Source organism: Vigna unguiculata, chromosome 1 (assembly GCF_037176805.1).
Source record: "Vigna unguiculata cultivar grain cowpea cultivar isolate G323 ecotype 2 chromosome 1, ASM3717680v1, whole genome shotgun sequence".
NCBI classification, from domain to species: domain Eukaryota; kingdom Viridiplantae; phylum Streptophyta; class Magnoliopsida; order Fabales; family Fabaceae; genus Vigna; species Vigna unguiculata.
In genome coordinates this window covers 47,966,570-48,083,886 of record NC_140792.1, presented here as the reverse complement: position 1 = coordinate 48,083,886, position 117,317 = coordinate 47,966,570, and the positions used below count along the sequence as shown (strand labels likewise).

At 31.9% G+C, this 117,317-nt stretch overlaps 12 protein-coding genes, 1 long non-coding RNA gene and 4 other non-coding genes across 24 annotated transcripts; 8 read left to right on the top strand and 9 right to left on the bottom strand.

Annotated features, from left to right (window-relative positions):
* Window positions 1–1,016: 1,016 nt before the first annotated feature.
* Window positions 1,017–7,365, top strand: LOC114185680 (putative LRR receptor-like serine/threonine-protein kinase At5g10290). The gene is made up of 11 exons (XM_028073551.2): window positions 1,017–1,773; window positions 2,405–2,537; window positions 2,879–2,950; window positions 3,365–3,508; window positions 3,581–3,652; window positions 3,746–3,811; window positions 4,680–4,750; window positions 4,854–4,985; window positions 5,710–6,051; window positions 6,243–6,637; window positions 6,895–7,365. Exons 1-11 carry the CDS (start codon window positions 1,701–1,703, stop codon window positions 7,207–7,209), a joined length of 1,815 nt encoding a protein of 604 aa, XP_027929352.1. The 5' UTR covers window positions 1,017–1,700; the 3' UTR covers window positions 7,210–7,365.
* A 17,572-nt stretch (window positions 7,366–24,937) lies between these two features.
* Window positions 24,938–26,239, bottom strand: LOC114174532 (uncharacterized). The gene has a single exon (XM_028059368.2). It carries the CDS (start codon window positions 26,071–26,073, stop codon window positions 25,000–25,002), a length of 1,074 nt encoding a protein of 357 aa, XP_027915169.1. The 5' UTR covers window positions 26,074–26,239; the 3' UTR covers window positions 24,938–24,999.
* Window positions 26,240–30,487: 4,248 nt separating this feature from the next.
* On the top strand, window positions 30,488–35,072 carry LOC114192071 (ubiquitin carboxyl-terminal hydrolase 4-like). Its single transcript, XM_028081646.2, has 6 exons — window positions 30,488–30,972; window positions 31,726–31,842; window positions 32,037–32,135; window positions 33,129–33,317; window positions 33,740–33,921; window positions 34,365–35,072. Exons 1-6 carry the CDS (start codon window positions 30,856–30,858, stop codon window positions 34,768–34,770), a joined length of 1,110 nt encoding a protein of 369 aa, XP_027937447.2. The 5' UTR covers window positions 30,488–30,855; the 3' UTR covers window positions 34,771–35,072.
* A 5,634-nt stretch (window positions 35,073–40,706) lies between these two features.
* Window positions 40,707–45,558, top strand: LOC114183209 (adenine deaminase). Its single transcript, XM_028070143.2, has 7 exons — window positions 40,707–40,954; window positions 41,488–41,596; window positions 41,694–41,752; window positions 42,474–42,758; window positions 42,897–42,972; window positions 43,715–43,823; window positions 44,973–45,558. Exons 1-7 carry the CDS (start codon window positions 40,931–40,933, stop codon window positions 45,049–45,051), a joined length of 741 nt encoding a protein of 246 aa, XP_027925944.1. The 5' UTR covers window positions 40,707–40,930; the 3' UTR covers window positions 45,052–45,558.
* Window positions 45,559–45,764: 206 nt separating this feature from the next.
* LOC114183218 (uncharacterized) lies at window positions 45,765–48,629 on the bottom strand. Of its 5 annotated transcripts, none has more exons than XR_003604314.2 (4): window positions 48,071–48,628; window positions 46,518–46,542; window positions 46,299–46,432; window positions 45,765–45,945 (listed from the first exon to the last, which is right to left on the bottom strand). XR_003604314.2 is itself a non-coding variant. In XM_028070151.2 (4 exons), exons 1-4 carry the CDS (start codon window positions 48,565–48,567, stop codon window positions 45,853–45,855), a joined length of 702 nt encoding a protein of 233 aa, XP_027925952.1. In that variant the 5' UTR covers window positions 48,568–48,629; the 3' UTR covers window positions 45,765–45,852. The 5 variants fall into 5 exon arrangements, 4 of the variants coding, with proteins under 4 accessions (XP_027925952.1, XP_085531696.1, XP_085531698.1 ...); XM_028070151.2 differs by having other exon boundaries at window positions 46,299–46,385; window positions 48,071–48,629; XM_085675570.1 differs by lacking the exon at window positions 45,765–45,945 and having other exon boundaries at window positions 46,245–46,432.
* Window positions 48,630–49,789: 1,160 nt separating this feature from the next.
* On the top strand, window positions 49,790–53,831 carry ASN3 (asparagine synthetase 3). The gene is made up of 14 exons (XM_028083131.2): window positions 49,790–50,036; window positions 50,340–50,478; window positions 50,642–50,737; window positions 50,830–50,971; window positions 51,253–51,348; window positions 51,463–51,557; window positions 51,771–51,932; window positions 52,003–52,083; window positions 52,177–52,398; window positions 52,535–52,669; window positions 52,808–52,888; window positions 52,977–53,063; window positions 53,145–53,252; window positions 53,461–53,831. Exons 1-14 carry the CDS (start codon window positions 49,957–49,959, stop codon window positions 53,662–53,664), a joined length of 1,728 nt encoding a protein of 575 aa, XP_027938932.1. The 5' UTR covers window positions 49,790–49,956; the 3' UTR covers window positions 53,665–53,831.
* A 351-nt stretch (window positions 53,832–54,182) lies between these two features.
* LOC114193373 (TLD-domain containing nucleolar protein) lies at window positions 54,183–57,607 on the bottom strand. The gene is made up of 8 exons (XM_028083142.2): window positions 57,273–57,607; window positions 56,629–57,146; window positions 56,399–56,471; window positions 55,929–56,009; window positions 55,769–55,832; window positions 55,299–55,386; window positions 55,110–55,194; window positions 54,183–54,496 (listed from the first exon to the last, which is right to left on the bottom strand). The coding sequence occupies exons 1-8, from the start codon at window positions 57,402–57,404 to the stop codon at window positions 54,413–54,415; spliced, it is 1,125 nt and encodes a 374-aa protein (XP_027938943.1). The 5' UTR covers window positions 57,405–57,607; the 3' UTR covers window positions 54,183–54,412.
* A 58-nt stretch (window positions 57,608–57,665) lies between these two features.
* TRNAR-ACG (transfer RNA arginine (anticodon ACG)) lies at window positions 57,666–57,738 on the top strand. The gene has a single exon. It is a non-coding gene; the product is annotated as a tRNA-Arg (tRNA).
* Window positions 57,739–57,807: 69 nt separating this feature from the next.
* TRNAR-ACG (transfer RNA arginine (anticodon ACG)) lies at window positions 57,808–57,880 on the top strand. Its single transcript has one exon. It is a non-coding gene; the product is annotated as a tRNA-Arg (tRNA).
* Window positions 57,881–58,007: 127 nt separating this feature from the next.
* Window positions 58,008–58,080, top strand: TRNAR-ACG (transfer RNA arginine (anticodon ACG)). Its single transcript has one exon. It is a non-coding gene; the product is annotated as a tRNA-Arg (tRNA).
* Window positions 58,081–58,634: 554 nt separating this feature from the next.
* LOC114193384 (hematological/neurological-like protein) lies at window positions 58,635–61,601 on the bottom strand. The gene is made up of 5 exons (XM_028083153.2): window positions 61,376–61,601; window positions 61,219–61,292; window positions 60,316–60,445; window positions 59,866–60,180; window positions 58,635–59,264 (listed from the first exon to the last, which is right to left on the bottom strand). Exons 1-5 carry the CDS (start codon window positions 61,493–61,495, stop codon window positions 58,992–58,994), a joined length of 912 nt encoding a protein of 303 aa, XP_027938954.1. The 5' UTR covers window positions 61,496–61,601; the 3' UTR covers window positions 58,635–58,991.
* A 3,604-nt stretch (window positions 61,602–65,205) lies between these two features.
* On the bottom strand, window positions 65,206–66,057 carry LOC114178800 (nitric oxide synthase-interacting protein). The gene has a single exon (XM_028064902.2). The coding sequence runs from the start codon at window positions 65,953–65,955 to the stop codon at window positions 65,380–65,382; it is 576 nt and encodes a 191-aa protein (XP_027920703.1). The 5' UTR covers window positions 65,956–66,057; the 3' UTR covers window positions 65,206–65,379.
* A 2,372-nt stretch (window positions 66,058–68,429) lies between these two features.
* Window positions 68,430–89,752, bottom strand: ABCD1 (peroxisomal ABC transporter 1). Of its 2 annotated transcripts, XM_028071750.2 has the most exons (27): window positions 89,573–89,752; window positions 89,278–89,410; window positions 87,854–87,997; window positions 84,100–84,367; window positions 82,384–82,608; window positions 81,560–81,757; window positions 80,948–81,402; window positions 80,678–80,816; window positions 80,512–80,590; window positions 78,067–78,305; window positions 77,669–77,973; window positions 77,486–77,591; window positions 77,243–77,401; window positions 75,562–75,661; window positions 75,376–75,484; window positions 75,008–75,098; window positions 71,991–72,115; window positions 71,729–71,878; window positions 71,557–71,629; window positions 70,891–71,071; window positions 70,652–70,810; window positions 70,383–70,541; window positions 70,052–70,288; window positions 69,531–69,691; window positions 69,321–69,373; window positions 69,139–69,217; window positions 68,430–68,904 (listed from the first exon to the last, which is right to left on the bottom strand). In XM_028071750.2, exons 3-27 carry the CDS (start codon window positions 87,913–87,915, stop codon window positions 68,818–68,820), a joined length of 3,999 nt encoding a protein of 1,332 aa, XP_027927551.1. In that variant the 5' UTR covers window positions 87,916–87,997; window positions 89,278–89,410; window positions 89,573–89,752; the 3' UTR covers window positions 68,430–68,817. The 2 variants fall into 2 exon arrangements, with proteins under 2 accessions (XP_027927551.1, XP_085531683.1); XM_085675557.1 differs by lacking the exon at window positions 84,100–84,367 and having other exon boundaries at window positions 87,854–87,992; window positions 89,573–89,751.
* A 379-nt stretch (window positions 89,753–90,131) lies between these two features.
* Window positions 90,132–93,065, top strand: LOC114175180 (uncharacterized). Its single transcript, XR_014984932.1, has 8 exons — window positions 90,132–90,306; window positions 90,542–90,670; window positions 90,751–90,836; window positions 90,913–91,300; window positions 91,583–91,666; window positions 91,745–91,793; window positions 92,158–92,385; window positions 92,632–93,065. It is a non-coding gene; the product is annotated as an uncharacterized LOC114175180 (long non-coding RNA).
* Window positions 93,066–102,370: 9,305 nt separating this feature from the next.
* LOC114186889 (cell wall integrity/stress response component-like protein) lies at window positions 102,371–104,341 on the bottom strand. Its single transcript, XM_028074957.2, has one exon. The coding sequence runs from the start codon at window positions 104,016–104,018 to the stop codon at window positions 102,657–102,659; it is 1,362 nt and encodes a 453-aa protein (XP_027930758.1). The 5' UTR covers window positions 104,019–104,341; the 3' UTR covers window positions 102,371–102,656.
* Window positions 104,342–107,374: 3,033 nt separating this feature from the next.
* Window positions 107,375–107,459, bottom strand: TRNAM-CAU (transfer RNA methionine (anticodon CAU)). The gene is given in 2 exon segments: window positions 107,375–107,410; window positions 107,422–107,459. It is a non-coding gene; the product is annotated as a tRNA-Met (tRNA).
* Window positions 107,460–109,384: 1,925 nt separating this feature from the next.
* Window positions 109,385–115,811, bottom strand: LOC114182982 (uncharacterized). Of its 3 annotated transcripts, none has more exons than XM_028069803.2 (3): window positions 113,763–115,811; window positions 113,193–113,237; window positions 109,385–109,753 (listed from the first exon to the last, which is right to left on the bottom strand). In XM_028069803.2, the coding sequence occupies exons 1-2, from the start codon at window positions 115,183–115,185 to the stop codon at window positions 113,215–113,217; spliced, it is 1,446 nt and encodes a 481-aa protein (XP_027925604.1). In that variant the 5' UTR covers window positions 115,186–115,811; the 3' UTR covers window positions 109,385–109,753; window positions 113,193–113,214. The 3 variants fall into 3 exon arrangements, with proteins under 3 accessions (XP_027925604.1, XP_027925611.1, XP_027925596.1); XM_028069810.2 differs by lacking the exon at window positions 109,385–109,753 and adding an exon at window positions 110,258–110,275; XM_028069795.2 differs by lacking the exon at window positions 109,385–109,753 and having other exon boundaries at window positions 113,103–113,237; window positions 113,763–115,809.
* Window positions 115,812–117,317: the final 1,506 nt, after the last annotated feature.

Sequence of the window (117,317 nt, the reverse complement as noted above, 5' to 3'; positions counted from 1 at the left end):
TAGTTATAATTGAATAATTTAATATGTAAATTTAATAATTATTTTAACTTATCTAATTAAAAACATTAACTAATCAATTAAAAGTTAAAATAATATTTTATTTGATTAAATATGACTTTAATAATAATTTATATGTATATATAAACAAATTTAAAAAATAAAACAAATTAAAAAATTTGAAAACTAATTAAAAAAATTAAAAAAAAAAACTAGACGGGCCAGCCCGGCCCGACCCGTTAGTCCGTCCTATACAGAACGGGTTATGAATATTGACCCGTTTCTGTTTGACGGGTCAGCCCGTCCCGACCCATTTTTTGACGGACCACATACGGGCCGGGCCAAAACGGGCCGAGCTGACCCGTTTGCCACCCCTAGTATTAATGGCATGATTAAAAAACAGAATAATCATTATGTCCAAAAACATCACTGATGTTCAAAAGGGCAGGAGTACTGGGACAGTAGTTTTTTCTTTTTGACTTTTGACCTTCCACAAATACATGTCTATTGACAAATATAATGTAGACAAATACAAGAATATGATAAGTGATAGGATAAATAAGAGAGAAAATAACGAAAACTAATAAATAGGTGCTATTGGCACACTAGTTTTTAATATTCACTTTTTTTTTTATTTTAGAAAAAATCACAAACGTTAACAATTTATAATTAAAAGGGTAAGAAGGATTTTTTTTTTATATATCTTGGAGTTAACTTTTCTTTTGTTTCCATTTTATCTTCAATTGAATAAAAGAAAAAGTCTTTATATCGCATATTTTCTTTTCTCTTTGTTTTCCGTCTAATTAAATAATATTCAAAAGAAGAAAAAGAAAAAGAAATCAAAGACTGGCCTTTGACATAAAATGGGGACAATGATAGTGATTGAACGACAATGATTGGTCTTTGTTTTCAAAGTACTACCGACTAGTGGACACAGCACATTGGATTGCTTTATGCTAATCTCATCATCCAGTATCATAGTAATATCTAGGGTTTTCTTTATTTTGTTCTCTCTTTCATTTTATCCTCCATGGGTTAATTTATTAGTTTTATTTTTGCCCAAATTGCTGGTATAACATCACTGCTGGAAGTTAATTTAGTAAAATACGAAATCAACACTTCAATTTCAATCCACAGTATAATTTCTTTTATGCGGAGACTCACTCAATTTTAATCAGAAACCTTTTTCATTAGGTTCTATTTCAGTTCACAATTTCTGTGTCTTCTATGTCTTGTTTATATATTTCAACTTTACTCAGGTGTTATCTCTTCTCTTCATCATCTCCACAAAGCTACCCCTTTATTTATTTTACTAACAAAAAGTGAAAAACAAAAAACTGACTTTGACCGGTTCAAACCATGTTTAATTTTTGTCTTGTAAATGATTCCACTTCTGTTCCTGGTTTCATTTGTTCTCTCTTTTGGTGGTTGACCCCTATCTGTTAGTACTTAAGCTTTTTCCATCGATGGTTGAAAATTCACGGTTGGTCATTTGACACGTCTGTCTCATATCGCATCTTGGTTCCGGCAATCTTCTTCATTTGTCCCCTTTTATCTCTGTATGATATTTACTGTCTGTCTTCACCGATTACAACTTAGTGGGGTGTTTCGTTTGTTCTACACTAGACAGATGAAGATTTATGTTGTGGTACTTGAGCATAATGCACTCTGTCACTGGTTGAGTGGTTGATGAGAGTGGAAAAATGGATTTGGCATTTGTTCTTTTGCTATTGACTAGTGTGTGCTCTTCTGCGTTGGCTGGGCTTGATTCACAAGGTTCAATCTGCTGTTCAAACTTATTCCTGTTAATCTTTAAGCTATGTAAAGATTTAGCTGTAGTTTTTATTTCTTCACTTCCTTTTCTCTGTCATGGTCTGGCTTTCAACTTAATAGAAATTTGAGATTCATTCATGTTTAAGCACACTGGTATTATTGTTCTGCCTCTCTGAGATTTAATTTCTTCATAATCCTTTCTGTTACACTACTGTCACGTTTGGTTGACCAGGTGGCACTTTGATCCATCAACATTTTGCCCTTTTCATTTATCTTTTAGAAAAATCATTTGGGTTATTTCAATTTATTTAAATATGCTCCATATGAATGATCCTACTTCAACCACGGAATAAACTATTTGTTAGCAGTGCTTGGAAATTAATGAAACTTTGAAAATTGGGATCATGTACTTACTGGATAGAATCATTATCCGAGAATTGTGTGAGCAACCTGTACCTTTGCACATCATTTATCATGTTCGTTGACGACATATGATAACCTTATCACTTTTATAATATTGCAGTAGAAAATGCTATGGATTTTACATCTATCTGCCTTTCTGTTTTTGTCGAAGTTGCAAGTGGATTTGGACTTTCAGTCTTTAATAGATGTATAATTTATATGTTCATTTCAGAAGATGCGCTGTATGCGTTGAAGTTATCATTGAATGCTTCTCCCAGCCAGCTTACAAACTGGAATAAAAATCTAGTTGACCCTTGTACTTGGTCAAATGTTGAATGTGACCAGAATAACAACGTTATTCGAGTGTAAGATATTCTTATTATAATATTGGAAACATCCACTGGCTGTGTTTTCTTTGAAGAGAAATGCTAAGAACAATTTCTCTGGTTTAGTCTTGTGAATATACTCTCTCTTGCTAGTTGAAATTTATTAAAATTGACAAAATTTTATGGATTCTATATCTTATTCAACAATCTCTCTTTTAATTTTGTAGTTTTCAATAAATATAACTAATAAGAGAGTGTATGTTCCTAACCCTTCTCTTCTTTTGAATATTTAGTTTGAGGAAGATTGTGACAGCTTCAACTTCATTGGTACCTAGATATTTCATTCATAACGTATAATTATACATATTACTTCATTGCAGTTCACTAGAATTTATGGGATTCACAGGATCGTTGACACCAAGAATAGCATCCCTGAAAAGTCTCGAAACTCTGTAAGTATTTAGTATGAAAGATCCACAGAACTGCCTTCTCCCTCTGCCCTGTCCCATATTTCAGTTCATAGCCTCAACGTTCTTGGTTTGTTTCATTTAAGTGTTGAGGCATAGATTCATTAAATTACATGGTTATATTAAAACCTTTTACCGTTGAATATTACTATCTTCTGTGTATCTGATGAACTGTAGTACACTATTAAATCAATCAGTAGGGTTCCTGCTTTCTAATTGTTAATTTAAGAAAGTGAATGGAAAAATGCATATAGCATTTGTAGTGTGTATGGAATTATGTAAACTTTGGTTGTTTTTTCAAGAACCATATGATGTTTTTTGGTGAATTTTGTGATTTTATTCTTCACGCTTTCAATTGTTCATCTTTTTCACCTTTTTTCTTACACATTTACCGTGAAGTTCTTTGCAAGGTAATAACATCACTGGTGACATTCCAAAAGAATTTGGAAATCTTACAAGCTTGGTCAGATTAGATTTGGAAAACAACAAATTAACTGGTGAAATACCATATTCACTTGGTAGTCTTAGAAAGCTTCAATTCTTGTAAGTATGGAGTCTTAGCATCTATTTTACTTTTGTAATGTCCGGCAGTATCTAATTTTGGTCTTCAACTAGGACATTGAGTCAAAACAATCTTAATGGAACTATTCCAGAATCACTTGCCAGTCTCCCAAGCTTGATCAATGTGTATGTTAATATTTTTTATACTCGTATTTTGATCTCAAGTACATTTTATTATCATTTGATATCTGATGGATTGTTCAAACTTCTCTTTTACAGTTTGCTAGATTCAAATGATCTTAGTGGGAAGATTCCGGAGCGGTTGTTCAGCATTCCTACATACAAGTATGTACAGTAAATTAGAATTAGATACCTTAAAACCAAAATGTGAAATTCGTCAAATACTTTTTTTGACAGTAATTTTGTATCCCCGACCGAGGACTATACCTAAAAGGTTCAAACACTTGGAAAGTGGATGCCTAAAGAACCTATGTCATCAATTTCATTCAACATTGTTACATAACGAAATGGTAGTCTATGATTCTAATGGTCTTTTCTGGTTCCACTTTTTGATCTTCCTTTGAAAGATTTGTAATCATCACTTATTCAATTTCTCCAACCTAATTTAGAATTCTCATTGCCGGACTTTTTCCATATACCCAATATATAATATTGAATGGCAGAAGTTTAAGGTGGTAATTTTTTGTCACATTAAAAGAAATACAATTTTTCATTGGCAAATACTGATCAGGTTTCCTAAGGACCATTGTTAAGGAAACAATAATAATAGCCTTTTCTCACTAGGTGAGGTTGGATACATGGATTGTACAATACAATTGAGTTTGTAACAAACCAAAATTTCAGTGATATTATTCAATATGAGATACTTTTCCATAATTTCCTGCCATGTCTTTTTGGGTCTCCCTTTATCCCTTTTTTCAAGGCTAAAAGCCATGAAATCTACTTTCCTTATTTCTAGTGGCTTTCTTTGTACATGTTCAAACCTAAGCTGATTGTCCATCATTTTATCCTTCATACAAGTCTCACTAATATCTGCTTGTTTGGAATTATTTGGTATCTTGTTCTTTGTTGTGTCGTCACACATCTAACTTTCATGTTTATGGTGTCCTTGGATAAAACTATAAATTTGTACAAAAAATTCATCCGTTGCTTAAATAGGCTTATTTATGTTCCACTGTATTGCCCATTGCAGTTTCACTGGAAATAATTTGAATTGTGGAGTGAGTTATCATCATCTTTGCTCATCTGATAATGCAGTTCAAGGTTACTTTTGTTAATACTGTTTTGATCTGTAAAGTGTTTTCCGTCTCCCACCCCCTCCATTTACAGGCAACAAGCTGAAAACTAGTTTTCCTTCATTTGACAGGTTCGTCTCATAAAACAAAAGTAGGCCTCATAGTTGGAATAGTTGCAGGTTTAGTTGTTATTCTTTTTCTTGGTTGTCTGCTGTTCTTCTGGTACAAGGGGTGCAAGCGTGAAATTTTTGTAGATGTTCCAGGTTTGTGTTCCTTTTTCAGCCTTCACAAAGTTTTTGTAGATTGTCTGTAGCTTCAGAATTAGTAGCTATTGATCCGGTGAAACTGCCTGCACATTCTGCTCAAAGTTGATCTAATGCTATAAAATCGTGAATTTATGACATAAGTCATTGTTGTCCTCATTTAGATTAGTTTTTATGAATGGTGCACTCCATAGCTCTTAATGCACCATCTCTTTATTGGAATTGCATTTTTCTTTTAAAAAATACTGGTATCCAGTATTAATGTGTGTAGCATCTGTCTGTCTGCAGTAATATTTTTTCTATTTTAGAGCATCTGTCTAATTAATGTAATATTATTTTTTATTGATTAGGCTTAGTTCTTCAAACTTTAGTGTTGCAAATATGTTTTGGCTATGCTTTTCCTTCATTTTGGCATATGGTTAAATATTTGTGAGATGAATGAAGAATTAACTGGTTGAACTATCTTGTAATGCTTTTAATTGTGACAACTAGTTGAAATACTGTGTAACATTAATTTTATAAAAAGAAGAGAAGTAGACCGAGACAAGGACAATGTATGCTCAAGAGCTGAAGAAAAAATAAATAAAACAAAGAAACGGTCAAGCTTTCTAGTTTACCATCATTTTTCAAACTATGGTTGATATGAACTATCTATTTTACCATTTTTTGAAAATTTCTCTTGCTAACAAGCTATTTGAATATATTTTTTCTCATGTATTTTCAGGTGAGGTCGATCGCCGAATTACATTTGGTCAAATAAAAAGATTTTCCTGGAAAGAACTACAGATAGCTACAGACAACTTCAGCGAGAAAAATATATTAGGACAAGGAGGCTTTGGAAAGGTTTATAAAGGTGTTCTAGCAGATGGTACAAAAGTTGCTGTCAAAAGGTTAACTGATTATGAAAGTCCTGCGGGTGACGCTGCCTTCCAGCGTGAAGTGGAGTTGATAAGTGTAGCTGTCCATAGGAACCTGTTACGGCTCATTGGTTTTTGTACTACTCCAACAGAACGTCTCTTAGTTTATCCCTTCATGCAAAACTTAAGTGTTGCCTATCGTCTACGAGGTATTTAGTAACATTGCATGTTTGAAAGCCTGATGTGACATCAAATGTAACCGTGTCCGATTTATGAATTCCGTATCTTTGTCTGGCAATATTTTAATTTGAGGGTAGCTTGACCCTCTGCATTGTCTTTAAGTTTGCTTTCATATTTTGGCATTTTAAGTGAAAATTTCTCTGTTTTGACACTGGTGCAGAACTCAGACCTGGGGAACCCGTTTTGGATTGGCCTACTAGAAAACGAGTGGCTCTAGGAACAGCTCGTGGCCTAGAATATCTTCACGAGCAGTGTAATCCTAGGATTATTCATAGGGATGTGAAGGCAGCTAATATATTACTAGATGGAGATTTTGAAGCAGTTGTTGGTGACTTTGGTTTGGCAAAATTAGTTGATGTTCGAAATACTACTGTGACAACTCAAGTTCGAGGGACAATGGGTCATATAGCTCCAGAATACTTGTCCACAGGAAAATCTTCAGAAAGGACTGATATTTTTGGTTATGGGATTATGCTTTTGGAACTTGTTACAGGTCAACGTGCTATTGACTTTTCACGTTTGGAAGAGGAGGATGACGTGTTATTGCTTGACCATGTGAGACAACCTCATTTTAGCATCACTTTTTTTCTCATAAGTGTCGACATGCATGGAAGTTGTTGCATGCCTGTTGGTGCCTTGATTATGTCTATAATGTTTTCTAAGTCATGGTTTTACATTCTATAATGTTGATGATCAAAAGGTTAAGGACATGTGCTTGTGTTGTGCTTGTGCTAGTTATCTTCTTACATAAGCTCTGAATTATTCTGCTATACCAGTTGGTTACTATTTTTACCATATTTTGTTTGGTATAGGTTAAGAAACTGCAACGGGAGAAAAGGCTAGATGTTATTGTGGACAGCAACCTGAAGAAAAATTACGTAATAGGAGAGGTTGAAATGATTGTACAAATTGCATTGCTCTGCACACAAGCGTCGCCGGAGGATCGACCGGCGATGTCAGAAGTTGTAAGAATGTTAGAGGGAGAAGGGCTTGCCCAAAGATGGGAAGAATGGCAGCATGTGGAGGTTGCTACGAGGCAAGATTACGAGAGACTACAGAGAAGAATGAAGTGGGGAGAAGATTCAATGAATAACCAAGATGCCATTGAGTTGTCAGGAGGAAGATGAGAAATTTAGACCATTACACTTGATGTTGTAGCACACTACCACCGTTCATAAGAAGTTAATCCGATTGAAAACAGACATAGGGTTATTGTTTTCCATGTGTAAAAATATAGGTAATAAACTTCATATTCTGAAAATTATGACTTTCATTTATTTAAACGAGGTTTTAACCTTTCTTCTCTTAGGAAATTACTGGAAGCAGAGAGTTGTGGTGAGGTCAAATATCTATGCAAAAACAAACCAGGGTTAACAAAGTTGGTAGATTGGAGTAATTGTTCTTTAGACATGTCTGATATTTGTTACTTGCTTCAATAATCTCTACACCAAAAAAAGTTGTATAAAAGAATTGGTTAAGGAGTATCGTTTGCAGAATCAAAACCAGAAACTGAGAAAAATATGGAATAGTATGCACCAAATCGATCTGCTGTATAAATTGCTTACTAATGCTAGCAAATTAAACATGGTAGTTTAAATTTCTGGGTCCAGCTTATGCTTCTTTTTGTTGCTACAAAAAACTAGCTAAAGACAAGTAGTTTGAACTGGTGATTTGTGACACTTTGTTGTTTGGAAGTTGAAGCAACGGCTTTTGCCCATGTTCGGATCTTTGCTTTCATCCCCTCTGCACGCAAATTAACCAATTCCTCGTGCACTGCCACAAGATACAAAGGAGGTTGCTGTGGGATAAGGGGATTCCACTTTTCCAAAGAGATGCCACATTCTTTGTAATCCATGCCCGCCATTGCCATAGCTTCAATGGACATTTTTAACAGGGATCAGATGAGGGTACACAATATGAGAATGCTAAGTGAGAGTTGTGATTTGTGATTTGTGATTTGTGATTTGAGGTAGCAGCTAGCCATGAGAGTAATTTATATAGCAGAGGAAACTAAGGTTGTTGTGCTTTAATTTGTGAAAACTGACCGATTCACGAGTGTTGCACGGGCAAATTCATTTTTTACATGTGATTGTTTGTGTCCCTAAATTCTAGGAATTAGAAAAAAAAATTGGTGGTAGAAATCCAACATTAATTAGATAAGATTATTTTATAGTATATAAACAAATACAAAATGTATCCTTTTGTAATGCTATATTAAATTTAAATAATATGAATTTTATTCAAAATCTATCACAATGATATTTATTTGATTATCGTGTCATTATCTAGACCTACTTTTGGTACTTAACTTGGGTCAGCAACTACGTCATATAACTCATGAAGCTCACATCTATTCATCAATGCCCGAAATGGAAGGGCATGCAATTGCAAGAAACATGTCATATCCGTGCCGTGGTGGTCGTTAATGTCAGTCTACTTACTATTCCACTGTGCACCAAAGCCAAGTTTAAAATGTGATCAATTTGGAAATAAATGCCGAGGGATATGTATGCCAACACAGGAATGGCATGGTGTAACCAGTTCTGAGATTTTAAGGTGTGTTAATCATACATGGTTAAATATAATTTTAATTCTTAATTTTCGGTAAAAATTGAAATTAGTTCATATTTAAAAGTTTGACAAAATTTAGTCATTCAAGTTTAGAAATATGTAAATGTAATTTTTTTAACTAAATTTTATTAAATTTACTTGACGTTTCAAACATGTTTTATGATAAGATTTGAGTTGTTCACATCGTTTCACATATTTCTACTCCAATGTTAGCTCAGAAATATATTTAAAACGTCAAATAATTTTAACAAATATTAGTAAAATGGTTGGAAAATGTTAATTAGTGTTCTAAGTTATGGTTAAGGTGTAATTAATGAATATTATATTAATTATTCTTTATTTAAAAATAATATTTAATTTTCTGTTAATTAATTTTCTTTTACGTTTAATTATTTCTAATTTTTAATAACATTAAAATATAATTATTTTATTGTTTAATTATTTTTTAACTTTTTTTTAGGTAACAAATAAATTATCAATTACATATGTATAACACTTGTGGACATTTTTGTCATCTAAATAAAATAAAATTACACTCATATTTATTAAGGTCATAATTCATTTAATATCACATTTAACGATGAACTCTTACAAAATTCAATGTTCATTAATTACACCTTAAACAGTGTCTTTAAGACACTCTAGCAAGAACCAAATGTCTAAATCACAAATTTCTAAAATTTAAGACTAAATCGTGTCAAAGTTTTAAAGATAAACAAATTCAAATTTTTCTTATAATTAAGGAATAAAAAATATATTTAACCCACGGTATATTTATATTTAGTACGTAGAATGCAAATTACTATTGAATTTAGCTTATTTGTTCTTATTAAAATTTGGAATTATCTCTTTAATTACTGAAAATAGTGTAAGTAATTAAATTATTTGCCGGTAGACTTATTTCAATTTGTTGTGTTTGGCTAAAATAATTAAAAAGTTACTTGAAATTTGAAAAAATATTTTTAGTTAAATTAAGATTCTTGTGTGTAGATATTTTAATTGATATCAAACTTTACGACTTTATATTAGAATGTTGAAATATTATGAAGTTGAAATAATGCATTTTCAGTTTAATGCTAAACTTTTGGGTTATATATTGCTACTCTAGTAGTTCTTTTTAATTACAAAAGAAACAATATTAACGCCTCAAAATCATTTCCTTTTATTTTAACTATTGTAGTGCTCGAAAGAAAAAATTAAGAGAGAAAAATAATTCTTCCTTTGAATCTTTAAGTTCTCTTAGCAGTTGTATTTTCTTATTTGCAAGAAAGGATCTTAAATATAGAGAGAAATGTATTGAATTTTTTTCTCTTTTATTAATGTCAGTTTTTAAGTGTTTATTTATCACAGTTCCATCGGATAATAAGAACGAAAAAAAGTAAAATATTTCTTAAAACTAAAGAATTGATTTAAATGTTGTCAAGTTTTTGGAACGTAAAAGAGGTTTGGATTGTTGTGTCTCACAGAAAGATATGAAATTTTGGCCAAAACAAATCTATGAAAAGGTTTGCAACTTTTGCTACCAAAGTTGTTTGGAAAGATTTGTAGTTTTTATATAAAAAAAAAAAAATTGCATAAGATGATTTGTAGTTTTTGCTAAGAAATTTGTATATCAAATTTTACTTCTAAACCACCTTATCACTTTTAATGATACTTTAATATATATCGATCAATATTTTATTGAATTTTAGTTTATATAATATTTTAAAATAAAGTAGGGGAGATAAATGTTCTTTTAGTTAAAACATATGAGAAGATAATTATAATTTATTAAAATTAAAATATATGTAACGTTTATTTAAAAATTAAATAAAATACGAGTGTTAAAAATATATATTTTTAAAACAACAAGACATTAAGTACCATTTATCATTACCTCTAACATGATAACTTACATAGGAAGTGAGTATAACTTTTCTCTAAAATATTATTATTTGAAACTATAATCATCATTTTGCTTCCTAAAAACACATGACACATCATATTATCTAAACTAAATAAATTTAACCAAATCTTCAAAATTTGCAAATATTTCATCTTAGTTTTTGAACTCAATCTTACTATTACATAGGTAACTAATATTATCGCCTATATATATATATCATACTCTTTTTTTTGAAAAAAAAGACATTTGAACTTTGTGATTAACTAATTATAATTATTAACTTTCTCTCATACTGACTTGATTACAAAGCTTGACAACTTACCACTGAAAACCAGTTCATATTATGATATCAAATGTGTTAGGTTCATTTGAATCAGTTTTAACCATCAGCTTTGATATCATTTGTAAGGTTTTACAGACGGAGTTTCACTAGGGAGATACAACATCAATGAGATTTGAGTATAGCCACATAAGGCATTAACACCACTCCCAACCCAAAACCTTTAAGGTAATGGGTTTATGAGTCTTTATTTTTATATAGTGCTCTACTTTCTCATTTCTAGTCAATGTGAGACTTAAACTCACACTTGGATTCTTAACCATTTCCCCCATAAGGGTGATTCCCTTCAACCACATTGGTACACTCTCCTTCCAGCGAAAGCATTTCCAACCACGAATATCCATTCTCGTACCGTCGTTCATCTTAACGGGACACGCTTACCTGGAACTCCTTCTAGGAAGACTTTCGATACAGGGACCTGCGCTCGTCTGAGCCAGTTTTAACCATCGGCTCTGATACCACTTGTTATGGTGTTTGATTTAGTCCCATCGCTAAGAATTGTGAGATGTGGTTCTCTCTTTTACTATATAAGAGATCATATGTAAAGCTTGAGATACACCAAAAATAAAAGTACTTCCTAGTATAGTCGTGGATCTAGATATACACATTGTACGTGGAACCACGTTAAATTCTTGTGCTATTTATTGTCTTGTTCCTAACAAAATGCAAGAAGTACATTTCCACCCTCTTTTCTACTACCTTAGTTATGAAAACTAAATTGGTTAAGGTCACAAAAGAATGTTATTAAAATTTAGTTGTTAAAAAATTATTTTTCTTATAATAAACATATGTAATAATAAAAAAGTAAATAATCAATTTTACACGAATAACAATATAAAATAGTACAGGTAAAAGGAAAGAAAAAGAGTAATAAAATAAAGACAAGAGATTTGTTAATTTCCAAGCTTCAATTTGCATCAACATAATACAATAAGAAGAAATAAGTATTACAGATTAATGGTAGGGAATTAAACATGGTGTAGGTTATAAGCTTAAGCTAAAATGCATGGAGTTATTTGTGATTTGTGACAGTGTGTTGGTTGGAACATGAAGCAACAGCTTTTGCCCACTTTTGGATCTTTGCTTTGACAGCTTCTGCAGTCAAATTAGGGAATTGATGAGGCTCTACCAGAAGATGCAGAGACTGGTGTGGATAAAGGGTCTCACACTCTTCCAAAGAAATGCCACACTTTTTGTAATCCATGCCCGCCATTGCCATAGCTTCGAAAGACATGCTTCCAAAACGATGCTAAGTGTGAATGTGAATTGCTTCGATAGCCGCAAAACCAATTTATACAAAGGGTTTTTTAGGTTTAGGCAACTAAAAATAAACTAAGTCACGGATGCTGCATGGCTCAATAACTTCACTTGTTTTAGAGTCTCCAATTCCACACGTGATATCTCTCATATACTGTTGCTTCATGGATCAGCAATAACGTCATCTGTCACTATAACACCAACATCGTTATTCGGTCAATGCCTGAAACGCCATGCAAGAACATGCATGTTAAACCCGTGCTTGTCTATGCATATCTACAACGTAATTTTAAATGTGACCAATTTCGCAAATAAATGGAGAGGAAGGACCTTTTCTATTCAAGTTTTTGGATGCACTAATATTTAGTAAGTACTCACCAAGATCGAGTAAAATGAAGGAAAACAGTATAAACTTATAGAAAAAAAAAGTTGATTTTAGCATTCTTACTATATGTATAACTCAATAAGTCACTTGAATTTATGGAAGACTTATAATTATGTGTCCTTTTCACCGGAATAATTATACAACCATGATTCCAAACATAATATATAGTATATATATAATGTTGTTGTTAAATAATTATAATTTTTGAATTCCATTTTACATACAATTCTATATGACATAAATATATACAACATGAAATGAATATTATTCTATACTTCAAGTCGGGTTGATGATTACAAGCACCACTACTCTTTATTTGAAATATATAACAAATAATTGGGAGTATGGTTTTTTTTTTTATATTAGTAATTTAGTTATTGTATCTAAATCTTTAATTTGTTTTAGTTATTATATTTGATTTTTATTTAATTGAGTTTCTATTTTTATAAAATATTTAATGTGGTCCTTTATCTTAAATTAGTGTTAGCATAATTTGAAAGTTTTATGTGTCAAAATTTTGATTATTTATTATTTTAAAATCTTTGATTTTGATACAAGACACATTTTAAGTATAATATATTAGACTTTAATATTTAATAAATTTGAATTTTAACACGTAATACTTTAAAATCTGACTTTAATATCATTTAATAGAAATAATTACATTATTTAAAAAAAAATCAAACTATTTTCCCCGTTTTCTTTTATAAAAATAAAAATTAGGAATTATAATATCATTATAATTCTTTTATTTAATTATTTTAAAACAAACTATTTTCCCAGTTTTCTTCCTTTCTCTTCCATTGTTTTTTCACGAGTTTACACGGTTATACTTTTTTCAACCATTGAATTGAAGAAACTGAAATGTAACTACAACATAAAAATGCAACAAAAAGTTCTTCATGTATACACAACAAAGCTGATTAATGAAAAGAATATTTGGGACCATACAACTATAAAGAACAAATGGAATACAATCGATCAAAAAAGAAAAAAAAAATCGCTTTTAATTAATTACTGGCGTGCATCAAATGATGACTATCCATTATAAGAAGAATCTCCGAAACCCTAAGTTCAGCTTTGGTGTGATTGTCTGAAGCAACAGCTATGGCCCATTCGCGCATCTTCATTTTCACCCACTCCATCGCCATCTCACTGTCCAACCCTAAACAACTGCTGCAATGACCTTTCTCACCCTCGCCACTTAAACTTTGCTCATTAGTCTCAGACATTATAACCTGCGGTGCCTGCAACTGTTTCAAGCTCTGTTCCAATGCACCAACATTGATTGTGTTCTCCATGTAATCCATACCAGCCATTGCAAAAGCTTCAACTGACATTTACAGAACCTCGTACTCAACTTTAATTAATGAAACCAAGTACTAGATTGCCGTGTGGGGTAGACTTGATGTGTAGAAAAACAAATGTGAGAGATGATTTATAACATGCAAAATATGAGGACTGTGGTACCTTGTATATATACACCATGATATCAGTGCATTGTTCCTTTTTGGCTGCGAAAAAGTTCAAGGGTGCACGGGCTTTTCATGAAACTATGTAAAATGTAAACGCAAAGCTTCAAATCTCTGACCGCACGGGTGTTGCTTAATTTCCTGCAACAAATATGGACTGAATTAAGAGATTACCTTCTTACAATTTATTTATTTGTATAAAATTAACTAGAGAAAAAAATAAATTATGACATAGAAAGAAAATATACAAATAATATTATAAAAATATCGTGTGCATTTATACATGATATAACTACGAATTAATCTATAGATATATTAATTCATTCAGCTATGACCAATGGGAACGGTACACAACAATTGCTTTATCCAAATAGTTGATGATCTCGTAGGGCACAAATGGGACAGAGTAATATGAATATGAAGTAAAGAATATGTTTGACCATTAGGAATTTGACAAATCTATCTAGTATTGCTTTTGGATTTTGTTTCTCTTAAGGGAAAAGTTTACTTTAGTGAAAAAAATTAAAATAATGCAGTAAATTTATATAATTTAATATGTTGAGGTATACCATGTACGAATACAATAACTTGTTAAAAATGTATTTTTTTTTTCATTTGTAACATTTTATTCACAGTTATAATTTTCTTTTCTCAAAATATAAATTTGAGTGCGATATAAAATGTCGTAATATATAGAATGTTGCTTGACTTGACTGGGCTGGAAATATCTGACCTTAGAACTCTATCTGTAACTAAAAGGTGACCGTGTGAATATATTTGATTTGACCATGTGACTAAACATGCATTGTTTTGTGATATTTTATAGAAGAATATAAGTATGTCAAACTATTGACCATGTCGGAAACTGAGTAGTAGTATGAACTTTTCTTCACAAACTCATGTGACTTCCATTGTTGTTTGCAACAGTGCAACAAAGGTTCGTGGAAATGAAGGTGTAGAAGATGAGTAATTTGATGAATGTATAACGTATAAGATGATGTAACCTATTACGATTAAACCCAGTCTGTAGAATGATTATTGACGATAAATCATAAATTTTATATGCCCCAGATGGTCCAAAGGAAATTCAGAGGACTACACGTGGAAAGTGACAAACTGAATCAAACTATGAGAAAAAAGAAATATACTATAAATTAAATATAACAACTAAATTAAAGATAAAAATAATTAACTATTATATTAACTATATTAACTAAATTAGTGATTGTTTTATAAATTAAAAATTATTGATATTTAAATAGCTTTTGTTATTAATAAAAAAACATAATTGATTTATAATTTAGAGTTTAAATTAATCTCTAATATTAATCATCAAAATTTTAATTACTATTATTAATTTTAAATTAGTCTATATTTTTAAATTATAGACTAATATAGAATTAAGTAGCTAAATATTTAGTAACTAATATTAGAAATCAGTTTAAATTTTAATTCAAAAATGAATTATAATATTTTATTAATAGTAAAAAAATTTAGTTTAAACTATTTTAAATAGTACAAATAACTTTTGATTTATAAAATAGTTTTTAATTTAGTTAATATAATGATTAATTTTTTTATATATAAATATAGTTGTTATTTAATGATTTTTTTCCAGTGATATTTACAAGATAATAAATCTTTTGTCATACTCAATTAGGATTGATCTAAAATATAAGTAAAGTATGAATTACAAAATAATTTGAATGGAATATGTATAATTAAAGAATTAATCGAGTTGATAAGTATTAAATGTCTGTGTTAAACTTCGTGTGAGTAGCACAATTCTCTATCTAGTTGTTGGAGAATTCATCTTCCATGAATAAGTTAATATGAGTGTGAAATTTGGAGAATTCAATTAAGTAACTGAATTACCTATTACATGTAAATTTTATAAGATATACAATCCCTACATCAACTATTAACATACTTATTTTTACTATAATAAAAAAGTTATAATTTTAGTAAAAAAAAGCTTTAATTCTATTAATTGTATTAATAAATTTCTTAATGATTAAGGTAACTACACAATATTTCATCTTTAATAATTATGACATATAATTACCAAAAAGAAAAATTGATGTTTATATGTAATTAATTTAATTTTTATGTATTATAAATAAATATTTTTCAAGAGTAATTGTATATCAAGAGATGGATAGGCTTTAAATTGAAACAAAGAATATAGAACATGAAAAATCAAGAGACACTCTAATATATATATATATATATATATATATATATATATATATATATATATATATATATATTGTTATGAATTAATGGTCGTCCATTGATTTATACAATTACTCATATGATTGATAATCATATTATTCATTACTCTTTATGATGTAATATTTTGTATTTACTATTTGATTTTATATCCTTTCTGGGTTACCATATTGTACCTATAAATAGGACTCGTCCTATCAGTAATTAGACACACATAAAAACAGAAGTTGCTCCCTACTCTCTCATTCTCTATTCTTCCTCTCCTTTGTCTCTCTTATTACCTTTATTTTATAACACGTTATCAGCACGAGGGTTATCCAACTGAGCGTGAAGGCATATTTTTTTTTTCTTTTTTTTCTCCCTAAGAACAACGCTCTATATTCCTTAACCGAGGTTCTTTCTAATCTTTTTCTCATTCACAAACTTTATCTCATTTTCTTTTTTTTGTGTAATGATAATTGTTTGATTTATTTTTCTCTGTCATATTATTATTATTATTATTATTATTTGATTTTAATAATTTCATACATGAAATTTGATTATATTAATATTTTATGTGCTAGTTTTAAACACGCGAAACGTTGCAAAATTCTCTGTCATAATATTTTTATTATGACGATGATTATTATTAATATTATTATTTTGATGATGATGATTATTATTAATATTATTATTTTATGTGTTAGTTTTAAACACGCGAAACGTTGCAAAATTTGGATTTGTGACCCTTGATATTGTAAGGAAGAATTCCTTATATTGGATTTTAAATGTTGAAATATATTTAGATGCAATGGATATTGGGATACCATTAAATAAAGAAATAAAGCAACTAATTTGCTCATAACAAAAATATTGTGAAAAGAGACTTCACAAATATTGTGAATTTATTTCATGCCTATGCATGGCTGGCTGGACAAAGCAATAAAGCTTTTGATGAAAAATCATGAGATCCGCCTAATCTGCTCCATTCCCAGAAGTGAATGGAGCAATCAATATTATGAATTGATTTCATGCCTTCTTGTGGCTGAACAAAATAATGAGCTCTTGATGAAAAATCATGAGGCCCGACCAACTGGTTCTGCTCCATTCCCAGAAGTGAATGCAGCAACATCTGATCCATATAATCATGGACGAGGTCAAGACCATAATAATAATCGTGGTCGTAATTTTGGCCGTGGTCGTAGCCATGGTCGTGGTCGTGGTCGTGCTATTAATCATGGTCGTGGACATGGTTATAAAGGAAATTTTCAAAGAGAAACTTCATCAACAGAAGTGGAACAAGAATGCGAAAAAGGAAAAAGAAAGGGGTGAAAATAATGGCAAAAAGGCTGAAAATATATGTTACCGTTGTGGTAGTAAAGGTCATTGGACCCGTGCCTGTTATACACCAAAGCATCTTGTTGAACTCTACCAAGAATCACTTAAAAAGAAGAATGTAGAAACACACTTTGCTTATGAAGATGGTGATTCTGATTATGGTCATATGGATACTACTCATCTTGATATTGGTGATTTCTTTTCTAAACCCGATGGAAGCATTGATCACCTTATTGGTGATGGGAGTGTTAGAAAATAATTTTATTTTATGATTAATTTTTAAGACAATGTTTTATATTTAATTCATGTTGCTTTTATATGTACAAGTTTTTATGTTTTTATGAATAAAATCCTCTATTTTATTTTATTTTTTTTTCTTTCTCTCCTCTTACAAAGTAATCTCTAATATTGATATTTATGTTTATATGAAGAATGAATATTGGCATTAACACCAATGATGAGGATCTGTGCCTTGCTGATAGTGCAACAACTCATACAATTCTCAAGAGTAATAAATTTTTCTCTACTTTGGTAATGCGAGAAGTCAATGTTAGTACTATTTCTGGTACTACAAATATAATTGAAGGCTCTGGAAGAGCTACAGTACTTCTGCCAAGAGGTACAAGATTGCATATTAAAAATGCATTTTATTCTCCTAAGTCCAATAGAAACTTATTAAGTTTCAAGGATATTCGTCTAAATGGATATCATATTGAGACAAATAATGAAGGAGATGTTGAATATCTTTATATCACTCAAATTGAGTCAAATAAAAAATGTGTATTGGAGAAATTATCAGCCTTCTCTTATGGCTTGTACTACACATATATTAATGCGATTGAGACGCATGTTATTGTAAGCCAGAAGCTTACAAATAAGAATGAATTTCTTGTTTGGCATGATCGGTTGGGTCATCCTGGATATATCATGATGCGAAAAATAGCTGAAAACTCATGTGGACATCCACTTAAAAGTCAAAAGCTTCTTCAGTCCAATGATTTCTCATGTACTGCATGTTCGCAGGGAAAATTGATAATAAGACCATCACCAGAAAAAATTAGAAATGAGTCAATCTCATTTTTAGAACGAATACAAGGTGATATTTGTGGTCCAATACACCCACCATGTGGATCATTTAGATATTTCATGGTATTAATTGATGCGTCCACTAGATGGTCACATATTTGTTTACTATCAACTCGAAATCAAGCATTTGCTAAGTTATTAGCACAATTGATCAAGTTAAGAGCCCACTTCCCAGATTATCCAATTAAGAAAATTCGTCTTGATAATGCTGGTGAATTTACATCTCATGCTTTTAATGAGTATTGTATGTCAATTGGAATTGAAGTTGAACATCCAGTAGCACATGTTCATACTCAAAATGGACTTGCAGAATCATTGATAAAACGTCTAAAATTGATTGCACGACCTTTACTTATGAAAGCTAATCTTCCAATGACTACTTGGGGATATGCAATTCTGCATGCTGCAGTATTGATTCGCATCAGACCAACAAGTTATCACAAATACTCTCCTTTACAGTTGGTTTTTGGTCAACAACCAAATATTTCTCATTTAAGAATTTTTGGGTGTGCTGTATATGTCCCAATTTCCCCACCAAAAAGGACTATGATGGGTCCTCAAAGACGTTTGGGAATATATGTTGGATATGATTCTCCATCGATAATAAAATATCTTGAACCATCAACAGGTGACTTATTTACAGCTCGATTTGCTGATAGTCATTTTGATGAATCAATTTTTCCAACGTTAGGGGGAGAAAGAAAGAAACTGGAAAAAGATATTGGTTGGAATGAATTATCATTATCTCATCTTGATCCTCGTACAAAAGAGTGTGAACTAGAAGTTCAACGGATAATTCATTTACAAAAATTGGCCAACCAATTACCAGATGCTTTTACTGACACAAAAAGGGTAACTAAGTCGCATATACCCGCTGCTAATACTCCAATCAGAATTGATATTCCTGTTGGACAATCTAATATAGCAAATGAATCTCAAACACGCCTAAAGCGTGGTAGGCCTTTGGGTTCCAAAGATAAAAATCCTCGTGTGAGAAAAAGGGAAAAAAGGCAAGATGGCCTAATCGAGGGGGTAAAAGTCCCAAAAGATTCTTTTGACATAATCAATGATTCGGTTCCAGAAGAACCTCAGGTACCTGAAATTGTTGAAAATGATGAGATCTCAATAAATTATGTCATGAATCATAAAATATGGAATCGAAATAAAGTCAATATTGACGAGGTTTTTGCATATAATGTAGCAAAGGATGTCATAAGTGACAATGATGATCAAGAACCAATGACAATTGAAGATTGTCGGCAAAGAAATGATTGGCCAAAATGGAAAGATGCAATCCAAGCAGAATTAGATTCGCTTGCTAAACGAAAGGTTTTTGGACCTGTAGTTCGCACACCTGAGGGTGTAAAACCTATTGGGTACAGATGGGTTTTTGTACAAAAACGAAATGAGAATGGTGAAATTGTTAGATACAAAGCACGGTTAGTTGCTCAAGGTTTTTCACAAAGACCTGGTATTGATTTTGAGGAGACATATTCTCCAGTATTGGATGCAACAACATTTAGATATTTAATTAGCCTTGTTGCACAAGAAGGTTTGAATCTGCACCTCATGGATGTTGTTACAGCCTATTTGTATGGCTCTTTGGAAAATGATATTTATATGAAACTCCCTGAAGGATTTAATGTGCCCAACAAAGCAAATTCTAAAAAGGATTATTCAATAAAATTGAATAAGTCCCTTTATGGATTGAAACAATCAGGACGTATGTGGTATAACCGTCTAAGTGAGTACTTATTAAAGGAAGGGTATAAAAATGACCCTATTTGTCCTTGTATTTATATGAAAAGATCCGAGAATGAATTTGCCATAATTGTTGTTTATGTAGATGACATAAACATAGTTGGAACTCCTAATGAGCTCACAAAGGCAATTGATTGTTTAAAGAAAGAATTTGAGATGAAGGATCTTGGAAGGACAAAGTTTTGTTTGGGATTACAAATTGAGTATTTAAACAAAGGTGTTCTTGTACATCAAGAAGCTTATATAACGAAAGTGCTTAAAAAGTTCTATATGGACAAATCACATTCACTATGCACTCCAATGGTGGTGAGGTCATTAGATGTTGATAAAGACCCTTTTAGACCTCAAGAAAAAGATGAAGAACTACTTGGTCCTGAAGTACCATATCTTAGTGCTATAGGAGCACTAATGTATCTTGCTAATTATACTCGACCCGATATAGCATTTGCTGTAAATTTGTTAGCAAGATATAGTTCTTCACCTACAAGAAGACATTGGAATGGAGTAAAACAAATACTCTGTTACCTTAAAGGCACTATGAATATGGGCTTGTTTTACCCAAATGATTCAAAATTAGATCTAATGGGTTATGCAGATGCAGGTTATTTATCAGATCCTCATAATGGTCGATCACAAACAGGATATTTGTTCACATGTGGTGGCACAGCGATTTCATGGCGATCTGTGAAACAAACAATAACAGCAACATCGTCAAATCATGCAGAAATTTTAGCATTACATGAGGCAAGTCGTGAATGCGTTTGGTTAAGGTCTATAATTCAACATGTGCGACAAACTTGTGGTTTATCCTTGGGAAAAATGAAACCAACAACGATATATGAAGACAATAGTGCATGCATTGCTCAATTGAAAGAAGGATATATTAAAGGAGACAGAACAAAACATATTCTTCCAAAATTCTTTTTCACTCATGATCTTCAAAGAAATGGTGATGTAGAGATCCAAAAGATTCGCTCATGTGAAAATCTAGCAGATTTATTTACAAAGTCTTTGCCAAGGAGAACTTTTGAGCAATTGGTTCATAGGATTGGACTCCGCCATCTTAATGATGTAAGTTTACATGAGGGGGAGAAATTAGAAGATGCAAAGAACAATATTATATAGAATGATGTACTCTTTTTCCTTCACTAGGTTTTTATCCCAAAGGGTTTTTCCTAGTAAGGTTTTAACGAGGCACATTCTTTTATCAATGGACACCCAAGGGGGAGTGTTATGAATTAATGGTCGTCCATTGATTTATACAATTACTCATATGATTGATAATCATATTATTCATTACTCTTTATGATGTAATATTTTGTATTTACTATTTGATTTTATATCCTTTCTGGGTTACCATATTGTACCTATAAATAGGACTCGTCCTATCAGTAATTAGACACACATAAAAACAGAAGTTGCTCCCTACTCTCTCATTCTCTATTCTTCCTCTCCTTTGTCTCTCTTATTACCTTTATTTTATAACATATATATATATATAGACACACGCTCTCTTTCTGAAAATGTATCGTTTAAAAATAAATTTATTGGAAATCATCTATAAAACTGCATTTTTGTATACAAACTCTATTCTAACTAGACAGTTTCCTTATTTTTATTAAAAGTAAACGAATTAAGAAAGAATAGTTGTACTCACACAAGATCATGTCACTATTACATTGCATACTTGTTCAACACGGAAAGAAAAAAAAAAATATATATATATATATATATATATATATATATATATATATATAATCCCCTCTAAATAACATAAAAAATTTCCTAAAAGGGAAATTAGAAAATAAATTATGAAGCCGAATATTTGTTCTGCACAACCTAATGTGATCCAATTGTTAGCAAAACTTGTATAATACTGTAACTAGGTAATGAAGCTTCCTATGATCATGATTAATGTTTGAAGTGTTGTCGCCATTATTTTCATTGACCCTGACCATTTTGACCATATAGCTTCCACTGTTCTGTCTAACTTTTCTTGGATATTATTGCTGAAGGTAACACCATGTTCTTCTTCCTTCTCATATTCGCACGCGTTGTGATTGCGAAGAAGATGGGTGGTTGGAAAGCCATAAACATGACTCTTCTTTAACCTTCTCACTCTTTTGTTTTGTTCGTCTTTTTCTTCTTCTTGGGCAAGTAAATGAGGTGGTGGATACTGATCCAAATCTTTGTGTTCCCACTCTTCAATATCCATGCCAAAATCTTCGTCACTTGCACCCGCCATTGCCAACGCTTCCAGAGAAACCGACATTATTATTGTCTCTGCTAGCTGGTCCTACAAAATCAAAGTTTTGTTTTCGGAGTGGTTTAACTGTCTTGTCTCAATTCTCAACTTCTGAAAAATGTTCAATTGATCTTGCATGGTTCTGCTGCAAATTATACTATATATAGGAACTCAAATTGCGCGGGTGCATGGAGAATCACGTGAGATGTTATAGGTCAACCAAACCAAGTACAGTGGTCATAACATAACAGATGATCGAGGTGATGCAATTGCAAACGTAGTGGTTGTCAAATTTCAACCCTAAGAATAGTATGAAGTGGGGCCAGCCGCCATGACTATATCTCGAGCGTGGCTCTATATTATTGTTTCTTTCATGATTGCATTAGTTGATAGTTATCTCCATGATGAAAAAGTTTTTCATCATCTACTTCTTTTACTAAGTTCAAACAACTTTTCTTAAATGATTTTTAACAAGAGCGTTAAGTGATGAAATCGTTTTTTTTTAAGTGTTAATTTATTTAATAATATTATTGTCGTCATATAAAACACAACAAAAACATATTTTTTTTATTGTAGTTTATTTGTTTCTTTATATATGGTAATTAATGTTTTCTAATATAGATCAAGAAATAAAATTATTTGTATTATATTTTATTAAAGGAAAAAATTGTTTAACATCTGACTATTATTTAACAATTTTTATAAAGATACGATAGTGTTAACAAAAATTAATTTTTATATTGTTAAAAGAAAGATAAAATAAATAATTATAAAGAATAGTTGATTGTAGAAAAATAAATATGATGTCAAAATATATATATATATATATATATATATATATATATATATATATATATATATATATATATTCGAAACAATCATCATCGAAGTGAATTTAGAAAAGAAAAATAAAATTGGACTGGATGGGACCCTGATTACATTAACGTTTGTCAATGTATGATACCATTAATTATGTTTATTAACATGAACTGTTTTTATACATGTGCAGAATCTATGAAATATTAGTATACTCTATTAAGGGATATATAAAAAAGTTGTTTTTAATATACTTAAATATTACAAAGTTTTAATTACTTTGATCCTATTTAATGTTATTATTTAAAGTTCACATTTTACAATGATGTATAATATAAAGAAAGTTGTTATTTGTGACAGTCAAGCCATCTCCTATTAGATCATAATTAATACGTAGTTTCAGGCTTAAAATATATGTCTCAATGATAAATGTGTTAAAAATTTCACAATTCAAAAATTTAAGATATATAAGTTGATAAGTTGATGCAAAATTTATCTTAAAATTTAATTTTATGAGATTAAGGTAAATTAAAATCGATTTTTTAATAATAAATGTAAAGATAGTTAATTTATAGGTTTAGAGGTAACGCCTTAAGTTTTGTATCTTCGTCAACACCACAGTCGATCTGAGCATGCACTTGTCTGCATTTCTAGTCTCCATTCTCAAACTATATAGTTTCATGTACATTCTTAATGTACAATAGCTACCTAAGTTATATTTATTATGCCGAATTAATTTTGTCAGATGTTTAAATCAGTGAGATGTCAATCCACTTCATGTCTCATTGTATTAGTAAATGTGATTAAGTTACTTATTTACATTAACAACCCTGCTTTCACTTTATTCTTGATTTATTTACACTTCATTTCCCCCTCTAAGTTACTTATTTATATAAACTACGTGCGTGTTATCTCAACCAAATGCACTCTTAACGAAGAATAAACAAATTTGGTGATGTATTTGTGTCCTCTCAACCAAAGACACTCTCAACGAAGAATAGAAAAAAAAATGGGTATCATCAGCCATGCTAGGTGTGGAGAGACCTGAAAAGACAACCTATGTGATGGTGTTTCAAAAAGGAGCTTGCAAAAAGGGCAGCCCCAAAAAGTGAAGATCGAAACCCTGATTCCAATTTCATATGTAGTAAAAGTTTTCAAACACATCTTTCCTTTTTGGACTCTTCCTCTAATTTCAACGCCATAAGAGTCTACCACCGGCCTCTGAAAGGTCAGTGTCCTACACCTTCAGGACCTTCTCTTCTTTTCTTGTACCAATGAAAATTAGAATAAAGAATAGTTTTAATGTGGATAAGTGTGATATCTTCCAATGTTATAAGAGAATTTTAATGCTTCAAAAACTGCAGCAATTATCACCTTGTTCATTTATTTGATTATTTAACTAGTTTTTTCAGACACAAAATTTGTAATGATCTTTTATTTCGGTGTGTGTTTGATGAAAACTTATAATCCTTCAATAAAACAAAGACATAAATACAAATAAAGCAATAAAATTCAATATGAATATCCCATGAATACATACATATGCAATATCAATTACTCGGAAACCCTAAAACTTCCCTTAAACAGTAGTCATCAATGGATCCAAAATCATCAAAAAACCCTTCCGGCAACTCCTCGTCCCCAAAGCAATTACCCAATCCAAATCCACTTTCGGTCGTCAGCATTGGATTTTCTTCATCACACTCCGCCACTTGCTTCCCTTTATCCTCTTCGTCGCACGCGAGCGCAGGCGCGTGGCCCTCAAACAGCGCAATGTGGCCGAACAACTTGTCCTTCCTCGAGAACGTGGTCCCGCACGTGCACTTCCACCTGCACTCTCCGCAGTGCTTTGCGTGGCTTTTCAAATCCGAGAGCACCGAGAAGTGCTTCTTGTGGCACCGGGTGCACGAATACATCTTTGGACAGTGGCTCCGCTTGAAGTGATTCTTCAAGCACACCACCGACTTCAGCGGCCGGAACCGCCGGTGGAGCTTGTTCCGGTTGCAGCCTTCGAACGGACAAGAGAACCGCATCGCGCGCCGCGCCGCGCCGGTTTCCGACGGCCTCGCCAGTGCCTCCGGAGTCTTGAACTGGTCCCCGTGCGCTCGCATGTGCATGCGGAGATTCGCGTCGCGCCGGAAGCCTTTCCCGCAGATCTCGCAGAAGTGGATGTGCTCCGCGAGGAGTTCCACGGCGTCGAGCTCCACGATTTCACAATCCACGACATCGTCTTCGACGCCGTCATCGTCCTCGGGAGGTTCGAGTTTGGAATCGAGTAGTTGCTTTGTTTTATCGGTGGCGGATGGTTCAGGCTTCGGATACGACGACGCATCTGGTGTGACGGCGGCGGTGGAATGTTGGGAGTAAGTTACGAGGGCGGCACCGTTGACGATGATTTGGTGGATGGATGAGATGATGTGGGTGGAGACCATAGCGATTTGATCGGTGGTGAGAGGAGTGTTGGTGCTGATGGATTGAGATAGGAAGTGCTGTAGAGAATCAATTCTGGTCCGAACCTGGGAGAGGTTCTGAAGCGGAAGCTGAGGGTTTGCAGTTGTATTCGGATCCTGGTCGTTAAAATTTAGGGTCGGATCTGCGTTTGGGTTGAAGTTGAAATTGGACATGATTTCGATTAGGAAGTTCCAAGGCAAAGGGAAAGAGGGGAGAAAGAGGGTGCGGGATTTGGGATTGGGTTGTGTTTGTGTTGCTGTGAACTCACATGGATTCAAGTTAAACCAACTATTTGCGTTGACCCTTTAAAATTTAAGAAATTGATGCAGAGAGACACCTGGGCTACAATGCTGGTACACAATTATAGAGACAAGGAAGGTCTAAACTATATTTTATATTTCACTAGTTTTTTGTTGTGTAAATTAAAAAAGATAACAAATTTCATGAAATAGGTATAAATTTAAAGAAACAAATTTATTGAAAGTAATATATTGCAACATTATTCATAAAATAACTAATGTTTTAGAGAAAAAAAAATACTAAACTTCAACTAAATTCCTAACCCATCCAACTTGTTTTATGAATAACTTATTTTTCATGAAAACAAAAATAAAAATTGGGAAATTAACTTCTCTAAACATAGTCTAGTAAAAATCAGATACTTCAAGTTTTCTTTAGATGCGAGTTATCAATTAATTTTTGTAAATAATTGATCTGTGTCGAAAAAAAATTATCACCTTTAGTGTAGTTACGTTTTCACAGGATTCAAATTTGGTACACTGTTTACGAAATCTGAGACTAGTTATTTATTTAGGTCACCAACAAAAATTTATATACATAAACAAAAGTTCCAATAATCTTTATCGCTCAGCTGTTTTTAGGATTAAAATGGTAATTTACTTTATACAGAGTATAGATAAGTATCAAAGTTTTGTTTTCAGAATATTAATCACATTTAATATATATATATATATATATATATATATATTACTAATTTCAAGTTGTTCCAACATTTCTTTTAGACAATTTTAACGAAAAATTAATAAGAAAAAAAATCCCTTTTACAATCAAGGATTTAATAACTCAAATTTGGGATTAATCTCCACAATTTAAAAAAGTTATCCCTTCTATTTAGATAATTAGAAATTGCTTCCTAGTCAATTCATGTTTGGTTTGTATTAATATTGCCAAACACTATTTTACGTGATTTTTTTTTTTCGATATACTCCTTTCAATGATATTTGGACCGATAATGTTTGGTTACAAAAGCTAAATCTTTTTTTGATCAGACTATATGGATTCAGAACACAATTTTCTAATTAGGTGGGTAAAAAAAATGTACCCAACGTGAGGGATAAAAATACATTTAATTTTGTTGATTATAAAATTTTTTAAAGTTCAATATAATTAAGACCTTTGATTTTCGGCCATTGACTTTGACCATATACAATAATGGATGTCCATTATCTCGCCTTCATTCTATATTGCATGTCACTTTCTTGACTTCAAGTAGTTAAAAACACAGAAATGATTTTTTGTTTTTTTGTTCATTGATTTTCCCGGGCGTAAGATAAACTCTCAGTCAAGAAAAATATGTTAATTTATTGTTATACTCCTCAACTTGATTAATAGAGTTATTATTGAACTAAATCCTTCATTTATTATGTGTTTACATTGTTATTATATTGAACATGATTCTGTTATTCTAACATAATTTTTCTTTTATTTTTTTACAATGTAAAATAAAATATATTCGTTGAACGCAATTTTGACTATTTTCCACACGTATTCTTATTCACCTAAATCTTAAGACATTAAATATTTTACCTTCCCACCAATTTCTCATATTCTTTGAAAATGTAAATAAGCGATTTTTTTTTAACTACTCTCTTCTTTCCTATAAATAATTTAAATATTTTTTTATCCTGTTTATTTAAAAAATGGCCTAAATTTGAGCTATAATAATAGCTTTATATATGATACAACCACATTTCTTTTCAAGTTAAGTATAGCTTTTCTACAAACTTTACTAAATTAATGTGTTTGATATTTTCAAAATATATAAACGGTTTAATATTTCTTACAATGACAAATGAGGAAAAAGACATAATGCGTATTGAAAATGATACTTGACAAAATTGGTCAACTAAAGAATGGAAATGAATTAAAATGATAAGTTTTAAATAGGACTCTTCCCTTATTGATTGCATTTGATTATCACGACGATTATTATTAGTATGGAGTTTTGTGTATTTGGAGAATAGCGAAAAATATTTACAAATTATTTATTGTCTCAAATTTCAAGAAGCATGAGAACTTTCAAAGTGAGAATCATTTAATTTAGTAGGATTCGTTTTTGGAATTATTTTTGTTTTCACATACGATTATAATATTTTAATATCATGTTTATTAAAATAATATTATTAAGAATAATTATCGTATTTAAAATATTATTTGTTTTGAATTTGCTCTTAAAATGTGTTTGAGAGATTAAAGAAAAATGTGTATATAAATTATTTGTAGTCTCGACTGTTAAAAAACATTAAGTGTACTGATCAATCAATGGCAAATAGACTTTAAAAAGCATTAAAACTATAAATTATTATGTTATATTATTTTAATGAATACTTTTATTTTCTGTATTGATTTTTCATGGTTGGGGTAAGAAGTGGTCTTTCCTATTTTTTTATTTTCTTCTTTTAGGTAGATCCGGTGGAGGTTTTTCGTAAAACTATGTTTAATTTAATGTTAATCTCGTGGCTAAGCTCGCATGTCTCACAAGTAAATGGGAAGGTTCGTCTCTTTCGTTGCCGAATGGTTCATATCCTATGCATCACCTATTTGAGTAAAATAATAGGTTATATTACATCACTAATTTTGGGTAATTAAACGGTTCAATGTTTTAGTTTCATGTTTGTTAACTTTTAAAATATATAAACGTGAGAAATAGATTATTTGACAAATAATTCTTCCTTGATCATATATATATATATATATATATATATATATGATTGACACTGATAATATTATTTTAACAAATTTAAAATTTGAACAATACTAATAATTAATTTCTAATTCAATACGCATATGTTGTTAGTAATGAGAAATTAATAATTGTATTTACATTATTTTGATATTCATACAAAAAAGTATATATGTTCTTATCGGACTTAGAAATTTTTAAGATCATTTAACATTTTAAACTCCGATGATTCGGTTTCTTATCTAAATTTTCATTTATAGTTGTTGGCCTCAATCAATTCTTGATCTTCTCAAAAGGTTGTTGGTCCTCGTTGAAAAAAATATAGTAACTCTCAAAGCTTCTCCAACTATCAAGTCAAAAAGAGTATAATCTTAAATTCTAGTTGTATTATTATCAATTTAGAGCAAACCTTATAACTACTACCTATTATTCTATTTATAGGAAAGGTTGGTGGGGCTTTACCATAAAAGGATTAGTAGAGGTTCAATTGTTGGAGATTCATATTCATTGGAAATAAGACAACTTACAATATATAAGTGGATGTAATTTTCACTATACAAATCAATCTTATGGGTGTTTAGTGAGACTTAAAATTCACTAGTTAGCGAAGTACCAAAACCACGAGTTTTAGCATATCTTAACCCAACAACTGCCTAATCTTGTTTACTTGCCTTAACTATGTTTTACATGTGTTTATGGTGATGTCCTTTTGAGGTTGATTCGTGTGGTTCCCAATTATTGGACCGCACACCTCGGATAATGATTGTCTGGTAATTGGTCGATAACTATATCATCAACGATAACAAAATATAATAATAATAAAAATAACAATAATAATAATAATTATATCATAACATATTTTATAATATTTTGAAGATATAATAAAATATAATTATAAATTACTTTAATTTTGTTTGTCATTTTTTAAAGTTCTCGTAATTATTTAAATAAATGTTTTCAATATAATTTCATTGACTACCAAATTTATTCCTAAAGATTTATAAAACATTTCATTTTGTTTACGAATATTCCAGAATATAATTAAATCCTATGGAACTAACTTTTTTTTTTCATTTTTCAAATATTATCAAGTGTAAAACATAATTTTCTAAGTTTAAATCTATTGATAGGACAGTTATTTTAGGATACCTCATCATTAACATGTGACACTTTTTTTTTACTACACCTGTATTTTTGTAAATCTTATTTGGTGTCAATTATATTGTTTAATGTGAAAGTATGCATTTTTTATTTCAATATATTTGTAGTTTGGAAAAGGTAAAATAAATTTATTTAATTTTCCAAATTCAAAATTGATATTTGAAGTTATTGTAATTTAAAATATGTTTGTTTTATCTTTCTTTTGAAAACCCTGTCAAAAAATTGTTGCTTATATAGTAATTGCAAGCTGTTCATATGATAATTTGTTTCAATTTTATATTTTTATTACTACACATTCATTTTTATTTTAAAATTATTTAAATATAAGAATAAGAATATTGATTCAAATTATAAACTTTGAAATTGGAGAAACTAAACAAATATTGAAACATTTTTTATATGAAAGCACACTTGAATTTGAAAGTTGATGCTTAGAACCGTTTTTACACAATCTGTCACGTCACGGATATTGTGGAGGGCAATAGTGGCGCGTTCTAAAACTGTAATCACTTTTTCCCCTCTCCTCTTATTTTCGCAAGATTTTTCTCAAACGCCGTTTTGCTTTGCATTTTCTCCATTGCTTCGCCATCTCCATTCGCTCTTCCTCCCAACCAAACCCTCCTTGTCTCTTTTTCTCGCCACTTCCATTGATAACAGAAAGGCATCTTCCTGCGCAACAAACCCTAGCGATTCGAAGCTACGCGCGAAGAGAGGAACAGCCATTGAACCTTCGGCGATGGCGGTGTGCGACGCGATTCACTGAGTTGAACCGGATAAAGATCTGAATCGCGGTGATCGGTTCGACGCGCTCATGGGTGCTGCGGGTTCCAAGCTCGAGAAAGCTCTCGGCGACCAATTCCCCGAAGGGGAACGCTACTTTGGCCTCGAGAATTTCGGCAATACTTGTTACTGCAACAGCGTTTTGCAGGTCTTCGCCGATTCTCACTTATTAATCCGATTTCGAATTCGTTTGTGTTATTTGGAAATCGCCGATTAATTAATTAATTAATTATTATATGGCTGATTTGGTTTTTATGGTTCTCTTTGAGAAATTTTGATGACTGTGTTCTCTGAGTTGTAAACTTGTAAGGAAAACGATGTCGTCGTGAAAGAAGGTCAATGTGTTTAACTTTCAATAGTTTGGTTCATGAATGAATATGTGAATAGGCATTTTTACTTGTTTGCCACGGGATTTTTTAATGTAAATAAGAAATTACCAAGGATGGAATTGAAAGACGTAGATAAACGTTTGAGAATCGTCTGTCATACACGCCTTCAAAACCCCGTTCCTCCTTGAATTTTGTTTTCGTGTGAATGAGCAAATTGTTTCCATTGACTGAAAAAGTGGATTGTCATTTTCTTTGAGTATTGCATTAATGTATGTGCTTTGTTTTCCTTGTCTTTAACTTGAATTTGGTCTACTCAATAAATAGCAGAAATAATTGTCATTTCTGATAATTGGAAAGAATACTGAAAATTGTAGACGGCATACCAGCCATTCAAAATAGATAGACAAATGTCATGGGATTTGTCTTACCTTCCAGCAGCGTAAAGTCTTCCAATTCTGATGAATTATGTTTCGATATCAGTAGTTTGTCACATATACTAGGTTGGAATTTGAATACGTCGTAACCATTTTAATAGTTCTACACAAAATTAGTCTTTTTTACTCTGTCTGCAGGCACTATACTTCTGTGTTCCTTTTCGAGAACAATTGCTAGAGTATTATGCAAATAACAAGAGCTTGGCAGATGGTGAGGAAAATCTTTTGACTTGCTTAGCCGACTTATTTTCACAGGTAAAATTTGGTTTTTCTTTCGTGAGACCTCTTCACAGTTCTTACTTGATTGAGTGGTGCATGATTTGCTATTAGTTTGTGTTATCTTCACGACAAAACAGGCGTTATATCTTTCTTTCTCCAGCTAATGCTCTTACCTGCTTATTTTTTTTTTCATGCTACTAGGTTAACCTATATTGTTTGGTTTGGTATAGATAAGTTCTCAGAAGAAGAAAACGGGTGTTATTGCTCCCAAACGATTTGTTCAGAGGTTGAAAAAACAGAATGAACTCTTCCGTAGCTATATGCACCAGGTATGTGCTTTAAACTTAAACTGACAAGAATGGGCACTCAAAGCAGATAGAGATTACTCTAGAAATTTGAAACTTAGTTTTCTTTACGGTAATAACACAGAATGTTTGTAGGTGTACAGTACTAGGCTATGTTTATGTGTCTGCATGTTTTTGATCCTATGTTTGCAGACGCCTTTTGTGTATGTCCCTACTTAGCTGCTCGTGAGTTGTTTTCTTTACGGTAATAATACAGAATGTTTGTAGGTGTACAGTAATAGGCTATGTTTATGTGTCTGCATGTTTTTGATCCTATGTTTGCAGACGCCTTTTGTGTATGCCCCTACTTTGCTGCTCGTGAGTTGCATCCAATCTAAATATTAGTCTTAGCATTTTATTGCCACTGGGGCACTATTGATAGCAAAATGGTTTAGATTTATATCTTGTAGCGAAACTTGAAGTTGAAGGCTTGGTTAATGACCGGAACTGAGAGTTATGGGCTAGATCTTAGCGAAACTTGAAGTTTGAGGCATGGTTAATGATCAGAACTGAGAATTATGGGCTGTGATACTGTAAATTGGATTCTTGAATTAACCTTGTGCAGAATGGTATTATGTATTATAAACTTACAATTGTAATTTGTGTTCTTCTTATTAATCTTGATTGTATAATTGTGTTTTGAACTTGTTAAAGTGTTAGATACATGCGCTAGTCTTTTGAAACTTGGAGCATTGCACCTTGATTTAATTGATCTTCCAGCTTGGTTCATCGGGTTAAATAATTACAACTTGTTTTGTTCAAAATAAAGGGTTTATACATCTCAATTTGTTTTAGTTTATACCATTCCTTATTTATAAATGTATTGTTAACTCTGTTTACTGGGTCAGTGTACTGTTTATTGCACAATGTCTCTTATTCTTCTAGTTTTTGTTTTTGAAAACACACACACACACACACACACCATTTAAGATTAGAAAACAATAATGTCATTGTGAATCTACTCTATTTTTTTGGTAGGATGCTCACGAATTCTTGAACTTTTTGCTAAATGAACTTGTTGACATTCTGGAGAGAGAGGCCAAGGCTGCAAAAAATGATCAAGAAACATCACCACCTTCTGAAAAGGCTGCAAATGGACCTAATAATGGTCTACCTAATGGCTCTAAAAAAGAGCCTTTAGTTACTTGGGTGCACAAAAATTTTCAGGTGATTTAATGTCTTTATTTTAGTATGTTGTGTTAAACGTAAGGGTTTGGACACAAACTATAAGGTTTTATTGATAGAATTCAGGAATTAAGCCAGAATATATGATGACACTAACAGAGGCCCACCAAGTCGTCACTCCTTAAAACCAACTATAGCAATTGAATATGCACACTCCTAATAATCTGTCACATATCCTATTTATGGAATCTATGTATAACTGTTATAAAACATGGTAAATAACTCTTTCGCAGTTACTTAACTTACAATAGCTTCCAAGCAGCACCCGATAACTGTCCCACTGTGTTGTTTGTGCAAAGCTTGGAATATCTATAAACTTGAACTTTGTATTGCATTAAATCTATTGCACTCCCTCCCTCTCGTCACCCTTTAGGAATCTCATTTTTGTGAATTGTTTTGGTCAGGGAATTCTCACCAACGAAACTAGGTGCCTGCGTTGTGAAACTGTGACAGCTAGGGATGAAATATTTTTTGACTTGAGCCTTGATATTGAACAAAATAGTTCAATTACGAGTTGTTTGAAGAACTTCAGTTCAACGGAGACATTGAATGCTGAAGACAAATTTTTTTGTGACAAGTGCTGCAGGTATAAACTTGACTTCTAACTTTGATTTTATAATTACCTGAATACTTTTGTAGCGTCAGCTGTTACACACGGCTTCATAAGATCGATTGTGAAAGAAAAGGGTCAGTTCAGCTAATTTGAATTATGTGCATAGCTGAACCTTTCTATTGCTTGTTTAAGTGAGGATTTTTTTTTGGTTATGAAGCAGAGATTTCAAATGGCTTATAAGTTATATATTATTTGTTGGCATATTGTCATTCCTTTTAATTAAAAATAGATTGCTATAAATGATTTTTTACTAATACTATGACGTCATGTTTCTGGGTAGTGGGCAAAATATAGATGAGGTTTGATAGTTGTTAGTGCGGTGTGTAAAAGACCAATGTAGTATCGTCTGTTTTATTTTTTGTCTGTTTACTGGTCTGATAACCAAGGTGTGAACTTTCTATTATTATTATTATTAGTTTGCAAGAAGCTCAGAAGAGAATGAAGATAAAGAAACCACCTCACGTCTTGGTCATACACCTTAAGCGTTTTAAATACATTGAACAGCTGGGACGCTACAAGAAGCTGTCTTACAGGGTTGTCTTCCCTCTAGAGCTGAAATTAAGCGATACTGTTGAAGATGCAGATATTGAGTATTCTCTATTTGCAGTAGTTGTTCATGTTGGGAGTGGGCCCAACCACGGGCATTATGTAAGCCTTGTGAAAAGCCACAACCACTGGTTATTTTTTGATGACGAAAATGTTGAGATGATTGATGAGTCTGCTGTTCAGACATTTTTTGGGTCATCGCAAGAGTATTCCAGCAATACAGACCATGGTTACATTTTGTTCTATGAGAGCATTGGCTCCGGTAACAGGAACTAGAAGGAGGAGCCTAACGAGTTTTAGGTACTTGAATCATTTGGACTTGTGTTTTTCATCTGTTTATGGTTATTTATTTTTCTTTATTTTATTAAACCTGCTTGAGGAGTTATACGCGATTTAACGAGAGGATACGGGTTGTGAAAATGTATACTTAGCGGTCGACATGTACAGTGGATAGTGGAAGCACTGTCCTTTCCCCCTTCTTTCTTTTCTTTAGCAATAAGAGCAGTGTATATCAATTTCGCCGACAGTGTAATCACGATTTTAATCGTTAAATCAATAGAAACACAATGAAATGTCAAGTCCTGTCCTGTCTGATCAGTATTTAAGTTTTACTGGGATGGACCTAGCTTTGTTTTGAGGAGTTATATGTAGTAAATAACTGAATATAACTTAATCGACATGTATAATTCAAAGTTATATTGTAGTATTTTTTTTATCCGTGAGTGCGTAAATAAAATTTGACGTTTTTTATCCGTTTATTATTTTCATTTTTATTCTAACAACTTACTAATCAGGAGGGCAATTAGGGTAGCCATGCCTACTGCATCAACAAAGAGAAACCAAGTTAGGTTGGGGCCAACTCACCACAATCAATTTTGCCCAATTTTACACAATCTAATATATAATTTACCGTAAAAAATTTAGATATGCATAGAATAAGGATTTAAAATTAATCGAGTCCTATCGGATAATTAATCCAAAACCTAAAATCAAACGTTAAACAATCTACTTAAATGAAAATCTCCTGACTCCAAATTCTTTTGAACAATTATTAAAGAGCGGCATTAATATTTAGAATTACAATGTTCCATATCGATAACATCTGTATTTACACTGGTATATATATAAAAAATTCAGTCATAATGATTTCTTTGTAACTAAAATATTAAGGAAATGATTTTTTTTCCTTTTACTGATTAGCAAACATAGAATCCAAATGGAATAAGGTTTCCGGTGACAGCTTCTGCACTGTCATAATTGTTGGAAGGTGGATCCAAGATTGTCTGAACTGAGATTGTATTTGCGAGACTAGTGACCATGGTAGCGTGGTGTTGTCATACTTGTGTTGTGTTAGGCTGTAAATCATATTGCTCTTTATTTTTCAAGTTAAAAAACGAGGCTCAAGTACGAAAATGGGAACCTCTGTTCTCTAACTGTTTCTTTGCTGGGTGGGGTGCTTTCATAATCACATTAAAGCATTCTGCTCTGTAAATGCTACACTCGTCTGTACTTCACCTCACTCCACGTTTTAATGTCTGTCAAGGGGGATCACAACGCTCTCTATATTTTTCATTATAAGAATGCAAGAACTGCCTTTCTAAAAACACTCTAATATTTTATTCCAGATTTGATTCACACATCTTATACTTTTATTACACTCTGTATACAACAATATCACATTTTAATGTTATGCATTTTCTTCTATAAATTGTTTGTCGGTAGTTGAAAAATTAAAAGATGTACCGCATTCTCCTTTCCTCCTAAACATCTAATTTCAAGTTATATCGGTTAAAATATGACAACTCTTCGGCTATCTCCATTCTTCAATAACCCTGCATAAACAAAAGTTAAGCTCTTGGAGGTTTACTTCTAACAAGTGCATGCAGACATGAGAAGAATATGTTCCGTCCAAAACTTCTTCATGATCAAGACCTCATCAAACTACCCTCTTCCTTCACAAATATCTGAAAAATGCAATGCCTACAAGACTAGGCTTTACTATTGTCTAGTTAAAGTTAGAAACATTTAGTCTGTGCTGTGTCCTTTAGAAATATATATATAAATTTAGAAACACTTAGTATCCACCGTTTTATCTTAAGGCATTAGGTCTGGTAAAGTAAGATATGAAATGAAGTGATCTAGTTTGGCACGTACACGTAGGATCCTGTTATATGCATAGTCCCTTAAAGATAGTTATGTATATGTATACCTTAAAATCTGAAATTTGAATCCTATCCACAGAAACTCGCTGTCTGAAACCTATTGATTTGTTGACTACACCTTGGCCAAAAGGCCTAAACTTTTCTGAAACCTTTCACCTGTTTGATTCTTATCTTCTTCTTTTGGAATCACACTCATGTGTTTGATTTATTTCCACCCAAACCAATTTCGCTTTGATCGTAGAATTGGATAAACAAGCAGAGAGCCAAAGTAGAAAAGGGAACAAACATTGAAAGCAAAAGATAACAAAAACTTTGGACCACACCACAAGGTGTTCGGGTACCGTCCTATTCTGGACCAGTTCACCCTCTACTACTATAACGACTTATATTGGTGTACTTTGATGGAGTGAGCTACATGAGAAAAAGTCTTTCTCGATCACACCTTGAAAAGTGCAAGACACAAGAAGTATATGAAAAACCAGAAATATTTTGGATACAGCAATACAAACAGAGAGGAAAAAAATAATAATATTTTAGATCAATGAATATTTAAATTATTTCTCAGCATTTATTTTCTCAGCAACCACTCTATTATTTTCATGTTCCCTTCTCCCTTATTTCCCTCAACCACACAAGAAACACCTTGAACCGCTGCTATGATTCAGAAAGGTTTGTGCATTCCAATGAATTATTTATTTCAGTTTCATTACTCACGTCTCTTGTCAGGTGCAACAAAAGTCCAAACTCAGCTGAAAAATGCGTTCTGCATACAAAATTTGCAGTAAGTAATGAAACCATGATGCACAAGCAAGCAAACCAACATGTTACATTTTAATTATATCATATGATTTCCATGACTATGATACTTTGACAAATTTCATTAAGGTGCTGCCGTGTGCATTGTTTTGTTAACAAAACTTTCCTTTCCGATATCATGTTAATATTTTGTTTATGGATAACAGACATTCATTAGCAAGATGTAATTAGATATGTGTGTAGAAAACAAGACTGACATATAAATAAATTAAATTATTAAAATAATGAAGACCTTGAAACATGCCAGGGGTGCTCATTATATCAGTGGATCACTGAAATCTGCAGAGCGGGTCAAGCCTTAACCAGCCAAGAGATGATGTGGGAGTTCAAGTTTTGAATGAAATATATATTTTAAATTTAATTAAACTTAAATAATTTATAAATTTGAATATTTTTAATTAAGAGTATTTAGATTTATTTGTTTTTGTTGTTTTCTATCAACAGGGTAATGTATTGTTACTTTTTTCCCTAATTTTTTTCCCTTAATTTATTTCTTTTATCTTCTGTATTTTTTAATTTAGTGGTTAATTCTTTCATTCTACCAATAAAAATGAGTTTACCCATAAGATAAGAGAAATCGAAAAGAAAAGAAAAGACACAAGTTAATAGATAAACTAAAGTTTAAAAAACAAAAACAACAATCATATATAATTTATTAATGAAAAAAATCAAACGGTAGATTATTTAAATAAAAATTATCTTAAATACTTAATAAAAATACACATATTTATAAGATTTAACATATGAACACTTTGAATAATGTTTCATTCACAAGAACAGTTTATTAGCATTCTTAATATTTTAATAACATATTTATATTAATTTTTTTATTTATTAAAATATAGAAACACTGACCATGTTTTGTTGGCATTCAATACTTCTAATAAAATAGTAATAAGGTTTGTGAAAAAAATTATTAATACATACGGAATTACTCTTTCCCCTATAAGATGTGGAATGGGCCAAGATTTGAATATCGATTATGTATTAATGAAATGGGCCTAAATGTCTGATCGGTGGTGGATCTGCAAGACTGTAACCTTGGGGAGGGTGGGTGGGCCCATACATCATTGACCGTCACATATTAAACGCCGTCTCGTGTGTCTGTTGTCTACCTTTCTCACAAACAACATCCAATAATGCAACACACGCACGCGTAACAAAATCCTAAGTCACACCTGTTAAATTAATTCAGGTGAGATTAAGGTAATTAGGTAGTGAGTGATTGATAATTTTTTTAAAGATATTGTTAAATTATAATTTTTAAATGTAAACATTATAAAAAATATTATTAATTTAGTAATAGTTATTTTAAATACATCAGTTAACAAAAATTTTGAATAAAATAATTTAATTAAAATAGTTAATTTTATGTTGCATGTGATGGACATTATTATATAATTATTTTTTCATTCAAAAGAACGGCTTTCAATTTTTTTTCCAATTAGGTCAGATACGTTGGAAGATATATAATTGTATCATATTAAAGGAATAAGTGTTTTAATAATAAAAAAAAAAAAGTGGTGCTAGTGGCTTAGAGTGTCATTTTCTTTATATGTGTATGTATAGAAGAATAAGAATGGAGATAATAAAGAAAGACGAATGTAGAACAAGATGAATCCACCACGGGTTGAGATGGAACAGTTAGTAAACCCGTGACTCTGTTTGTCTGGTTGTCCGTGCCACCCAATGCACCTTTTTTTCTTCACAGCTTTACTCACATCACATGCATTCATAACAAACAACACACACTTCCATTTTTGCCCCCTTCACTTTTTTTAGTATATAAAAAATCAAACACTTTAATTTCATTTATTTACCATTTCTCTCCTCCATATGCCATCTTAGTTTTTAATCTTTAATTTGCCCCATAATATATCAATTGGGCCATTATGTCCCTAAAATTAGTCTAACTTTATTGCTTTTTTGCATTTATGATGATATCTTTTTAGTCACTTTCTGTTATACTATAAATGTTTTTCGGGTTTCAAGGCAGCTACACTACACCGCTTTTAAAATAATTATGGTTTTCTTTTTTTAGATTAAATTGATTGTTATTTTTAGTTTTCATTAATGCTTATTTTGTTTGTTTTCTAATAAGTTCATCCATATTTGGAAAGTATTTAATGGAGTTTTTTTCTTTATCCATAAAAGTAATATTTAACTTGGATTCTATAAGAATTGGTTTGTGAGTTCATTAAAGAGAGGTTGTTTTATAAATAATTTTCTTAAATTTCAGACAACTTGTATTTGTGATACTCACGTTAAAGAACTTAGCTAAACAACTTCTATGAGCCAGAGATATTCTCATAAATAGATAAAGTGACACGTCTATTGAAAAAAAAATTCAATAAACAAAACATTTACTATTATTTTTAATATGTATAAAAATATCTTAAGCACATAGGTGGTTTTATGTGAACAAAATATCCCGTAAAAAGAGGTCAAAGAAAATATAACAGACTTAATGAAGTTTTGATCTCGTATTTTGGTTTTTACTTTTTATTTCATTTTTGTCTTTTTGATTTTTTTTTCAGGGTTAATTCTTTCTATTAATTTCAATGGTAACTATGTGATTATATGATAAGACTGTAAAGATGTTAACTTTAGGTTAAACTATGAGAATATTTAGGGACTAAAATAGAAAAATATTTATAAAAACTAAAATAAAAGTATATATCTTAGATTAAAATTAATGTTATAAGGACTAAAAAAACAAAATATTACAAAGACCAAAAAAATTATTTACAAAAGAGTAAAATAAACCAACATATTTTTATAATATATTTATGTGTTTCAGTAAAAGTACATGACCAAACTTGAACTGTCATTAATTGTTTTGGATAGAGAATTTGACTAATTGTTTCGGATAAAGTCTTTATTTTAATAACGCTTTCTATTTATAACAGTCGGATTTAAAATTTCATTTAAAAAATTCAAATTCATTTAATTTTATAATTTCTGTCATTAAAGTTGTACGAAGTATTTACTAATAACTTTTTTAACGAGGATTTACCAAATCTATGAAGTGAAGTTTTGGTTTTTGCGCCTCATTTTTTTATTATAGCTTTTTGGCACCAACAGGACCACCGCTACATTCACCAGTAGTATTCCATAAATGGTACTGTTAAAAAATGAAAAAGGCTGAAAATGAAGGGGCAATATGGTCAGAACAAGAAATGAAGGTGTTTGTCGTTATGGTCGACGTCGTAGTCAGAAGTCTTAATGGCAAATCGCGCACACTGTAGGGTACTATGATATGTATGTATGTATGCGATGTGTAGTGGAGTTCCAACAAATTCAGACCTTCGTCTTCGGTTCAGCTCCTCCGTTAATAATATAACAATGTAACGTTCAAATTCGACTCCAATCCCAATCTCAATTGCATTCTCTTTCCTCTCACTTTTCCCTTTTCCCTCTTCCTCGCAACAACCTAACACTCTCTTTTCACGCCATCAATGGCCGTCGATTCCTCCGCTCAGGTAACATTCTCAATCCTCTCCTAAACCTCAATCATCTCTCTAATTACTAATTCTAAGCTGCATTTTGATTTTGACTTCACCTGCTACTTTTTCCACATTTTGTTTATCTGAATCGGATTCTCAACTCGTGTCGCGTTTTTTCCAACTTGTTTTGGCTGTTACTTCCTGAATGCTAACTGGTTGAAGAAATCGACGTTTGTGTGAAATGCGGAACTAACTACTTTCCAGCTTTGATGGAAAAAGAAAGAAAGGTTGAAAAGTCAGGACGAGCGAGAGTCACGTGAGAAAGTGAAACCGCACGATTTTCGTTCTAGCTTGCATTCATTACTTTACAGTTTAGAATTCAAGTTGATTTGCCAAGAGTCTCACTTAAGATGCATGGATTGAGCTGTTCTCTTTAGATCGCGTTAGGTTGAAAGTTCTCGCTCTATAAGCTATCGCTCACTATTGATTTACGAGTCACATTGTTTAGTGCGTAGTTAAGTGAGATTTGGTTGTTTCCTTTTTCATCTCTAGTCGTGGCTTGGTTGCAGAGAGAACATCAATTTCGGGAGTTTGTGGACGGGAATGGAAATGTCGCTGTCGGTTTGAAGTTACATAATAAACCAACTAGTGGCGATCTTAACCAACAGTTTCCTCTAGGTAATTGTGCTAAATTAGATCATTTAGCAATGTTGTGTGTTGTAGAAATGTATTTGGTTTTTATGGCTCTTCATCCTGTTTTTTTCCTCCACTTCAGAGATTCCGCCGATACTGTTTGAAGATTCTTCCCTTCCAGCTGGATTGCACAGTTCACATGTTGGTTCTTGCTTTCTCATGCACTGATCTACTGTTTGTTTTTACCGAATTATCAATTAATTTTCTAGTTTAGGGAATCTTTTTGTCGCTTAATGGTTGTAATGAGTTTTTAATCGGGTTTATCTTCTATAAGTATGTGTTTGGTTAGAGTTGAGATGGGAGAAACAGTGCATTAAAGTCAGCTTAGTGCGTGCTTGGATTCATGTCCAACATGCATGTATAACCAAATTACCCCGTTAATTTGCATCCATACACAGAAGCTAAAACATTATTCTTCTGGTAGACGCATGAAAGAACTGATGTGAAGGAAAACCAAACCATTTGTGCTAATTGGCATTTTAAGTTTTGACGGGTCCAGGGTGTCAGGAGATACATGTTACCCTACGTTTTTGGTAACAGTTAATGTTACTGAGAACCATAAGACTGAGGAGAGAGGATCAAAATCTTTTATGTAATCATGCTTCACATTGATTATTTTGGTATTCTTATCTGTCCTGATTATAAAAGAAAACGTTTGGACCTAGATTCCTTTTAGTTTTGGGTTTTTAGTTACCCTGAAATGTAAGTCATTGAAGATCCTTTTTCTATAACTGTCAATATATTAATTTCCTTTCATATTTGAATTTTGAACCACTTGACCATTTTTATGACATAAATGGTTTTCTGGAAGTAGCTAAAAACATGATATTTTAGAAACTCACGCCCTTTCCATTTCTGGCAGGCTCGAGATGTTTATAGTATTTCTGTGTTGCCTGAGGAAGATGAAAGCGAAAACTGTGCTTCACCACTAGCTTTCTTAAGCATCTTAGAGGTTCCTAATCAAGCTAAAAGTCCAATGTGCTTAGATTCTCCCATAAATTGCCAAAACTGCATTGATTTTCAAATGAAGAATGATGATGTGTATTCTCAGTGCTCGATTGATATTCCTTGTGTGAATGGAAATTCAGTTTCACATGAATCTTATGAAGAGACAGTTGAATGTTTTAAAACTGGAAACTCACCGACTGTAAGTCTCAAACTCATCTTCTTGACAGTTATTTTTTAAAATATCACATAACAGACAACAGGTGCCCTTATAAAGCCACATACACAAATGTCACCGTGTGTATTCTCTTAAGAGGATTGGTATTTTACAATATTGCAGAGTGTGCTGTGGAGAGAATCAAGTTTCAAAGGAGGAAAACTTATGCAGAGTCTGGTGAATGTCAGCAATCCAAGAGGTATGTCTGTTGTTTTTGGGTACCGTACCTTAATTTTTTTCAATACAGATAAGCTCATATTTTTGTTTTACTGGTAGTATGATTAGATGGAAGGGAGAGTAGTGACTTTCTGAGAGCAATCAGAATAGTTTAGAGCTGAAGGAAGTATTATCCCATGCAACACAGATGGTTGCTTGACCAGAGAATATATGCATATAACATTTTGATAAATAATTCTAGCCTCTCGTGTAACAACAAGGAATAGAGAACTTTCTACTCTGTCATTCAAAAGTGTAAACACAACTAAAACATATTTTTAGCCGATTTTATAATTTTGACTGGTCCTGTGAAGCAACGACACGATTTAAGGTTTGCTTGTCATCTCAAAAGCAAAGCAGTAAAATATAAGTGGGTTTGGGTTTTGTTCTGACCTGACCTTAACAAACATATGAAATACCATAGTTAAGAATAGATATGTTCAACTGGAACTTGAAGACAAGGGTATCAGTCAAAATTCAAATTGTCCAATATAGTTCTTTTGGTTCAAATGGTTAGTTACTTCGTGAAGCCTTTACAATCTGCTGTGCTATATAATTTGAAATTTTGTTATCTTTCTTTTTGGCTTCCCACCCATTTTTTCCATGTTCAAACTAGCAATTACTCCCTTCTTGTACCTGAACACACTGTTACATTTTTGTGTACTTGAATTCAGAAGGTAAGTGATCCAGATGCATGTCTAACTTTCATACTTTCTAATTAACAGATAAACCAATCTCTGAGAAGCTACATGATTTACCTAGTAACAGATGGAGAAGATATAAACGTGCTGCCTCGTTTGATTCCAGAAAAGTTGCGCTTCTGTTTTCAATATTGTAAGTTCATGTACTAAACTTGTCCTTCAATACTAAAATTTTAGTTGTTATTTCATGTGAATATTCTATTTTTTTCTGGTAAGGTATTTTATATAAATATTCTATTATAATGGGTAGTATTTTTCACGATTATAACAAAATAGTATATGTATATCTATTCTTACTTGACTCTACATAACATTATATATCTGTGGTGCTTCTTGATGAATGTACCAAAGTTATAAACTAGTTATTTATTTATTTATATGTTTACATAAATTTCATGTTGACCATAGAAAGATTGACATTTTTTCTTGCCAAACTATACCTACTCTTTAAAACCTAATGAATGATAAAAAGAGGGCAAATTGCTGCTCTGCGTTGCATATCTCGTGATTTTCGGAGTTTACGAGAGATGCTACTTTTGGAATGCATAATTGCGTTCATGAGACATGCTACTTGTGGAATGCATAATTGCATTCATGAGAGATTCCATGCCACTTCTATAATCCAAACATGTGTATCATTGAAGGTAAAAATTTCTCAATTTATTGTTTGTCAAATATATATATAATTATGGAAAGCTCAATCAAAAGAACATTTAACTAGTGGAATACACTAAAAAAAATCATTCCTAGTCTAGTCAATGTTACCAGCATCAGGATGTTATTAATTTGGTTAAGTTTATAAATCATTCATCCGTATCCATCATTCACAATACTCACTCGGTAATTGACCTCCAGAACAAAGTCTCTCAGCCTCCATAAAGCTTTAAAGCATTCCCTACCATCCATGCTAAACATTAGGGGACAGGATTTACATGTCAAGTTTTTGGTGTTATGTTCATCCGAGCAACTGATCTTCCCAGCTGAGTGTCTGTTTTTCCATCCTTCTAGGCTTTGATTTGCCATATAAAAGTGCTTATAGTATGGAAAGAAATGCTCTTACAAATTTATCTAAGTGCATCTAAGACAACTATAGTCGGTGTATCTGGTTTCCCTGTCTACACAGAAATTTGATCTGTATTAAGCTTTTGTTAAACATTTACCTTATCTGAAATGATTACCAACTGATACTGATTGTTTCTACTTTCTATCTTTGACAATTTCTTTTCAGTTTTTCTTATTCGTTTTACAATTAACCATACGTGAAATTGATCAAATCCTGCAGGTCAAGTTTCGGAACATTGGTGTTGATATATCTGACGTTGAGACTTAGGCAGAGAGCTGATGGCTTTGCTCTTATTTGAAGTTCCAATATTTGACACCCCATGTTTTTAGATTTCCAAGCTTCTATGGTTTTGTGTAGTTTAAACTTGACCTTGATTTGTAATAGAGCCGCTTGTGATGTTGAAGTTTAGAATCTAGGAAATTTTATTTGGCACAAAATATAGTTGCGCTTGTCTTTAAAGTCTATTTTATTTAGGACGTGTCTGCCAAATGATCAGTACAATCTAAAGATTAAGCCAACAGGGCCAAACAAAGAGCGTTATTTAGAAAGGTACCAAAAAAGTTCGTGTAAATGGTGTGAAGATGCAGGAAATAAACGTTGCGGAGTGTTTGTGACATGTGATCATATTTTCTTCATTCTTCAGGGTCAACTATGGAAGCCGGAAAGACAGAATAACGGATGCCATTGTATCTATATTTATAGTTCCAAAAGACTATTGAACTTTGTCTGAATTGAACAGATCTATATTTAAGAAATTTTGACAGGTCCAGTTTCAGCAATAAAGCATGATAGCAAAGTCTGAAAATGTTTCCATTCCACCAAAGCTCTAGTGATTTAAAAATCTGTGATGTTTATATGAATTAACTGTGGCTTTTAGATGATGAATTGATATTCTCGTATGTTTAGATTGGCTACATCCTGTAAAAGTAGAAGGGAATCACTAACAGTTTTTTTCCTATTGACATGATATATAACACGTCACAATTCAGAAACAAAGTGTTAGATTCAAGATTGCACAACAAATTACAGAATTTTATTGATAACAAGTGTGAAATTAACAAGAATTTGAAATACAGAATTGCAGAGATAGGCTACTGCCCTAACAAGTAGTTTCCTTCCTTCGACACTGCAAAAACAACGAAACACATCCTCCCAACTGCTCTATTTTCGTATATCTATATTCCATGACTAACTGCCAAATAAAGAAATAACTGTTCATTTCTCCAAATTCTAAACAATAAATACCGCATGAAGATAATTACTACCTATTAATTAATATAAAACAATAATAATTGCCACATTTAAAGAATATAACTGTTTCATACATTTATAAAGGATACACTTTTTTATAATGAATTTTTGCGTCATTTTTCAATTTAAACTATTTTGTCCTTTACCAAATAATTTTTTTTTTATTATTTGATAAAATTACAAATTAGTAATCCCAAAACCTATCTACTATAAAATAACCACATCTAGGCACAAAAGTAATTGCAAATGTTGAATGATTCGAAATCTGACATTTATAAAATATACAACACTTACTGCCTCCATTATATACAATAACCGCAACAGAAGAATATCTTGTGTAGCTTGACACGAGACTTCTAAATCTTTCTTGCCTACAGTATCCTGTGAAGTTCAAATACAGTACACTTTTGTCGTACAAAAAGAAGTGCCTACACAACATTTTGAAATGTAGTATAACATTTAAACAAATATAAATAAATTTTGTAATATGAGTTCCAGAGAAATATAGCTTACCAGAGCTGCAAACCAATCATTCAATCTGAAAGGAGCATTTATTTTTAAAAGAAGTCAGTACCAGAGGTAGCCAGACATTTAGATTATCAAGAGATATGTCAAGAACCTAGCATAAAGAGGGGAAAGGGAAATGGATAGTTTTAAATGCAAAATAATTTATAAAAGTAATTTTTCATTTTAAATTACATCGTATCTTATGAGAATAAGTTAATGAGATGACTACTACTGATAAGGACAAACAAGTATCATCAAAACATGGCAGAATTATATGATGATTTTTTATTTTAAATTACTTTGTAAGATAAGTCGATGGTTATTACTAAAATAACAATTCAGCTATTCTCAAAAAATATAACAGTTCAAACCTTAATAATTTTACAATCACTTATACAAACTCTTCTTCCTACTCACTTCACTGCTCAAACCTGATGATATGGAGCACCGTGAGGATAAACGGAAGCAACTAGTACAATTCCTCACTGAAACTATTACTGTTTTCTATTATTACACCTTGCAATCATAAAATTTATGCAGTTAAAACTCCAGAGACATCATAAACAGGATTCATTAGTAGAAAATACATCTGAGAGTGCATTGCAAAATATGATAACTCTCTCCTATCCTTCCAATTAGGTCCTAATCGTGCACGATTAACACCTGTGTAAACACAAAGCAAAGATCACCACGGACGGTGCTTATTTCCAAAACCTAGCAAAACACAATAAATCACAAATCTATAACATGAACTTTCCACCTTTATCCTCAATGCAAAACAAAACAATAACAAAATGGCCCACCCAAACAACTCAATCAAAATGGAAACAACACTCTAGTTCCGGCTCAGGTTTATCCACCTAAAATCACATGAAACACATCTACCAAAAAAGTAATGGAAAACCGTTATCTAATGATGCGATGAGATTAAACAAGAGCTCAACGCATTGAACCAAAACCAAGAGCTTAATAGTTTGATTGAAAAGGAATTAGTCAAACTGAAATTGGCAATCGATCAATGAAATTTCTAGTAATAAAAGATTAGAAAGAAGAGAACGGTGAAATAAAGAACTGGTAGTCAGTGTAAAATTAGTCACACATGAAGCGAGTGATTATGCCGGTTTTGCCACCTATTGATCGCCTATGAAACGGTACTTTGGAAGACATTGCCAGCACACAACCTTCAAACTGAGATCTTCAAAAACCAGGTCTCTTACATTATTACTACTTATATATGAGCAAAAAAAATATATTAATTAAAAAGATGTTACAGTCTTCGTTAAAACAAAGAAACTATATCATTCTATCAACTTAATTAAACATCAATGTTCAGTTGAAATGGATAACAGAGGGCAACTGCTACCTAGGAATTAAGGGGAGTTAGAATCATGCATAAATGTTTAAGTAAAAAAATTATTGGCATAATCACCACTAATGAACAAAATCAAACCTATCAATCCTCTTGCTATTTCTGTTACACTATTAAGTGAACAGCCACTATAAACACAGCACCTATAAACAACAATAACAATAACTACCTAGTAAAACTACTACCAGACCTCATACTAGACCAGGGGAACTTAGCATTAGCTGCACTCTCGGGCCGGCCCAAACGTCGATGTTGTTGGGCCCTGAAGGGTTGTTGGGCCTCCTTCCTGTCATCGAGCCAGTGACTCCTGGTGTGGGCCTCTTGCTGGACGACGCTGGACATAGTTTGCTTGTTGACCCTCTTCTTATCCTCCTCGACGATTCGGATCGGGTAGAGATCCGGCGAAATGGAGAGCGGGTTCTTGAGGGTGACGTAGGCCTTTTTGTAATCAGGTTTGGCGATCAACAAGCCGCCCCGTTTCTTCTTCTTGCCCTCCATGTTCAGCGTCTGAACCTTCTCGACCTGGAAGCCGTAGAGGGATTCGAGAACGCGCTTGATCTCGATCTTGGAGGCCGAGGGAATGGTCTTGAGCGCAATTTCTCGAATGTTGGTGAAGCTGTTCGGCATCAAAAGCTTTATCGGTAGGTTTGCGAACTGCACCACCCTTCTTCCCATTCTACTTCCCATGCTCGCTCTCAATTTCTCACCACGACACTTTCCCCTCTGCTTCTTTGCCTTCAAATCTGATACTAAGCTACATACTCATTTCCTTATTGGGCCCAACCTATTTTCCTTCTTCCTCACCTCCATATTTTCCTCTGCACCCCCATTTTTACCCTTTTTTATTTTATAATTATTTTAATACCATGCACTGATATTTTTAATGTAAATCACATATCTCACGCTTATCTGTGTGATACTTTATTAATAATTATTAACTAACTAAGTATCTAATTAATAAAATAGTAATAAGTTTATAATGGAAATAGTTTATAACTTTTTATATTAAAATTTTTAATATATATAATTTTAATTTTAATTTCACAATAATAATCATATATTTATTATTTTCTTAAAAATTATTACACACCTTATAATATATATATATATATATATATATATATCACATATTATATTATATTATTTCTAAAATAAATATATCAATATATCAAATACATATACTATTTAATTCATATATTATATCGGATATATATCATATTTAATTCATATATTCATATCAAGCCCATATCTATTGCTATTCTCTATTTCCTTGTTTGCGAGCTGTTATTGTGGATATTAAATTTGAGAAAGTTATTGTTAAAGGGGAAGTATTTATAATAGTTCTAAGTCAATTTTCTTTTTACAAGTTTCCGTTTTTTCGTTAAAGAATTTATGTAAAAGTGGGACAGAATCTGATTTTTTTAGTTATTTTTAATTTACACAGAGAAGAACGAAATTTATTCTGTAAAAGGACTTTTATTGCTTTTCGTGGGTTCAACAGAAAAGATTGTGTGGAGAACCCACTCACGCTGTATGTTTTTCTTCTTAGTAAAAATCAACACAGTACTTGCAGATCCATTTCCTCGCTTCTGCTAAACAAAGAAGGCCTTAGTCATTTTGGATTCAGATGGTGTTATTTTAAAACTTACTGTATTTAATTAATGATATATTCATCGCGTAATGTGATTAAAAAATTTTATTTATTTTAATGGAATAAGCACTTTCGGTCCGAATTATTGGCCCCTCTATTCAGCCCACTAAATTTGAGTTTTGTATTAGCAAGGACAGTTAAAAGGAATCCAAATTGGAATCTGGTGTTGACAAAAACACTTGGATTCTTCCCTTTGGCATATTTCTCAAAAAAAAAATAAAAAAATACTTATATAAAATGAGAAAAGGAAAGCAGAAAATACGAGAGAATCTTCGGAGTTCTGACAACCTGGGAGAAGTAACCATATTAAAAAAAACGAAAAAAAATTACCATTAACAGTAACACGTGATAAAATAAATACTGAAACCTATCACTTTACCCTGTGTTGTGTCTTCCCTGTGTTTCAGATTTTACTCGCAGCCGCCATGTGCGGAATCCTCGCAGTGTTGGGTTGCGTCGACAACTCTCAGGCCAAGCGCGCTCGCATCATCGAATTGTCTCGCAGGTCGCATTTCTTTATCTTTCTCTTCTTCCATTCGTTTCTCTCGGAACACGAATCTTCGTTTTTATATTTATGCTACTAATCGTTTTTGCTTTCACTTTATGTAGCAAAACAAAAAGATAAACCTTTTTTTTTCTCACCTTTTTATTCTGTTCCTGCTTCATTAAATTATATGTTAGTTCTTTAGAAGGATTTCTTAATGCTAGGCTATGTCTGTTCTGTTAATTAAAGGAGTTTCTTAGGCAACAGAGAATCTCTCTCATTTTTCTGATTTGTGTGTGGTTGTGATGGATTTGAAAAATGTAGGTTGAGGCATAGAGGTCCTGATTGGAGTGGCATACATTGCCATGATGATTGTTACCTTGCTCATCAAAGGCTTGCTATTGTTGACCCTACTTCAGGGGATCAACCTTTGTACAACGAAGACAAGACTGTTATTGTCACCGTATGCGTCTTTGTGCCATTATAAAATATATCTGCATTTTTTAGGAATATTCATTTCACTAAAAGATGCATTGTTTTTGTTTTCTGGATATAGTGGATGCACTTACATGATTTTTATTTTGCTTTCTTATCCTTATACCACATTATTGAAACTACGCCATTAGGTAAATGGGGAGATATACAACCACAAAGAATTGAGACAGAAACTGAGTTCTCATCAATTTCGAACTGGTAGTGATTGTGAAGTGATTGCCCATCTTGTAAGTGTTGTAGAATCAGCCACATTTGGTACTCAGTCTATCATTAGCCCATAAATTATGAATTTTTGTTTTTGTTGTAATTATGACGCCAGTATGAAGAATATGGGGAGGAATTTGTTAACATGCTGGATGGGATGTTCGCCTTTATTCTTCTTGATACTCGAGATAAAAGTTTCATTGCTGCTCGTGATGCTATTGGCATTACCCCTCTTTATTTGGGCTGGGGTCATGATGGTATGTGGCTTTACCTTCTGCTTGTTATGGCATTCTTACATTTTGGAACATATTATAGTTTTTCCAAGGCAAGTAAAAGAAGCGTCTTTTACTCTCCTGCACATAACAACCTTTTTTTTTTATTCTGAACTAAAATAAGCTTTGGATAGAAAATTTATATTTCCTTATTTACTTGGACATACATGTGTTATTTGTTGTAACTTGGCGTGGTTGTTCTTTTCTTTTTTTAATCACATGAACGGATTAAATATGTTATTATGGAAGGACGGGTTTCTTTGCAGGATCAACATGGTTTGCATCTGAAATGAAAGCTCTGAGTGATGATTGTGAGAGATTCATGTCATTTCCTCCAGGGCATATATATTCCAGCAAACAGGGTATCAATAATGTCATTTATTGTCTTCTCTGTTTATGACTCTTGTAATTCCCATACTTTTACATGCAGAAATTGTACCACTAGTAAATACCGTTAAAATTTGCTATATTTGCAGGAGGATTAAGAAGGTGGTACAATCCAACATGGTTTTCGGAGAATGTTCCATCAACTCCCTATGATCCAATAGTTTTGCGTGAGACCTTCGAGAGGGTAAGCTAGTGAATCATGGTATTTGTCTTCCCATTTTTGAAAACTCAATTCTACTGCATTTGCTTGAAAAATGATAGTCACATTCTCATCCTTTCCGTGTGTGTGGAACTTCCTTTGGTGAAATGGAGTCACATACTAACTAACTGATGGCATGGTTGATTGTCATGACATCGTTTTTTAGCGCTTTGCTTTGTTTCACTGTATATCACGCAGGCTGTGGTTAAGAGAATGATGACTGATGTACCCTTTGGAGTTCTTTTGTCCGGAGGATTAGACTCATCACTTGTTGCTTCTGTGGTCAATCGTTATTTGGCGGAATCTGAGGCAGCTCGTCAATGGGGATCACAGTTGCATACTTTCTGCATTGGTTTAAAGGTCAGAATGAGTTATGTTATCCTTCTTCAACGCAAGATATTCTTCATGATCTGACTTTTCCATTATGCAGGGCTCTCCGGACTTGAAAGCTGCAAAAGAGGTAGCAGATTATCTTGGTACTCGTCACCACGAACTTTATTTCACGGTTCAGGTGATCATCTCTCACAATCCATTAATTTTAATTTTTTTTTCTAATGAGTTTTCTATTGCCACTGAGAAGCAATCTTTTATATTGCTGTATCAGGAAGGTATAGATGCACTTGAAGAAGTCATTTACCATATTGAAACATATGATGTAACGACTATCAGAGCAAGTACTCCAATGTTTCTTATGTCCAGGAAAATTAAAGCCTTGGGAGTGAAAATGGTTCTTTCTGGAGAAGGTTCAGATGAAATATTTGGCGGTTACCTGTATTTTCATAAGGCACCTAACAAGAAAGAGTTTCACGAAGAAACTTGTCGAAAAGTAATGTGTAATAATTGTTATGTATTTCTGTTTGATTCTTTTTATGAGCTTAACTATATATTTTCTCCCTTTTCTCTTTATTCTTTTTATGCATTTCTTGTTTATTCAATTTTTAGTAGCTTTGATGATTTGACAGATCAAAGCTCTCCATCTTTATGACTGCCTTAGAGCCAACAAGTCAACTGCAGCATGGGGAGTAGAGGCACGTGTACCATTCTTGGATAAAGAATTTATCGACGTAGCAATGAGTATGGATCCCGAGTCGAAAATGGTATCTTACCTTTATATTTTTCTGTTTTCATTCCATCTGCATAATTGTTCTAGCCCATCTTATGATTAGGTTGCTTGCACGTGCATTTAGTGGTGGATCTTCAGAATTTGGTTACAACATTGTTTCATTTTTGTACAGATAAGGCGTGATCTTGGAAGGATAGAGAAGTGGGTATTACGCAATGCATTTGATGATGAAAAGAATCCATATTTACCAAAGGTTTGTATCAACTACTGCATCATGCTTATTCTCGTGTCTTGAAGGGTTTCGTAGTAATTCTGTTTTGTTTTTGTCTTTGTTTTTTCAGCACATATTGTACAGGCAGAAGGAACAGTTCAGTGATGGGGTTGGTTACAGTTGGATTGATGCCTTGAAGGATCACGCTGATAAACAAGTAGGTTTTAACTTGTGATGTTGAAATTTTCTGATGTAATGCCAAAAGTTGTAATAAACTGTCTCTGTATAAAATGGTCAGGTTCCAGATGCAACAATGCTTGCTGCCAGTTTTATTTACCCTGAAAACACTCCTACTACTAAAGAAGGATACCTCTACAGGACAATTTTTGAGAAGTTCTTTCCAAAGGTAAATTCTATAGTTCTGTTTTGAACAACTACAATTTGAGCTTAACTTTTGTACATATTAACCAATTAAAAACCATGTGAAGAATCTTTACACTATGTGTTGTTGTATCATCAGAACCTTGGCTTCTAATATCCACGCATTGGTTTACTTGTTTACAAATTCAAATCTTTCTAAACCTGCTTCTGATAATGTTTAATCATTTTAACAGAATGCAGCAAGGGCAACAGTTCCAGGGGGTCCTAGTGTGGCATGCAGTACTGCAAAAGCTGTGGAATGGGATGCAGCATGGTCCAAAAATCTTGACCCATCTGGTCGTGCAGCGCTTGGTGTTCATGAAGCTTCATATGAGCATGTAGTGGATACCAAACTTGACAAACCCAAAAATGGACCAATTTCGAAGGTCCATAGTTGATTGTCAACAAAAAGTGTACGCAATTTCTGTTAAGTCAAGTGGGAATTTAAATTCAAGTAGATGAAACTAATGAGAAGCGGGGTTGTTTTTATTTGTAGGTTAAATTTAAACTATTTGCTTTTTTTTTCTTAAATAAATATCTATGTTTAAAAGTTTTTAATCTCTAATTGGACCTTTTCATTACATTTCGATTAAAATTTTGTTGTATAAAAGGACTCAACTGATTTTTTTTTCTAACTAGCTCAGACATTAGTATTTTTAAGAAAAAACATCTGATCCGTTCCTTGTGGTAGGCCTGTTTGAAAATTATTAAATACCGAGGATCATACAAATTACTTTAGCCTTTATTTTTTACTGCATTTTCACAAAGTTTTAGAACTCTCTACATAGGAGTAAAATTATATTCATGCTGATATACGTATAAAAATACCATCTTTTCTTCGGCATTTACCTGGGACACAAGGTCCACATCATAGAGTTCTTTCTCGTCGTTTGGCATCTGCTTAAAGACAAACACGTAAAAATTTGCTCCATCTTATATTCTCAACAAAATTGGTAAACTTTTTTTTCAAGTAGGGACTCCATATATACATGCTTGGTAATATTTACATATAGGTTAGTGCTTAGTCAGAACATATTTTGATACATAACATGTCTCCATTACACTGTAATATGAACTTCGCATTGCTCACTTCACAACACTACAGTTCAGAGGGAAAGTGACCACTACAGATTCCCAGGTAAATATTTACCATCGGCAGATCCCAGGTGCTTCTGTTCTGCTCATTGCTAGCACTTCCTCATATTTTGAAGCATATACAAAGCCCCATAACTGCATGATTATCACAGACCAATTAACTTCCTCACTTACAAATAAGTAAACTCTGATAAAAGTACACTCTTTGCAGTTAACCCAATTACAATTTAACTTTTACCTTGATAAATTGCGAAGTCTTTTAATACAGAATTTGATTAGACAAATTACAAAAATACATTTTCAATTCTGACCAGAGAAAAATACGAAATAGAACTACGTCTAAATTTTGTTCGTATAAGGTTACCTTCGTTTCAGCAGTCATTTCACACTGTTTTAATTTACTTTTTAATTTCACACTGCGTCATATCATTCTTGAAACCTTACAATTTTTACTTCTATATAAAGGTCTTACAAGACTTATACGTTCAACTAAATTTTTATTCAATTGTTGGCAGAAATATATGTTTTTAAGACAAAAATGTTTTTTATTCTTGTGATCTAGAGTATTTTGTCATGTCAGTATAATCCAACAGAGAGATGTTGAAGATTCAAGTATTAAACTTACGACCTAGAGAATGTCTTCTGCAGTGGAAATACCCTAAATGGTTCACAGTAGCTAGCACAAAACAAAGGTTGTAGGGGTGAGGGTGTGTGCAATAAAAAGCAAAAGGAGGAACTTTGTGTTCACCTCTACTTCCTTCACTTCAAAATCTTGAGAATTTGCAAGACAAGGATTCCCATAAGTTTCTGAGACTGAACTTGAACCATTCAATCTTCAAGTAAGAGAGATTATAAAATCAAAAACTCAGGCTCATGACTGAAAGCAGGCTAGCACAGATTCGAAAAAAATTGTACAATGAAAGTACAGAGCTCTTACAGGTCACCATCCAGATAAAGTGCAAAATGACCTCCTCCACCAATTGCTAAATAGTCAGTGTTGCAAAGTGTGAAATAGCGATTGACTCCTGCAAATAGTGTGGTCAATTCAGTAAAGCATGTCATATGCTGAGCAACTTTAGCAGTATAGCCTCACTTTTCTTTTGCATTTCAAAACTCAAATAAAGCCTCTAGCTGCAGCTAAAACTTACAAACAAAATTACACCGTTGTAACATTTTCTTCATTCAATTTTCCAATATTCTACTAGGCCAACTATTAATACCAGAAAATTCATCATTTCTAATGATTCATAGATATCAGAAGAATAGGAAAGTATCATTTAAGTAAAATAAAATCTCATTACCAAGTTAATCAGTTCATGTAGCAGACAAAATTATGGCATAAAAGAAAAGAAAACCAAGCATCCCTCAAAGGGAATTGACTCTGGTAATAATGGATAATGTAGATACCTGTTGGGCGATATATTACAGGATGACCAGATATATTTGTGAAAACAAATGTATTGTTTGTTCCCTGTACAAAATATTTTTGTCAAATCAATAAAACAAGTAGCACAATTGCCGTCAATCTATCAAATAACCAATAGAATAAAATGACTTTTGGCATGACCTGGTATTTTTTCTTGCTAGATGATCTGAGAGGTGCTTCAACAATGCTGCCAAATACTGCTCCTTTTTTATCTCCAACAATCTAGAATGGAATTTATGACGATAAGAACTAATCCTTGATTGGAAAAAAGTAGTTCTCCTAAAATACTAAAGAACAGAATAATGCATATAACAATTTCAACTCGGTACAGACTATAAGAACGCCACAAACCACCTTATAGCAAGAGAATTACCAGGATGTGGCTGTACAATTTGCCAGCATAAACTTGTTTAACCATTAATCTTGTAAATCTGGGACAACATTTGGACACCTTAAGCTACTGCATGCTATTGTTAACTACAGCATATGAACTATTTACATAACATTCAAGCACCATTTAGCATTTGACCTTTACTAATTTTCTAAAGTAGATTAGAGACAGATAGATACAAACTTAAAAGTAACACAGCTGACAAATAACTAAGCTGTACCAGCAAACTCAATCCAGGCCAAATCATGCTTCTCCGGTAAAGAGTGGAAAGTGATATACCATGCCTCCAAGTGCTGCAAACAATGTATAGAAGTTACAACAATGACAGTACTCCTAATAATAACAATAATAACAGTAATAAATTTATCTATAGCAAGATTAAGAACTTCAGAACAGAATACACGAAATCTTGTGTCTGCCAATGAACCTTGATGCACTGGTATTACATACCTGTATAACAACAACCATTTCCTTCCGTGAATAAGCGGTGGAAGAGAAACATATAGAACATTCTTCATACTATCTGAAAGGAGAACCGAAGGTTCAGAAATTTCAGGAAGATCATCCAAAGGCGCAGTCACAGACTCTTTCACAGGTTCAAAACGCCTCATCTCAACAACACCAGAAATCTTAGAGCCACTCCCATCTTCCGATTTCATTTCAAGGTTATCTCTGCGATCATGATAGCGAAATCCACCAATTTTGCGAATGGCTCTGCCAAGTGATTGTTTGCTTTTGGAAAACAAACTTTTCCTCCCACCATTTTCTTTCAGCAACGAGTCTGGTAAAGGGTTGTGATCAGGTGCAGCACCTTTGCTATCATCACTTTGCGCATGCGAGCTTGCATTATCTCCAGGATCAGATGAAGACAACAAGGAATAGAGAAACGCAGTGAAGGATGAAGTATCAGGTCCATCAGCTAAACCACGGATAATCTCTTCATCATTCTCTGATCCACCTACTTCTCCCTGAGACCAAACAAAATGCACACCCAAACTTTACTTTGAAGTAAACACGAAGAAGCTTAAGGAATGAGAAAAAAAGAAATAAAAAATAAGTGGACATAGGAAATATTGCTGAGAGAGAAAACTTACGGAAGGAGGTGTTGGTGTTGGAGTGAGTGGAGGTATCTTGGAGGGTTTGGGAGCGTCGGAGTCCGAGATGGGGTTGAGAAGGACAGAAACAAATTGGGTTGCTTTGTTGCGTAAAGATTGCCTTTTTCCCATTTCTACTTACGGAACTCGAATCCTGGTATTTTCAGAAACATGGGATTTTGTCCTTGTTTCTACGGCACATTTGAGAACAAGATAACTAGGTGGTGAATTTGTTGGTGCGCCACAGCTTTCATCTTCTCGTGTCACCGAATGAACTATGCAGATGCTGACCCCAAAAGCCATACAGCTTAACTTGGTCATCACGCCGCCATGACCAATCTAAATTGGTACCTTTTCATGCAATCAGTTTATTTTGAAAAGTCAAAACATCAGGACTCTATGGCCCAATGGATAAGGCGCTGGTCTACGGAACCAGAGATTCTGGGTTCGATCCCCAGTGGAGTCGTATTTTTCAAAAGAAAAAATAAATTACCTTTGTAGTTTTATATATATTTTGGGAAATCGAAAATATAAGGACTTCATGGCCCAATGGATAAGGCGCTGGTCTACGGAACCAGAGATTCTGGGTTCGATCCCCAGTGAAGTCGACTTTTTTCAAAAGAATAAAAATAATATTTTTTCATGTTTGTAATTGTTTGGTTTTACCCTTTTGTATTTTCACTTGTTTTTATCCAAAAAACCTTTTGCTTTTTTATAATTTTTTGGGCTGTATGAGACTCCATGGCCCAATGTATAAGGCGCTGGTCTACGGAACCAGAGATTCTGGGTTCGATCCCCAGTGGAGTCGTGTATTTTTAAGAAAAAAATTAATTTCTTTAGAAGATTTTGAAAAAGAAAGAACTAGGTCAAACAACCTCTATAGTTTTCAGTCACTGGATATTACATCTTAAGTAACCCATAGCATTTAAATGTTGATGTAACTTCCTGATAAAAATTTCCTTGTATGAAACCATACATTACTTAAGATTCATTTATACATAAATATATTCGAAAACTTAGCAGTGCATCAGATGGGTATTTATCCTACTACCATCTACAACTATATGCGCATAAAGCTTTGATACACAGTATTTGTATCTATTGTCTCTAATTTTCTCGAAAATTTTCTCTTTCATTTCTACCATACTCTTTAAATCACCCGTATCCCTAATCAGATTATGCAAACCATCCATTTCCATTATTTAATTTTAAAAATACAGCTCGGAAGATTGTTCCACTCACAAGTCTACGACTCACAAGTCTACGTTGGACAACAGCATGAAATATTTTTCTAACTACTCAACAAAACATGACATAAGTGATGTTTTCCTAACAAGTTTAAGACAAATGAACACTAAAAGCTCGTTCAAGTGTGGCCGATCTCTTTCATCGTTCAAATGTAAAGTAAGGTTTTTGCGATGTTCATGGACAGTTGAACCTACAACACTGATAATCGACCACACTGACGCTTCTACTGAAAAACATGCGAGTTCAGACATAACGCCTACGTCAAAAGGGATAAATTAAAGTAAAATGCTAACAACACACATTTAATACTTTTTATCTGCTTTCTTTTATTGGCAAAAATTCATGCGAGTCTTAGTTTGTGGAAGAGATCCGTTATTTAGTAAGACTCACGTAAATATCAACCAATAGAAAGTGTCAGAAAAAAAAGTATTAAGAGACTATATCGCTAGTAATTTTGAAGGTTAAAATAACTTAAACCAAGCTTATGCTGCTCTCTCCACCAGGGGGTTTCCGAGCACCTCGCACAGTATCTTTGATTTCTGCCTTTCCATCAGCAAATATGTCACTGCCAGTTATTTCTCTGAGCTTAGCTCTGCTTAGAGGCTTTTCTGCTGAACCTGGAGGAACATCTCCTTGGAAAATATTATTGCCTGTCAGCTCCGCAAACTTCTGGTTATGTATCTTCTTTGATGTCTTCTCAACAGGTGCCTCACCAAACAAGATATTGCTTTGGCCACCTGCAGGCTACAATTTAAAAAAGCCAAAGTTAAAATGAAAAGTTGATCTCACTAAACACATGCACTATGATATTAGATCTTATTTCAGATAAAAAAAATGCCATTATTGAATTCTAGAGTGAATAATACAGGAAACTTTGAAGACAATTAGACAAACTGTCAACCTTTTTCAATGATGCATGTACTGTTTAACTTCAAATCAATTTTACAGGCTCATATTTTGGAAAAGAAATAAACTATATAGAATTTTTTTAATAAATCCATCTAAATAATTTGCGTTGCTCAAGACCTGCGATTGTATTATGATTAACTCGGGTACATTGCTTGACTAATATCTTAAATAAATTTCTTGCCAAACTAAAAGGCCAGATTTGATCTACATTTGAATTTTGCATTTTAGGAGAGTGTAAGTTATATGTTGGAGAACTGTCAAAGGTCAAAATTCATCGCCAAGAAGGGCACAGGCCTACAAATAGCACAGAAGCTTTAGATCAATCCAGGTTGATAACCAGCTTAAAAGAGGGAATTATGCAGTAACACAGTTCATTAGGCAATCATCTAGTATACAATGATAGATAGTGATTCTTTCTCGCCTAGAAGATACTTACATTGGAAACTTTCACTGATGTTCGCACATTTCTGGGAAGAGGTTCTCCCATGTCTTTACTTTCCTTGGATTCCATAGTGCGTGCAGCCGCCACTGATCGCGGCACAATTTCAGGAGGGGGGCCGAATATGTCATTTCCGGTGAGCTCCTTGGTCTTGGCATTTGATATTTGCTTCTTACTCTTCGAGTCGGAATCACTTTGCATTGTCCCACTCAGTTCACGCTGTTTCGCTACCTCTGGGATTGAGGTAGGCTTCTTAGGAGAAATGCTTTCTTCAGTGCTGAATGATATCTGACTAATCCCATTCATCGCTTGCTGAGATGCAATGCAGTCACAGAGAAAACAAATCAAAACAAGAACATTGTGGTCAGAATTGAGTTTGATTTCATGTTTTAGAATACTGATACAGCCACATTGAACCCCAGAGAAGTAAATCATCTGTAAGTATACCTGACATATGCGTATGCTTGTTCTGTTATTGGAATCTGCAGAATTGCCTTCTGATGCAGAATCTTTTCCATTGGCACCAAATATACCACTTCCAGTCATTTCTTTCATTTTATACCCTGAGCATGGTTTGCTGAGAGTGGCAAATGGAAGCATATGTTCAACAAAACATTCATTTTAAAAAGTTAATTAGCACAAAAGCCTTGAATGTATTACACATAAAATAAACAGTAGATCCTGAAGAAATAGATACTGCAGCACACATGTATATGAAAACCACTTTCTACTAAGATTCTACTTGAATTTTTTTGCATAAACACTTAAGAGGACAAGAAAATAAAAAAAAAGGTTGTTGAGCTTTAAATCAACTTATAAACTTAACTTTTATAAAAGCTTTATCAACTAAATTCACCAGAAAGCTAACATGCGTTGATTTTAGTTTACGAAAATAATTATATTACATTTTACCATTGTTCCTATAAATAAATTTATCCAAACAAAGCCTGATTAATTGCTAATCAAAGCACCAAATCACAAATAAACATAGGCTAGCAACAAAAAGGCGGAACCACTAATAGGATTTACGCAGTTAACTAATCAGGCTTACGACACAAAAGAAGCATTCCATTTCAAAGCAGGGGTTAAAAGCCAAAACTAAATAAGTGTATTAAAACGTGCAAGATGCTGATCATCATATTGTTCTCAAGCAATGATATTACCTATCAGATGACGCAGAAGAAACTAACGAGTTTACCATATTTACGAACTAACAAACTAACAAACAGATCGACGCAAACAAGTTTCAAAGCAGATCGAAGAAATGGAGAAAACGAGAAAAGCACTAGCAGATCTGATATGAGTTGTGAACATAACAGAGAATGAGAGATGAACGTTGTCGTGTTGTACCTCTTGGTTAAGGTCTGAGCTTCTTCTTCGGTGAGCTGGCCGCCATGGAGAACCTTGCTGATTCTATCGGAAGGCTGCGATGTGAATGCAGTGAGAGAGAATGTGAGTGCGAGAAAGAGAGAGAGGAAGAGAGATGAGAGAGTGGACAAACAGTGACCTGGCCTGAGCGAGCAGCAGAGGAGGCGGTGGCCGGAGATTCCGGCGGAGGAGTTTCGGACCAAGTGAGGAGATCGGAGGTGGAGGTGTGTGGGTTTCTCACCGGTGTGCCTCTCTGCATTCTTCCGTTAGTTCTGAATCCGAGTGTCAAAGTGAGTCAGGGAGTGAGAGAGAGATGCATACACTACGCGTTACCCCGATATTTGAATTGAAATTGAAATGAAATGAATAGAAAATGTGTTCAAATTTAAATACAAAAAAAATGGGACCAATCTTAAGATTTGAGAACACTACCGTGAAACTCGCTCCTTCTTCGTATGTCTCAGCTTGACACGTGTCCTTTGATGCACATTCGAATGTGCTTTCTCACTCTCTTCTCCTGTTAATCAAAGGAAAGGAACTCAAACCATATTATTAAAGATTTATAATAAAAATAAACAGTGGAATTTATAATATCAGTTAAATTGATCGGTTAAAGTAGTTGGCAATGAAGATAGTCAGCATCCTATTCTCAAAGATCAAATTGTTAGAAAAAAGTTATATTAATATTACCTTTTTATATAATTTAATTGTAAAATTTATTATAAAATTTGGATTTAAAACAAAAGCTACTTATAGATATTTCAATTTAGAATACAAAACCTAATGTTTAATGTGCTATCATATATACAAGTGCTATTTACATTTTAGGTAGCACTTTAATGTGATCATGATATCATTTAAACATGAATTAGTGGTAGAAATTTGTCCTACTCCTAAAGATATGTTTTTTATGGTACAATATTCTTGTACATAAATAGCATGGTCATAATTTTTTGTTTTTATGTAGAAAAAAAGAAAGAAAAAAATAAAGCGAGAGAAAAGAAAGATACACAAGTTCTATTTTGTAAAGTTAGTTGAAAAAGCAATTCATAGATGAAAAACTAATTTAATGAAAAGTTAAACGTTTAGTAAAAAACTAGTTTATCAACTACTTGACAATTGTACGTTGATAAATAAATATATAATTAGTTATGAAATGAAAATTATTTGTTAAGTAATTACATAGTTTTAATAATTATAGTTATACTTTTTATTTATTTTAATTTTTTATAATCTACAAAATTTTATATAAAATTAAATTTCAATTAATATTTGTGTAAAAACTTATTATTGAGTATAATTTAAAATAGTTATTATTTATCAATAGAATAAATAAACATTATGTTAAAAATGAATAATTATAATAATAATAAATAAATGTATTATTAAATAAATAACTTCACAAGTGAATAAAAAAGGTCATAATTTTAAACACTAAATTTTTATTGTTGTTGTAGAAAGTAAGGTGGTAAAAATAAAATGTTACGTGGTGAATTATTTTGTAATACTCATATGAGTAATTTATTAATTTATTGGAAAAAGTTAAAATCTATTCAAAAAAAAGTTATCTTATCAACCTTAAATATATGTATAAAAATATCATTTATCAATCTCATCTCGAATCTAAATGAAATGTTTTATTAAACACATATTAATTTGATAGTAATGAGAGAGAAAAAAACTAAAATCCCAAAACAAAGAGAAAAAAGTGAAAATTATGTATATTCGTTCCAAGATACATTGCCACACAAACATGGTTTCGAATGTGACAACAAAAATAAAATATTTGTTTATATTTGTCCATGTCATTTATTCTTTTCTTTTCTTCTACTTTTTATGTTTATTCTCCTTTTGTTCTTATCATTCATAAAAAATCAACTGGGCATTAACATGAAAATATAAATAAATAAAAATGGATGTACAAAACATAATGTGGAGAAGGTAGATGTCATCAATTGTCAATATTGATAATTAATTATATAAGAAATTAGTGGTAGCTAAGTTATGATGATATTAAGATGTATACTAATGCATCTCACTTTAACTGTCCATGTAACAATCATTTTCTTTAATTTTCTCTTTCTAAAATAAAATAAACCTTTTCTTTCTTTCATTTTTTAACATTTTTTCTTTCATCTCACATGAAAGTTATATAAATAATTTAGATTGTTAAAATAATATTTTAAAGTGAGATAAAAATAAGAAAATAAAGAGTATTTACTCTGTAAGTTTTTTAATATGATTCTGATTTAATCTCCATATTTTTTTATTCTTATTTTTAATAAATTGATATATGATTGTTTAACATTTGAATGTGTTAGTCCATCTAAAATATATGATATGGTAGGAAGCTGCTAAAGTGTGTTAACTGTAATATTGGAGCTCAGCATCAATCATAAGTGTACTGTATAAATCAATAAGATAGCTTAGCTCTTTCTTTCTTATCATGATAGAGCTTCATACTTGTCATTTTATATTTTAACCACAAAGTTTAAATAAATAAAACAGTATAGTCATTTTATCTTTTCATACAGAGACACTTGACCTACAAATGTACCTAACACCAATTTTTTCACTTCCATTTATACTTTACTTTAAACAAAATATATATATATATATATATATATATATATATATATATTTTAAATATATATGATATTATTTTAGTAAATAATAATATTGTAATATTGATATACAAAGTAAAATCATATTTATTAAAAACATGAAAAAAATGAAAAAAAGAAAAGAAAACAACTCTTAATGAATAAAAAAGAATAAAATAGTTGTTAGAATAGTTTTATAGAAAACATCTAGAAAAAACTTTTAGTGTTTAAAAATAAATAAATAATTATATTGTAAATGGTAGATCAGGAAAAAGTAAGATGGACATAAGAGATAATCATCTTTATACATAATTACAGATAACATTTAATGTTAATAAATAATAAAATATAAAATTAAATATAATAAATAATAAATAAATTATTGAGATATTTTTTATATTCTCTTATATTATCTCTAAGTTTCTCACATATTTTACTATGACATGTTTTCTTTTGTTTTTTTGAAAAATATGAATTTAGACACAAACTCATTCTTTTTCATATTTTAGTTAATCACCTTCAACAAATAAGGTTAAATAAGTAAAAGAAGAGTAACAATATTTTCCCTGTTTGATTGTAAGAAGCAATTAATTGTTTAAAAGTAGAAATAATATAATTTAAATAAATAATGGATATATTATTATTTAAGTAAAAATTTTATAAATAAAAAAATTAACTGTTCAAAATTTTATTTACAAAAGTCACTATTTTTTAAGATTTTCTTTTTAGATTTATTTTACAGATTTTTTTTAAAATATTTATTAATCATTTCTTATCTTATATCAGAGTCTATTATAGAGATTCAGAGAATGAATAAAGTATACTCGATCAAAATTTCTTTTGGAGATAATTTCTTTCTTTGTCCATTTTTTTTTTTGAGTTATTTTTGAGAGATTGTACAATCGGGTGATAATTTAGGGTGTTCTTTTATTAGAAATTTTAAACAACGAACAGGAATGAATTTGTACCAATGAATTTGAGAATAAAATTTGTATTATTTTTTTTAAAGAATTATCAGAATTTATTACAGCTTTTTAAATCCATATTTTTCTGTTTTATGCATATGTATATATTGTTTATGGACGTTACATGAAAATATATGGTGTTGTTAGAACGAAATCTTACAAAATTAGATTAAAAAAAATAATATATATTTAAAATCATATAAATACAATATAATTTCGTACGGACATTGATGTAAATATTATAACAATAAATATTTAAATTTTTTTATAATATGTAGTATATTACATCAATCACTTTATTCGAAAAAAAATCACTTACTCAAATAATTGGTTTATATTTTTAATTTATTTAGCAATAGTTTCCTTTATTTATCTTATATCTATCGTACGTTGGCAACATATTATATAGGAAAAAAAATCTACAGCATGCCCAGACATCAATTAATTAATTAATTAAATATTACACAGTTCTTCAAGTATCAAAACAAATCACTGGGACCACATATGTACAATTACAACATTAATTAAGAAAATGAATTCTCAACAGTGGAAAATGAAAAGGAGAAAATTCATGTTCAGAAAGCCTCCAAAACTGCACCTAAAGCAAACATATCATAATCTTCAGCACTGCAGCATGCATACACATCATGGCCATGTCTGCATCCACACTCATTCCATTTCTTGTTCAACCGCTTTCTCCCAACACTCTTCTTCTTCTCCACAACCACTTTAATCTCCACTTCCACTTCTGCTGCATCATCTTCATCACTTCCACTCATTTTCACCCATTCCTTCAACTCCATCTTCGGTGATTCAACAATTTCCTTCCACGGAATCTCACCCTTTCCAACCACATGCGACCCCCACACCTTGCTTTGTCTCAGCTCCAACACAACCCTTTCCTTCCTAAGCCTTTCCAACAATTCTTGCGGACACGAACAATCTAAGCTGAACGACTCGTTCCAAAAGGGAACATGATGTTTCATGTTTGAGGAAACTCTTTTGGTGCAGAGTTGAACTCTTTTGTCGGTCCCTGAAGGAAGATATACCCTCACAAACAAGTTCTTTGTGGACTTTAAGGTCTCTACGTTTTTGGCTTGTATTATTCTCAGTTCACAGCTGAAGGAAGAAACTTTGTGGGACTGATCCATGAAGATCAAAAGAGGGAATAAAAGCTAAGGGTATGAGAGAGGTTTGTTTGTGTTTGAGTTGTTTTTCAATGTATATGGTTATATGAAGAACACATACACACACACACATATATATATATATATATATATATATATATATATATATATATATAGTGGAATTTGTGTCTGCATTTTATATTCTGGAAAATAATGGTAGAAGTGCTTTCCAGGATCCTTCTCTTATCCTTAAACACTTTTAGATATGATATTAAATGATTTATAACTGGCCAATATGTATCTCAGTTATGATTTATGAGTATTATAATGCCGACTAAGATCTTAGACCATGCATTCAAGATTGTGGGGAAGATTTTGTTTTATTAAACAAAGACCCTTCAGAATCTCGAAAGGCTAGATTTTCCATGCGTGTGGCTCTTTCCATGCAGTTGCCATGGCATTGCAGGGCTTCCACAGAGACCCCAAAAGTGGAAAATTATAATAATTTTTTCTGTTAGTGTTCTAAAGTGCCTTCAACTAGCAATAAACATGATCTTTATCCAACTATGTAACAAGCTGAAACTGTGAAACAATAAAATTTTCCACCACTTGTTGAAAATTGTACGGAGATATACTTTGTTTCTTATAGTTTCATTATAATGTTATCTGATTTGATTTTCTTACATTGTTAATTGTTTACTACTGCTATGTGCGCCACCTGGTTCAGTGCCGATTTATGATAAGAGCTTAAATACGATTTTGATCTAAATAAAAATAATAAGTTTTCATTTTAATAGCTGTTTTTTATATATTTTATTTTTTATTAAATTTGAAATCATTTTTCTCATAAAATATTTGAATTTTTGTTTTAATCTTACTGAAATGTACATTTTTTGTTTATTTTAATTTCTTTAAAAATTTCAATCGTTATTCTTAATTTAAAATATTAATTTTAAGATAATAAATAATATATATTTTACGAATTTTCAGAGTTTTTTTTGTTAATATGTGTGAATATTATATTCCAAGACTAGTATGTAATTTAAAATGAATATTTAACCTTTTTATTTAGTATATAAATAGTTAATCAGTACCATATACCATAGGGATAAATTTTGTATATTTCAATTTAAGAGTGACAAAAAAATAATGAAATTTTTTATACATACCATATACTATTGGCAGTACATCAAATCATTAAAAATGATTTTGGAGTGCATTATTTGAAATGAAATCAATGATATAAAAATTATTTTGTTAAAGCTAATTCTAACATTAAGTGTTCTACATTAAGATGTTTATATTGAAAAGTAAGTTAATAGTAATAGAGGAAATCAAATTACCTTTCTTCCTCACTTTTCTTTTAATCCAGTTATTTTAATAAACAGCTCACATTTAAATGTTAATTAAAAGAAAATAAAAATAAGTACGGAGAATAACGTATAATTATTTTTACAATAGTTTTATTCTTTCTAATAGTAAAATCTACTATAATTATTTTTACGAATAACTTATCCTTTCTTACAATGCTTAAAATACGGTCAAATGTATATATCTCTTCTAGTAAAGATTTAAACCTTAATTCTTTAAAGTTGTTACACAATACTCAACTTTTATATGTAGGGTCATATAGTTTAAATCAAAATCAATATTAATTGAAAACTAATCCCTAATGTGAAATTATATATTTAATATGATACTTATGCCCCTTTACTATGTCCAGACAAGTAACAACTTGGAAAGACATTCTTTTTTACTTTTATAGAACAACTTGGCTATTGAATTTAAGAGTTTATATGTAAATGACAAAAGAATGGGTACGATTGCATTGGGGTTGGGTTATAAACTTGTAGCTATGAAGTAGTATCTCCATTACAGAGAATGAGTATGCAAGCACTATCTTCGCATCGCGATTGGTGTACTTGTCGGTGTATGTTAAATAGAATGTATAGTTGGAAAACATGAATAGTTGCCAAAAATCAGTTAAATATTCTAAGTGCGCCACTGTTAATTTCAATCACATAGTAATTGACCTTGCAAAAGGGCTCATTTAAGTGAATTTGGATGAAAAAATATATATCTTTAACAATAAACTTGTATTTTAATGAAATTGGATGACCTCAAACCGGTGAAGAACGCTGTAGTAGGAAAACAATGATAGATACATGAAGAGATAGAGACAGAGAATATGATCCCCACGTTGCAAGAAAGTGACGCTTCTGTTCCTTACGGATAATAAGATCATAAATAATCCGGTATTCGTTAATAATATTTTTCTAAAAAAAATTAAATTAAATTAAAAAATAAAAATTTTAAATTTTAAAAATCCAAAAATTGACAGACATTTCATTAAGGTCGTTAGTAATTTTTTTCTAACAAAAAACATAATTAAATCAATTTTTTCAAAAATTAGGATAGAATTGAATTTTTTCTAAAAAATATAATACACTTCCACCAAAATGAGAACAATTTGAGTAATTAAATCTTTAAAATATGTCTAACAAAACTACTGGCGGGTTTATAGATAAAAGAATATTAATAATTACACATCCAATGATTACAAAATATGAAAAAATATCAACTACCTAATAATAAGATGGGGGAAACCCTGTACATGATGATTGATTATATACTGCAGGGATGAAGAAAGGATCGTGCACACTAAAACCATTTTGGCTATCGTTGCTGTTTTTGTTCGTTTACCCCACAATGTACGGCGCAAAAAAATGAAGCTTGGACAATAATATGATAAGCCGAAAATGAAAAGAAAAAAATACATCATCGGCAAGCCTAATATCCGCGTACAATCAGTCTGTATATGTTTAAGAATCGGCAACATCTAAAGTAGTAACGATGGAAGTCAGCAGCAACAGTACCTTGCGAAAATCATTGCTTGATCGAGCGAAGTTCCCAATTACCCTCGCCATCAATCAGACGCAATTCCATGGAATGATATGGTATTAACGCGGGACGCTGAGAGGACAGGAGCGAAACCAATTATTTTGATGGTGACGTGAATGGTCATTATGCATTCTCAATTAGATGTTAACCAGCTAAGTTAAAACTAAATATAAATCAAATAGATTTATGGCTGCCAAAATCCCCATTGTAGATAAAAAAAAGAACAACAAACTAGTGATCTGCTCTTGTTTATCTACATTTACTATGATAAAATTTTAATTTTTGTCGGTAATTATAGATTCTTACTTGTGAGGAAGTAACAACTGTGATTCCCATTTTTTTGGCTAACCCATACAAGTGTTCTTCGACATCAACGCTAGTTGCACTGCCATCAATATTTTTTTAAGTTAGTAAAACAAGGCTAACAACAAAAGAACAAGTAAACCATTCCACAAGAGATAGAGAATGGCATAAGTAATCATACATACTTGGTACACTCGTCCAGGATACCAAATTTAGGCTTATGGAAGAACAACCGTGCCTTAAGAACACAAGATAAAAGTTAAAATCCAAATAGAAAAAAAATCATGAACAAATTATAATGTCTTACTCAACGGAGGTCTACGCTATATTATATTAATTCTTTTTCAGAAATTTAATAAACTCTGGTAAAATAAATATAGGTTGGATTTACATACCATGCCTAATCTCTGCTGTTCTCCAAGAGAGAGAATGTCTTCCCAGTTTAGATTTGCATCCCAGCCTCTATTGTCTCTTTCTAGAAGATAATTCAACCGAACATTGTCTAGGATAACTTGCAGGTGTTTGTCCAACAATTTTCTAGGGTCATGGTTCTCACCTGAACAAGATTACAATGATCAGCACTAAAATTGGGGTGGAGGAGGAATCCCTTAAAATGATTAAAAAAGAAAATGTTATTGTTTCACCAGAGAAGATGAATTCCAAATTAAATTAAAGAAAGGAGAAATCTTTAGTGCTGTCAACATGACTAACATCTAAATTATTTCACGAACTATTGCAACTATATCACACCTTGGAATGTCAGCTAGTAGAGACCAATAAAAAACAAAGCACGAAGCATCATTTTAAACAATAGTTTAGTCAAATGAATAGCTGTGGCTAATGCATAGTCATGTAGCATAATTTTTTATTCACAAGGGTATTCTGGATCCTGTGTTATTTTATGCATCCAAGATACCTTTTCCGTACATCTTCAATGCTCTCAACTCTGCTTCCTCATGAGACAGTGGGTATATGATTTGATCCCGCAATGTTCCCAAGCAAGTGTAAGGCCGCTGAGGAACATAAAAGATGCCAGAACCTGATCCAGCCTCCAGATCCGCATCATCAGATGGTCTAGAGAGTCTTCCACACGCAATTGGCCAAAGTCCTCTAAGAACTCTGAAGATGGAACTTTTCCCACTTCCATTTGGACCTTTGGAAATGTGAAAAACATTATTTAAATTCGAACCACAAGCAATTTCACCCTTCTAAAAAGAAAGGTACAGTAAAATAACAACTATACGAACCAGTAACAAGTAGGCTTCTATCAAGCTCAATGTCCCATGTCAACTCTCTGGCCAACATCTTCTGGGAAGGGGTTACAATATCAACCTTAGAAAAGGAAATAGCATCTTTGGCATGATAATCCCTCATTGGAAATGTAACACTTCCATTGATAGAGTCGCCTGTGTCATCGAAGCAATGGTTAACACATGGGGACTGACGGATTATTATTTAGATTTATTGCTGTAAAAATAGTAAGATATTATTTGATGTTCTTCAAATAATGAAGTACCAGACTGTGCTGCATCCAGAAGTTCTTCAAGCTCAAAAATCCTATTAATACCACCAGAAAGCTCTACAAACTTTCTGTTCAATTCAAGAATGTCGCCAAAAGCTAAAAAGCTTTGAGAAACAACAGATGCTAAGAACCTCAATGCATGTGCCAGCTCACCTTTAAGATATTACAGCGTATGTCAGTGGGGGTAAAGTGGGTGATAAACAGAGTAACTGGGATCAGTCCAACAAACCTACCCTGAGTATTTATTGAAGCTCGGTCTCCCTTATGTTCCATAGCATATAATAAGCTCAGCAACCAAGTCACATTATGAGGGAGTTGCTTTGTGATAAAATCATCCAGTATACCAAATAGCCACTTCTTTTTTAGAAGGTATTTGGAGTGGGAGAGAAGCTCCCTAAATCTTGATTCAACCATCTGCACAAAGTGAAGATAGAAAAATTTACACCTGTAATATTCAATGCAAAAGAGTAAGGTAAATAAAAATAAATGGGGTATATTTTCCTTTTAAACCCAGAATATAATATAATCACATGCCCCATACTTTGAGCCTTACATCATCAACTAAATTTCAAAACACCAACTCATGCAAAAGTTGTGCAATGAGGGTTAGCTTGTTCAGGGAAGCAGAAAATGAGATCATGAAAAGTTAATAGTAGAGTGAAAAGACAGTGGAATGGAATGGTTTTTATTTTCACTCATTGTTGCCTGTTAAAGCCATACTATGGTGTATCCAAAATTTGAAGGATGAAGTACAAATAAGTTGTATGCACTCTGAAGAATTTCACATTTTGAATGTGCTGAGGAAGTGAGAAGTAATTTTCATTCTAAAGTTTGCACAATCTAAAATAAACACTGCCTTAAAGTAAAGATATTAAACATTGTTTAGATGAGACGCTCACAGCTTTTTCTCGAGCTCCACCTCCAAAGAAAGCAACTGACTCAGCATGAGTACAGAGCCTTTCATGCATGAACCTAGCAGAAGCACAAAGTGAAAAGGTAAGAATCATTTCAACAGCTCTCACTATTTGTCTAGTGCCATGATAGAGGCAGCAGAAGCTCTTATAGATTCACCTAAACATTCCTTCAAGTTGTTGCTCTTGGCTTATCAAATCACCAAAATCAGGAGTAACAGTTCTTAGAAATCCAAGACCAAGTAGCATGTAGGCGTAGAGTATGGCAACCCCCCTCTGACCTGTTAACAACTTCATTCTCCACGTGAACCTTTAGAAAAGTAGTAGTTATGAAAATCAACAGAAAAAGGAAACATGCATCAAACGTGTTCAAGTTCTAGTAGTAAAAAAAACCAACTCAATTTTATTAATGAGGTTCTTACCACAAAATATCCACAGATGGCTTTACCAATCCAGTGACCAATCCAGACAAGTCTGATGTCAACTTCTCCAAGTCTTGAGTTATCCTCTGTTCCGCGTCAATATTTTTGCTTGCCATGTGAAAGACCTACAAAAAATATGCATGTAAAATTTTGAAACCAAATCAGAGGGATGTGCCTGAAGAGTTTACGAGCCAAATGCAAAGATTCTGATTATTTATAATATTTATAATATAACAAATAGAAAGTCATACTTTCCATCCCCAATACTTAAAGCTAGGATTCAATCTTAATCCCAAGCAATAACTTAGGAACTATTTTATATGTGGCGTCTTTTAAGATTCTAAACGGGCCTTAGGAAGGTTCAGATACCTGTGCTTTAATAAATTTAGGATTAGACAACCTTTTAGTTCCCATAAAATACACTTCCTAGGTTTTTAATAGAGTTAAACAAAGAAAAAGAGTGAAATCTCGTTTGTAAGCTGAGTGGTCTTTGACACATTAGCAAGTTAGTTAGCTATTCTGTTAAGTAGTTAGCACAGTTTGTTAGACCATTGGTTTTCTGTTAGCTGATTAGTTAGGCTAACTTGCATTGCATGCTTTAGATATAGATTTTTTTATGGTATCCACAGCTTTATGAATTCGTTTATGGCTTCCCATCCAACAACTTCTTTTTCAGCAGTGTTTCTCCCACATTCTTAAAGTTGAACATAATCTTAAAGGTTATCGTCTCAATCATTTCTGTGCTGCACCTCATACTCCAAGTCACTCTCTACAACAAGATTGCATAGCTGATCGAGAGAATCCAGCATTTCTTAAATGAGAAAGATAAATTTCTAATTCTTTGATTTCAATGGCTAAAACTGTTTCTGTTCAAGAAAAAATTAGACGCTCTTCTTGATTCTTTTCCCCTGGGGTGCGAATCTCCATCATTTCTGTGCTGCACCTCATACTCCAAGTCACTCTTTACTGAAGATTGTATAGCTGATAGAGAGAATCAAACATTATTACAAGAGAATTGCAAGATCAATTTCTAATTCTTTAATTTCAATTGCTGAAATTGTTTCTGTTCAAGAAAAATTAGACGCTCTTCTTGATTCTCTGCCCCTTGAGTGCAAATCTCTTGTTACTCTTGCCACAAAGATATTAGAATGGTTTGACTTTGATGATGTTGAGTCTTTACTTTTGGCAAAGGAAAGTCCCATAAACAAGCATAAGGAATACTAGCATTCCTATGTTGAATTTGACCCAGGTCAAAACTATTGATTCAGTTCTTCACGTTAGGTGAATTTTACAAAGTTTCCATTTATTTACTACAAAATCTCGATTCCAGTTGCTGCGGTGATTTGACGGTGGTTATGGCAGAAATCAAGGTAACTCCAACATTCAATGTCAAGTCTCGTATAAATCTCGACCTGACACTTCTTATTGTTATCACCAATTCAATCCAAACCACACTCCCTAGCCAAATTATTTCTCACCAACAATATCCTCCTCCTACAGCATCATATCAATCTTATCAGCCAACAGCATATTATGCTTAACAACATTTACCTAGTTAGAACACTGACCCCTATCAATATATTACACCTCCGTCTCTTCACCCTCCATAGGTTCCATCTACTGCTACTATTCCTTTACACCAACAATAAAATTCTCAAAACATAAAACCATCACCGCAAACTTAAGTGGCTAATATTATAACATAACATCAATTCCAAAACTGGTTTATAGACTTTGGAACTTCACACATGCTGAAAATATGGCTACTGTTGTTGTTGGATCCAGCTTTTACTATGAAACCAAAAATTATAATCAATATTCATGACATAATTCTTTCTACTTAAAAGTATAACAATTCAAATGCTACAATTCGATTGTAACTTCACCCATTTGACCTCCTTCATTAGACAAGTATGCAACCGGCAACAATTTCCTTTTCCTTTTCGGCAATTGTCGTGCTAGGAATTAAATTGTAACCTTGGTTCTAATACTAATTGTTGAATTCATCTTTTATCATTATATCAAAAGTTATAGTTAATAGTTATGATACAATTCTTTTTATTTAAAAGTATAACATCCCAAGCGTTACAATCAATTGTGACTTGACCTCTTTGGCCTGGACAATTGATGCAACTTGCAACAAAAGTTCCTCTTACAAACCGAGAGCATGTATTCCTGGGTAATGGTCAAGGTTGGCCAATAAAATCTATTGGTTTTGTTTCTTTTCCCTCTTCTTTTAATTACAGTAATTTATTGCATCTTAATCATATGTTGTTTGTTCCTAATATCACAAAAAATCTGGTGTCAGTATGTTTATCCATGATAAAAGAACTTTTTTTTTTTTAATTTCATCCTACTTGTTATTAAATCAGGGACCGATCACAAAATCTTGTCACATGGTCAACTCAATCTGGAGGACTCTATAATTTCTCAAATATGCTTTCAAATTCTTCACAAACTTCTTCTATTTTTAAACTTAGTGGTCTCTGCCACATCAGCAAGTTAGTTAGCTATTCTCTTAAGCACTCAGTTAGCACAGTTTGCTAGACAAATGGTTTTCTATTAGCTGACAAGTTAGACTATCTTGCATTCCAAGCTTCATTGTTTGTTATAAATAAAATTGAGAAATACAAGAAATAAAAACACAAGTTACTTTTATTCCTAACACCAAAACATATAAAGACCTGCTTTCCAGTTTCCAGGGTTATCATCCCCATGGCTCCCTTCACATTTCTATCTACCATGGGAGAAGGAAATATATTGATACAAACTTAATGGTCATAGAGAAATGAAATACCAAAGTAGTCAAGGAACCGAGTTGAAAATTAAGTTAATTTTGAAGAGAGAAAAGTGTAATACAAATAATTAACCAACAGACAATATTATTTCAAGAAAAAGATCCATGTAAAATAGTACAAATGTATTCAATCATGATAGATCAGATAACTAATCAGTCATGCTTGTGTTGAAGAATTTGGTGAAGGAAAATAATTAGTGAACAATTCATATTCGATTACCTTGTAGAATGCATTGTTTCTCAGGTAGTTTTCTAACAGATGTTGTGTCAAACGAATTCGCCACCCCAGTGCTAGTCTGGCTGTCAAGTGCCTGAAAAACAGGATATTTGAAAGGTTTGTGTAAGGTCAGCAAGTTTAAACCAGCACCACCCGCAGCCCCGCCCCCTCCACTGTGCTTCAATGGTTTAGAATCTTTTTAACTCACTCTCTCCCTCCCTCATATATATATATGAAAATTTTCCATTAAATAATGATATAATCATCTTTGAGACATAATAAACAAAATCATCAAATTTCAACTGGAATCACGTGTGAACCTGGTGCAAGATACAAGAAACTGAGGTCCCAGATGGACTTGTGGTACCAACCTTATAGAAGGAGCAATGAAAGAAGATGCAGCACTTTGAAGAACACTTAAACCAATTAACCGAATAAAGGAAGCTTTATCCTGCTCCAAAACAAACTTCACAGTGGTACCTGAGACCATAATTTTTCATTTTTTAACAATTTACACATTAATCTTCAGAGTATTAAATAGTCATAGGAGAAAATACCATTTAGTGATGCAATTCGATCTGAGACCCATGTTCTTGAAACAACGAGAAAAGCGACAGCTAGCAGTTGTGCACCTTGTTTATCCAGTATAGTGGGTACCTGAAATGGAACATTCCACATAAGAAAAAATGTGCCTGAAAAGTACTGTAATAGATCAATCAAAAGCACATTGTATATTCTATACAAAGTGCTTGGGTCCTGGCAAGTGATGAAGGAAATAATGCACAGACAGCCATGCATATGCATTCACTTCATCCCATCAATGCCGTGTGATTTCAAATGCATCACTTAATGTCACGCTTGATTTATTTAACACGGTCAGATTTTTGGGTTCCATTATGTTATTTATGAGGAAATAATTTATTTTCAGAAAGTTAGGTTGAGTCCGTCTACGTGTTCGTATTTAGTTTGAATTTGTGATTTATAACTTGTGCCTTTCAATGTTAAGGTCTTACACGTTTCGTAATTAAGAAAGAGAAGTAGAACTAGTTAAAAGCGGTTTTGCCCATTCTTAGGACAATGATACTATGACTTCCATTTTTTAACTTTCATCCTTTATTCTCTTAGGTGACTTAATGTGAATCATTGATTAATGTACCACTATCTTTTCTTTTGAACAAATCAATGATCCACACTAAACCATGTCAGGGAGTAAATCATAGGAGTCAAAAAATGGGAGTCAAAGTATAATTTTCTTTTTTCTTAATATTCTGACAAAGGATTATAAATTTCGTATGGATGCTGTGTGCAGTGTCATTGATCCTTGAAGTAAAACAGTAACGAATGGGAAAATATAAAAAAAAAAAGAAGAGGGACTTTTCATCCGCATTTTAAAGTTGTACGCTTGTTTACATTTCAGATTAAAAAACAATAAAAAGAAAATCTGTATAAAAAATTTGAAGAGAAAATCATAACCATCAGTTTCCCAAACAGAAAAAGAATGAAAACAAAATTGCCTACTAGTTAGCCAATTTAACACCTACTTTACTGTCATGACCAGTATAAAAGGAACATTAAATTGATTTAAGAAATGGAAATACAAATGATAGGAGTTATAATTTCCACAGCCAAATAACAAGACCTAACAGTTCCATAAATAAACTCTAATGTTGTGTTTGGATCAAGAATTTTCAAAGAGTAATTCATTTTTATATAAATTTAAAATGTTTTATGGCAAAACATGTTTGAATAGCAAATTTAAGAATATCGAAATTCTGGATATTTATGAGTATTTTAATTGCATAAAATTATAAGATTCCAAATTTTGACAAAAAGACAGGAATTTGAAATTCTTGACACTCTCATTTCTTACATCGTCCTTTTCTTATTAAAAATTAAAAATTAGTTACTGTTTTATTTTAACTTTCAATTTTTAAATATATATTTAATTCTTTTGGATATAGTAGAAATTAAATTACCCTGTCCAAACTAAGAATTTGAAATTTAAGAAGTTTGAATTGATTCATCCAAACAAAACATTTTCAAGTGTAGGAGTTTTAAATTAAAGAATTTAAATTTCTAGCGTTTCAAATTCCTTTAAATTTTAAAATTTTAAAATTCTTCATTCAAACAGTCTAGAGGCATTCAGAATAAATCAAAGTGATGGAAGTTATGAAATATACAGTTCCACACGCAAATGAGTAAAAGCCTTACGAAAGCATATTTACAGAAGGTACTCACCAATACTCTGCACATGGCAGCTACTCTCAATGGCAATACCCTTGTATTACAACGGAGTTGGGGAACAACAGAAGGTGAAATTGTATGATTCATAGAAGGAGATGATGATATCACCTCTGAAAAATATGACTGTTCCTTTGGATTTGAGAATGCAGAATCCTAGATAAAAAGGTGTCAAACTCTTTACAATCTAGTAAAACGAGAACAATGGGCAAAAAGAACCAAATCAGAAAATATCCAAACCTTTTTGCTCGTGGAAAATGCCCGTTGAACTGCCTTTGCATCACTCTGTCGTTTTGTTTCTGATGTCTTCATTGTATCAATCTCCATTTCAGTAGGAGAGCCCTCCCTGGAGTTTAAATCTTAACCTCAGACAATAACATAACTCCAAATAGAACAATAAAAACTGCACGGTAAAGTTCCAACCTTTTATAGTGTACACTCCATCCTCCTTCACCATCTAAGGATAAAACCACATCATGAAATGCAACCAATGCTGGACGATGTGATATGGTAATGCATGATGTTCCCATTGCCCTAACTTTAGCACAAAACCGTTCTTCCATATCAGTAGTCACAGCACTTGTGCACTCATCTAAAATAGCAAATTTAGGCTTATGGTAGAAAAGTCTTGCCATGCCCAACCTCTGTTGCTCGCCCAATGAAAGTTCCTCACCCCAGTTTACCTCCTTTTCAGGAGGGTAACGATCCAACAGATATTCGAGGTCCACCTTGGGTACATACCCACATAAGTTCCATCAAAAAAATTATCAATCATATTTGCGTGAAATCAAGAAAAACATGGGATTAAATGTGAACTTTACATTTTTTAACAGCTCCACCATCCCGCGATCTGTGAGTGGTTCAATCTCTTGATCTACTGTAATAGGATAAATCAACTGATCTCGAAGTGTTCCTACAGCAGTGTATGGCCTTTGGGGAACATAGAAAATCTCCTTATTAAGATCAGAGCCAATTCCAGGTTTCACAATATGTCCAGATATCAATGGCCAAAGGCCACCTAGAACCCGGAAAAGAGAGCTTTTACCACTGCCATTTGGACCTTCAGCGAAAGAAGCATTAATAACATGTTAAACAATCAACCATCCCAAATCACAGTTTAAAAATGACTCTTCCAACAAAGAAGTAGAAAATAAATAACATCAACTGTCAACGCTAACTTAAGACCAAGAAAAATAAATAAAAATAGAAAGGGGAGTGCTAGCAACACACACTTTAAAACACGCCATTCTTAGTCGAAATTTATTGAAAAATACCTATATAGAGAGATAGAGACCAATTAAATGGAAAGTACGTGTTAGGATACACAAAGAAGAGAAATTAGTTAAAATAGTTAGAATATCCGTGAGTTAGTTACTTGAGATGTAGTTAGATATAAACAGGAAAGAAGGAAAGGAAAGGGGGAGGGAGGAGATTTTTTTAGATTGAGCTTTAGGTCTCTGTGGAGGGGAAGCCCTTGAAGAAGAGAGTGCTCTCCTACTTTTTGTTCTTTTCATTCTATTCAATAAAAAAAAAACCTTTATTTTCATTCTCTTCTCAATTCTTGGTTACTAACAAATTGGTCCAACCTTTCGAATCTATTGTGAAGGGTCAATATGGAAAGGTGTTTGAGTGCGTTGGAAATATGGGCCAGTAAACAAGGGAAGGTGGTTGATAAGCTGAATGCTGATATGACTGTTATTAAAGAAAGTTTGTCAAACATGAAAGAAATCAAAGAACTGTTACAAGAACTTAAGAAAAGCAAGAAACTATCTGAAGGAGGAGAGTACTTGATTAATGATGAAGAGAAGAAGGAAGAAAGATATCTACATAGTACTAGATCAGATGAGAACGGAGAAGAATTGTTGAGGCCTTGTGTTAAAACAGTGGAGTTGCCCATGTTTGAAGGGAATGACTCCTCAAGGTTGGTCTTTTTTTTTTTTTGTTATGATCGGCAAATGTTAGTTGTTAGTATTACGTTAGTTTTTGTGTTAGTGAGGGGAGTTGAACTCAAAACCTCCTCCACCCTCCCTTCTTTATCACCAATTCAACCCTATAACTCCTCAAGGTTGGTGTCACAGCAAATCAAACACTAGAAGATCAATTGTAGGGATATTTCTTTGCAGGGATGCAATCTAACATTCAAAATCAGATTCCACCACAAGATCCAAAGGACTTGATTAGAGCTATGGAAATGGTTCAAGATGTATGAGAATGTTCAGCAATGAAGAATCACACCCTCTATAGTGAAGAAAAAACCAAAAAGGAAGTGAGATTTGCAAGAGAAACAAAAATTATGGAGGAAGAGGGGGATGCATCAATAAAGAGTGAAAAAATTATGGACTGTGAAGGTCAATTTCTTGATAACCCAATTACAAAGTTAACCAATAAGAAAGTTGGAGATGCAGCCAAGCATCATTTTTTCCCAATCTCAGATTTACATACTATAAATAAGAAAATTTTGTTGGACTTAGATTTGATAATGAAGGTGGTTGGAACATCAATGACATTGGAATCTTGGAATTTCAACTTACTGGGTACAGAGACTTTTATACAAAAACCACTCTCATCCCCACCACCACCCAAGCCTCCATACCTGAATTTGCATGCAGTAACCAGTGGGTTCCCTCCCAATGATAGGACAGCATCACAATGATTTCAGGAAGGATAGATAATGATTATGGTGATGGAGATGAGCCACAGGATCAAGCTTCCACTGTTCCAACCTTGAGGACAAGGTTGACTTTTGAGGAGTGTATTATTAGGATACGAAATCAGTTAAGATAGTTGGAATATCCGTGAGTTATTTACATGAGGTGTTACTTAGATATAAACAGGAAAGGAGACGAAAGAAGGAGATGAAAGGAGAAGGGAGGTGAATTTTTGTAGATGCAAGCCCTTGAAGGAGAGAGTGCTCTCCTATTTTTTGTTCTTTTCATTCTATTGAATAAAAAACCTTTCTTTTCATTCTCTTTAAAATTCTTGGTTCCTAACAGTTGGACCCACTAAAATTTGTGAACTTTAATAGACTTCAACCAGTAAAAGAGACTAGAGAATGTGCTAAAAAGAATGTACATGTTGGTAACATCATTTAAAGAGAGGGCTCAGATACCTGTAATCAAAAGATTTGGTCCTGATTCAACTCTAAAATTTGTGATTTTTAATAAACTTCAACCAGTAATAGAGACTACAGAATGTAATCAAAAGAATGTGCATGTTGGTAGTATCTCCCTAGGAAAGGCCAGTATTTAAGGAGAAGGTTCAGATACCTGTAATCAAAAGATTTGATCCTGATTCAACCCTAAGAGTCAGATCATCCACCAAGACATTACCGGTGGGAGTCACAACCTGAATTTGGGGGCACCATCACTAATAAAAGATGATAAACACAATATGAATTCAAGGATGATAGATTATTGAGCAGATTTCATTTACCTTCACACCATCAAATTCAATGTAGTTAGCTTCACTTGTGCAATTTCTACTTGCTTTCCTTTGAAGGGAAGATTTCTCATCCACCAAACTTAAGTCCCTTGACACAGCCATTAATTCACAAATGCGATCAGCATACCCACTGTAATACATACAGATAGGTCAGAACATAGAGGCAGACAAAATGGATCTTATAAAGTATTGCATATAAGGCACGCAATAAAAGCCTCTCATCAACTTCTAAAAACAACTGAAATGAAAGATCTAACAGACCTGAGACGACTGAGCCGTCTTGCACTGATAGAAAGAGTTCCTAGAGACTGAAATAAAGAAATTATGACACTAGTATGATATCTAAGATTGCTTAACATCTCTGCCCGCCCTAAAGTTGAGCTGTCGGGCCTTAAATGACCAGAAAAGAAAGGTTCAATAATCAAAATAACAGCAACAGTAGCACCAAGGTACTTCAATAATAAGTCTTGAATCATCCCAAACCACCAATGGTCATGTAGCACATTATGCACATGCCTAACCAAGGTTTTAAACTTCTGTTGAATATGAGCTTCTTCTTTCCTCTCTCCACCATAGAATGCTACACTTTCTGAGTGAGTCCTTAATCGTGAGTGAAGCTGTCGATACTCTCCTTCCAATTGCTGCTCTTTAGACATAAGTTTTCCAAAAGAAGGAGAAAAGTTCCTGATCACACCACCAGCTCCGATTACATATGCCTGAAAAAGCCATAACGGTAGATTGACAAGTCAAGCACTGAATCTAATATCAGATCTAATATTAACCAGCTTCCAGACACAAGAAAATACTCCAGAAGTATGAATAGAAGTGCCTAATCAGAAATTATAAAACAGAATAATTCAATTAAAGAGATACCAATATCCAGAAGACATATTTTGGGCTAGCATATGAACACAAACGCCAGGTGTATAGAAGTCCATCAGTAACGGCTGTGAGATCATCCTGCACAATTTCACTCAACTCTGAACAGAACCTTGGCACATCACTGGCAATTCTTTGCTCTGGGTTAGTTATCCGACCATCAACATGCGATATTTTGTAATACACCATGTTCTGAAAGCAAAACAAATGATAAATATAAATCCATCACAAGAACTAACGTGTAATAATGCAATTTTTACTCAGCCAATTGTGAGAATAATCTCCTCATACAATATAAAAGTATGAGAATGTCAGCATAGCATACTTGGAATTCGAAAAAATCTTTCGGATAGTTATTCTAGTTCGAGAAGCAAACAGTTGGTGAACATTCGCAAGTAACTTCCACTTAATACAAGATCTGGAAAAACATTCCAAATGGTCCAGGACAGGAGCAGCCCAAGAGCCAAAAAATAGCCAGCTGGACAATCAGAGCTTTTTCCTTTCGTTTTACTATCTTTAACAAATTTAAATTCATGTACCCACAAAATTAACAGTTCATAACCAACTATGATGCGTGTTATTTAAGCAATAGAAGGTACAATCGGGCAAATTCTGAAAATATTGTAGTTAATGTGAAAATAGACTGGCCCTTCATGTGAAAGATGAGAGAAAAAAATAAGAGAAACAACATAGGGAGGATAGTAGTCAAAAAACTAAATATTTAAGACAGTAGGCACGAGGAATATATAATATGATTGATAGTTCAACTCAGACAATCTAAAGTAAACACAACTGACATGCAATTTAACAAGTTATACCTCAAAATAGTGGGAATGGATAAGCTTTGTCAATATTCTTCTGAAATGTAAACTCAAAGTCCCTGTTATATACTTTGACGTAGAATGAATGGTTGACAAAAGGAAACACAAAAGAATATTTTCTGAAATTAGCCGAAGAAACAAAGGTACACGTCGAAGAAAAGCAGCACGAAATAGGAAGCCTTGCACTTTAGCCAGCCTGTTGCTCAAAGCAGTTCGCAACACCTGCAAATACATACAATTCTAAAAGTCATTAATTTTAATCTCTTTGTCATTTATTTCTTTGGAGAAAGGGTGTTAAACCAATATATACAATTTCTGATATCCATATACTTTTCTGTATACGAGGACCAGTCTCCAAGGTTTAGACAAACAAATAAAATATTCATTTACTGGCACAGGCTTCAATACTGAGATTCTAAGTGCCCATATTCCAAAAGGTAGCAAGTGTAAAATGCATTCTTACACGGTCTGAGCAAGCCCGTATACTATACACACCTACACAGTAATAAAGCTAAACCATACTTATGTTAAGATCAGAACTAAGAGCTCTGGTTTTATGAAAACTTCAAGCTAATAAGATACTTCCTATTATAGAAGTATTCCGTTTTTCCTTCCAGACCATCCAGCTATCACAAGCTATACGGAGGTGAAGGAAATACGGACTTTTGACATGCCAGAAGCATAAAATAATGCAGTGAAAGGAATAAAGGAAATTCTTGGTCAAGTTGATTTTCTTTTTATTTATCTTCTCTTAAGGAGGGCTATTTTTATATTTGAAAAATTATAACTCTTTCCATTCTGTACCTTCTTCTTTCAATATGCAAATAATTTTTTTTTTTATTTACAGCTCTACAGTCTACACTTTTATGGAACACTCCACTCCAAATCCAATAAAAGTATCAGATATTATTAGATATTGTTAGATATAATGCCATTTGTATTAATCATGAAATTGGCTTAGCCCATATTTTTTGTATGTTATTTTTATTATAAATATATTATCATATGTGTGTATTCTACACAAGGGATTCCACCTATGCCTCTCTCTCTTTTATTTCAACATCGTACCTAGAGCATTAATCCTTGCCTTCACAGTGAACAGAGTGCTAAATTCTTTTCTGGAAACTGTTTTATTTATGACATTATTTTTAATTTCTTTTTTTCTAGCCATTCTTTTTTTCATCTCGCCACCCTCTTTCCAGCTCCAAAAATTTCGTTGTGATCAAGGTTTGTTGGAATTTTTTCACCAGTTTAATTATTTTCTGTCTCTACAAATACCTATGGGCTCTTCTACCACTCCTACTTCATCCAATCCTTCAAGTCAGCCTACTATCTTTAAAGAATTTCTCAAATGGTATGAGGATCATCAAAACTTTGGTTCCATCGCTACTGTTGCACACTTAGGTATATCTTTTGTTGCCTCACTCATTCCAACTCTCATGGCCCTTGGTTTCTGAAATCAGGTGCCCCATATCACATTAGTGGTAATAAAAACTATCTGGTTTTTATTGATCCCTTTCACCAATATAATGACTATATATTACATGTGGTGAGCTCTAAATCAGGGCTACATTTCATAATTCTAAACATAAATAGATGTCATAAAAAAACATGATGAATACTTGAATATATATACACACATTAAATCATGCCTCATTTTGAAAAATTGAAGGAATGCATGAAGCATAATCATCCACAATAAAACAGACTTACCGCTATAGCAACTAAACCTAAAAGATCCCTTGCACCTAATTTTCCCATGTCAGTTAGTATAATTGAAGCAAGGAGTTGGAGTGACTTCAACCCTTTCTTTTGTTTATTTTTTGATACATTAACGCCAACCTCCTCTGTGATTTCTCTATCACTGTTTTGCCCATTGCAATGTCCAAATAAATCAGGTTTACTAACTCTAAACCTTGATTGCATATATGCAGCTGTTCCTCCAGCAATTAAGATACCAGATGCAAGTAATAAAGTTTTCCTGTCATCAACCCCATGGAGAAAGCATCAGCAATGTCACAGTATATATGCAAATTAGCTAAACAACAGTAGGTTTCAGTGGTCCCAATCAGCAACAAGTTTGGTGTATTATTATGAATTCAAGATACTACTGCTACTTCGGAAACAGGGTAATGAGCAGAGTAAAACAAACACTTCTCAAATAAATGTGACAGTAATGTCAAAATCAAAGAATTTTATGCAAAGTTAATCAACCCAACAGAACATGCATTGCCTTTAAAAACAATTGAAATAATAGAGAAGGGAATTTCAGATCAAATATGAAAAACTGTACAAATGCTTCTGCCAAGACAGAATTGTCTCCTTCCTGAACAATACTCATTGTAAGTTTACACTTCACGATGCAAACCATACCAGATAATTTGGAAGTTTTATGGGTCCTAATGGCACTCCACACAAAATATAGAGAGGAAAGTAGGCACTCCATGTCTATTCTACTTTTTGGAAAAATATAGAGATACCATAAAGAAATATTAGAAAAAGAGGAAGAGAAGAAGATTGAATAGAAAATAAAAACCACATTTATTAAATACAACAATCAATTTTGACAAATGGGAAGTTAAAAGGAGATAAAGATTAATAGAAAAAAATCAGTTTCAATAAGCAGTTAATAAAGGAGTATGGAGGAACTGAAAACCAAAATGGGATGTTACCTTCATTATTGCTACATATCAATGTTATAAATTACCAAGATTGCATCATGTGCATACTGTAAAAGTATATATAAGCATTATATGATGTGATCTTTGTATTTTTAGATGAAACATGAATCCCTGCTCAGTACTGCCAAAATTCCCTCACAGGTATCATGTGATGTTTGGTCTTATGTACTGCATTTTGGATGATGAGATTTGTGGGAGAGTAGGTATTAGAGATATTTCTCTTTTCTCTTTAAGGTCAGTTATAAACTGACAATAATACTTGGAGTTCTCTTATCTATATAAAGGTTTCTATAACAAAGATTACAAATCCTTTTAGTAAGTACACATTCTTTTAGTGTCACGTTTTTCATATAATATGGTATCAAGAGCATGGTGATCCATAACCAAATTATAGCATATAAGTTGGTACAAACCTCACCTTGCAGACTAGTTTTATGAAATTAAATTAAGCTTAAAGTACTTTCAAATAAGAATGATGGTTGAACTTCAATAAATAAGATTAAAACTATTTTAATTGGGGTGCTCACAATTTCGCCTTTTTCATGAGTATGTTGTTTCTCTTGATATAATCACAGAATAATATGCCCTCATAATCAAAATGGAGTTGTTGAAAGAAATCATTGTCATATTGTTGACAGGAGTCTCACTCTTCTCAGTCAAGCCCCCTAACCTCAAAATTATAGGAACCATGCTTTCATCACTGCAGTTTATCTCATTAATAGATTATAGTCTGCATCTTTAAACTTTTCTGTATCATATACACAATTTGTTCAAACTTCTTAGCCAAACCCCCTTGCCTCTAAACTATAGGAACCATGCTTTCATCACTGTAGTTTATCTCATTAACAGATTATCATTTGCATCGTTAAAGTTTTCTATATCATATACACAACTTTTTCAGACTTCACCTGATTTTGGATTTCTCAAGGCTTTTGGATGTCCATGATTTCCTTTACGAAGGTCATACAATTAACTCTTACAAGCTGGACTTTTGTTCTCAAGAATATATCTTTCTTGGATATTCAACATCTGATGGGGTTTATAAGTGTGGGAAGATATACAACTCTAAAGATGTGCATTTTAGTGAAACCAAGGTTCCATATCCTGAGCTCTTCATAGATGCTTTACAGCCACCTAATTCTTCCCCGATAATTTCAACTACTATTCCTACTGTTTCATCAACTCAAATACAAAGATCTACTGCACCTTCTTCTATTGAACCTTTGTCACCACCTACATCTTCTTTATTGGTCTTTCCTGTCTTATCTAATTCCTCCACTATTTGTCACACTAAAATTTCTCCTTCTTCTAGACCTTCCAATACTCACTACTAAAGGAAAACCATATCAAAATCTGGTATTGTGAAACCTCATATTCATCCTACTCTTCTACTGCCAATACGGAACCTAAACCCATCAAACATGCTCTTTGTGATCCACGTTGGCTCTCTGCTAGGAAAGAAGAATTTCTTGCTTTACAATGCAATAAAACCTGGACTCTTGTTCCTCTTCCTCCACACAAAACTGCCATACGATGCAAACAGGACTTTAGAGATAAAGAAAATCGTGATAATACTTCACAAAGATATAAGGCAGGGTTGGTTGCTAAGGGTTTCAATCAGCAACCTAGGTTTGAATTATTCTTACACTAGGTCTTAGTAACAAGTGGTTTATTTTCCAGTTGGATGTTCATAATGCCTTTTTAATGGATTTCTGAATGAAGAAGACTAATATGATTCAGCCACCAAGTTTGGATGTTGTTAACACTTCTCATGTTTAGAAACTTCAGAAAGCTATTTATGGATTTAAGCAAGTCCCACGTGCAAAGTTTGTTCGTCTCAAAACAACATTACTGCAATTTGGTTTCAAAGAAAGCAAGTGTGATCCTTCTTTACTCACCTACAGTCATCAATCTTATGTTGTATATTTGTTGGTATATGTTGGTGATGTCATTATCACAAGCAACTCTTTTTCTTTCCTTCAACATCTTAATCAGAAAATGGATTCAGCTTTTTCACTAAAACAACTAGATATTTTCTTAGTTTGATAAGAGTGTTTGTCATGCAACTGATTGTTCAACATATTCTTAACCATGACTAACAGGTAGACATTCTTACTAAACCTCCACCACTAAACTTCTTTGGATTCAAACGTTACATGGTGAACTTGTTATCCCTCATTGTGTTTCAGTTGTTTATTGTGACAATCTTAGAGTTGTTAATCATTCTCGTAATCCCATTCTACATTCCAAGTCAAACAGCACTTCATTTTCTTTGTTTGAGAAGAATGCTTGCCAAGCAACTGATTGTTCAACATATTCCTGACCATGATTAGTGACAAAAATTCTTACTAAACCTCCATCTCCTACAAGACTTATTTTTCTTAAATCCAAGCTCACAGTGGTTGATCTCAAACTGTAATTCACCCAGCTTGAGCAAGTGGGAGGGTGTTAGAAATATTTCTCTTTTATGTTTTTCCTTTATAACTGTTGTAATTCTCTTATCTGTATTTGGTTTTTGTAACAGAATTACTACTCTTTTTTAGTGTGTACACACTCTTTTAGCATCAGTTTCTCCAGTCAATAGTAGGCAAGGGGGAAGAGCATACAACCAGGTGTGAAACAAGTATTCTTCAAAACATACCTAGGAATAATGAGCAGAATAGCTGATAATAATATGAAATTGATATTTAGATCAACAAACAAACAATTTGAGTCTAATGGTAAGCCAAATTCAATGCTTGGTACGAAATTAAGAATCGCTAGAAAATAAAAGTACAGATCAATACCTTCTTGAAGCCAGAATACTCTGGCCATGACGAGTTAGTTGCAACAGTTGAAGAGAAGACATTCTCGAAGATCAACCTTTCCCGTATAAAAAAATCAATGGGTTGTAGCTTCTCCTCTTTTGGTCACAAACAAGAAAATCTAGCCTACATTGAATTTCATACAGAAATGATAGCTAAGTCAGCAGCCAGAATACTTTAGGCACACAATTCTTTTCAAATTAACAAGGATCCCAAAGACAAGTCAAACGATGTGAAAATAATGTTTACGTGTAAAAACTGTGTAGAATTATGTCCTAAGGTTACACAAAACGATGACCTGAAGTAATCAAAAAGGTTTGATCAAATAACTACAGCTTGGAAGCTAGAAATAAAAGACCAAAGTGTTGCAAAAGCTATTTCTTGAGACTTAATAGCCTTGATGAACACTTTAAGGCAGAGACAAATAAATTAGGGCATTTGCATGCATCCAAAATCTCAAATGTGAAAACATAGCCAAGCGGAGATGATGCACAAACAAATATCAGGAAAATTAAAATTATTTTTTGAATTATCTTTATTCCATTCCCTCCTGTACTGTGGTTTATTTCTTCGCAAGAACCATTTTTTTCCATCATTACAAATTGTTAATGATCGTACATAAATCTGCAAATACTACGTCATATAATCTGCAAAGGGATGTTGCCATTTGCCTTTCAAAAGTTTATGGGAACTTTTTATCTTCTCAGTAACCAGTTGCACTTGTAGATTACCCACTGAGCAGATCACATGTTCGAAAATAAAATAACAAAAAACGAAAAAGTAAAAATTACTCGATGACTATATATTCAGTACATTGTTCCAATCCGAATCAACTGATAATACATACACCCAAATGCCTCAGCGCTGTTTGTTTCTGAGTTTAGTTAAGGTTAAAGTAAGCATACCACTAAAGAAACAAACAGTAGAAATAACCCATTTGCCTATCAAACCAGTTAACCTATGAGACGTGGGTACATTGTTCCTCAAACAGTCGGCTAATCCGGACTAAGCCCAAACACTAGTACTTAATGTTACACACGATTATATATCAAATCCTCACTTATTTCTCAAGTACACAAGTCAGTCCATGTAAAATACTAAGCTTTGTCACTTTTTGATTTGCTACTACTTCACTCCTTCAAAACGTGTGTCTTCTTTAAATATATCCTACGAGTGAATAACTTATCGTTTCCGTTCTGATACTTCTATATGAAATCCTGCTGTATCCATACCCTAGGGTTTTTTTTTATTATTGGCACTGTACCCCTACGCATAAACGATTTACACCACGAAATGCAGATTGTAGACCATAACGCCGAGGCTAAAAATCATGAAGAAACAAAAAAGTATTAACCACGCAATAGTATTAATCAAGTAGTAGAAGAAAAGCGAGAGAGATAACTAACATTGAACGGTGGATAGCATTAACCATGCTCTATCACGTTGAAAGCATGGTGAGAGAGCATATTCCCCTCTAAGGAATAGATATCATCGATTGTTCTGAAAAAGTGAAAAGTAAAACTCAGCAACTACCAGAATCTGCAACGAAGTTAAAGTCATTTCATTAAACACTGGAAGAAAACCTCAATTACAATTATCACGTCGATCATCAACCGTTATTAAAGCAGATTCATGGAATTCACGCGTGGTACAGAGTGTGGAGCAGTGAATTCAGCAAAATAGAAGACATTGGAACAATACCTATCGTTTAATTTAGCTGAGAAGTGAGACACGCGTTTGGAGATTGAAAAGAAGAGAAGAGAAAGAAGAAAATGAGATGAGTTTTGGCCTACGGCGGTATGGTGTGTGATCGGGTCGGGTCCTTCATTCGGGTGGAATATATGGATAACGGAGTATCTGAAAATCAACGTATTTAGAAAGGAATCACAGCATTGAATATAACACCCACGCCTTCAATGACGCCAAATTTGTTTTCAATATATTAATCTTCTAAATTACCATGTAATGTGATTATGCACGAAAGTATGAAATCCTGTTTTTTTTTTTTACATGAGAATATTGGGTACGTTTTTCCTATTCGAAATGTGAAACTTCTACTATATATCTAAAAAAATGTTAGGATAGTGAAGTTACTGAATTGACCATTCTAATTGATTGACACGTGTCTCAAATGAAGGATTTTTTCGTCTTTTCTCTCTTCTTTAAGATTTCCCGCTTCTTCCTCCTCAATGGCTGATAAAATTTTTGAAAGAACCACATTCAATGCTTGATTAAAATCTTGATTGACGTCTGACAAATAATTACTATTTTTTTTGTCTTCTCCGAGAAAAACTATTCGCATTCTTCTTCTTCCACAAAAATTAAATTTACAGAACCAGAAGAAAACCCTCAAGGTTGTCTTCTTCTTCTTCTTCGTCTTTGTCTTCGTCTTCTTCTTCTTTGTCTCCTACTCCTGCCGTCATATCCAGTTGAAGGTAAGTTATAATAACCCAACTTTGTTTTCGAGTTTTCCTTCTCGATCTTCATAAAAGGGTTTTTTTACTTCTTCTGATAACTTATCCTTCTTCATCTTAATCTAACTTTTTTTTTTTGCTTCTTAATCCGTTAACATCTGAAAGTTAGGTATTGTTTAATAGCTTGAGTTCTCCTTCATTAGAGGTTCTTCTTCTATTTTTTTAACTAAACTTTGTTTCTATTTTGTCTCTGCAGGTCTCCTTCATCAAAGGGTATTTTTCTACTTTTTATTCGGTGAAATATATCCAGACATTCTTTATCTTTCTGAAATTCTAGGGAGCATAATCTTTCATCTATGTTTGTTTTCTCTTCGGTCTTGATCAGGTAATATTTATTTTTATGTTGTATTCAGACGCTTTTTTTTGTTGTTGTTGAACTTAGGTACTTCTCCTTTGATGGTGTAGGACATATTATGGGTTTGATTTTCTTCAAAACTACTGTGATGCCCTAATCATGCCAAAAAGACCATCGATTATCGATTATCAAGTTGGTGCGTGCCATTAATTTTTCCCTTTTGATATATTTTCTTGCTAATGGATCACCAAAAAACCAAATTATTTTTTTAGGTTTTTGAAAAATATTCAAGATTTGAGGTGCGGGAAGAGATAAGAAGGGGCACAAATGGAGGGAGCTTTTGGCTACAGAAAACCATTTCTTAAGTTGGACTTCTTTAAAAACCCTTTTTATTTTATATTATTAGTTGGTGTGTGTATTTTTTTTTCTACGATTTTCGTAATCAAAAGCAGAGACATTGTTTCCTCTTAGTAAAAGGGTACTTTTTTTGTTGAGCTCTATTTGATTTATTTTTTATTATGGTTGTAATTTTTATTACTCATTTTGGTTTGTATGTGTTGTGAAGGATAATTCATCAAATATTCAAGGCTGCCAAATCAATCAAGGATAATATGGCTTGAGATATTTGTGTCATTAGTAATTAAGGAGGCACTCCTGAAGGTAATCTGCTTTGAATGCTTGAATTTTTATGCTCGAAGCCTCAAGCAAACTGTTTTCCATTTTAAATGGTTTGAAACAAGATAACAATGTTGTACCCCATTTTTATCAAGAAATATAGCAATCACAATGATTTTCTGTGCTCCAATAAGAAATTGCTCTTGATTTCTATCAATTTTACAACGGCTCATAATGTTTGAAAAGAATAAGCATTCATGCATATTTTTTCTTTGAAAGATACAAGGTGCTTCATACAATTCTGTAAAATTATAAGTTTGATTGTAGGAACTTTATTCAAGAGCAAGAGGCAAGAGGCAAGAAGAGGAGTTCCTCTCTTTCTGTGAATAAATTTCTTTTGTCTACTTGATGGTACAAAATATACACATGTTAGTTATATCTATCTCTACATTTTCAACTTTTGAGGAAATTAACTAAATTTAATGACAGCAGGAATGAGAAATGCAATCTGGTGAGACAACTATCTTAATTAAGCAAGGTTAGTAAATGTCTTTGTAAATTATAGTTATATTTTAACATTTTACTTATATGATATTAGTCTTAAACTTTGAATGTCAAACATGTCAAATTTATATGTTCCAAATTATTCTTCTCATACTCGGTCAAGATTATTCTTTTAATGCGAGCATTCATAAGTTGGTAAAAGTTGTTTGATATTAGATTTTGTTCTAAAAATATATGGATTGTGATATATGTTAATGGTAATGTGGTATATGAATGGACAGATCGGTGTCCCATGGTACAAAGAACACCTTCTTCAGTAGACATCTCTTGGTTCTATTATTGTCATAATTCTTATGAGAACTATACAGTATTATCTGATGCAATTATATCTCATGTAGGTTATTTAAAGAGTTATAGGACCCTTCAGATATTAGTGGAATAACTGAGGTATTTATTTACACTTCTAAAGTTTAGGGTAGTCATTTTGAGATTTCTGTCATGGGAGGTGCATTATTTCACACCATCGGAGAATAATGCATAAGAGCACCTGCAAAACTTTGATGTCAACATTTGGCCTTTTCTTGCAAAGTATAACTTATGATAAAACTTTGGAATTGTAATTAGTGGTAAGTTTGTCAAAGCTCTTATACTTTTGTTGTGTTATTTTTAGATATTAGAAAATAGTGCATGAATAATTGCTTCTAAATCATACTTAAAACTAAAGTTTTATTTTATTCTCATAATTTAATAAAAGTGGTTAGCAAATTGGTTTTCTACAAGATTTTCAATTTTCTCCTAATTGTAGTGAATAAACTATATATCATTGAAAATTCATCTTTATCATCTTTCTCATTAGCTTTTTCATTGTGCAGCAAGTGCATACAAAAGTTTTAGTCTTTTGGAAGAGCAATATGCACAAGGAGAAACAGTTTTGAATGATGATGGTGGAAGAGAAATCCAAAGAATTACAATTCAACATCAGAGCAAATACAAAGTTTGGGGTCCTCAACACTAGGAATAAATCCTTTTATTTAAATTTTAGACTTATTTTCATATTTGAAACATTTTAATTTAAAGCAAATTGTTATCTTCATCCTCGATTAGTCTCTCTAGCTTGACTAATACCAACTAAAAGGAATCATGGACTACAACTTGAAGATTAGTTAGTTTGGCTTTTTAATGAGCATGCCAAATGTTGTAGTTCCGTTAGGAACTAATATAGTTGGTACGTTTTATCAAGATAGGTTGCGAGATGTAATATTGTTCAAAACTTTATTAGCTTATAATATATTTTGTAACCTTCTCATCTTTATCACTATAATTAGTGATTGAAAATGACCAAAATCCATGAGCAGAACAATGTGAAAATAAAATGTGTATATAACTTAGGATTTTTTCAAACAATTACAGATCATTGGTTATGTATTAGCTCAAGTAAGTACAAATTGGAATGGATTTATACTATCAATAATTATATGATTTGTTTCTAATTTTTTTTTAATTGACCAATTAATTTCATTCATTGTTTTTAATGTTCTAATTATGAATGGATTTTTTTTTATTATCAATTAATTGATTTCATTAATTATTTTAAATTTCTTTAATTATAAATGGAGTTTTAATTGGTAATTGCTAATACTATTGTAATTATTAGTATTTTTGTTATTATTATTTGAATCAATAAATTAAATATTTATTATATATAATAATAATAATAATAATAAATAAAATATGTATATAGCATTTATTATGTAGCGCATAAAACTGATATTCTAATATATAAAATTGAGTTTATGCATCACAAAATAGATTTTATATTTATATTTATGTTTTATTATATTCATATATATATATATATATATATATATATATATATATATATATATATAAAAATCTTTGTACAGATGTGATAAATGATTTAAAAAAAAATAGTATAATGTTTTATAAGTTATTTTATAATGATTTTTTTATTTTTTTTCTAATTTTTAGACTTCTTCTTCTTATTAATAATAATAATAATAATAATAATAATAATAATAATAATAATAATAATAATAATAATCAAAAAATATGTATACAACATTTATTATGTAGCGCATAGAATTGATATTCTAATATATAAAATCGAGTTTATGCATCACAAAATAGATTTTATATTTATATTTATGTTTTATTATATTCACATATATTTGTTTATAAATCTTTGTACAGATGTGATAAAAGATTTAAGAAAAAAATATAATGTTTTACAAGTTATTTTATAATAATTTTTTTTTATTTTTTTCTCTAATTTTTAGACTTTTTATAAATATAATAATAATAATAATAATAATAAAATATGTATATAACATTTATTATGTTGCGCATAGAATTGATATTTTAATATATAAAATCGAGTTTATGCATCACAAAATAGATTTTATATTTATATTTATGTTTTATTATATTCACATATATTTGTTTATAAATCTTTGTACAAATGTGATAAAAGATTTAAGAAAAAAAAAGTATAATATTTTACAAGTTATTTTATAATGATTTTTTTTTATTTTTTTTTCTAATTTTTAGACTTCTTGAGTTTTTATTGTCAAAACAAATAACATCTAATTGTGAGTATGAGTCTTACTTACTTTAAGTGTACAAGTATATTCATTGTATTAATTTATCGATGTTGTACTCTCTATGTTCTATAATTCTTTAAACAAAAATAAGAAAACTAATAATACATGTCATATATCATAGATAACAGAAATTATAATATTAATCCCAAATTCTCAATATCTAAATTGTATCCAACCTAAAAAAAATTAAATGTCTCATAAAATTTCAGGATCCATACTAAATATATTAAGAACTAATTTTAATAATTGTTATAGACGAAGACATGTCCTCAGACCAATTCCAATACGGTCTCTAGCCCGAAATCCATTTGCAGAAAAAAAAAAATTGTTTCCACCCATAATTGAGATAGAATTGTCTCACATATATTTATAATTATACATAACTAAATTATTTAATTAAAATTATTTAAACAAATTGTTGATTTAAATATAATAACAATAATAAATATTTTAAAAATATTAAAAACTAAGAAAAAAATAAACAACGACCCCGTATTATTATTATTATTATTATTATTATTATTATTATTAGTATTATTATTATTATTATTATTATTATTAGTATTAGTATTATTTATATATACATATGTTTCTATTTAAAAAAATTACATCAATTTTGTGTTTTATTTATTTTTGTATGAGACCATATTACATAATATATCTACATTTAAAAATTTTAACATCAATCTTATGTTGTATTTATTTGATACGGGACTATATTACACAGTATGCCTACATTTTACTCTAACAACAACGACCCTAACATATGCATTTCATCTTAATGTAATATACATATGTTTGTATCTGCATGTGTTTCTGTTACTATATTTAAAAGTGTTAACATCAATTTTATGTTATATTTATTTTGTACGAGGCAATATTATATAATAAGCCCACATCTTACTTTAGCAACAACCTTTGCAGTATTTCATTTTAATCTAATATACATGTGTTTATATCTACATGTTTTTCTATTTAAAAATTTTAACATCAACTTCATGTTGTATTTATTTTATACGGGACCATATTATACAATATGTTTGCATATTACTTTAACAATGACACATTGATACACATCTTATTTTAATACAGTATACATGTATTTATATCTACATGTGGTTTTATTAAAAAATTTTAACATCAATTTCATGTTGTATTATTTTATACGGGACAATATTATATAATATGTCTACATTTTATTTTAACAACAACGTCCTGTGAATACACATATTATTTTAATATAATATACATGTGTTTATATCTACATGTATTTCTATTTAAAATTTTAACATCAATTTCATGTTATGTATATTTTGTACGGGACCATATGACACAATATGCCTACATTTTACTTTAACAATAACTTGTGCATATGCATTTCATTTTAATGTAATGTACATGTGTTTCTATTTAAAAATGTTAACATCAATGTCATGTTATATTTATTTGTGTGGGACCATGTTACATAATATGATTACATTCTACCTTTAGCAACGATCCATGCATACTCATTTCATTTTAATATAATATACATGTGGTTGTACCTACATGTGTTTTTATTTAACAATTTTAACACCAATTTTATGTTGTGTTATGTTATACAGGACAATATTACACAGTAGGTCTACATTTTACTCTAACAACGACTCGTGGATACATATTTTATTTTAATATAATATACATGTGTTTATATCTTTCTGTTTTTCTATTTAATGACTCATACATACGTATTTCATGTTATATATATTTTTTGTACGGGGCCATATTACACCATATGTTTACATTTTACTTGAATAATGACTCATACATACGTATTTCAATCTAATATAACATTCAAGTGTTTATATGTACATGTGTTTCTATTTAAAAATTTGAACATCAATTTCATGTTGTATTTGATTTATACGGGACCATATTACATAATATGTCTACATTTTACTTTAAAGATGACTCATGAATATGCATTTTATTTTAGTATAATATACATGTTTTTATTTATATCTACATGTGTTTATATTTAAAATTTTTAACATCAAAATTTCATGTTGTATATATTTTATACGGGACTATATAACATCATATGCCTACATTTTACTCTAATAACGATACATGCATATGTATTGCGTTTTAATATAGCATACAAGTGTTTATATGTACACATGTTTCTATTCAAAATATTTAAATCAATTTTATATTTTATTTAATTTATACAGGACCATATTACATAATATACTTACATTTTATTATAACAATGACGTATACATATACATTTTAATTTAATTTAATAATAATATTATTGTTAATAACATTAATATTATTATTATAAATTATTACAATTTCTAAATGTAGATATATCTAAATAATAAAATTAATTATATGTAATTAAATCAATAATAATAATCATTTAAATAATTGATTTATATAATAACAACAAAATTTTTATTTTAAAAATTACATAACATAAAATGAAAAAACACGACCCGTGCGGATGCACGGGTCTCCTACTAGTTCCTTATAAAAATTCTGAATTCTGTTTCAGTTCTATTTGGAAACAGACAAAATGTTGCTGTATAAAACTGAGTTAATGCGTAGGTCGTGTTGCTTTAGATGAGGTAATTTTTGAATTACTTGTTTAATGGTGAGACTTTCGTCTATTATGGAGATTTCTTTTATCAAATTACTAGGTGTAGGGATGAAGAATTGAGGGCTACAAGATTATTATTAGAAATGATATTATTGAATAAAAATATTTAAAAAGTATAACGATACTATAATAATTAAAATTTTGATAATTTTTTCTTATAATCTGAATTGACATATTTGAAGTGAGTTTGAAATGAATTTAGATTTTCTGTTGAATTTTGTTGTGTTGTTTCTCTATTGTACCTTCATAATACACTGATTACCACTAATTTTGATGTTTTAAAATATATTAAAAAGATATTTAAAATACTAACACAGTATAATTTTAATACTCAACAAAGAACAGTACCGAAAAAATCAGTAAAAAATCTAGACTCGTTTGAAATATAGAAAAATAAAAAAATAAAAAAATAAAAAATTACTTAAAAAATGACAACTCAGATTCTTAAGAAAAAGTTATCAAAATTTAATTGTTATAGTAAAATTTTTCATTTAAAAAATATGATGCAGGGTAAAAGTATGAAACTCTTTAATATATATTACAATTTTAAAAAACAAATATGGCTTGTTTATTATACCTTTTACACTTAAATAGATTTTTAGTCTTGTAAAATGAATTTTAATTTTGGTTTCCATTGAAAAAATAATTCTTAGTCAACTAAAATTTTAAAGTTATTATTTTGTAACACTAATTTATTACTTATATGGTAAACGACAAGCCAAGCATCATATTCCTATAACCGTAAAATAAAAAGTAACTAAAAGGTTAATGACTACAAATTTTAGAAAATTAAAAAACTAAAGCAAATTCTATAGAAAAAAACCAAAGCTTATATAATTCATAGGTACTAAAAATAACTATTTCAAATATTACGAAGATGAAAAAAAAATATAAGAATTAAAAAAAGTCATGTTCCAGAAATTAAAAATATATTTAAATTTTTAATAAAGATCAATGGTTGAATACTATATTGTTTCATAAACTGTATTTTTTTAATCAAACGAATTCACAAAATAATTTTTTATCATAAATATAATATATATATTTTAATTTTTGAAAATTATTTATTTACTGATATTTTATTTTAAAATATATTAAATTTAAAATTAAGCTAAATATATTTAAAAAAGGCTTAACTAATTTTTTTCTCTCCTAAATTTGTAGATTGTGTATATAACTGGTTATAGACTCATGCTTGTATTTTTGTTTTGTTTTTTAATTTGTATTAAAATAATTAATATAATTATTATCATATTTAAATAAACAATTTATTTTTATAATTATATTTAAGTGTTATAATTATGTTTGAGAAATAAATTAATGGATTGTTTTACTTACATTTATTGATTCAAATAATAATAATAATAACAAAAATAATAGTAATTATAATAGTATTATTAATTAATAAATAAAGAAAATATTTAAGTACAATATAAATATTTATTAGAATAATAATATTATTAATAATAAAAAATTAATAATTAAATAAATAAGTTAAATAATTAATAAAATCAATTAATTGATAAAAAAATTGAAAACTTATGAAATAAAAAATAATCCATTCATAGTTAGAAATCTTAAAAATTTTAAAACAATTAATAGAATTAATTGATCAATAAATAAAAAAATAAGAAACAAATCATATAATTATTGGTTGTAAATCCAAATGTTTTAATCTTTTAAAAATATTACCAATTATATTCAAAATAAAACAATTGTTACTTTAAAAGAGAAATAACAAAAAGGATAAAAGAATCAAAAATATTTCTTTAGAATAATAACCTTAAAAGTGAATGTCATAGATAATATAAAATGTAAAAAAATATAATTTGACCAAAACTATAATGATGGGTAATTAAAAGAATTAATGCATAGTTCTAGACAAATGTGGGTACCAATTATTAAAGGTTCTAAAGCAAATAATTACTACATAAATTTTGATCTTCATTGATGATATATTAACTAACAATTAAACCATACATTTATCAATTATTATATTATTATATGATAATATATGTGTTAGACTATTTTGAATTTTAAAATTGTAAAAGTAAAATAAAGTAGAATGTAAAATAAATAATATATATATATATATATATATATATAACATTTGAAAATAGTTTAGATGTGAGTTAAAAGTCTTATATATTATATAAAGTCTTATATTATATAGAAACACAATATAACTATAACTAAAATATAAAAAAATAATTATATATATATATATATATATATATATATATATATATATATATATATATATATATATATATATATATATATATATTGCACCGATGCAGAGACCATTATTTGACAGAGAAAACTATAGATATTTAATTGCCTCTAAGCAAAATTAATTTCGTTCCTTGAAAACGTTTTAGCCCAAGTATGCAATATATCCTTTACGTCATATTGACAAATTTAATCATATAATCATAATATAAACTGATTCATTAAACAATTTTAATTATAAATAATCTCATAAACCCTAATCCATACACGTGCTTCTTCTCCAACGATACACGGAGGAAGAAAGTGAAAAAAAAAAAAAACAAATCATAGATAAAAATACGTGGTGCAATAATTTCGCGTTTTCTTTTCTTCACGATCCTTGTTTTTGTCGACTTTTTTTAAGCACTGTTTCACCAAACTATTTCAAACACGCGATCTGGAGACAGTATTATTTTCTAAGGTTAGGTATTTGTTAACTATTTGTCACTTGCAATCTTAAAAGTTCTTGTAAGAAAATATACAAGTACCATCATTTGGTTGAAAAAACACTTACATAAAACTTGTTTGCATGTCTCTGGGTGCATCTCTTTGTTCTACTTAATTTCAAATTATTTATATTTGAATCTAATTTGTGTCGGTGATTTGAAAAAAAAAAGGATAATAAATTATCCTTTTTACTTTAATTAATTGTTTATAACAATAATATAACACACACGTGATTCATTTATCTTAATATTTATTTTATTATGTCGTAGTATTTTTTTAATTAAATAAATTATTTAGAAACTCTAAATAGGATAATCAATATTCTTCTTTACTTTCAATGTGTTTATTTTATTACTTAGAGACATTGTTATAATTATTATTATCTACTACTTTTTTTCTATTGTTACTGTTAGAAGTGTGGGACTTCCAACCGTTACTGTTGTTATTATTCTTGATATCAATGTCGTTACCACAGCTTCATATAATTATTGTCCTAGCCATTACATCATCTATCATTATTTTCGTCATTTTGTCAATATTTTTTTATTGTTATTATCTCTTTTAATTTGTGTTAATTTTACCATTTCATCTTCATTATATGAACTACCACTAAACTATTGTCATTATCGTAATCACAAACAATTTTGTTATAATTATTGTCTGTACTATCATTATTACTTCTTTTTTTTTTTACCTATTTCATTGTCAACATTATCATATCATTTTTTTATGGTTATTCTTATTTGTACCTTTGTCATCATTGTACTTGTAAATATTACAATATCTCTCTCAATAATGAGTCTCTTCTATATTGATGCATTTTCTTCAAGTGAAAACATATACTTTTACCTTTATTCATATTTATTGTTTTTAATATAGTCTTATAAGACAAATTAGCAACTATAATACCATTAATGATATTTTTGAAGATGATTCATTTTAGAGATATTACGTGAATGTAATTTGAGATCAACCCACACAAGGAATTATATCACTTTCAATCTAACACTTTAAAACAATAAATTTATAATTTTCTTTTATATGATAATCGACATTCTCATTTTTATCCAATGTTAGATTTAAACTCACACTTGAATGTTTAGCAAACTTCAAATTTAATTTGAGAATCTCCTTATGTATATAATAACAATCAATGGTATTATGGATTGAATGTGCTTTGGAACCAATAATATCCCTTCCTTTAAACTTAAAATGAACAAAGCTCAATTTAATGTTATTTTTCAAAAATACCATTATCTTTAAATTTAATAATCAAATATACATTTCATTATATAAAAAATATAAATAAATAAAACTACTAAGTTTAATTATTATTATTATTATTATTATAAAAGTAGTTATTTTTTTATAATTTAACCAAGATTAAATATAAAAGAGAACAAATTACTATAAGAAAATCTCTTCTCAACTGTAAATTTTAGTGACAAAAAATTATTAGTTACTATATTGATCAATTTAGATATTAATCTACAAACTAAAAATTGTTAATAACTAAAATACTTATAAATTAATCACCACAATGAATTGATCTTTAAATCTGTCACTAACATTAACTATAAAGATTTTAGCAACCAAAAAATTAGTTTCTAAATTTATATATAAATTGGTTATTAATAAAATAAATTTAAAAATATTTTTTTTAATTAAAATCTTAATAACTAATATTATTGACCAATTCTGAATGACAAATTTAAAAACTAATTTAGAAACTATTTTAGTTAAAAAAATATTTTTTAATTAATAAATAAGTCACTATTTTTATCTAATAATAAATTTTCTAATAGTTAAATTAGGAATCTTTCAGGCAAACGTACAATCCGCCGGATTAATACGTTCAGAGAAGAAAAAAAAATTGTGCACCAACATTAGCGACGAATGTAAAGACGATATAAATGCAGCATTACGCAATTAGGGCGTGTTTGGTTGGAAATCGAAGAATGAGACAGCATTAAACCGCGAGATTTTGACTAGTGTTGGGGTAAGTAACCTTTTACATGAGATGACGGTGGTGACGCCCACACTCACTTCTTCAGAAAGCGACTTTCATCTAACCACCATGGACAAATCAATGAACCGCGGACCAAAAATTGATGCAGAATTTCTTAACATACCATACCATACCATGTGGATATTTTATTTTGAGTGAGATTTCTTAATCTGTCACTACTGTTGTGGCCAAGACAAGAGAAAGCCATGGTTCACGCTGCGCTCAAGTTTCTGCCATACCCCCAAATGGCTAAAGCCACTTGTCCACATTTCATTACACCACCGACACATTCAAAAACCGTCGGTGCTTCATTAAATTACTATCATAGCCTCCTCAACCACGCACCATGGTTGTTCATTTCTTGCAACCTTGTCCACATGCCATTAATTGGACGCAGTAAATCACAAATGTACTTGCGTTTCAAATATGGACTCTGCCACTCTGTCCCACATTCTTCTTCTTGCTCTTTTCAATGGGGGAAGAGAAGATCGAAATAGTGCTGTTGTTTGAGGTAAAAAAGTGTATTCTTTTTTGGTAAATGAATCTTCTTTTAAGGTGCGAATTAAATTACCGAACAGCGCGGCAACCAGTGAAGCAAATAAATAGAGAAAAGACACTGGTAAACCTTAAAACCCAGATCCAACAATTTTATCATTTGATTCAGGATGATGCATCGTACAATAATACAATTATACAGGGATCAGGAACTCCATTTATTTATGGAACGAATCTGAATGCTGACTGATACAAATTAAAAGCCAGAGCCTTGCGGCATTTGGCTAGAATGGAAGTTTGGTATGTTGCTTTGATAATTTAAGATTTTAATTTATAAAAGAAAATGCGAAAAATTGTAAGTATAATGTAGCTAATAATAATAATAATAATAATAGGTAATTATTGACTAATTCAATTTTTCTTGCCCTCTTCTCCACCCTCTTCCAAGTAGGTCTTCTTTCTTCTGTCAGCTCCAGCAATGACACAAATGAGGCAAAAACACGTGGCGTAAATGGCGTGAATCTTCCAATTGGTCTTGGGCGGTTGCTTCAGCACCACCCTGTGAAACACCGTCATGTAGTAGTGCAACCCGACGGAGAAGCCCACGAAGGTTTGGGCCAGGCCCAGAAACTTGGAGCCCAGCCCAGACTCAGTGGAGAAGACCAAAACAAGATACATTACGAGGAGCAAAAGGTAGAGGACGTAAGCGAGAGTTTGGAGAACCTGCAGGCAGAGATACGTGGAGCGCGAAGTAGAGAAGAAAAACCTGAGAGGTTCAACGCCGGTGATGAATGAAGAGAGACAGAGAATGGAGAAGTAGATAGCGAGATAGGCTTGGATGAAGATCAAGAGTTTTTGCAGTGAGAAATAGGCTTTGATTTTGTTGAAGAGGAGCGAGGCCAATAGCAAAGGTATCAAAGCGAACGCGCAAGAGAGTAAAGTGGCAATGGTGGGTGCGTACTTGTTTCCGACGTAGGGTTTGAATCCTTTCGTCATCTCTTTGTTGGCTTTCGTGATGTAAGCTTTGGAGGTTGTGGAGATTCGTTCCAGGTCAGGGATCAGTGTTTGTTGGAATTTCTTGGGTAGATCTCTGAACTCCGAAACCAAATCATCGTCGAACTCGTCTTCCAGCACCCAACTCGGTTGCGATTGTTTCTTCTTACCGCCACCGCTCTTCTTGTCGGATTCCGCCTCATCCAGCTTCGTCTTTTTACTCGCTTCCTTGTCCTTTGTGGCGGTGGCTTTTGTGGTTTTGTTCTTGCCGCCACCCCCACTCGTTTTCGCGAGATCCAATGAGGACGGTTTCTTGGTGGAAGTCGAATTCAGCTTCTTGGACTTTAATGCGGTGGAATTGAGTTTCTTCACGACAACCTCTGTGTCGGTGATGAGTTCGGTTTTGGTTTTGGGTTTTGGTTTGGCTAACTTGGTTTGGTTTTTGAAGGAATTGGGGTAACTGGATTTGACGGTTTTGGTCTGGTTTTTGGAGGAGTTAAGGTTGCTGAATTTGACGGCTTTGGTTTGGTTTTTGGAGGAATTAGAGGGCTTGATCAAGGAGGTTGTTTTGTTTTTGGTGGATTTCTTTTTGAGGGGTTGTTCGAACTCTTCGTTTTCTTCCTCCAACTCAAACATTCTCCTGGCGGTGCCACTGGACAAGGCTCTGCTTTGAGGATGAGATTCTGAGGAAACAGTGAAAAAGCAAAGAGAAACAAAAAGGAAGAAAAGAAGAGAGAGGAGGAACAGGTTTCTGCAACGAAGGTACAAGAGTGGAGCCATTGGGATCTAAAGGGTTGTGAAGAAAACGAAGAAGAAGGTATATAATAAAGCAATAAATAGATATAACGGTGACTGGGTCTAGACCTAACCCACAAAGTTATGAATCAATCTGGGAAATAGAGGGAGTGAAATGGTTTTATAGTTTGTACCAAAACAATTACACTCCTCCTTCTTCTTCTTCTTCTTCTCCTTCTACACTATAGTGTTATGGGGCCATGTGAGAGAGAAGCTAGTAACTGAAGTGAGATTGAAAATATTTATTGCGTGAGTGGGAAGGTGCGCATGGAGACAGACAGTGTGGACTTCCTTCACGACGCGGTTTCAACTTTCGACTATTAATGATAATGATAATTATAATGATAAGGATACCATGTAATAAATTCTTATTATAGCATAATTCTCTTATGTCTTAAGAAATTGCTAAAAAAAATCTGGCATTAGATTTGTTTACCCTTTGTTTTCTCCATTGACCAATTATGCATGCATATGGGAATTCGGTGAAAATCAATTTTATATTACAACAAATAGGAATAACCAATTGCTAATGTTTGGACTGAGTGAGTGAGTGAGTTTATGTACTATGACTTTCTTAGGTCAATAATAATTTGAAGGAGTTAGAGACAAAGTTTTAAAGTGTAACGGAATGTGTTCGTCTGGCCCAGAATGTTGCTTTAGAGTAAGAATTAGTTGTCATGAATTATATTTTACATTTTCCATGTTTTCACATTCATGCACCCATCTCAATGGATTTCTAATACAAACAATTATTATTTGTTTTACCCAATTTACACTAATTAATACCAATTTAAATGCATTAACAAGGAAGCATTTATTTTTCTGTGCATTTTTCAATTAATTAAACGAAAACGTAATAAATATAACTTAATGAAATAACTACTATCACAAGTGGAACTTAACGTACCAAAAATAATTACATTTAAGCGTATTGCGATTTTTTTATTTATTTTCTAACCGTTCTGTTTATCAGTAAAATGGTACTTAATTTGCGGTAGCCAGATCTGGAAAGTTTATTCAAAAAAAAAAAACAGCTGATAAATTAGTTGAATGTTAAAAAATAAAAAAAGCCATGTGAATATGAAATTCATATAGTTTTTATTTTACATACATACTTAAAAAACTTTTAAGACAGTTAGAGTTTTCTGATTATTTTTCTTATATTAAAAGAAAAAAAAAACAAGTAGACTAAATAAACACTGTAGCAGTAATTAATGGTATTATGTCGAACATTATTAAGTAGGTGGATAATTAACCAACACACTATTGACATGTGAAATTTAATAGTAACAGATGGGTGGATCGCGGATCTCGATAATGCTAATTACATTACACTTTGCCTAATTAATTCACATTCACAAAACGCTACGACTTTGACCACACTACACATAAAAAAAAATTAGGCAACAATTCACTCCCACTATTATCACTCTAATATAATTCCACTATCATTTTAACTATCTTTTAAATTGATAATTATTTGAATTATTCAATTTTTTAATAAGATATAATTTACAAAACCCGCCTGGTCTGTAAACACTAACCCTGAAAAAAATGAATATTCAAAATGTTAGAAATAATAATAATAAAAAAAAAAAGTTCTTTCAATTACAATATGGTCCCACAAGAAAAGACACAAGCTGACCAAAGGTTGAAATTGTTGACTTTTTTGTTCCAGAAATTCTGCTTTCATGAATCTAACACCATGCTGGTAAGTCTGATTCATACTTTTTGTCATGTTTGAAAATTTAATTTGAACACCACCTACACTTATATAATATTCAATCCTCTAATTTTTAAAATGTACATTAGTTCGAAAACCATTACGCACCTTTCTCATACATTTTCAATAAATGACATTTATTTGTTTATATTTTTAATAGTATGACCTCACTTTTTATTTTGATTTTTTTTTTAAATTTTTTTGATAAATTAGTGAAGTTTGTCCTTGTTATGGTGTGCAGGTTCTAGATATGAAATGTCGGTGCCAAATACAACCTTACCACCCTGTGTTCTGGTTGTTTGGCCCCATTTTTCACCCTTTTTCTTCTAATTATTGAATCTAAAAAAACCAGTGTCCTCCATTGTTAGAACAAATTATTGTGAAAGAGGACATCAAAAGCAAAGACAAAAAACAAGAAGCTTAATTCCAGCCAACAACGTTTTGAGTTTGAATTGATAAGTTAAAATTTATGATCCAGAAGCATAAGTGTTCGGTTGTTATTTGTTAATTTATGAGATGAGAAGGACCCACATGATATAAACTGAACTATGGGGTCAAGTGTTGCGTAGTGTTGGTGAATCAACTTGTATTTTCGAGCCACTCACAGTCAACGTTTTCCTCTTCTGTTCAAATTCAATTATTTGCTGATGGGGAGTTGGGAGGGATAATAATTTAAGATCTGTTAAGGGCTTACATTTAATTAATTATTTTTGGCGATAAACAGTTTATACTTATACGGTAATTGAAAACAATAACAATAACAAAGTTGGTGATAAAAAAGTTGGTGATTAAAAAAAAATCATCAAATCGTCAAGAAATATTTTATACTTTTACGTACACTACAAATATAAAAGTACAAAACATTTGTTTTCTATTGATTGTTTTTAAACAGAAGATATGAAATTTATCATTAAAGATACTCTTAGTTCGTAGAGTTTTCTATATGGATTTAGCTAACTTTTTTTAAAAGCAAATAGCACTAAAATACGGAACGCGTATTAAAAAAGTCAAACATTTGAGATTCCGTTTTCGGAACATTTGATTGTTCTCAAATTAATCTGTGAATATGGTACGGAGAACGGAGTCAAACAAAGATTTTGACTTCAATAGTTTTGTCCCTATCAATTCTTCCACCGGATAGTGGGTGAAGATTTTAACAAAATCAAAACTTAGAATAAGATATGTGAAGTAAACTAAATATATTTTGTTCACATAATCCAATTAGATTGTCATAGCTTTAAAATTTAACCTTTTATAACCAAAAAAAATAAAAATCTTTTTGAGCAAAACATGTAACAGAGTAAGAGAAGTGAAAAGAGAAAAAAATAAAGTTTCAGAAGGATGGAATGGCACGAAAGTTTGTCTTGTAATCATACTTAACTTGTATGATCAAATTGAAACTTCACTCAAAGATTAAAGGTAAGATTTCCCCCAAATGACATTAATGAATTTTATCTTGAACATGAAATCTTGATTATTCTTTTTTTTTTCATGATTTGAACTCTGAAAAGTAATTAATGAACTGATCCAGTTTAATGAATAACCAACCGTGACAAGGGACATATTTGAAATTAAGTTAAAATTTACATTTTTGAAATTTAAAGTAAAAAATTCACATTGGGGTGAGAGAGGCTCGAACTCTCGACCTCAGGATAACTCAGAAGCTATGAGACCTACGCGCTAGCCAACTGCGCCACCACCCCATGTTTGGTTGCTTCTGTAGTAAAAGTATCATGTTATAAATATTAGGGCTACAATATGTTTGGGCTAAAATAGGTCCATTGTTTGCTGAGTGGCCGAAATAGGTCCATATGTTTTGGGCCTTTTGGTCCATACGAATGCATTCTGCCATTTTATATTTATTAGATATTGAGTATGATGAAATGCAATTCTCATTTTATATTTGGGTTAAATATGTTTTTAGTCCTTAACTTTCAGTGAATTTTAGAATTAGTCTATTTCGAAACTTTGGACTAATTTAGTCCTTCATCTTTCGAAATACGTAGATTTAGTCATTTTAATAAAATTTTGTTAGGTTTATTTGATGTTTCATACGCATTTCAGGATTGTATTTGAGTGTTATGAAACAAGTTTGAAATGTCAAACAAAATTAACAAAATTTGATTAAAAGGATTAAATCCACGTATTTCAAAATATGAGGACTAAATTGGTCCAAGTTTCGAAATGGATTAATTCCAAAATTCACTGAAAGTTAAGGGACCAAAAACATATTTAACCCTTTATATTTTATCGTTATTTACTTTTAAAAGAAGCATCTGTAATTTTAAAAAATAAATATATGTAAAGTACTATTAACTTAATTTGTTTTTATTTTATGCAAATACAGTGTTTATATTTTTTTAATTCGATAAATAAGAACATGCAAATGAGCCGGGTTTTAAAATATATTTTCCACGGAAGAAATAGCCTCTTAAAATATCATTCTAATAAAAAAACATTTAAAAACATAAATTTATTTTATTTTTTATTTTTATAATAATAGAATATGAGATTTTAAACCGTGATTTCAATTTAAAAAAAAATCGGTAATAATTAAAAAAATCTGTAAAGAAACTGAATTTTTTTATGACAAAAAATTAATCTCTGTAGTATAATTTGAATGGCACGAAACAGCATTATTTGAAGGGCTAGGGTTGGTGAAAGTATGGATAGTGGCAGACAGAGTAGAGTTCGTGAAAACCACATCTGACCCACTTTATCACACACAATATAACGTCAACACTCTAACTAAGGACTCTCCTTCCCTTCAAAATTAACCTTTTCAAAGTATAATTAAAATACCATTAAGGGGAATTACTACTTTTATATCATGTTTTTAGTTCAACCAGCTGAAGCTAATTATCTTTTATAAATCATATCTTCACTAATAATTTTCCATTTAAAGTCCTATCGGACATAAATAAACTTAACAAAATTTCAATCGTTCACAGTTATTCGCTAATCATAATACTAATCATTGGTGTGATGTGTGAATAATCTGTGCCATGTATACGCAACGACATCTTATAGACCATTTATAAAGATGTGAATTTTCTATTTTAATTATTTGAGTGTTAAATATTACACAAATTTAAACACTTTATAGAAAAATTCACACTAATGTGAATATTCAATTTAGTTTGATTAATGAATCCTACAATTAAGATAAAATTTGAAATATTTTCTTTATTAACACATCTTTTATTTACTATATGGAAATTTTAAACAATAGTTATCCTACATAATGTATTTTAATATTAAAAAAATATTTAACAGCGAAGTCTACTAGTGTATAAAAAATATTTAACATGTATTTTTATATTAAATTTGTACATGAAATCTAACTACAGTGAAGTCTCTGTCATTTATTTTCAATAATTTAGAATTATTTTCTAAACAAAAAATAATATTTTTATTATTTTAATTTTTTTTTGCCTTGATCAGTAAATAATCATAATTGCCAATATTCTAACAAATATCTTTCTATTGAGGATGTCTCCACTTATCACTTTATTACTTTGTAATTTGGTACACTTGTAAATATTGTAACAGATATCTTCTTATCCCTAGATTACCTATAAAAGTGTATACATGAAAATGCACAACTCCAACATTGAGTGTGGTGACATAAAACGAACAAAAAGAAAAAGATATGATTTGAATAATGCTAGGAAAGACTAAGAAGGAACAACAGTAACACAGGGAAGTTTAATTTAGTTTGAAACTTAAGGAGAGGGATGAACAATGGGACAAAATACAAGCATACACACGCACACAAAACGAAGCAATTTAGGTGACAAAAATAATTCTACTGTAAAAGTTGATGAGAAGTATTTCGATGGTTGTGTTGTGTAAGTGCGAAAAGCAAATATATTTAAACGTTGACTATTGAGTAAAAGTGTGGAATTTGAGGAGTGAAAACCCGCGGCTACAGCTGGTTCTGGGGCCATCTTTCTTTAACTTGCATCCATGAACAGGGCACTCGTCAAGGAATGTTCTAAAAATGAAAATCCACGAAGCATCAATTCGATCCACCAAATAAAACTTTAGAGGCTGGATTGGACATATGCTGAAAGGAAGATAAATACTAAAGCAGCACAAAATAATGTGTTTATTTATACATGCATTATGAAGAAAAAGAAAATATTATGATCATTATAAATAGAGGAATGGCATAGGTGTGTGTATATATATTATATAGTGCATAACAGCACGATTGATTTCGCGCATATTCCATAATCGTAGGGGGTGGAAAAGGGTTGATTAATTAATTCTAGTTTAATGTTTGGAATCACGAGTGAGGAAATCTAAAACCTAGATTTGTGGGACAAGACATTATGTTTAATGTAATTTAAAGGATACGGTGTGGTTTGTCTTTTTCCGGCATAAGGTACTTGAATCGATGCTTTTCCCTGTGAAGGAATGGTTTCGAGCAAAGAGGGGGAAACAGTGCAGCCTTATTCGCGACGATGCTTAAAGCTGTTCATCTTTTTGAGCTTAGGCTCAAAATTGTAGGACACTGCATGTTTTCCGATAACTACTGTTACTATCATTCATGTAAAAACTTTGTTAATAAGTGTTATATGTTTTGAAATGTTTGAGACACGGTGCAATTTTTGAATTTGATTGGTATAAATTTATAGAGGGAAAAAGAAAAAGAAAAGAGAGAACTTTTTGCAGCTTGGGTGTGTGTGTATGAGCCTTAGAAAATGATGAAAAAAAAGCATGATTGCTAAAGAGGAAGTGAAAGGTTTGTTCATTGGCATGGGCCCTAAGATGAAAAAATGTCAAAGGTCACTTGGCATCAAATCTAACACAAGGCCTGCCCCTAACAAATCTCTCAAAATCCGATGCCTAATCATTTGAGTTTTATTTAAATTTTTCATAAAGTCTTCCAAGTTTATTAGTGTAAAAAAGTGCACCCTTTTCTTTTCTCAAAGGTTTTTCATGATTCATGTGCCTCACTTTACAACAAGGGATTCAAATTTGTTTTTTGAATGTCATCCATGTTCACATATATCTATGTATCTCCCTCTCATGTCTCATCATTCAATTTTTAAACCCAAAGCTGAAATGAAAAAAGATCATGATATATCAATCAAAGAAATAAAAAAGATTACAAACTTTTCATGCAAAGGCACAACACAAATCACTTTAACTTCAAAGATTACAAGGGAGTCTCAAGCACAAGACTTTCTCATAATTTTTTCTTCAGAAATCTTCATAATTGAACATTAATATGAGTGGCTATATTTTGCTTCTTTTGTCACAATGATGTCAGACATAAAGATGAAATTTTCTCAGATATTGCTTATCACCTCTCTTTCAAACCTAACTCGTTTTATCGATTTAAATGCACTGTCAAGAGAGTGGGGTAGACCATCGCATAATATACTTAGTTCGGAGAAGATTACTTTAAAGCTTATCTTTAAAGTGTGTATTTAAATGAACTCATAAAATTTTGACATGTCAATATCAAAATGTGCTTTGGATTAAATTAAAGATACATATATTTATACCTGTTCGCTTGTATTTTATTCTCTGTTGGTTGGTTGTTCGCAGATATTTTTTTTTATATATAAATTTAACAAAATTATAAGCATACCATAAAAGTTTTAACAAAAATATTTATTCAAATCAACCCAAAGTCGTGTATTAGGTAAAATTAAGTGAGATTTAAGCCCTTCTAGCACATAGAATGGACGTACCTGCATCAATGTTAATTACTGCCACCAAGCTTTTTCCTTTACGTGTGAATGAACATAATGAATTATTTCTAAATACAGAAGTGAATCATTTCCATGTTTGATATATAATTTGAAACTTCACATGTTTTCTGTCTTGGCTAGGCGATATGGACCATATGATTGTTGTTGTTGTGAAGAAGAAGAAAAAAAAAAGTTGATTTTTCCACGGACTGAATAAGGAAATTTGCATTAAAAAAATAGATGATGGTGATTTTTTGGAGGTCAATTATTTGAAGTAAAGAGATTAATTAAGGTGATACTTAAGAAGTCCAACCAACTAATAATAAACCATGGCATGAAAGTCTGATTCCATTGAGTGGTTTCTTACTTTCTTTCTTTCTACCTACAACAAGTACTTTTAAATTTATAGAGGTTCCTTGCAGATCCCACATGCATTAAATCCATCGAGATAAAAAGTCTTATTCATGAGTGTAATAGAACATGCACGCGTACCACTTTTTTCCTTTCTCTTTCCTTCTTCACACTAATAAGCGTATGGTGCGAAATCGAAAACAGACAAAAAGTGATGGAGAGCTAAATCAATGCTCGCTTTTTTCGTAATATCATTTTTCTTTCACCCAATAACCTTTTTTTTAAAATTTATTTTAATATATTCATAATTTGTTCACCTGCCCACATCTTTCGCACATCATGCCTACATATTCTATACCTAGTATAACTAATTATACGCATAAAATATTCCTCAAATTCAATCAACATTATATTAAACTCATCATTCAAATAAACTTTCTTCTTCCGTGAATCCACACCGTCATTTTTCTAAATTCAGATCAAGGAATAAAACATTTTATTTAAAATCATGTTTTTTTTAGTTTTAAGTAACAGTTTTTGAAGTCACCCACTGATACTTGCCAAATTTAGGCCACTCCACTGTTCGCGTTACCATCAACGCAATAGTTTAAGAATCAAGAAATATTAAATATTTATTAAAAATGACAGATGATAGTGATAACATAAATGTTCTGATAAGGAAGATCATTTTTTTTTTACTTAGCCATCGTCCTAATCCAAATATAAATTACTTCCTTCAGTAATAATCACATGGCAGGTTTTTTATAATTTGTTTTCACCCTTTGATGTTATACTTTTAATAGAAAAAAAACAAAAGCCTGTGATTAATTATCAAACAGATTCTTTATCATGTGTTGAGAATTGAATGCAAAAAATTATTAATTGTAGCATTTAAAAATTAACATATGAACAGGGAATGATTTAAATTTTGTTTTGAAAAATAAAATATTAGTGAAGGTGTGAATGCATGGAGCTATAGCTGGAAACTGTGGAACACATTACATTTGATAATACATACACCTGTATGCCGGTTTAGTTTAGTTTATTTTGAAAGTTAATTTTGAACTTGTACTTTTTTGTTTTGATAAGGTGCTGAGAGAATGAGAAACTATTTTTTTATGTAAATGTCTAAAAAACACATGAACATGTCTTTGATTTTGATAAAACGAGATTGCGGCAACTTAGAATCCCCAAATCTTGCCACAAATTACTCCTAGAATCTAATGACCGTCAAATTAAAAAATTGGAAAAGAGAAAAAAAAAAAGTGTAGAAGAACAGAAGAAGTGTGCAAGGAAGCAGACAAAATGGCAAACAAACATTAGAGGTAAAATCAGAATAGAAGGTGCGACAAAAACAGGGAAAGAGAGGATACATACAGTTTTGTCTGTGTAGTTCAATCTATGCTGCACATTGTACATTCTCTGAACGATAATTTCACACAAGTCAAAACCAAAATCCATATACAGTGACATGAACACAAACTGATACTGCAGTTTCTAGTTCACCAAATAGAGACACAAATTATGGAACAAACGTCCAAACGATCGAAACCTCTCCAGGATTCTTTCGTGTGTGTGTGTGTATATATATATATATATATATATATATGGCTGTGTATATATGTAAATCAAAACCAGAATTGAGATTTTTTTTAGGATAACAAACAAAAAGAAAAAGTAGAGAAAGACAAGGTAGAACTACTTATTTACGCATAATTCTTCTAATGGAGCCAAAAATAGTGTTTAATTAATTTGATGGTCATGGTTAAGCTGAGGATACCAATTACCAATATTCTGTCTCTCATCACTCATGAATTAAAGCGTATGAAATTATATTTATGAATCTATCTCATGCCTTTTTTACTTTGTTCATATTCTTTTCCCATTTGATCGTTGGTTGGTTCCTGCTCTAATCAGAAGAACAATTAATCCACGATTCAACCATACCTTCGCTTCTTGCAGCCACAGCACATTCCGGTGCTCCCTTCTCTCCATGAAAATCCGAAACACTGCTTCTGTAGTTTAAGGTGGCAGTAGCAGTGCCAGTGCCTCCACTCAGAGACCTCAAAACCCCTCCATCATTGCTGCCGCCAATTCTTTGGGCCTGGGCCCAGTCTGCCGAAGAAGGACCACGCATGTTGTTGTTTATGCTTATGTTGTTGTTGACCCTCGACAATGCTCCATCTGATGAAGAAGTAACCAAGTTCATGTTTTGATGATGATGATGGTGATGATGATCACCAACGTGCGCATGGCTCAATCCCAGTTCTTCCAAGCCACCCATCTTGAGGTGCGAGTCCACGGCACCGGGCGTGATTTCCAAGGAGGGTTGTTGTCGTTGCTGCTGTTGTTGTGTTTTGGAACCAAGAAGAACAGAAGAGTCGTTGTTCCCGAGAATGGATTGGAGGCTGAGAATTGGGTTGTGCATGTTTAGGGAGTGGTGCTGGTAGTGAATGGGGGTTGAAGTGGAAGCGGAATTGTTGTTGGAAGGCAAGGTGTTCAACATGGGAGAAAAAGCGTTGTTGTGTGGGATAGAAGAGGGTTGAGCTTGGACTTTGTGTGCAAAGGGGCGGAGAAGATAAGACGGTGTTTGTGTTTGCGTTTGTGAAGGAGGTTGTTGTTGTTCTAAATGAGAGGAAGCGGATCTTAATAACGCGGAGGAAGATGCATTAGAAGAAGCAAAGAGATCCAACCTGGTTCTCGGGAAGTGCGAGGAAGTGAAAGGAGGGGCTGGGATGCCAGTAAATTCCTGAACCATGGCTCGGAAATTTGTGGTGTCCGTAGTGAGCACAGTAGTTGGTGCACGCCTAGAAGCTCTCGACCTCTTCTTCGGGTTTCGAACCACGTTGGTGTTGCTGTTGTTGGTACTGTTTTGTTCAAATCCTCCTCGTGGAGAAGCACTTTCCGGAGCGAGAGTGGTGGGAAAAGCAGAAACAGCAACGTTAACACCACCACCTCCTCCTCCTCCGCGTGGTTGACTTTGACCTGCTCCCAGTTGAGTTAACAGAAAGCCTTGGCTGCTGCTGTTGTTGTGCGTGGAGGGTGAAGAAGAGGTAGGCATCAAGCCAGCGAGATCGGGTTCGGATCTGGCAACCGTGTTCCACATCATGTCGAGGTTAAGGATTTGGCTGGCGTTGGGGTGTGACTGCGATCTTTGTGTTGGATCCAAGTAATTGGATAACGGGTCGAAGACGTGGGTTTGGAAGGGAGGAACATGGGTGGTTAACGTTGTTGGTTGCGGCGGAGGAACCGGGTTGTTGTTGAGGAAGGCAGAGATGGAGGATGATGAGGAAGGGTCGGCGCGTGAGTCGTAGTCTTCATCACCGGCGGTGCTGGAGGATTGCATACTGCCACTGTTGGGCGAATCCATGAGAGCCGAAAATGGAAATACGTAAGAGAGAGGCAGAGATATTTGTTGATCGGTTATTGGTTATTACTGGGTGTGTGGGAGAATGAGGTAGGGGTATGGGAGAGGATAGAATTAGCAACAGAGAGAAGGTGTTTGTGGTTATGTGGAAGGAAAAGATATATAGAGAGAGTGTACCAACAACACCCACGTCTTTGAGGCTCTGATCTGCAAAACCCGTACAAAGTTTGTGGGTGTGCTCTCTTCTTCTTCCCTTGCTTTTACTTAATTTGTCTTTCGGTGAAATGGAGGATACACGTAAACAAGGGTGTATTTAATAATAGTTGCAGTTTGCAGAGAGAGAGAGAGAGAGTTCTGAGTTTGGATAGCTTGAGAGTGAGAAAGAGAGAGAAAAAGAGAGAGAAGGAGAAGGAACTATCTTAGGGTTTCACAAGTGAAACAGAAAAGAGTGAGTGTTTTTGTGTGAAAAAGAGGGGCCGGGGGGAAGAAGAAAAGGATGGTTCTCTAGCCTTTTCTTTCTCTTAAAAAAACACCCTGCTTTGGCTTCTGCTTTCATCTGGAAAAAAAATATCAGAGTGGGGTAGACATGGTAGCTATCTAGGGTGATGCCACCCTCCAATGGTCAAAGTATGTGAGAGTTGTAGTTCTGATTTCCTACTCCCAAATCAAGAAAAAAAAAAAAAAACAGATATATATGGAGTTCAGGGAGAGAAGATGTTATTAGTAGCTTAATTATATTACGGTACATTAAAATAACAATTCAGAAAATTTGTTTTTTACTTTAGACGTAAAAAAGTGAGGAAAATAAATAAAAATTAAGAAAAGTGAATCGGCATGTTTAGGTTTCCAATACGCATGTGTACATAATATCTTGATTTATGCACATGATTGTTTTGATACACTACTACTTCATATCCCTGGACTCATATTCATGGCAAAAAAAAAATGAATCAATTTACTTACTACACTAAATTATTTATATTATATATAATACAATATAGCAGCAAAAATAAAATATGCATAATAAAAAGAAAAAAAAAAGGTGAAGGAATCTTTCACAGTCTTGCTCTGCTAAAAGATGCAGAAGGAAAATCATGATATTTATCATGTAAGCCTATATATTCTGCTTTCAGATGATTGCTTTTCTGTAACATCTTTCTTGTGTTTGTCATTCTCCTGTGTGGTTGAATAGCTGAATCAGTTCAACAACATCCAAATTCGCTCCAACGATCCAAACTAAATAGCAACCGAGGTGTTGCCTTTTATCATTATTATAATTATTATTTGCAACTCCCACCCTCACCATTCAATAATAAATTTAATTTAATAATTTTCTAAATAATCAACTTGGTTTGAAGAATATGTAGCGGTCGTTGTCACTTGTACGTGTAATATTTATATGCCTTCTCCTTTTTGATACACCTATGGTCTGTATTTGCCCCCTAGCTATATATAAAAAAAATAAAAATAAATAATCATATATATAATATAATGAAATTCATACCAAACCAAACCATGTACACCCTTTCTCCCACGTCTTCTAGGTCTACACGTAATAGATGTACGCAAGATATATATAATTCACTGACCACAATTTTTTTAACCACTTTTGGCGCTAATGACTCATTTTCAAGTAGGGTTGGAACTTGGAACTTGGAACTTGGAAATTTGAAATGGAAACTCATTTTAGCTTTGGTATGTATTAATGGTATATGTAGTTGTTCTGATGGAAATTTTTTGCAAATTACAAAAGTTTGGAGTTGGAGAGAGAGTGAGAGAGAGGGTGTTGTGATTTCCCAACACATGTTACACCAATCCTTAAAAGTATAGGCTTTTACTATACTTTTAATTAAAAATGAAGTATTTTTTGGTCTTACAGGGACAAGCTTTTCAGAAGTCCTTTAACGTGAAGAAGATGGGCCCTCACGATATCGTTTTCTGAATTCAAAATTTTGTTTTTGATTAAAGATTTATTGTGGTTACATTTATTTGAAGTTCTTCTCTATTGAATGCCACAAACACGCATTTAAAGTAAATGAATATAGAAGATACTCTCACTGCGATTAGTGAAAGCGTGGTCAAAAATGAAGGAGGACCGAGACTGCACCCAGAGAAACAACGTGCTCACACTCCGC

Coding starts and splice junctions, on each gene's coding strand:
- LOC114185680 (XM_028073551.2), top strand. CDS start 1,701: ATGGATTTGGCATTTGTTCTTTTGCTATTGACTAGTGTGTGCTCTTCT. Junction 1,774..2,404: donor GGCTGGGCTTGATTCACAAG/GTTCAATCTGCT, acceptor TGTTCATTTCAG/AAGATGCGCTGTATGCGTTG. Junction 2,951..3,364: donor CTGAAAAGTCTCGAAACTCT/GTAAGTATTTAG, acceptor TTTACCGTGAAG/TTCTTTGCAAGGTAATAACA.
- LOC114174532 (XM_028059368.2), bottom strand. CDS start 26,073: ATGTCCAATTTCAACTTCAACCCAAACGCAGATCCGACCCTAAATTTT.
- LOC114192071 (XM_028081646.2), top strand. CDS start 30,856: ATGGGTGCTGCGGGTTCCAAGCTCGAGAAAGCTCTCGGCGACCAATTC. Junction 33,318..33,739: donor GGGTGCACAAAAATTTTCAG/GTGATTTAATGT, acceptor TGTTTTGGTCAG/GGAATTCTCACCAACGAAAC. Junction 33,922..34,364: donor TTTTGTGACAAGTGCTGCAG/GTATAAACTTGA, acceptor TATTATTATTAG/TTTGCAAGAAGCTCAGAAGA.
- LOC114183209 (XM_028070143.2), top strand. CDS start 40,931: ATGGCCGTCGATTCCTCCGCTCAG. Junction 40,955..41,487: donor CCGTCGATTCCTCCGCTCAG/GTAACATTCTCA, acceptor GCTTGGTTGCAG/AGAGAACATCAATTTCGGGA. Junction 41,597..41,693: donor TAACCAACAGTTTCCTCTAG/GTAATTGTGCTA, acceptor CCTCCACTTCAG/AGATTCCGCCGATACTGTTT.
- LOC114183218 (XM_028070151.2), bottom strand. CDS start 48,567: ATGGGAAGTAGAATGGGAAGAAGGGTGGTGCAGTTCGCAAACCTACCG. Junction 46,543..48,070: donor TTCCCCTGGTCTAGTATGAG/GTCTGGTAGTAG, acceptor TGCTCCTTTCAG/ATTGAATGATTGGTTTGCAG. Junction 46,386..46,517: donor ATGATTGGTTTGCAGCTCTG/GTAAGCTATATT, acceptor TGAACTTCACAG/GATACTGTAGGCAAGAAAGA.
- ASN3 (XM_028083131.2), top strand. CDS start 49,957: ATGTGCGGAATCCTCGCAGTGTTGGGTTGCGTCGACAACTCTCAGGCC. Junction 51,933..52,002: donor CTTTCTGCATTGGTTTAAAG/GTCAGAATGAGT, acceptor TCCATTATGCAG/GGCTCTCCGGACTTGAAAGC. Junction 52,399..52,534: donor ACGAAGAAACTTGTCGAAAA/GTAATGTGTAAT, acceptor ATGATTTGACAG/ATCAAAGCTCTCCATCTTTA.
- LOC114193373 (XM_028083142.2), bottom strand. CDS start 57,404: ATGGGAAAAAGGCAATCTTTACGCAACAAAGCAACCCAATTTGTTTCT. Junction 56,472..56,628: donor AAATGGTTGTTGTTATACAG/GTATGTAATACC, acceptor CATTGTTTGCAG/CACTTGGAGGCATGGTATAT. Junction 55,833..55,928: donor CTAGCAAGAAAAAATACCAG/GTCATGCCAAAA, acceptor TATTTTGTACAG/GGAACAAACAATACATTTGT.
- LOC114193384 (XM_028083153.2), bottom strand. CDS start 61,495: ATGCAGAGAGGCACACCGGTGAGAAACCCACACACCTCCACCTCCGAT. Junction 61,293..61,375: donor CTGCTGCTCGCTCAGGCCAG/GTCACTGTTTGT, acceptor TTCACATCGCAG/CCTTCCGATAGAATCAGCAA. Junction 60,181..60,315: donor CAAGCATACGCATATGTCAG/GTATACTTACAG, acceptor ATTGCATCTCAG/CAAGCGATGAATGGGATTAG.
- LOC114178800 (XM_028064902.2), bottom strand. CDS start 65,955: ATGGATCAGTCCCACAAAGTTTCTTCCTTCAGCTGTGAACTGAGAATA.
- ABCD1 (XM_028071750.2), bottom strand. CDS start 87,915: ATGTCTTCTCTTCAACTGTTGCAACTAACTCGTCATGGCCAGAGTATT. Junction 77,402..77,485: donor CATTTTCCACGAGCAAAAAG/GTTTGGATATTT, acceptor CTTTTTATCTAG/GATTCTGCATTCTCAAATCC. Junction 75,662..77,242: donor CTGCCATGTGCAGAGTATTG/GTGAGTACCTTC, acceptor GTTCCATTTCAG/GTACCCACTATACTGGATAA.
- LOC114186889 (XM_028074957.2), bottom strand. CDS start 104,018: ATGGCTCCACTCTTGTACCTTCGTTGCAGAAACCTGTTCCTCCTCTCT.
- LOC114182982 (XM_028069803.2), bottom strand. CDS start 115,185: ATGGATTCGCCCAACAGTGGCAGTATGCAATCCTCCAGCACCGCCGGT. Junction 113,238..113,762: donor TGTGGCTGCAAGAAGCGAAG/GTATGGTTGAAT, acceptor ATTATCGTTCAG/AGAATGTACAATGTGCAGCA.